Below are 144179 nucleotides of genomic sequence, written 5' to 3' on the forward strand. Positions count from 1 at the left end.
TAGGAAAGAAACCTGTGATCTTTTGAAACGGTAGTGGCAAATCACAAAAAAGATCGGGGCCTGCCCGTGCAAAGTAAATTATTGGCGGCTGGTGCAAACGGGCCCTGGTTGGTCGTGGGGCCTAAATGCAGCTGCATGAATGGCAGTTCTGCAGCTGACCCAAAACAGGGTCTTATCCTAAACCTGCCCGAACTGTGACAGATTCATAACGTTAACCACGTGTGAAAGGCTTTCTGGCAGCATCTCTCACAGCCAATAAAGGTACCTTGTGCATCGGTATGAGACGCAGAGGGGCAGTAACAAAACATGGGTATGTGAAAACAGGTTGGCCCGACCTAATGGAGACTGCTAGGCCTAACTTATCTGGGCTTTGTTTCTCAGTTTCAGTGTACCTTAGCATTCTACGAAAGGTATACCTTAACAAAGGAACTTATTTTCCTACAACTGTTCCCCTGACTGCCCTTTAGCGGTTGCCCTTAAGGAAGAGCTGCTAAGTTACATCGTAAGCCATAAGCTGTCTTTCACCACTTTGCACGGATGAACTGATAAAGGCTAATAAATGACATTTTTAAACATAAGCGTTACCAGAATTATTTTACTTAAATCTAATATTACAACAAAGGACGCTATGCCTACTTAAGATCATCTGCTAATCTATTTAAGTGTTCAGATGAGACGTTGTGATAGTTCCAGTGACTACAAAATATAAAACAGAATCAGGACATTTAAGACAGTGAGACTTCTTGAAAGGCCAGAGTAAATGATACAGCTAAATGGATGAGTGATTATGTACTCATACGAACAAAATGTCTAATACAAATTAGCTGTCATCACACAATAGGCACCTGTAATAACATATCCACATTTCATTGCAGTGTGTGTGTGTGTGTGTGTGTGTGTGTGGCAGTGTTCAGCTCTCAGGGTCAGTCTGGGTTCAGGCTACTACAGAATAACCAGACAGTCAGAAAAGCTGTATCCTTAGTTAGCTCTATTACATTAAAAAATGTCATACAAATTAGATTAGTGTCATGGAGAGGTCCTATATTTTATTAGGCTACCATCATGAAAAGAGTAGACAGATTAAATGACAACGTTCTTATGATGTGTTATGCACAGAAACATTGATTTCATAATTAATTTTCAAGTTGGTTTTAAATTAATGATGTAATTTGCACAAGTAGCCTAGATGTGAACTATGCTGCAGCTGTGCATTTGAAAATTATAATGCTTGTCTAATAAATAATAGAACATAACGTTGGTCTAATAAAGCTAAAACTGTGGACAGCTTACGAGTGGTTCAGACCACCCCTCTAAAGGTAAACCTGTCACCTTAGCTAAGGAGGTTCTGGGAAACAGGACCCTGATCAGTAACTCTTCTCCAAACTACTTGACACCATGTCAAAGAACAGCACAAATCGCTGTATCCGCTCCAAGCCTCAGAGGACAGAAGGCTGAACTTGAAAAAGAAATGGTCAACCCTCAGGGATTAATTTGCTCGGCAACGCTGTGTATTATTTTGTTGTTTTTTCCCTTCAACCAACTGTTTTGTTGAAGAGTATATGTCAGGGGTCAGCAGCCTCTCCAGTTGCTCCCTGTGGCTTTCACAAAAAATTATAGGGAAATGAATAATGGTTCTCTTTTTTATTATTATTATTTCAATTTTCATTTACCATTGTTATAGACCTATAGACCCAATTGTAAAAATGTGTAGATTATACACCGAATAAAAAAATATATATCAGCACCTTTTCATCTAAATTCTACCGGTGACTGGTTTTGACTCTTCTGACGTTCGCTGTGAATGCCAAAATCCATTCTGCCAAACTGTCTCTTTTTATAGTAAAGGTTAATGACCCCTGGTATATGTAGAATATAAGTCAACTCTGGATGAGTGCAGCTTTACTCAAAAAACAATGATATGATGCAAATTTAACAAAGGTTTTCACCTGTAACTCAAAAACTCTCTCCAAACCAACATATGACAGCAATAACTATAAACTATCCATATTTCAGATTCAGTCACATCCATTTGGTCTCCACCGGAGCTGCCATGGGTCATTATGAGTCGTGCATTTCTTTCAACATCTGGTATTTTATTGCTCAAAGCTGAGGGATAATAAAAGGTGATGTACTGTAAAAACCTGCAGTCCTTTTCACCAACCGGTGCCTGAATTGTGGGTGCCAATCCCCCCCTTTTAAAGAGGCCTCGAGTCCATCTGAAAGCAGTATTAGTGCGAGTCACAAAAAGGTGATCATTATACAGTAAACCCTAATGGTTCTGCTTATGCATCGGTTTCTAAAAGAAACAAAACTCCTGCTGATTTTTCACGGAGGAACAGAGGAGGCTGTTATAAAATCAGTCATTGAAGTTTTTATATTACAGATGTCAAAATGGAGGCAAACACTAACATGTGCAAAGTTTTTGTCTTACAAATAAGTCCAAAGATTGGAGCGATGTCGGTCTGGAAAGTGATGAAACTGACAGACAGCTTACCGTTTCTTCTTAACAGTTCTGTCTCTCTGCACTCTGAGCAAAAGCAAATGATATAAAAAATTCTAAAATAACACAGTCCAACTTTAATTCTTTAACTCTTAGAATATCAAAGGGCTTCTTCCAAATATATAAATCATGTGCTGACATTATTTGAAGCATATAACTGTGATGATTGATGTGTGCTTTATAATTTTATGGGCAGTGGTTGCCCTAAAGGTTAGATAGGCAGGCTTGTGCCTGGATTTTGCTCCAGTGGAGCTGCTCTGTGGCCGCTGGCTCAGACTGTGTGACTGTGAACTGTAAAGAGTGAATTAATAAATAAAACTTTTTATTTCTCCAGAGGGAATTTGTTAAGAACAACAAGCATGAAAGGTCATCAACAAGCATGCGTGACAGCACGTAATGATATAAATATAAGCATCATAAAAATCATCACAGGCCTCCACAAGGTTTCATGAGCTGCAGCATGTCAGACATTTGGCTCACCTGATTATGTTTAAGTGCTCAGATTTTGTTGAATTGGACATCTTCCAGTTTTTCTTTTTTGGTCTGTCGGTCTGCACAGGGGTCTTTTATTTTGAAAACTGTCTGGATTCTCTGTGCTGTTTTCTGTTGTCTGACTTCCTGCCCTCTTGATCTGCGCTGTGAAGCTTGACACGGTAGAGCAGAAAGACGCTTCTGAAATTTGCTGCGATGCATCTGGTGTAATCACAAGCAACATGTAAAACTGCTGTGTCACGGCCGTAACATGACGCAGCAGTGACCAGTGGAATCAAGCCGGGAATCAGCTGGACGCTGCGTGGGACGTACGATGTGAAGCATTTCTTCCCTATTCTTTATGGTCATAGAAGTGATTAAGTCCAGAAAGAGGTGATGATATAATTTTTTTTCAGGAAAAAGAGAAAAGCATTTGAGATTTTGTATCTCAAAAGTTTATTTCTTGGAGGCATGAAGGAGAGTTTTTCTAGAGACTCCTAAACATCCCTCATTCGTGACATTTTGTAGTGATTTCTTTAGTGTGGATATTCTTTTGTGATGTATCTTGTAGGGTTGGGCAATTGGACAAATTTATCACCTCCCTTTCTTTTGGGCAATATCTGCTATTTTATTCTGCTAATGTAATGGTCTGCAGAGTGAAACCTGCTGCTCCACAACGCGCTCACATCCAGCAGCACAGCATGTACTGATCACAAGCAGTGATGTCCATTATAAGACAAGAATGCAAAAATTAAGGAGAAAAAGTCTAACTTTTGTTTGTTTTATTGACTTCAAAAGGGCTTTTGACTGGATGAAAGCTTCAATAAAAGCTGTTAATTCTGGTGTTAATGGAAAGATTGTCTGTGGCATTAAGTCTCTTTTACAAGCACCTGCAGCCTGTGTTCAGATTAATGAATACACAACTGGAAGCTTTCCTCAGTAATTTGGTGTGAGGCAGGGACGTTGTTTTTTTTTTTTGTTTTTTTTACCTGACATTGTTTTCAATTTATTTGAATGATTTGGTTCTATTACTATTTATCAGAGTTTAATTCATGCATGATGCTAATTATCTGCTGCCTCTAAGATTTTATGCGGCCGCCCGTCACTAGTCGGGGCTGCGGCACTGTCGCCCAGCGTGTATAACCCGATCGCCTAGGCAACACCAGATGTTTATATCAACAAAGACGGACAGAAGACAGCTTGTGCACGGTTTGGCAGTGTTTTAATCTAGAAAATGGAAATAATCTTGAATGTAGACCGTGACAGAATAAGCTGATATATATTCACTCGACTGGAGAAACGTACCCACATTAAGCACAGACACGGATGTAAACCTGCAAGCGGAGCAGCAGCATCAACAGGGAAATTAGTCGCCAGGAACATCCGTAGTTGTAACACCGTGCAAAATGCTTCGACTTTGGAATAGATTTGTGAGCATGTCAGATTAGACACTCACTAAAACGGGTTACTTTGCAATAATCAGGAGATTAGAAGTAATATGTTTCTCCAGTAAAGAGGACAAAATGGTCTGTTGATCTAATATAAACCAAAATTCCAAACTTACCGTCTCATAAAGAATTGCTATGATGTAGAACCTTATGTGAAGCATGACTTAAACAAAAGACAAAGATCAGTATGTGCACAGTTACATTCAGGAACATGAGACTCCAGAGAAGGACATACCCTGTTTGTTTTGGGTTAGTTTTTGCTGTCCTGCCTATGACGACTTAAGGGATGTACTTTCTACTAAAATGTCCTCCTTTTGTGATTGATTTCTTTTGGTCGGATGAGTATGAGAAACTTCAGTTGTGCTTTAGAAGGGGAACCTTTTTATTTGTGACATTTGGGAGAGCAGGACATAATGTTTTTATGTCGAGTCTAAGCTATGAAATGGGCCATAATTATGTAATCAAAGGAAAATGTTTGAACGCTGCAGCTGCATTCAGTGTTTTATGAACCCATGAGGGTCGGACACATGGTGTGTGACATGAAAATTAAAGGAAAATTGTGAAAAAAACAACTTTTACCATAATACTTTCACAGGAGGGGATCATGCAACACCATTTAAACAGTTTGAAAACACTCTGTACCCCTCGTTCACCTGGCTACATATGCATAATTAGGGGAGCGCTTGCTTTAAGAGACAGATGTGTGCCATCACAGGTGGCTAGCTGCTTCATTGGTCTGGCTCAGCTGCACTAATGTGCCACCTTTGTGCCCATTTTTGGAGTAGCCGAAAGTCAGACAGAGTTAGTTAGTTAGTTAACTACCTGAGCTGACACACTGGCTCTTCGGAAATGTACGGGGATGTCATGGAGATTACGTCCATGTTTTACACACCGTATGAATCCAAATAATCCCTCTACTTCTTTACATGTGGTCGGGGCTTTTTCTGTTCAGAGCTAGAGCTACAGGCTGCTACACGGGCTGATGCTTTTATGAGGCACCCTAAGACCCGCTTTTATCACTGTTGAAATATTAAATTTAAACAAGCCAGAGCGTTTTCCTCCCCTATACCAGAATGATAATGGGATGCAGCCAGACCTTTCTCCCGTGCTGCGGACATCTGGCTACGTGAAACTGAACTGCATCCTGGCGTAAAGACCTTGTGCACGTGTGATGAAAATAAAGCAAGAAGGTGCATTAAATTGTCATACGTCATTAATATATGTCAGTTTCGATCCATGCAGGGAGATAAACGCTCTCAAGCCGAGTTTTTCACAGACCCGGTGTGTCCTGCCTGCACTGGGTGGAGGTCTAATCAGAATAAGTGAAAACACCTGTGTTTGTGACTGAGTCTTTACGTAAGAGATTTCAGCACTTCTTCCAACTGTGATCCTGTAGCACATACTGTACCTCCATTAACCACCTGTCCTGCAGATGTTTTTAGGTTCACTCTGAATCTTAACATCACTTCCAAGAGTTGAGATGTGTGATGAAGGTCAGAATGAACTTAAAAGTCATATAACTACTGTATGTCTTTAAAAATATCTTTTGTATTAATTTCTTTTTTCATCATGGCTGCGAGCACGTGGTTGGCACCTCCGCGGGGTGTTCGCCTTTCCTATTCATCCTTCAGTTGTTTTTTTGCCTCCAATAATGAACAATCATGACTACAGGGAGCTGCCTCAGCACCAACAGGAAGACAAATATATATTTTCATGGTGAGAGACCATAGTGTCGTCAGCAGAGTCATAAAGACAGTTGTGAGAGTTGTGCAAGAAAAAATTGACATTTTTCCCACTAAAAATATATGGCAAAAAATAGTTTTACATGGGCTAAAAACCAGATAATATGACTGTATGACTGTAATAATAATGATTAGTCATTAAATTAACTGCCAAATAAGAATTTAATTAATTAAACCTGTCTTCATTGATAATTAGTCTAGAAATGACATTAATTGCGTTTCAGTTGACATTGTTTTGTCTGGCAGAGCTATTCATTGAATAAGAAAACTTGAAATAAACTTAAAATCAGAAGAAAAAAAATGAAAATGAGAAGAAAAGTGTGTTTTATGTGTTATTCATTACTAATAATTAATTAAATGTTAGCATTTTCAACTATTAGTTAAGGAAAATGCACATAATGCACAACCCTAATAGGAAGTCAATTCTACTTACAGTGTGACATTTTGAAACATGAATCTTTCTGTCACAAAACATAATTTTTGTTGACAATAGCACAATTACATCCGATTAATGTGCTGAAGAGGTGAAATAATCATTTTGTAAATAAATATGTCATTTATCACGGCTGTAAAGTGCTGGAAAAGCTTGAAAATGCTTGAAAAATAAGAGGGGCCCACGCCACAGGTTGGGAACCAACATCCTAGGCCATCTCAGAATCAGAAGATAATTATGATTAAAAAAACAGCTTAACACAATTTGTCGTATATTTTATCAAAAAGCTGCAAAACCGTGAAACACGCTCACTCTTTAAACACCAGTGTGTGAGTGTAAGTGTGCTCTTCTTTAATTTGTCCATGTGTTTAAAATGTTTTACTGAAGTGCTGAATTTGTACTCAAATGTTTGTTTTGCAGTATTAACCAAATATTGCATAATTATATTTGTTCTATTTTTATCATTTATTAACAGATGAACTCCCACCCTCTGAGATGTTGCACCCAGCTGCACCGACACAATACTGAGCCAGTAACTTGACCCAGTGTTGGTGATGTTTTTATATTACAGTTGGGTGACTGGGTAAAATTAATCCAGTCTTGCTGCACCTGTACATTTTAACTCAGTGGTTAAAATGTGTGTTTTATTTAGGATATGTCAGTAAATTGTTTGTTCACATTCATCTTACGAATGTGTGACCATTGGTGTACTTGTGCATTTTTATTCAGTTCTATATTATCAATATATCAGTGTTATCCTGACAGGTTTAACTGATGAAATGTTTTTTAAAAAGGGGAAGGATTTGATTAGTATTTACATCCTCCTACACATTTTCAGGCATGAATTGTTGATTTATGTTATGTTATGTTTATGTTATGTTTATTGTTAGCTTGCTGTTAAGTTTGTTTTATTATTATTTTGTTTTGTTTATTAATCATCTATATTTTTTAATGTTCAAAATAATCTAATCTGTTGTTCTTAAAAAACTTTTTCTCTGGTCACATGCTTTGTTTCCTCTGTATTTTTCCACCATATCTGTAAATAAATGTGATTAGATATTAATTTGATACATCTGCAAAAAAAAATCTTGGGTGGCTTTTATGAAATAAAGGACTGAATTTGGTGCATTTATTTAAATATATCTATATATATATTTGACATTTGAGTTTCATCTGCAACCATAAAAAGTTTAGAAATAAAAAACGAATTGAAATATCCTGAACAGCTTCTTTTACTTTTTGTGTTTTCTAATACTCTGTGATCGTGTCAAATTTCTTAAGTCTGTCAGCTCGCTGGTATTTCGAACATAACCTTCTCTCTCTAAACTTGAAACTCTCCCAGGAGGAGGAAAAACAGAACTGCTGCTATAAAGTGAACAATCAGATGCGCAGAGTCTGCTGTGAGTGAGCCTGACGCAGGAACTAAATGGTTTTTGTCCACAGCTGCATGCAAAAGCCTCCCACAATTCATTTCACAGTGGGATTTCAAAACACCTCTGACTGTGTTCACACACAAGCCCAAGTCAGATCACCCAGGTCTCTGCGATAAAGTGATACTTTGCTTTAGGGCCAGAGTCTGCATAACAAACAGGCCCACTTCATTTTATTAAAAGCTCTTTCATCTTTTACCTTTTTTAAAATTAAAATAGAGAAAAAAAAACTTAAACACTGCTTGGCCTGTTTTACATTCATGATTGTGGCTTAATAACCAAATTTAAGGTTAAAGCCTATAATCGTGCAAATTAAGCCAAGTTAGAGGCATTAACTTCATTTAATGGGTCCTGACTTTTATTACAAGGGTGTCTGTGCAAGGGTGCATTCTGGGGCTTTTTATAAGACCTGTAAGTTTGTTGTTTGTTCGCCAAATTAAAAGGAGATGTTTCCAAGAAATATTTATATTTAGACACAACACAGAGGCAATAAAACAGCTAACAGAGCCTCAATCCTGTTCGATGTAAATATCTCGATATTAAATTTGTAAAGATCAGAATCCGCACAACAAATAAATTAACACAACACAATTACCTGGAAAGCTACTCAACATGAACTGAATGATAGTTTAAAGATTAGAGAGGCTGCTTTCTGTTTCGTTTCCATGTGTGTAGTCATGTCACTGCAACAAATATCGTTAGTATTAAAGCATCAAAACCAAAAAACATAGTTATAAACTTTATAAGATAGAAGAAACTCTCCAAAGGAAACAGAGGAAATAATTTCTTTTAGACATCTCTGATGGAGCTCAGGATACATACAGGTGCTTTACTTCAAATAGTTTTACTGTATGAATGGTGAGTGTATCTGTGAAACAATAATTATCAGGTCCTGACCGATTCCTGTCAGATATAATCAATCAGTGAAGTTACAGTTGCCGTGTGTAAATGTGCACACAGCTTCAACCTATTTCACAACCTACAACCAGAATGTTATTTTTTTAGGATCAACTGCAGTGAACTTGAAGCTGAATCTGAACTAGAAGAGGTCCCGCAACCCACCATGCGACAGCTGGCGAAGCACCTGCTGCAATGCCACCACAACTTCCAGATGCAGCCAGCAGAGATTTGCAAATTTCCACCAGCATTAGCGTGACCTCCACGGACGTTGTCTCGAACTGAAACAAGATTTCAGGCTGAAGAAAAAATAGAATCACTGCCTCACAGTTGTTTGTCTCCACCAACCGGTCAAGATACAGTTTACATCCATGTCTGTCCAGACTCGTATAATGTCTGTAGAAGATTTTAAAGGAAGTTAATATGAAACTTACCACTATATTGACCTGTAACTTTGAAGGACTTCATCACCTCATCGTTTTATCATATCAGACATTTGTGTGAAACTTTGTGAGTTATAGCCCCATGAATTATAGCCAAAGATGAGGTCACCCTGATTTTTGACCTTTAACTTTTTGCTTGCCAAAATTTAATCCGTTCATCTTTCCGAGTCCATGTGGACGCTTGAACTTAGTTTGACAGAATTCTCCTTCAGACGTTCTTGAGACATCAACTTCACAAGAATGGGATGAGCTGGAATCATAAAGGCTGTGGACTTGGACTGTCAGTGGAATGGAGCCATGAAGAATTTAAAGTTTTTCAAAAAAGTGAGTCCTTCAGCATAAAGTCATGAATGTGAACAAAAACAATAATTCTGATCGGTCCAGTAGTATTCAGTATTCAGCTCTAGACAGGACGCACGTCTGTTGATCACACATGCACACATCCATGCAAATACGGAAGCAATCACATGATCCCCTTTTGGGGATAATAACGCGTCTCATCGCAGGAAAATGAACGACTGACTTTAAACACCAGGTTTAATATTAGTCAATTGCACAGTTGCTTCATTCTGCCTCGAGATAACAATGCACCTGACCACACGTCATGTTAGGATGAAACCACCCATGGGTGCACAGAGGGGCGCAGGTACACTTGTTAAAATAACAATGACAGCAGTGTTGCACCACTAAGCGCCAGATAGAGCTCAAGGACTCTGAGGTCATTCTGCAAATTTTTACAAGTCACTAGGAAACAGACCCTCACTTTTGTTTTAAGGTACAGAACAAAAAGTAAAACTTTAAAGACCAAACTCAAACCTTAACCAGTGCTCATTGAGTATGCTTACATTCATGACCGTTTAATCCTATAATGTGCAAATTAAGCAAGGTTAGAGGCATTAACCTCATTTAATGGATCCTGACTTTTATTAAGGGGCATCTGTGTGCTATCTGAGGCATTCTGAAGCTTTTTTTTTTATAGGATTGTAAAGACAAAGTTTGTTGTTTGTTTACCATCTTAAAAGGAGATGTTTCTGTTAAATCCTTAATCTGCCACTTTGTTTTGGTTTTGTTGATCCTGTTTGGTGTAAATACCTTTATATTGAATTTTAAAAGGTTAGAATCTGTACTTACTTTTTTGATTAAGGTAGAGGGTAAAAAAAAGTTCAAAATCAACAGTCCAAACTCAAACCTTCTTTGAGCCTGATTTACAGTCACGATTGTGGCTTTACATGACCAAATTTAAGGTTTAATCCTATAATGGTGCAAATTAAAGCAAAGTTAGAGGCATTCACTTCATTTACTAGATCGTGGCTTTTATTAAGGGGTGTTTGTGTTGGATCTGAAGCTTTTATGTGATCTTTATTATGTTTATTGTTTGTTCATAATTAAAAAAAAAAAAGTTTCCGTATTTTTCCTGCTGCTGGATCATTTTCTTTTTTCTGCAGATTTTTTTTTTTATCAAGGTAATATGATATGATAACACAGAAGCAAAAAGAAAAAAAAAGTCATTGCTAAGGGAGCTGTGGGGGTTGAGGGGGATCTAACCAGGACCACTGCAGAGGACTGATAGCCTCAGTAGTATTTTACACAGTATAAACAAATATGCAAGTCGTGCAATTCATGCCAATTTTTTACACACGTTCAGGGTTTGGACGGCCACTAACAGTACAAGTATTGCCTCCAAAATTATTCTTGCCAATAAGAAATAAGGATTTTTACTACAATTATAAGCCTAATAAATCTCAGCAGACCTGCACAGTGTGCACAAGACAGAATCACATTGAGATCAGTCACATGACAGCTGGAGCAGCTGTAGTGTTTGTGTCTGAATGTTTACTGGAATCCAGAAATTATGATCTATAACACACAAAATTAACAAGATGTTTAATTTGGTCCGACCCAGGGATAAAAAAGTATGTGTGCTTCTGTCAAAGCTTGATGCTGGTTGGATATATTCAGTTTCCTCCACCCACACGAGAGTTAGCGGGACGAAAGCGCGAGGGATGGAGAGCTGGATTCCTCTCTCACGCTCCTTCTTCAGGACCTTCAGTCAGCAGAGCTGAATGCTAATGATAATGATAATGAATTTTAAAAAGCAATGTAATTTCAAGGTGCTTTGGTGTAAAACATAACCAGCTACATAGAAATTATATATTAATATTTTCTCATTTGTTTCCTTTTCGTAAATCTGCCTTCGTGCTGCCAACGGTTGCGCTCCAGGTGCACCTGCTTCTTAGAGTTGATGAGAGCCGACTTTCTGATTGGTTTATTGGACGATTGGCTGAAAACACACCCATGAATTAATCATGGCACTCGTGCACAGCTGATAGGTGTATCCTGCTGTGCGCTGCTGGTTCAAGGGGCAGGATAGGACAAGATGCCCCTGAGCAAGACAGCAAAGGTGGATTTGGACACACCTTGAATAAATTAAATCCACTGCACCTTGCACTTTCAACTTGCACTTTAGATCAGTGTAAGATAAGGCACTCAGTGTGTTTTGACATTTTGACAAATTGTTCAATTTTAATTCACATATCAGTGTGTCATTCCAGCTCTGGAATCTATTTTCTATTTTTCTTGTTATTACACTTGCATGTTCTGGTTTTAAATCAGTCTCTTGATGGATGGATTGCGCACTTGCTGGCTGTATTTCAGTGTTTTGACTCATCACTGTGGAGAAGATTTCCCACCAGAGATTGTCCAACCACTGGAAACGTATTTTGGACAAACAGGCACAGTCTCAGTTGGGATGGTGCGCTCTGCTGTGCTTGGCTGCATCCACACTGTCTGATGAAGGAAGAAAACTGGCCGGTAGTTTCGTCCCTGAAGGAGGGCCATTTGTGTTGGACTTCGATCGTCAGAGTTCAGGAGACGAGTCTCTAGAGAGTGACACACCATCAAAAACTGTTGACGTGATCTTGACTCCTCTAGAACACACACACACACACACACACACACACACACACACACACACACACACACACATACACATACACACACACACACACACACACACAGATGTCCAAGTCTAAACTAGCTGTTAAATGAGAACAACATGAGGTGGCTGCTTCCACTGATCTCTGCTGAAATCATATCCACTGAATGAGCTGCCAGTGCCTGTTCGAGCTGCTCGCCATGAGAACTATAAAATGCTGTTTTGCTGCGATTTCTCACTGTGATCCAATAGAGTGGTGTGTCTGGGCGGCCTGAAATAAATCTGAGCCAACAAACAAAGTCAAACAAAGCAGGTTGTAGGTTCTGTTCACACTGTAGGTGATAAATAACTCAAATGAAGAGTGTAGAAAGAAACCTGCAGGGAGTCACACCTCTTCACCTCCCACTTTGACAGCATGAGCAACACTTGTGGCACAAAATTTACTGGGATGCATGATAATATCAGTATCAGACACTATATCGTATCAGCCCGATATGAACATTTCTGCTGATATGAGAGACCAATAAAATGACGCTTCAGTTATGCACACAAGATGTTCATAACGAATGTCAAAGTTGTTATTTGAGTGCCTCAGCAGCTCAGTTGTGAGAGCATGCTGAGAGAATGCTTTTGCACCCTGAACTGTGCCTGTGTCACACAAACATACAACAACTATGGATCCATTTATGACGATTATTCAGAATAAAGTTTCCCCGGAGAAACAACAAAATGAGAGGGCACCGGGAGATGGCCATGAAATACAGGAGAAATTCAGGAAAAATGAGAGTGTTTCCAGGTATGCATTTCTGTGAAATAAATAACTAAAATTGTTTAAAGTTTAGATTATTAATTAAGATATAAATCTGAGGAAATCTCAGGGATAAGGGCACGGTGAAGACCTGAGCACCGACTATATGCTCTGCTAAACAGGCCTGTCCTGCATTAGAAAAAAGTACGCTAATAGGACAATTGCCAAGCATAAGGGAGAATATATCATAATAAAAATAATAATAACCTTTATGGAGCACTTTTCAAAATCCACATTTCAGAGTGTTTCACAAAGGCAGCAAAATAAAACAGACAGGCTGGAAAGTCATCAGCTTTTAAAAGAAAACAGACTTGTATTTAAAAAAAAAAACAAAAAAACAATACAATATAAACGGCAAGAATATAAGAACATTTTAAGAAACAAAAACGCTTCAAAACAGTTTAAACCTGGGTAAAACCAGGAAAGGCTCTCCAATAAAAATATGTTTATGAAGGGATTCAGAAGAGATCCCCGACTCAGCCGACCTGATTTCCTCTGGCAGATTGTTCCAGAGCCCCGGGGCGCTGACTGAAAATGCTTTATGTTTTCAGACAAAAGACCTCTGTCCGAGGATCTCGAGGTGCATCCTGGGGTAAGAACAGGTCGGTGATATATAAGGGAGCGAGCCCATGAGGAACCTTAAAACTCATCAGTAAAATCTTAAAATCTACTCTAAAATATACCAGATTTTGACATGTATTTTTGGGCCGCATTTGGACCAGATCAGATGGACCAAACAAGACACAAATTTCCATCTCCCGGTACCATCTCACTTTGTTGTTTCTTTCAGAACCTCCCATAATTTGCACAGGCTTCAAACTTTAGCAAGAGTGATCATCACAAACAGATCAGTAATTTGTCTGTCACAGGCACAGTTCAGGGTACAAATAATAAATACCAGGTGCATGATTTGGTGTTTGTTCACATCAGGTTGATGCTATTTTAGCAATAATTCTGACGTATAGCACCTCGTACATGGCCACGAAGTTTAGTGATTAATGTTACACAGCAGTGATTGTACTGCAAAGTGTTTGAAGGATAAGAAGTTGGAAAAGAGATGAGTGACGGTAACCAAACATCTTCTTTATGAAACAGCAGATTATCGAGTAACAGAGCAGTTTAACAAGGTCTGTATTGGTTTGTATGAGCCTGCCGTCATATGAAACAGTTTACTGGATGCCACGTTAGTAGACGATCTTTCAATGTGGACCAGACCACCTCCAAAACTAGTCTCACCATTTGGATCTCAAACGCGTCCTGAGTGTGTTCAGACCTGGACTAAGAGCTGTCCACTGGTGACCAGACCACTCAGGATGCTCAGACCACAACACAGAGCTTCACTTCACATCACAACCAAACAGTTTGACCAAAACAAAGTTTACTGCGATTCCCTTTTGTCCAGAGTAAATGTCCGTTTGTGGTCGGCTGGTCTAAACTTTTATTTTACATTTATTTTACACTCTTATTTCTTGTACCTCACATGCTGCTATATTGTTTTTGATCAACTGTTGGTTTTAACTGTTATCCTATCTTATTATATCTTGTTTTTCCTTTCTTTTAAATGTTTTTAATTCTAATGTTGTACTATTTTACTGGTCGATTGCTGGTCTTAAAGGTGAGGTTAGTCATTTTGGAGAAAAGTGGCTGATATTTGAACCGAACAGCCAAACAAACACACCCCTCCCTTCAGTGCTACAGCTGAAGGGAATCGACTTTTTAACTTCACACAACTTCATTAACTGAGCACTGGGATCTGTGGCATTCGTGGACAGATACATCTGCCAGTCATCTACGTAAAAACGATCATGTCTTTGAATAATGTTCCCAAAGGGAAGCATATATAAAAAAAAGAAGAAAAAGACAGAAGAAAACTGACTTTGTCAAAACAAGAAGCCTATTAAGTATGTGAGATTATTAAAAATGAAAAAATACACAATACAAACAGAAAATTATCTTAAAAGTTCCTAAAATTGCCAAGAAAACCTCTTTCTGATGTAATATTCACAGGAAATAATCAAAATTCATCTAAACTTCTTGCAATTATTGTGTTCACTATTTGGGTTAATTGCACACACTGTGTGTTCTCTTCTGTACTGTTTTTGCTATCTGTTGAATATAATATGAAATATCCATAAAATATGTCAGTTACTCAGGGGTCATCAGTTCATTCAATCATAGAAAAGCGGTCCCTCAAAGAAAAGATTGGGAACTACTGGTCTGTGTGTTACTATAGGTCAGTTATGAGACTATGGGCACCTGGGACAGATGTGTAAATGTGTCATTTTCTGCCCACGGTTCACGCTTCAGACCAGCCTGCTGTACTTCACACAACCTATTATACTGGAGATATACTGCTTGAATTATAGCTTTAGTCTATAAGTCGGCTAAAGTGAAGTTGTTCTTAGACTTCTTTGGATGTTTGAAGCTCTTCAAAGTGCATCTTGCTACAACTTGGCAGGCTACAAAAGCACAAATAGTGCCCTGATCACGTTCACACAGTTACGCATTCACACCTGGAAGCTGCCAAGTCCAACCAAAGCTCCAGAATCACTAATCTAGCATGAGAGCTAAAAACGGCTCGATGAGTTGCACTTACAGCACATGGATAAGATGTAACAAACTGTACTTTGCATTAAACTAAACAGAAAATGGAAATATGTTCTTTATTAGTAAGTAAATAAACACAGCTGGAAAAAGGTGCTGTGGCCAGTGCACCTGCTCTGAGCTTTTCTTGTTGAAAATCTCTAAAATCTTCAGGAAGAAAAAGACAATTACAGAGTGGGACTAGTCACCCCGGTAACCAGAGAAAATGGAGGAAACTGAGTTTTGGTGTGCATCTGGAGATTTATGAGAAATCAGACAGAAAACTCTCATAACAGAGACAGAAAAACAGGTGAGTGCTGTGCTTTTATCACCCTACACATTGTAGGCCCTTTGTTATCTAGTCAATGGTCTGTTTTAGTTCTGTTATATTAGCTTCCTAACTGGTCAGTCTGCAGGATAGATAACTGACTAAAACAGCCCAAATTCATGTGGACCACATTAGACAGGCCTGTTTCTTTAACACCCTCCCCACTAATGTTTAACTCAAGTCGGCGCCAATTCAGAGGACTCAACAAAAGAAGAAGAACAAAAGAAAAAAAAAAACTCGTTGAACTTAGAAGCAATAAAGTTTAACCTGGCTCAGCTTTTGCCACAACATAATACAACTTTATCAAGTTTTCCTGGAGCCCGAATGCAGCATTTTTATGTCAACAGTCATAATCTTCACATCAGAGTCAGCAGAATCAACATCAGGACAAACGAATGTTAAAACACTGAAGCCCTGCACATGTGCTGGTTCTGCTATTTCATGCCTCAGTGTGAAGCGGAGGCAGACACACTTCTCACTGGGAATCTTCTTCTAGAAATTGAAAACAAACATTTGCTTTTGATGGTCAGAAATTTTAAAAACAGAGAACAGAAGAAGCACGGATACCAAAGCAGATGCCACATCTGTTGTGCTGGTTCTTCTGTCATTTTAACACCATATTATTGTCAGTTATGGGTTTTATGCTCGAAGAGTCATCCTGGAAAAAATTACTTATGACCACTGGGCGAGAGTTGAAAATGAAGGCCTGTGGAGAGAAGAAAGTGTCAATGTCGTCAGATTTCTGAAATCCGTCTGCCAGACCGTGACTCCCACAACCTCACTGTGACTGTTAGATGATAAATGGCTTCACGACCGCTTTGTCCTACGAGCTGAAGAGTCTGATGGTCAAATTAAATGAAGAACTATAAGTGCGGTTTCTGCATTCATGTTCATGTTGTCACCCTGTCTGAGGAAGATTACGCAAATTAGACTGATACGAGACATGCAAACGTCGTCTGAGATTAGGATAATAAATATCTGAGAGTGCAATGACTTGATTTTCATTCATGATTTGAGACAGAAATTATTTGGGATTTAATAAATGCAAAAAAAGCACAATATTCACAGGGATGTATTGTCAGAATATGACACAAAAGGTATATAATATTTATGTTGTAATTAATGTGTAATCACCTGAAAATAAAATGTTTTTGTTATCTTAATTAAACCTTTACATCTTATATATTCTTGAGAACAGGGAAAAATCATGCCTCACCCAAAAAAAAACAAAAAAAAAAAAAGAAAAATTATTACCAGGAGCCTTGTCTCACTTCTTGGTTAAAAAATAAATTCGGGAATACTGCTCAAGCATCATTAAACTTTTAATTTTTTGACAAATTCATTAAATAATATTGTTCCCCGCCTCCCACTCAATGTGAGCTCTACGAATGAATAAATGAATCAGATGTATCCTCAGTCATAACATGTACATGTAGCCTTTTTTAAATTAAGGGTAAATAAGAATTATGGTTTAAAAGTGTGTTTTTTAGCATTAGCATTAAGAGGACTTTTAGCAACTTCAAAAAATAAAATGGCTACTCAGTACAACAGTGCTGTGAAATGAAAAAAACTGACACTGTAAGACGTCAACTCACATTGGAAATCTGACGCAGGTGACGTCGACATTTAATTAAAAAAAAAAAATCACTAGGAGGTTCGTTTATTGCACGTTTTAATAACCAAGAGTTTGACTTTTTAAAACATATTTTCCCAGCATAATTGAAGAGTAAAAATCAAAATCCCCTCACAACAAGGTTTTGTCCCAGTTCTCCAGAATGTGTGGTCTACAGAGGGAGCTGGTCCTCATGGAGAACAGAGAGAAAGAGGTTTTTAAAAGGCTGTATACTTTTGTGGCTTCTTACTGAATCTCTGTGGTGTAAAGTTTAGTTTCTTTCCTGCGTCGCTGTTTGTACTTTCAGTAATCTGCCTTATTCCACTCATTAAGCTATACAGTAAAGTTGTGTTAACATAATGTTGAAGAAAACCCAATATTTCCTGATTTAATATATAAAACAATGGGAGGACTTCATCCACTGTACAGCTGCTCAACTAAAGGCGAGCACGTTTCGGTGAAATACCTTCAAGTGGGTGCAAACTCTGTAGTGCTGATGCACACAGTCAGAAAAGCTGCACATGTGGTAGAAAAAAAAAGAGCAAAAGAGTTGCTGAAGTTACCAACAGATATGACTTTCGTGACGTGCCTCTGCCTAAACGGGCCAATAATTAACTTGTCCACTTGGGTATCTTGTTTCCGACACTGCCAATCAGAGCTGGAGCCAATAGCTTAAATACCCCTCACTACTGCAGAGTGATTTGACCCTGCAGTGAATACCGATTGTGCCCTTTTCCCCCCACGTTAGACAAAAGCCAGATGTTAGTGTTTTGATCCAGTGTAAAAGGGGCTTAAGTCTAGTATTGATGTTCTGGTTTGGTCTCTGCATTTTTAAGTGTCACATTAAGGAAAAGGTTAAAAGTTTTTATGCTCGCTTGAGGTGGTTTTTGCCTTTTTTGAAGTAGAGGTAATGTGCTTAATTAGAGATGGAAAGACCTTTTCCAGCTCTAGAAAATATCCCTATTTACTTTGTATTTCACCATTTAAGTTGTATGTTATTGTTGCAACCTCCCCTTCAACTGAATAATGTTTTTCCTGACTGGAGGATCTTGATGCACAAACTTCTAATAATCACATACTTTTAATGGACGGAAACAAGCATTCATTTGCATTTTCTTTTACTTGAAATTTGGATGGAAACCCGAGACTGAACCAGACAGTAAATGTGCCATTAAACCTAAACTCAGAGAGGCTAAAAAGCTCTGTGGAGCAACACAGTTGGTGATAATTCTTTTCTAATTTCAGTCATTTAATCAAACTTAATCTCAAAAACACTGGTTCATGCCTCACTGATGTTTTGTTTGTTTGTTTGTTCATTTTTCCCCCAACATAAAAGATACTAAAATGTCTTCAAAAGCACTCTGTCTGGATGTTCTGGAGCTTTTTTTTTGTGCTTGTTTTGGAGTTGTGTTTTGTTGTCCCTTGGGGCAGTAAGCTGCTGATTTTATTAAAGCCAGAGTTAAAGCCAAACAGATCACTCAGTTGTTGGTTCTGGCAAAGGGAGCTTGAACTCGAAAAACAAAAGTTATGTCATAATTTTCCTGCATCAGGTTCTGGCTAATTTTGTGGTGCTTTTGGGGGAAATGTTCCGCTGCAGTTTCTCTAAACGTGGAACAGTAAATATTGAGATTTACTCCCTGTGGAGTTTGTGGAGAAAGCGGGGACTGTTTGCCTGTTAGTGGTTCTTTGACTGCTAAACAACGGGAAGGTGTAGAGCTGAATGTAAGCGATTTTAACAAAGTATTTGAAGTTATTTTGCAAAATCACGTATCAGACAATTTATTGCTTCTTTCATTTTTAATATCTTTGAAAACATGACCGGAGGTGGACTTTAAATATCTGAGAACAGTGCAGATGCAGATATAATCCACAGCACTGATGATTCATCTTAAGAACATTGTCAAAGTGTGACTGTTTCTCTCTCTAGCCAACACAGAGATGCTTTTATTACCTGCAGAAGTGACTGTAATGCTCTTCCTCCTGGCCTCAGATAGAGAGCCTGCATTACACCAATTCTAATGTCTCTGCAGTGGCTTCCTGTGTGCTTCAGAATTGATTTTAGGATCCTTTTATTGGTTTACAAGACTTTTATAAAAAGTCCTGTTGACAAATTATATTTGCTTTTATCCCGTGAATCCTCGACAAACCCTCAGGTCTCCTGGTAGTGGCCTTTTAATTATCCCCAAAGTTACAACAAAACCCCACCGTGAGGCATCTGTTTATTACTATGATCTACATCTGTGGAACAACCTGTCTGAAGACTGAGGACCCTTCACTAAAACTTTATTTATTTATTGCCTATTTATTTATACATTTTAGTCTGATTGTTGTTAGTTGATATATTATGTTACTTTTCCTATTTATTATAATTATTTATTATTTTGGTCCCTGGATTGTTTTCCTGTTAAAACTTTACCTTTCGTGTACTTTTTATCCACTTTTTAAAGCTTTCATTTATTTATTGATTTTAATTTATTTACCTCATCTTTTCATTTAGAGTTTTTAATCCTGCCTCACATAAGTTAGCGTTTCCTCAGTTCCTCTTTTTAATGACTACTCTTCTTATTTTTGTTCTTTATTTGATTACAAAGTCATTGCTTTGGGTGTGTGGGTGGATATTGTTTTATTGTATGAAGCACATTGGTGCACATTTTGTTTGCATGAAAATTCTGTACAAATAAAGTCTGATTAATTGAATATGAGGGTAAACACAAATAACTGAACAGTTTGGCAACTCTGGGATATTACACCATTACACTGTAATGCATCCTGGGTTTTTTGGAAAACATTTAGAACATATTGAAATATATTTAGAAAATATACAGGCCTACAGTTTACTTTCTTAAAACAAAACTTGTGGCTCCACTGAAAATCTACTGTAATTAATAGACACAAAAGCAGAGCACACACACGTCAGATCTTGTGGGATTTCGCCCCGACAGTTAATGCAGCAGTTGTCGTTGTTAACTTCCTTTTGGCCACTGAATTCATATTTTGTCACCAGCTTTGATAATATCTAAAAAGAAAGAACAAAGATGATGTATGCTTTGGATCCCAGCTGTGAACTCCTTTTTAATCCCTCCTCAAAACTTACTTTTATACGTTTCTTTTTTTGTTTTTTTTAATCAGAGGTCTATTTTTCTGTCCAGGGTGTGTCTCTCTCTCTCTCTCTCTCTCTCTCTCTCTCTCTCTCTCTCTCTCTCTCTCATCACTTGTATTTTGCAAGTTTACGACATTATGTTTTATTGGGTGCATGTTTTATATAGTTTATGTTTCTTATCGCTTTTATTTGAATCTGGACTATTTGATCTTGTGTTGTAAACCACTTTGTAAGTCTTTTGTGCCATACAAAATGAAAAAGTATTTCTATAAAGGCCCCGCACACCATTCAATCATCATACCAGCTGTTTTTACCTGGCTGGAGACTCTGCGTCCCACAAACAGGGCTGAGGCCATTTGGAAAAAATCAAATATCACATGTTGGACCAAATACCTTGATACTGATATTGCAAGTATATTGTAAAGATGACTATTGGTGCTTTCTTGAAATATTAACACAATGAAATTTCTGATGAATAATCATCAGTAATGTGGATATAATGACTCTCAGACAGAAGATGACAGCACTTTACTGTAATTCAGTCTTTAAAACCAGGAAAATATGACACTTATCACATCATATTGTAGATGTAGGAAGTAACAAAGTATATAAGCAGTTTGCAGGTATCTGTACGTTACTTTAGTATTTATTTTTTGACAACTTTTTACTTTTACACCGTACATCTTAACACAAATATTTGTACTTTCAACTCCATGCTTTTCCAAAACAACCCGAACGGATGCAACAATAACAACAAGAAGAGACGATTCCTTGTTGGGCTTCAGTTGGCTTTGCACAGAAAGAGCCTGTAGAAATGTCCTTTAGAGGGTTAATTTTGACTTGAGCCTGAAGTTGAATAAGTACATTTACTTTTACCATTTTTACTTCTTCTACTTGAGTAGAGAATGTCTGTACTTTTGCCACCTGTACATATCATATATAACAATATTTAAAATCCAAAACAATAGACTTATATCACAATATCAGTATAATATCAATATATTACACAGTCCTACCCATTAGCCAGAAAAACAACACACACACACACACACACACACACACACACACACACACACACACATACACACACAGGCTATTAGCAGCTGCTGCTGAAAATGTATTGTACGTATTTTAGCTGCTCTTTATGGTCTGTTTTACGTCGTGTTGCCAAAATGCAGAGGGAAAATTTCCTTTTCATGTAATTTAATGGACAATAAACTTTTATTTTTTCTCATCTTTAAAATTCAATTTAAGTGCAGCCTGAATGAGCAGAGACATAACAGCCAACTGGACCAGCATGCCTGGACCATGATGTTATTTTTTTTTATTATTTTATCAATATGTTTTCTATCATAGCAGCGCACCACATTCACACAGCATCATCTTGTCTTGTTAAAATGCTTTGTAAGGTTTTATATCTAGTTGTAAGTGAAGAACTGTGGCAGCTTTAGCTGTAAAGTCAGGATGATGAATGATCCTGAAGGCTGCGATCACATTTCCAGCTTTCTACTTATTGTTTTTCACATTTAAGTGAGTCAGAGCTTGTTAAATAAAGTCACAAGTTCACTCACTAGATAGACGATCAATTATAAAGTTGAGGAAGTCGAGGGTTCGTGGTTGTTTACTCCCCGTGACACACACTTCACTTCTCATTAGATGACACAAAGTCAGTCTTCTCATGGTGGTTAGACTTTGCTGGTTTGACCCACAGGTTCGTCTTGTGATGACTAATTATCGACTGATTTTTCAGTGCAGGAAATATAAGGCAGAGCAGACACTGAGTGTTTTATTTCCGCTGCAGATGAAAGGTGAAGGATGACATGGCAGCTCCGAGTAGGCAAGAGAGAAAAAAAAGAGGTCTAAATAGACACATTTTTTCCTCGACCCAGCTCGAAGTGCTGTCACTTCAGTATTTAAAGTGGGACTTTTGAAGAGGCAATGACACATTCTTCTTCATTTTGTGAACATTAGTTTGTGGTATCACCACAAACTAATGTTCACAAAATGTAATATATTACTGATTAATACTGAGTTAGTTTGCGGACAATTTTTTTTCTCTCTTCTTCTTGTGTCACCGTTAAACTTCTTGTACAAACCCAAATCCAAAAACGTTGGGACACAGTTGGGACCTTTTTAGCCTGGCTTTCAATCAAACTTTACTATTTTATTTATTTACAGACTATTTATTTATCAATTTTAGTCTGTTTACGGTTTTACTAGTTAGTATATCATTTTATTATTATTCATTTATTATCTTCTGTATTGTTTTCCCTTTTTTGTTTTACTAATTTAAACATATAGCCTCTCTTTTAGAATTTTTAGCATTTTATTTTGTGCTTTTAACTTTATTTATTTCTAGAGTTTTTATTCTTTTGATTGATTTTATTTTATTTTTATCTCTACTTATTTTAGTATTATTTTATTTTGCTTTGGGTGTGTGTGGGAGTGGTATTGAAGCAGTTTGTGTTACCTTTTGTTTATATGAAAAGTTCTATACAAATAAAGTCAGATAGATTGATTGATTGATTGATTGATTGATTGATTGATTGATTGATTTATAAAACATAAATAAAACCGAGTGATGATTTGCTAATACTTTGTGACATATACTTATTTGAAAACAGGTAATATATTCATTGTTTTAGCTCATATACTTATTGATTTTTGTAAATACATACTTCTGAATTTGATGCCAGCAACACATTTCAAACAAGTTGGGAAACAAAAGAGTGGGAACATTGTGGAATGTTAAAAAACACCATATTGACATTAAACAGTAGTGTAAACACAGGTGGAACCAATAATACTAATTAAATGTTGTTCCCTTCAGGTCAAACAGAGTCGGGGTGCTGCTATTGTGCAGCACTACACTAAATGCACTGGGGCCTTATAATTAGAATAATTGGTAACACCTGTGTTTACTCTCTTATTTCATAGCAATATGCCTGCAGTGTGAAAGGTCTGCCAGTCGCAGGTGATGGTCCCGTGATGATAGAGGGACGTCCTCGAAAGGCTCAGTCCTCCTCGAGCAGGGGACAGGATGAGGTTCAGGATCTTACTACATGGGCTTGGGAACACTTTGTAAAACTGTCGTCTGTAAACACAGTTCAGATGATTGCATTCTGATTTTTTAAAGTTTTATACGGCATCCAGACTTTTTTGGAGTCAATGTTCACTAAGTATCACTTGTGGCTGCAGTGGCTGCTCTTCAGCTTAAGTTACTTATGCTCACTTTAAAACTAACTAAAACTTTTTAAATTAAAAACAAACAAAAAGAAAAAACAATGATTTTTCAGTCATCTGCATGTTGGAAGTGACAACTTTACCATGACTGGACTTCCTGTCTCTGCACTGATAATCAGATCAATCATCAAATAAATATAAAACAATGACAAAATAAGTTTAACATACACAAGCATATAGTTTATAATGTCATACCTCTATGTATGTTTAAATAAGGATTAATGGGTGACTTAATATTTTTTTTAAAAATTGACAAATTTTGCCCGCATGGAATTCTGCGTTATTGCAATTATGGACATGTGCAATGCTACTGCAAGAGAAAATACACAAAAAAAGTGAGAAACGTAATGGGGTAAAAACACAAAAGCAGGTTTCAAAAGCAAATACTGAAAGAAGCAGCCATAAAAAGAAAAAGCATGTAGTTTTCTTTCATAAAGTTTCAGGGAAAAGTAATGGCAAGCACATTCATGTTCCCATGAATGTATTAAAGTGACGGTTCACCACAAAATCAATCTGACCTTCAGTGTTATTTATCCGTCTAGAGTGTTTTGGTGAGAGTTGCAGAGTTTTAGGAGATACCGGCGACAGAGATGTCTGCCTTCTCTCCAACATAATGGAACTAAATGCTCAAAACCACTGTTTAAAAAATTCAAAATCAGTTTCTCTTTTAAAAATCACGACCCAGTTACTCAAGATAATCCAGAGATCTTGTTGTGAGCAGTTTCCTGCAGGTAGTTCCAGTAGATTCCGCTGCAGACAGAAAGTCCCTACATGAATCTGCATGATTTCTGTAAAGTTCTTGAGTTTTTAAAATGTATTCTTTGGCACTTTGAGCACCTCATGACTAGTGTCATCTAGATCTGTTATATTGGAGAGAAGGCAGACATCTCTACAGCTGATACATCCAAAACTCACTCCAGTAAAAGGAAAAATATGTCATTCTAATTTGGGGGTGAACTGTCCCTTTAAGGAGCGTGCTCCCATGATGTCAATAAAACTTATTTCTGTGTGTTTTTTGTTTGATTGGTAATTCCAGTGTGAGACTGTGCCATCACTGATCACGCTGTATTTTCATCTGTGTACAGGTCCGCTGTCACCTGTTATATATTTTCAGTTTTTATAAGCATGAAGGTGGTGCTCTGCCACCAATTATGTTTTCATCTGTTTTGGTGCCCCAGCTCCAGATTTTGTTAAGTAGGCTTGTCCATCATTTTCTTGGCCTTGCCTATTATGACTCCTCTTCTATATCAAAGCAGTCTGTTTTCCAATAATCACATCATTTCGGCAGCACCACGCAGGGCATTTCACTGTTGCGGCTCATTTTAAACCTGCAAGCTTTTACTTCTTTCATTCACTGCCGCTATTAAGTTATATAGCGTCTGATTGTGATGGGGAGGGCCCACTTTGATTGTCTTGCACTGGGGCCTGGAGCTGACAGTGGCAAATCAAGAAAACATCTTCATCAATTTGACAACACACGCACAGCCTTAAGAAAACACGCTGCAGATACAGACAGCTCTGGAACAGAAGATGTTGTTTCTTCTGGACAAAATTGCCGTTTCACATTTGTGCTACATGAATGTGAAATGGTGGAAACTTCTGATCAGCTGTTGTCCAATGCTTTAACAGCATAAAGGAAATCAAGTTGAGAGTAAAGCATTATGTGTGTTGGGCATCTTGCCTCTGGAGGCTAACCTGCCCCCGCGATTGTCTTCCTGGGAGAGATTAACCCTCGTAACAGGAAACAGGACGGTACCGAGGCACAGAGCAGAGAAAATTGGCTTCAAAGAGCAGAGACATCAGCTGGATAGGATAGTTTCCCTTGAGCAGCTTATTCACAGATTTAGTAAAAGTTTAAATGCTGTCAGAAAGATCTGGGGCCCATATTTCAAAATGATAGGTGGAGAGCATCAGCATGGCAAGTAATGCTCATACTGATGTCCCATCCCTGTTCTCTGTGAATGAGCAAGATGTGTTGTGTTGTATGTATGTTTTTTATATGTATATGTAATTTTGTAAATTTGTAATGTGTGCTGAAATATTTAAAAAGCAATAAAAAGTTTAAGCAGAAAAAGAAAGTAAGTGCTGTTAAGATAAATGATACCAGCCTCATAATAAAGTCCCTAATTGTCTGTGTATAAATAACATGTTTGTATAATTTTAGTGTTAATCAGAGTTGTAATCTGAAACGTGTAAAATTGAGGTCACTTTCTAGATCTACACCGTTCCAAATTTAAAAAAAAATGCAGGGAGTTTGTTAAATTATTAGCATCAGTATTACTTCTTTTAGCTAAATTACATATTCTTATTCCGTCTTTATTAACAAATTTTCCAAGGGATTTGCCTGATAACCGTTCAAATACTGTATTTCCACGTCCGAAATAAACTTTTTAGCTCACCAGCCAAATGTCTGGTAGATTAAATATTCTACTTAACTTTTTTTTTTTTACCAACCAAAATATAAAATGTATTTATACAGCCTTTTGTGTCACATATGACACATACATAATGACGAGGGTCGGGTATGAGTCACATTTGAACGGATACCAGTACCTGGAATTTGGCTCTGGTACCCGGTGGTACCTTTTTTTCAGGACTTTACTCTCTCTGCCATAACAAAACTTGAATTTCGTTTTTTTTTTTTTTATAAGTTTAAACTTATCAATTTCAACATTGTTTTTATTTTGATTATTTTGTTATTTATTTAGAGCATTTGATACATCACACAAAATAAAATCCCCCCTCTCTTGTCTCAAACCATCAGTCAGTTGCCAGGGCAACGCCGTTGTTTATGTCACTTCCTCCGTCTGAGCAGTTCTTCAGTTCTCAGTCACTGGAGGCAGCTGTGGGCAACAGTAATCTCTTACACAAACCTGCTGTCTGACACATGTTGTCTCTGCTGTTTGTGGTTTCCTAACCTGCATTTTGTTCCAGGTTTTCTCCCTATCAGGTGGTCTAAAAACATCTACACACTCTAAATATGCATCTGTGGGTGAACTGTTTCACGTGCGCTGATACAGGAAGATAGAAACGCCACGTTAATGAAGGGACAAAGCAAAAAAAAAGCATGTCTTCATGACATAGAGGATGCTGATAGCTTCATGACCTTCATGTGACCTTTGCTCTTGGCTGCTGACCGGTCAGTAATGGTCCATTAAAGGGGATGTATCTGAACCATCTCCTCCGGTCTGATTTACTGCTGTGTCACTTCTCTTTTATGGAGCATGTTGCGCTCCAGCGAGCAGCGTTTTATAAAGCTGGACGGGGCAACAAAGACTTTCCTGCATTTTGGACTCTCCAGTTCTCCTTTCCCTCAAATGTCAGCATTGTCAAGACGGTTTGTAATTTTAAAGCAGCGTGAGATTGTTTTATTCCATCTTCACAATTCAAAGGGACAGTTCACCCCAGTTCACCCTGGCCTGTAGTGCTATTTGTCCATCTAGATCAGGGGTCTGGAACCTTTACTGTCATAAAGAGACATTTTTGGCCAAAAACAGAAGAAAAAGAATTTTATGATCTCAGAATTTTATGATTTTGGATTTGGCATCTATAACTAGGCTAGCCACCAGCAAAATGTGGAGGAAAAGGTGCCAAACCCAGAATGAAGTCTACCAGGCTGTTTTAGTTGATAAAATATTTAAACATTATTTTTATTTGGTGCATAGGCTGCACATTTTTACAACTCGAGAATCTAATGATCACAACAGTGCTAAATTAAAATTAAAATGTTAGAGGGAGCCACTGGAGAGGGGCAAAGGAGCCACATGTGGCTCCACATCCTCAGGTTGCAAACATCTGATCTAGACTGTTTTGGTGTGAGTTGCAGAGTTTTGGAGATATCGGAATAAAACTTAAAAAGACATCTGTATGATGTGTGGCCATTATTTCCTTGGACCGGTGCAGTTACATAAATATATTTGAGATTTTGGGGTGAACTACCCCTTTAAATCTGTTGATTGTAGTGATTCCATTAAAATCCTTGTATTTCAACAGTACGCTAAATTCTTCCAAACCCAATTTTCAGTTGTAAACAACATACATCACAGATCAGTATCTTTAATAACTAATGATCTCAGACCAGTAAATTTGTTGTGCCATTGTTTAGAGGAGATAATTCTGTTTGGCAACAAAGAGAAAAGAATGAGTACTGCTAATCACCTTAATTGTCAGACCCCATAAACTAAAGACCAGGTCTGTAATCTTGGTGCGTTAATAGACTCTGATCTCACTCTCACCAGTCACATTAAAACAACTACAAAAACAGCCTTTTATCACCTAAAAAATAAAGCCAGGATCAAGAGTTTTATTTCACAGAGTGATCAAGAGAAGCTGATGCGCTTATTTCCAGCAGAGTGGACCACTGTAATGGTCTCTTAACTGGTCTATCCAAAATAACCGTCACACGACTGCAGCTCATCCAGAATGCTTCCGCTTGAGTCTCAACCAAGACCAAGAGAACAGATCATATTAATCTCTGCACTGGCTCCCAGTCGGTTATACAATAGATTTTAAAGTGCTGCTACTTGTATATAAATCACTGAATGGTTCAGGCCCGGAGCGCGTTTCTGACACGCTCAACAAATATAAACCTAGAGGGGCTCCGAGGTCCACGGACTCAGGTTTATTAGCTCAGCCCAGAGTCCAAACCAAACACGGTGAAGCTGCCTTTAGCTGTTCTGCTGTTTGTGTCTGGTCTTTTTTCATGTGCCTGTGACTGAGTACTAAAATTTGCACTTAATGCCCTTTAATCCTGAAGCAGAACACTCATCACTCTCACTGGGAGGGAGCGATGTCTTGGGCTTACAGCTGAGCTCTGCAGGTTTCTGGTCCAGAGTTTTTTGAAGTCAAAGGATTTGCATTTTTATTTTATTGAGTGTATTTTATCTTTCATGTGTCTTTTATATTTTTTATCTTTAGTGATCCCCTTTTAATTACTATTTTATGTCCGTTCTCCTTCTTGTTAGTCATATTTATTATATGGATGTTCTTTTTTTTTCAGTTTTTTTCAGACTTGACAATACTTTGGAGTTGATGGGAATGTTTGGATCGGACGAAACAGAAACAATCCTACACAGCCACCACTGCAAGGTAATTCTACAAATATCTTCAACCACTTATCCAAAGTTGGGTCCTGGAGGTAACAGTTCCAGCAGGGGACTCCAGACATCCCTTCCCCCAGCCACATTAACCAGCCCTGACTGCTCCTTTCTACTCCGACGATGACTGAGCTTCTCGCCCTATTCCTAAGAAAGATGCCGGCCACCGTCCTGAGAAAACCAACGGACCCTTTTACAGCCAATGTCACTCTGGACTTCAATATGTCAGTTCACCACATTAACACGACATCTTGTTAGCAAGCGTTGTAAGGTTTCATTTCTACTATGAATGGTGGCTGTAAGTGAAGAACTGAGGCGCCTTCAACTGTAAAGTCAAGATGATGAATGAGCCTGAAGGGTACAAGCACATTTCCAGCTTTTTACTCATATTTAAACGAAACAGGGCCTGTAAAATAAAGTCACAAGTTCACCCACAGCACGAACAATAAGCGGCTCTTGAGTTGAGGGAAGTGGAGAGAGCGAGGTTGTTTATTCCCTGTGACAAATGACGCCACTTGTCATTGGAAGACACATATTCAGTCTTCTCGGTGGGGTTAGATTTTGCTGTTTTCAGCCACAGGTTTGTCTTGTGATGACTAATTGTCAGACGGGAATATGCAGGGAATGTGAGGCAGAGCAACCACTGAGTGTTTTATTTCAGCCACAGATGAAAGATGAATTTGGACTTAAATACCAGCATGATATGGCGGTTTCAGGAGGAGCAGGGAGCAGAGTGAAGTCCAAACTAATTGGACAATTTTGCCCTGAGCCAACTTGAAATTATGTCAGTATTCAGTCTTTATTTTGAGACTTTTAAAAAAGCAATAACACATTCTTCCTCTCACAAATTAAATGTTATATTTAGAAATGATAAAAGACTTACTTGAATAGACAGAAAGTGGCTATAACAATTTCACTGGATATGACTGTTATGTAAATGAAGGCACAATCTCAGTATGTGGAAATTAGAGAACAGACACCGCCATCTGCTGGTGAACAGAGTGTAGTGAAACAAAGTTGACGATAGTGTGTAAGACACACTGCCTGGATTTAACTAAACAAAGAGATAAGATCCCTCCATTGGATCATTACTGCAGTGATTAATGTTTCAGCTGGTAACAAGTTATTTAACTCTAACTGATGCAGTGAAGAGTTTCTCATTTCTTAAACAACTGTCAGAAAAAAACATATCCTGTGGTCGTGGAAAAGATGTTACTGTTTCAGAAGAGTCAAATTATTGTCCTGCATCAAGCAAAGAAAACAACTAAGGAGATGAAACTACTAAAACTGGGTTAAGAACTGTCCAACACATTATTACAACCTGGAAGGATAGTAGAGAACCATCATCTTCAAGGAAGAAATGTGGTGAGGAAAAAAATCATTGAAACGTTTGGTGAAATCAAATTGCAAAAAATTAACAGCAGAACTCACATCTATGTTTAATAGTGAAAGTACGAACATTTCCAGACACACAATGTGAAGAAAACTCGAGGGATTGGGACTAAACAGCTGTGTAGCCTTAAGAAAACCACTTATCAGTGAGGCCAATCAGACAAAAAGGCTTCAGTTTGTTAGGGAGCATAAAGATTGGACTCTGGATCAATGGAAAAAGGTCATGTGGTCTGATGAGTCCAGATTTACCCTGTTCCAGAGTGATGGGGGCATCAGGGTAAGGAGAGGTGGATGAAGTGATGCTCCCATCATGCCTAGTGTCTACAGTACAAGCCTGTGGGGGCAGTGTTATGATCTGGAGTTGCTTCAGTTGTTCAGGTCGAGGTTCAGCAACATTATGAGCCCAAAAACTGAGTTCAGCTCACTACCTGAATATACTGAATGAACAGGTTTTTATATCAATGGATGACAATGTCAGGATTCATGGGGCTCAAACTGTGAAAGAGTGGTTCAGTGAGCATGAGACAAATCATTTTCACACATGAACTGTCCACCACAAAGTCCAGATCTGAATGTTTGAGATGTGCTGGAGAAGTCTTTACACAGCGATCCGATCATCTCTCCCATCATTAATACAAGATCTTTGTGAAAAACTAATGCAACTCTGGACAGAAAATAAATGTTGTAACACTGAGTAAGCTTATTGAAACGATGCCATGGTGAATGTGTGCCGTAATCAAAGCTAAAGGCTGTAGTGTGACTTTTTTTTTGGCCAGGCTGTGTACATTCACTCACTGATGGGTGAGTATGAAGAAATGTTTCCTGAGCATTTTTTTAAAAAGATTTATTATCTAAAAGGGACCGTTCACCACAAAATCAAAAATACATATTTTTCCTCTTAACTGTAGTGCTGTCTATCCATCTGGACAGTTTGAGATGCAGAGTTTTGGAGATATCAGCTGCAGAGATATCTGGCTTCTTTCAAATATAATGAAACTAGATGGCGCTCATCACGTGGTTCTGAAAGTGCCAGAAAGTAGTTGCTACATGAAACTGGATTAGCTTGAATAACTGGGACATTGCTGTTGAGTTCTTTTTTTTTTCATGCTTTGAGCACGACAAGCCAAGTGTCATCTAGTTCCATTATATTTGAGAAAAAGCAAACATCTCTATGGCTGTTATCACCAAAACTCTGCAACCTCCATCCTTATCCCAACTTGTCACCTACTGACGTTTTATTGGCACCCTTTTGTGTCTCGTACCGAAACACAGGGTATGGCTGTACAAGACGCTGGTGCAGAACCTTTTTAACACATCCGGACCGCTTCCTGCGTGTACTACGTCAAAAGCCTCGTGCATCTCTTCACTCACAAACGGGTACCGTGCGTGTCTGTATGAGTCGCCAAGGGGCAGCGATAAAATGTTGGTATCTGACAAGCTGGGAATGAGACCAGGTTGGCAACTCAAAGTGAAATAATCTATCTGGATAAATAGCACTGCAGATCAAAGGTAAATATTTATTTACATATTGTCTCTTTAAAAGATCAACAGAGGATTTTTGGTTATGAAACTTGAGCTTTATGTGATTTCCAGGTAGAATGACATCTATTAGTCCTCTAGGCTCCTCTAGTCCTCTGGCTTTTAAATGTAAAGGATTAAGGCTGCTGTTACTCTGTATTTTTCCTATAATTAAATATCAAGAGAAGACCTCAACCAAAACTATGGAACTCCCTGTCCCATGAAAAGCAATATGAAAAAGGCACGCACATCCCTGAACCCAGTGGGTTGGGTCCTGGATCACAAAATACCAAACAAAAAGAAAGGAAAAGATCTGCACACCAAAGGAGTTCCCGTTTGAACACTTTATTGGCGTGACGTTTCGAGCTACCGGCTCTTCCTCAGACTGCTGCTCATCTATACAGAGTCGCCATCTTAAGTACCCATAATGCATCAGATTACACCACGTGGTACACATCTAACAGTTGCTAGATGTGTACCATGTGTTGTAGATGAGCAGCAGCCTGAGGAAGAGCTGATAGCGTGAACTCCCTGTCCCCACTGCAAGCGAGTCAGAAACGCTTTTAAAAAAAAAAAATCAGTGCAGCTGTCTGCACCTTCTACATGTCTCTCACGTCCCGGCTGCATCTGACGTGCGAGATAACTCGCTTTTAACTGTGCGTTGGCATAAGCATCTCTATGCATCATGGCTGCCTCACGTATCCTGCATCCTATTGGAGTGACAGTTTGTGCATCCTCTGAAATTAATGCTACGCATAGGCAAACAAACATGGTTAAACAGCAACACTTTAAGTCTATTTTTTTGACAATAAATTATTTCAAGAAGTTCAAATATTTTTTATCATCTCCCTCTTTTGTTGTTTGCCCAAAAGTGTCACCTTTTCTGAATGGCAGTTTAAAGCTCTTTCCAAGCCCCCCCCCCCCTTGAGTTTTAAACCAATCAGCAGACTTTCAGGTTGGTCCTGAAAGAGCTTACACCTGTATCAGATCTGGTGATCTGACATCTGCTTCGTGTTTTGTCAGCTAACTGGATTTTTTATAATAAAATAGAAGCTCTAATTGATGCCTGCAGGACCCGTACAGTAGACGATCTTATCCAAGTGTTGGGCTGGGGGACCTTCACCAAAATGTAAGTCCACTATTTCAGTGTCATCAATAGAGTTTCCTCACTGCAACCAAACACAACTGGTTTTAGGCATCTTTTTATCTTGTTCTATATTTTATCTGTTTTGCTGCCAAACCAGTCACCCTTTGTGGCCAAATGAAATTGAAAGTTAAAGCTGAAGTTTTCTCTGTCATTTCATATCAACATGGCTGCCATAAAACAGGTCTACATTTATTCAGTGTCTCCCACCAGGTTTTACAGCAGGATATATGCAGAGGTAACTCTCAGGACAAACTGAGTTTTCGGTCCTGCCACAGTGGTTCACTTCTTACTTATGCTGATGGGCTGACTTGCTCAAGAGCAGGTTACGTTCCAGAAATCAACTCTGATTGTTTGATGGATGATTGTTATATTTGACTTTATATTTAATTTTCTTGTCTTAATAACTGAAATGGTCTTTTATTGTTGCTTCTGTGTGGACTTTGAAGTTCGTGGGGATCCAAATATAGAATAAAGATAATCTGGGGATCTGTTTCTATGCCATAAAGAATTAAAGGACTTATGAAGGCAAAAGGGGGTCCTACCTGGTATTAGCAAGGTGTACCTAATGAAGTGGCCAGTGATTATGCTGTTTAGAAATCTATATCAATAATTTAATGTTCTTTCTTTATATTATTACAACCCCTGTTGAGTTAAGGTGGAAACTCCTGTGGAGCTTGAAAGACTCATAGATTCATGTCACCCTGTGCACATTATGTGAACTGCATGTGAACTGCTCGGTTTCATGTCATATTGTATTGTTTTTAAGCGTTTGCCGGTGTAAGAAAGAAACATTAATAGAACGTGCATGTGTTTCAGCATGCAATTCTCATTTCTAACTATGGAGTTACACTTTGTCATAAAATGTGTCCTACCACGTGACAATATGAGAAGAAATGATCAAGAGTCAACACGATTATTTATTTTTCATTGTCAAAATTGACAGTTTCAACATCGAACCATTGTTCACAAGCACTTGAACTCACTTCAGGCTGTAACCGTTGAGAAACCATGGCCACCACTTACTTCACTTCATCCTGATTGGCTACAGTGAAAGATTAAATGGACTGGGGCGGGGCCTCTGCACGTTTTGGCCCTTCAAGTCAATTAAATAATCACAATAAAAAGGAAGAAAATGAGGCAACAGAAAGGAATAAGACTATTTTTTTTTATAAATCAGGCAAAAACATGATGTGCTTTGGTGGTTGCTTTGGCAGCAGTGTCTCTCTATTCTCTACTGATCAACCTGGATAATACGTAAACACACCTAGTAACACCTAGCACGTCACGAGCATCTCCAGTCTTCTTGCACAGTTCAAGTACAGTTTTCAACAAGTGCTAACAAAGAGCAGCATTAATACACTGGAATAAGGCCGCTGTACACCAAACCGGTCGCCTGGATTCATTAGGAAAAACCTGTTCCGTCACCTTCCAACTCAAGCCGTGACGAGACGGAGAGAAGAGCTCAGATAGAAAAGCATCAGGGTTCATTTTATTCCATAAATGGAGAGGGAATGACATAAACAAGAAGAGGAATTCTCTTTAACAGCCACAGTAGCACTTGATGGTGTTTCAGAAGAGTACTGATGAGATAGAAAGGAGAGAAAGCTGCAGACTGAAGACATTGGTGTGTGTCAGAGCAAAATAAGATGGTGATGAGACTAACTAATACGTTTTCAGATAAATACAGGGTTGGATGTTTCTTTGACTCGTTGGATCGCTGCAGTTTTCTGGGGCAAAGTCCTGCTTCAACCAGAAATTACAGATTCACAACCTGTTATTTGGATGATATCGTTTGATCTCACCTTTGGAAAACAGAACAAGGTGTTTGCTCCAAATGTCAGGATGTAATTGTGAAATAAATTTCATCTGCAATTGATATGGAGGGATATTTAAGGAGGAAAAAAAAAACCACAAAACCGTCTCTTTATCCCTGAAAAGTTGACATTTGGAAGTCCAAAACCAAATCGAGTGCAACCTGGCCAAACTCTCCAAGTGCTCTCACCCACCACAACACCAACACCCTTCTAGCCACACCTTCTTCTCCTCCTCCTCCTCCCCAGCTGGACAGGGGCCTCAGTAGCGATAGTGGTCCGGTTTGAAGGGCCCCTCGGAGGGTAGACCCAGGTACTTGGCCTGCTTTTCAGTCAGCTTGGTCAGCTTCACCCCCAGTTTGTCCAGGTGGGCGGCTGCCACCTGCTCATCCAACTGTTGAGACAAAGAAATGGGAGAGAGCAAAGTTTCTGTCAGATCTTATGAATCAACTGTCTTTTACTCATATATCTATAAAACATGGTCAGAGTGTCCATGACGTCACGCAGAGGTTTATGAAGAGTCATTGTGATGGCTCTGGCCATTTCCATGTTGGCAGTACCTGACCTCACTTTGGCATATAGACAAAATCAAATATCACAATATTTTAGCCAAATACCTTGATATTGTAAAAACATTGTAAGGATGACTGTTGATGCTTTCACAAAACATGACTGCAAGGACATGAAGAAATAATTTCAAAGCCTGTAATATGGCTCGTAAAGCTGTGAAAGCGTCATGCCACAAGCTCAAAACCAATGGACTCAAATACATGCAGCTGCAGAGCACATTTTCTGTCAATCAACCAACAGACTCAGCAGTCTGTCAGAGTAGTGTAAATAGATTTGTGAGACGATTCTTTTGTGCAACAGTGTTCTCTGTTCTATTAGACAAGGAGGATCATTTCAAGGACCATGAAGCAAAGAGACGTGTGTGTGTGTGTGTGTGTGTGTGTGTGTGTGTGTGTGTGTGTGTGTGTGTGTACGACATCTTGGATGGAGTGGTGTGTTCTGCGAGCATAACCCTGCTCCTTAAAAACTCTACATCATCTGTTGGCTTTTTACTGTTAGACTGAAGGTTTATTTGGGGCTCAACAGGCTCAGAATGAGGCTGTTGTGTTCAGCAGCAGCTCCGTCTTCCCCTTTTAATTTTTGCAATTCACTCAGGTTTAAAATTCCTGCCCTCCCATATGAACCCTGCTCATTTAACATAATTGCTCTCTGCAATACTCGCTGCAAAAATTTTCCTTGCTGTAATTTTATGGCTTAAGATGCCAGCCTATTTTCATTCCCAGGTCGTAAAACACCAAAGATTAGTTTCGCTCCATGTGCTTATTTTAACCCAAACCATGACCTTTTTCTAAACCTAACCAAACTACAACAGTTTCACAAATAACAATTTAACCAATGTGTTAAAAGGCTTTCTGTCATAACTATCTCATACCAAAGCAGCCTTGGATGAAAACAGGTTGGAAACGCACATCATCCAAGATCATAGATTACTTTAATGAACTGACAGAGACCACACATGACTGGCCTCTAAACAAATGGATTTCAAACCAACTAAACAGTAGAAATTTTAAAAAAAAAACAGGCTGTAGTTGGTGAAGCACTAAACTACCCTTTGCTTCTTGTAATCATGGAGGTCTTTTGCGATCAGGGCTTGAAATTAATTTACCGACCAAATACATTCAGGTGGGAATTAATTCTGGCAAAGATAATGAATTCACTCTCTACTTTCTCCAATTAGGGGAATTGTTGTCTGGTGGCATGAATAAATGTTTTTAGAAATCTGGAGGCGTTTTATTTCATTCTGAAGCCTACAGGTGGATGTGAATATAACTACTTACTAGATTTTGAGACAAAATAAAAACAGAATTCCTGTTGAATCTTCATCTTACTGCTGCAACTGAAACCACTGCTAATGTTGTGTGTTATAGCTCAATGGATACACTGACAGTTTTACCATCAGGTCTCTGCAGCTATGGACAACCCAAGTCAAGTACTTGCCCTCTATCACTCTTTCAAACTTAGTGAAACTAATTTCTATGTGATGGACTGCATAAAATACACCATTATCATATTAAAGTTTCTGACCTTCTTGGGCAAGAAGTAGACTCCCACAGGGTATTTGGCAGTGTTTGTCCACAACTCAATCTGAGCCAGAACCTGCAGGAAAAGACAGCCGATGAGATTAAAGACAAACTTTTTCCAAGAGCAACTGTGTTATGTTGATATGTCAAGGTCTGAGGTGAAATCTTGCTGCCTTTGAAAGTACCTGATTGGTGAAGGAGTTGCTCATGACAAAGGATGGATGTCCCATGGCACAGCCCAGGTTGACCAGTCTGCCCTCGGCCAGGACGATGATGTGACGACCGTTCTTCAAGAGATAGCGATCAACCTGAGGAGAGGGAGGATTACAGATGAAGTGACAGATGTGGGAGAGGCAAGTACAGCTAGAGTGAGAACTAAGAGGACAGACTGAATATAAGCAACAGGCAGCTTCAAATGGAAAAGTTTATTTGCGACATGTAAAATTTAAGGTACAAAAAGTCTGAAAGTCCATTTCAGTTTTCCTACCTGAGGCTTGACGTTGATCTTACTTGCGGCGTTTTTGTTGAGCCAGCTCATGTCAATCTCACAATCGAAGTGTCCGATGTTACAGACGATGGCGTCATCCTTCATGTTCTCGAAGTGACTGAAGGTGACAAACAATTATTAACACGCAACTTGTTATTGGAATTACATAATACTTGGGACAGGACTGAATTTCACTTTGTGATGTGGCAGATAAACTTACTGTCCCAGGATGATGTCCTCACAGCCAGTGGTGGTGACGAAGATGTTTCCCTCCTTACAAGCCTCGTCCATGGTGGTAACCTCATAACCTACAGAGCAACAGAAGAATAAAGTTTTATGTTGTGGGCCAACAGTTTGAGAATTAATGGTACGACTTTGATCTTTTGAGAGCTCAAATACTGGGTGGCATTTTAAAGACAAAATATTGTCTCTTTTCATTTAGAAACAAATTTTATTACTGTTATAGGTAAGTTTTACTGAAATAGTGATGGTACAGAATATAATTTGTTCATTAACCAGCTCAAATTACAAGTTTGGTACAATCTTTCTAGCTCTGAAGCTCAGTCTCGAGGAAATATTTGAATCATAAGGCAAACGCCTACCCATGTTTCAGTTTAGTTCTCTTCATATATACTATTGAAAGTCATCACCTACCCTCCATGGCAGCCTGCAGGGCGTTGATGGGGTCGATCTCTGTGACGATGACGCGAGCGCCGAACCCACGCAGAGCCTGGACGCAGCCTTTGCCCACATCACCATATCCCGCCACCACAGCAACTTTACCAGCGATCATCACATCAGTAGCTCGCTTGATACCGTCGATCAGGCTCTCCCTGCAGCCGTACAAGTTGTCAAACTTACTCTGCAGGAGGAGAAACAGACAACATATTCAAAATATTATTTCACAGGATGTCAGTTATTTTTTGAACCGATTTTCCAAGTCACAGCATTTCTATGACCCAGTTACTCTACTGGAAGTATTTCACTCAATACAAACAGCTTTAATCATTTCAAAAGGTCATTCCCAAATTATTGAATGGTTTCACTAATAAGGATTAGGATATATTTTCGCTCACGTAAAGGTGGAAATGTGTTACCTTTGTGACAGAGTCGTTAACATTGATGGCAGGAATTTTCAGCTCGCCCTTCTTCATCATCTTGTACAGGTTGTGGACACCTGTAGTTGTCTCCTCTGACACTCCAAGAATACCTGAAAATGCAAGTCATGAAATTATGGAGGACTCCCAATACAGATAGTGATCAGTTACAACATAAGGATTTTCATGTCACAAAAACTAAGGGACTGTGCATTATCATAAACTGGCCCCTCTATGGTTAACACTGACAGTTGCAGGTTTACTGAATAATTTATGAACTGACTTCATGCAGCTTCACAAAGCGTGGTTAACTGTTGGTGGTGAGAAATCACTCCGAGTCCTCTGTGTGTTATAGAGTCTCAGTGCAGACTACCACCAGTCTCTCTCTGCCACCTTATGACACAGCTGCAACATTGACGGTTGGGCTGCAACGCCTCAAGGGGCATAACCACCTAGCAGGCAACAATGTGAGTAAAACTTTTTAAATTTTTCCTCTTGATGAACACTGCAACCTGGCTGATTGCACAAACTAACTGACTAGGAAGAAACTTGTGAAATCACTAGGGAACAGGGAAGAAAATAAAGTCTTGGTGTAAACAAACTGACCTGCCAGCAGTTTGGGGTACTTCTGGTGGACCATGTTGGTGAGGTCACCTCCGTCATCCAGGATCATGTTGAGGGGCTGGCCGTCTCTGAAATACAGAGTCTGTTCGATGCACCACACGTATTCCTCATCGGTCTCACCTTTCCAGGCGTACACTACACAAAAAAAAGAAAAGAAATGAGTGAATGCGTCAGAGAGTGAGGTCAGAATATCACCACCTATTGGTAGTAAATCTAACGTGTTGGTGGTGAGAAATCACTCCAAGTCCTCAATGTGTTACAGAGTCTCAGTGCAGACTACCACCAGTCTCTCTCTGCCACCTTATGACACAGCTGCAACACTGACAGTTGGGCTGCAACGCCTCAAGGGGCATTAAATCATTTGACATAAAATACTTGGGGATTAGTAGCCTTGATATGGCTTATGAATTAAACTTTAATGTTTGCATCTCTTTACTTCCATAAGGCTGATGAAAATTTTATTAACAGCTAGCTTCCACTGCCATAATGGGACACACATGCAGAACAACAGTGTGCTTCGCTGCAAAAATGATCTGGATACATTTAGACCAGGTGAATGAAAAGTATTTTTTAGCTGAAACAGTTACAAAGTCATAACTAGAACTGCAAGCAGTTATGAACGGGGGCCAAGCCTCCCCGCGCGACCCGGTCCCAGCGGCCCTCGGAACCCGCCGACGCGGGCCCCGAGGGACGCGGGGCTCGGGGCGATCGCGGGGACGCGCGCCGTCGTCCGAGCTGCGGTATTCATGACCAATCATTAGGTAACTTTGCGGTCGGCCTCAGGAGGGAAGCCGCATCATGCACAGCGAATTTAACACTCTGAGCAACTTTTGGGAAACCTGATGTTTTTGGGTTTGTAGCGCCCCCTATTGGCCGATCTGCACCAAATTTGGCACAACGTCTGTGGATGACCTCTGGAACGAGCGTGTTAAGTTTGAAGTCAAAAGACTTAAGTTTGACCTAAATATGACACAACATGCGTTTTTTGAGCTAGCCAAAAAATCGTTCGGTTATAATTAGCGCATTTTTTGGCGTGCAACAATTCTTTTGATAACTTTTCGTCAGACACGTCTAGACATCGTATGTGCAAAGTTTGGCGCAGATGGCGCTTAAACTGTAGGAGGAGTTCGAAAAAGTAGGTTTCGGACATCTGGCGACTTAGCGATGGGAATTTTCGGCAAAAGTGGGCGGGGCCTACGTCAGAAAATCCAGCGCTTTTCAGGGAACATGGCAATATGAGATTTTTCAACGTCTCATTTAAAATGTGGAAGTTATAGGCAAAAATGCGTTATAGCGCCACCTAGTTGGGTTTGTAGCGCCCCCTATTGGCCGATCCGCACCAAATTTGGCAGAGCGTCTGTGGATGACCTCTGGAATGAGCGTGTTAAGTTTGAAGTCAAAAGAGTTTAGTTTGACTGAAATATGACACAACATGTGTTTTTTAAGCTAGCCAAGAAATCGTTCGGTTATAATTAGCGAATTTTTTGTCGTTCAACAATTCCTTTGATAACTTTAGATCAGACACATCTAGACATCGTATGTGCAAAGTTTTGCGCAGATGGCACTTAAACTGTAGGAGGAGTTCGAAAAAGTAGGTTTCGGACATGTGGCGACTTAGCGACGGGAATTTTCGGCGAAAGTGGGCGTGGCCTACGTCAGAAAATCCAGCGCTATTCAGGGAATACGGCAATATAAGAATTTTCAACATGTCATTTAAAATGTGGAAGTTATAGGCAAAAATGCGTTATAGCGCCCCCTAGTGGAGCACAAACGCGATTTTCGGTAGGCGGGATCTGAGTCCTATTCTACATGTACCCATAAAATTTCAAAACCCTAAGTATTATACTTTGGCAGAAATTAATTTTTTTTGTTTATCTTGTAATAAGCCCCGCCCACATTGACCTGTCATGACCCCCTTGAAGATATGGCCTCAGGACCGGCCCTACATCGTACGGACCAAATTTCGTAGAAATCGGTGCAGCCGTTCTAGAGATATAAACTTCCCATATCTCTAGCGCCCCCTAGGCGCCAACATTCGCCAAATTCAGCTCATAGGCTCCCAGTCTCATGCCAACCAAGGATCTCTGATTTGGTGTCGATAGCATTTACTTTGACCGAGATATGCAACATTTTCCATTTTTACGGCTAGCTACGGAAATTTGTTCGTTAATAATTCGTGGAATTTTCAACCCAAAAATAATCTTTTGATAACTTTAGCTCATGAGGAGCAGACGAGTGTCCGTGCCAATTTTCGTGCAGATCGGACAAAATCCCTAGGAGGAGTTCGAAAAAGTAGGTTTTGCAGTTTTCGCGATTTTGCGGGAAAAAAAATCGGGGCGGAAGTGGGCGTGGCCAATTGCAAAGTGACTCAGCTCTATTCAAGGAATGTGGGGATATAAGGTTTTTGAATGTGCGACATACGGTGTGGGAGTTATAGGCCAAAACGCGTTGTCCTTGGTTATAGCGCCCCCTGCAGGCGGACATGTGCAGTTTTTTGCGTCTGAGGTACGTGCGGGGGTCTGGGCCAGCCCACCAAATTGCACCGTCCAAACTTGCACGGTTTAGCCTGCAGCATCAGTTTTATCAACGGAAGAATAAAAATAGAAAACTAGAACTGCAAGCAGTTATGAACGGGGGCCAAGCCTCCCCGCGCGATCCCGGTCCCCGCGGCCCTCGGAACCCGCCGCCGCGGGCCCCGAGGGACGCAGGGCTCGGGGCGATCGCGGGGACGCGCGCCGTCGTCCGAGCCGCGGCCTTCCAGTTCAGGGCAATTGTCAGGACACAGTCTGATGCTGAGCTGCAGTATTCACTGTAGTGGGTGTGCACTGTTAGTGCCAAAGGCAGAATGCGTGGTGATTTTGATTTGTTGTAATAAATCCCGCCCACTTTGACCAATCATTACGTAAGTTGGCGGTTGGCATCAGGAGGGAGTCCACATCATGCGCAGCGAATTTCGTAGGAATCTGAGCAACTTTTCGGAAACTCGATTTTTTGGGGTTTGTAGCGCCCCCTATTGGCCGATCCGCACCAAATTTGGCACAGAGTCTGCGGATGACCTCTGGAACCACCGTGTTAAGTTTGGAGTCGAAAAACTTAAGTTTGACCGAAATATGACACAACATGTGTTTTTTAAGCTAGCCGAAAAATAGTTCGGTTATAATTAGCGAATTTTTTGTCGTGCAACAATTCTTTTGATAACTTTAGATCAGACACGTCTAGACATTGTATGTGCAAAGTTTGGCGCAGATAGCGCTTAAACTGTAGGAGGAGTTCGAAAAAGTAGGTTTCGGACACGCGGCGACTTAGCGACGGGAATTTTCGGCGAAAGTGGGCGGGGCCTACGTCAAAAAATCCAGCGCTATTTGGGGAATACGGCAATATAAGATTTTTCAACGGGTCATTTAAAATGTGGAAGTTATAGGTAAAAATGCGTTATAGCGCCCCCTAGTGGAGCACAAACGCGATTTTCGGTAGGCGGGGTCTGAGTCCTATTCTACATGCACCCATAAAATTTCAAAGCCCTAAGTGTTATACTTTGGCAGAAATTAATTTTTTTTGTTTATCTTGTCATAAGCCCCGCCCACATTGACCTGTCATGACCCCCTTGAAGTTATGGCCTCAGGACCGGCCCTACTTCGTACGGACCAAATTTCGTAGAAATCGGTGCAGCCGTTCTAGAGATATAAACTTCCCATATCTCTAGCGCCCCCTAGGAGCCAACATTCGCCAAATTCAGCTCATAGGCTCCCAGTCTCATGCCAACCAAGGATCTCTGATTTGGTGTCGATGGCATTTACTTTGACCGAGATATGCAAGATTTTCCATTTTTACGGCTAGCTACGCAAATTTGTTCGTTAATAATTCGCGGAATTTTCAACCCAAAAAACATCTCTTGATAACTTAAGCTCAGGAGCAGCAGAAGAGTGTCCGGGCCAATTTTCGTGCAGATCAAACAAAATCCCTAGGAGGAGTTGGAAAAAGCAGGTTTGCCAGTTTTCGCGATTTTGCGAAAAAATTATTTAGGCGGAAGTGGGCGTGGCCAATTACAAAGTGACTCAGCTCCATTCAAGGAATATGGGGATATAAGGTTTTTGAATGTGCGACATACGGTGTGGGAGTTATAGGCCAAAACGCGTTGTCCTTGGTTATAGCGCCCCCTGTAGACGGACGTGTGCAGTTTTTTGTGTCTGAGGTACGTGCGGGGGTGTGGGCCAACCCTCCAAATTGCACCGCCCTACCTTGCACGGTTTAGCCTGCAGCATGAGTTTTATCGGGAGAAGAATAAAAATAATAATAACTAGAACTGCAAGCAGTTATGAACGGGGGCCAAGCCTCCCCGCGTGACCCGGCCCCAGCGGCCCTCGGAACCCGCCGCCGCGGGCCCCGAGGGACGCGGGGCTCGGGGCGATCGCGGGGACGCGCGCCGTCGTCCGAGCTGCGGTATTCATGACCAATCATTAGGTAACTTTGCGGTCGGCCTCAAGAGGGAACTCACATCATGCACAGCGAATTTAGGACGACTCTGAGCAAATTTTGGGAAACCTGATGTTTTTGGGTTTGTAGCGCCCCCTATTGGCCGATCCGCACCAAATTTGGCACAGCGTCTGTGGATGACCTCTGGAACGAGCGTGTTACGTTTGAAGTCAAAAGACTTTAGTTTGACCTAAATATGACACAACATGCGTTTTTTGAGCTAGCCAAAAAATCGTTCGGTTATAATTAGCGCATTTTTTGGCGTGCAACAATTCTTTTGATAACTTTTCGTCAGACACGTCTAGACATCGTCTGTGCAAAGTTTGGCGCAGATGGCGCTTAAACTGTAGGAGGAGTTCGAAAAAGTAGGTTTCGGACATGCGGCGACTTAGCGACGGCAATTTACGGCAACAGTGGGCGTGGCCTACGTCAGAAAATCCAGCGCTTTTCAGGGAACACGGCAATATGAGATTTTTCAACGTCTCATTTAAAATGTGGAAGTTATAGGCAAAAATGCGTTATAGCGCCACCTAGTTGGGTTTGTAGCGCCCCCTATTGGCCGATCCACACCAAATTTGGCACCGAGTCTGCGGATGACCTCTGGAATGAGTGTGTAAAGTTTGAAGTCAAAAGACTTTAGTTTGACCGAAATATGACACAACATGCGTTTTTTGAGCTAGCCAAAAAATCGTTCGGTTATAATTAGCGAATTTTTTGTCGTTCAACAATTCCTTTGATAACTTTAGATCAGACACGTCTAGACATCGTATGTGCAAAGTTTGGCGCAGATGGCGCTTAAACTGTAGGAGGAGTTCGAAAAAGTAGGATTCGGACATGTGGCGACTTAGCGACGGGAATTTTCGGCGAAAGTGGGCGGGGCCTACGTCAGAAAATCCAGCGCTATTCGGGGAATACGGCAATATAAGAATTTTCAACGTGTCATTTAAAATGTGGAAGTTATAGGCAAAAATGCGTTATAGCGCCCCCTAGTGGAGCACGAACGCGATTTTCGGTAGGCGGGATCTGAGTCCTATTCTACATGTAGCCATAAAATTTCAAAGCCCTAAGTATTATACTTTGGCAGAAATTAAATTTTTTTGTTTATCTTGTAATAAGCCCCGCCCACATTGACCTGTCATGACCCCCTTGAAGACATGGCCTCAGGACCGGCCCTACGTCGTACGGACCAAATTTCGTCGAAATCGGTGCAGCCGTTCTAGAGATATAAACTTCCCATATCTCTAGCGCCCCCTATGGGCCAACATTCGCCAAATTCAGCTCATAGGCTCCCAGTCTCATGCCAACCAAGGATCTCTGATTTGGGGTCGATAGCATTTACTTTGACCGAGATATGCAACATTTTCCATTTTTACGGCTAGCTACGGAAATTTGTTCGTTAATAATTCGCGGAATTTTCAACCCAAAAAAAATCTTTTGATAACTTTAGGTCAGGAGGAGCAGAAGAGTGTCCGGGCCAATTTTCGTGCAGATCGAACAAAATCCCTAGGAGGAGTTCGAAAAAGAAGGTTTTCCAGTTTTTGCGATTTTTCGGGAAAAGACGTCCAGGCGGAAGTGGGCGTGGCCAATTGCAAAGTGACTCAGCTCTATTCAAGGAATGTGGGGATATAAGGTTTTTGAATGTGCGACATACGGTGTGGGAGTTATAGGCCAAAACGCGTTGTCCTTGGTTATAGCGCCCCCTGCAGGCGGACATGTGCAATTTTTGGCGTCTGAGGTACGTGCAGGGGTGTGGGCCAGCCCTCAAATTTTCATCGTCCAAACTTGTACGGTTTAGGCTGCAGCATGAGTTTTATCGGGAGAAGAATAAAAATAGAAAAGATGAATAATAATAAAAATCTGAACAAAAACAATAGGGTTCCCAGCACCGCTGGTACTGGGAAACGCGTATGCTTGCATCCGCGTTCCCCAGTCCCCGCGGGCTTGGCCCCCTAATAATAAAAATCTGAACAAAAACAATAGGGTTCCCAGCACCGCTGGTCCTGGGAACCGCGTATGCCTTGCATTCGCGGTCCCCAGGCCCCGCGGGCTTGGCCCCCTAATAAAAATCTGAACAAAAACAATAGGGTTCCCAGCACCGCTGGTACTGGGAAACGCGTATGCTTGCATCCGCGTTTCCCAGCCCCCGCGGGCTTGGCCCCCTAATAAAGAGATTGTTGAAATGTGCAAACTTGACCAGATCATTTTATAATTCATATACAGTAATCACAGAGGTGGTGTGTCTTACCTGGAATGCCAGCCTTGGCGATGGCGGCAGCAGCGTGATCCTGAGTGGAGAAGATGTTACAGCTCGACCACTGAACCTGAGGAGGGAGACCGACAGCGTCAGCGACAGTCATGAATTCATTTCCAAAAATTACACAATTTATGAGTTTAGGCTTCAATTCATTGCCTCTAAAAATGCTTTTTCTATGATCATAGCTCATTTGGCATCAAACAGCTATCATGCAGCTACATGAAGTTGAGCATCATCATAGTTTGAGCTCTACGTAGTTATTCCAACAGTTGTTTTACTGGGTAATTTAACACAGAGTGTACTCTAGCTGTGAGATTGTCAAAGTGTTGGTGGTGAGAAATCACTCCGAGTACTCAATGTGTTACAGAGTCTCAGTGCAGACTACCACCTGTCTCTCTCTGCCACCTTATGACACAGCTGCAACACTGACGGTTGGGCTGCAACGCCTCAAGGGGCATTAAATCATTTGACACATGAGCAATAATAATACCTGGTAATTAATATTGCAAACAGGGTTTGTACAACTTTTAAGACTAAATTTCGATCACTTCTAAGGTAACTAAACCAAAAACTTCCTTTATCGTCACACAAATTGTGATGCCAAACGGAAATAACAGAACACTCTTTGCACTTTAGCGCCACATCAGTCAATCTTATGAGGCACCAGAAGACAAATAAATGACAAAAAGTTTCATTTCAAATATGAATGGATTTTAGTCTTACATGAGTGACTGTGCAGATTTAACATGTGGACAACTAAGCATTTTTAAATTCAAGCATTTTAACTTTGAAAACAGTTAAAACACTCAGGATCTCTGGTCCCACCCTGCATTAGTTAAGTTAAATATTGAATTAATTTGTCATGAATTATCAACCCTCTTAAAAACTGTGTCTCCAATTATTTCTGAATGCTGAAATGATAGACCTGCCACTGCATTATGGTAGAGACATACTGCTGCTGAGGGAAATCTGGTGACTGTACAGCTGCATGTAAAAGTGAGTTTCACAGCCAGCAGTTTCTTCTCCGGTACTATGAAGTCAATTTCAATCCATTCAGGCACTGAGCATCTACAATTCACCTATCAGAATACACAGACAAAACAAGAACCTTCCACTTTTTTAATTTTGTGTTGCTTGCTAATCTACCTTACAAACAGAGCATCACTACCAAATGAAAGAAGTACGATCAGATAGAGGGAAAAAAATCCCCAGGCTGACAGAGCAGGTCATTTATTCTGTGCTGCTTCTCAGGGTGCAGGTTCCCTCCAGACAAAACCAGTCCTGGTCAGAAAGATAAAAACTAACATGATAACAGAACACATTGGCCTTGAGGCAAACAGGGGGAGAGACAGAAGTCCCAGACTGGGAGAGAGTTCGTCAAGATAAATGAATCAATAAAGTTGCACTCTCTCAGGAAATACTGCTGTAGTGCGCTTTCACAAGTTGGAAGACGAAAGTTATACAGTAAATAAAAACCAAACTGTTCTCTTTTCTGAAGTACTAGTCTGTACACATTTGTGCCAAAATAGCTAACATGTTCAAGGGTTTTTTCTAGTGGTAATCTTGGTAATGTTTTGGTAACCTGTTAGTCTTTACTTTGCACAAACTATTTATGATGCTTCATATGAATGAAGAAACCAAGGGAGGATAAAGTTTAACTGAACCATACTTGGCTCTTTCAGTGAGATGTTCTGTTTCTAGAAAAGTTTAACTGGACTTAAAAATGTACAACCAGAAGATGTTAATGGAAGTGAGTGGAAACAAAGTCCACTGTACCAGAGACATTATGTTGGGCCTCATAATTAAAAAGGATTGTGTTTCTTTTTTGTGTTTCGGGCCTTTATGCTTCTTTTCTAAAATGGACAACGCCTCTCTGCTTGCCATAGGAAAATGACTAGTGCACTAGATCACAGCATCTTAGAAACGTTTCTTAATGACCCAAATTTGCACCATGCAAATATCTTATACATCACATACATAGCAGTTTAATGAATCCAATTTTTGCTATTGAAAACCCATCACTGTGATTTGTGACTTATTCTTTTTCCTGCACTATTTTACCATTATTGCTGCAGTCTTATCTACTAAGAATGAGAGACTGAATTAATAACAAAAACGTCAGGTAGTTGTGTTGATCAAAGTAGGGATGCACGGGTACAGGAGTACGACATGGGACCAATAACCAATACTGGTATGGTATTGGTGCATCACTAATTCAAAGAGGAGTTATAAACAAGTAAACTAAATGTGCCTGCAGCCACTATGAGATGAAAAACAACTTTTATTCAATGCAAAATTAGTAACCTTGCAGTTGCAGCTGGCACATTACATGTCATCTCTGTGTTGCTGTAATGGAAAATGTTTTTCTAGAAGACATGAACATCAATGCTCTCTCTATGACTAAATATTCATCAATAGCTAGTAAATGTCACCTCAGCTCCGAGGGCGGTGAGGGTCTCGATGAGTACGGCGGTCTGCAGGGTCATGTGGAGACAGCCGGCGATACGTGCGCCCTTCAGAGGCTTGGACTGGCCGTACAGCTCCCTCATCTTCATCAGACCGGGCATCTCATTCTCTGCGATGTCGATGGCCTTACGCCCCCATTCGGCCAGGCTGATGTCAGCTAGGAGAGAAAATAGGATCTTGAAGGCATTTACAACTATGAAGATTACAATAAACATTTTCACAAGTCCTCTTGATCCTGCAACTGTTAAATCTGTCAAATCAAATCAAGTCAATAACATCCTCCTAATAAGTCAAATTGCACTATCAAATTTTAAAAATAGACTTAAATACAACTTATTGTTCAGTAATAACTAAAACAAAATTTATTAAGCTATCATTTCAACTGACTATATCACTAGGCCTGAACGCTGGCACAACTCTACATAGGATTTAAACTGACACATTAAATTATTTTATGTCCTGCCACACTTGTTAAATCTCTTGAGAAAAATCAGGATGTGGTGTTTGGAAATCAGCAAAACTGCTGTAGTTTAAATGGAGAAGTCTTAAGACAGATAAATGAGGCTGTCCGCTAATATTCTGCCTGATGCATGCAATATACTGTCATTTTCTAACGCGAGAAGAACAAATCCTTCTCCCTGGTAACCATGTTGTCGCTGCACTGGGTAAAACTGACAACCACAGCTGTCTACTGCACGTACAGTCACTCCTTTCATTTCCAGACAGCTGCTGCACATCTGCTTTTTTATTTTTTCAAGTTTATTGGAGAGTGGCTGGCATGATCCTACTAAATGGAAATATTGGGAAGTGTAACTACGGATTTTAAACAATACTGGAAAAAGGGCAACATAAGCTAAATTTCATCTTGTCCATAATCAATACCTTTTGATAATTTGTAATTTTAGGCAACAAGAGTTTTGCTGTGACTGACACAGCACAGCAACAAGTTATTCAAAGTTGATCTCTTTATAACATGTCAGAACAAGTGTGCAACAATGAACAAGAGTTGATACGCTGTCAGTAACTTCTACAAGGACAGCACATCAAATCACCTTGTTCTTGTTTTCACTTCTTGTTTCTCTAGTAGCACTTTATCCCCAAATCATTTTATGTCCCTCTATGAAACTAAAACTGTCACTACAGATAGTCCAAAGAACAGAGGCTGATCGTTCAAATTACATCATAAGGTCACATTTGGAGCTGCATGACTCAATTTGTTTTTATAAGCTGGAAAACATGAAGGCAAACAGCCTGTCACTCACTGTCAGGTGGAGGATGAGTGAGGAGAAACTCAACACACAAGCAAATTAAATATCAGGCTAAATGGCATTTGTGTTGTGTAAAGGTGGGTCTAGCTGGAGGAAAGGGTGATCAACATTTTTCAAATATTCTGTTAGCACTCAGTCCTATGTTACAGGCTCAACAATGCTGCAGGTACATATCGGTGCAGGATGTGAGTCCCAAAGTACAACTGACCTTCCACCTCTACAACAGAGGCAGGCTCCAGCCTGTGCATGTGCAAACACACCTCAGCCGGGCTGCACTGAACCAGCACTGGGCTGACTGACCAGCCAGAGAGAAGATTAGGGACACAGGTTCACACTGCGGTCAAAGTAGTGACTAAACTAAAAGTCAGTGAGTGAGTTCTCTTTTTTTGGGGGGGTGGGTGGGGGGGGGGGGGTTCATTGTGTGGCCCTGTATGTACATGAGCAAGGCACTGATACTAGCAGGTACTGGGTTTCAATCCTACCTGAAGTCACCAATAAACAGTACAGCATTGGAATGCAGTTATCCACCAAAGCCATGTCAGAAGCCCCTTTTATAAGGTGCATTAAAGGCACGAATGCTGTGCTGTTATCCTGTCTTGCCATTCTTAAATGCATGAATATGGAGGTAATGCTGTTCCACCATTAATCCGGCAGGGGAGGGACAGTCGAAACAATGTCTGTAAAATAGGGGGAGCCGGCGGGATGAGACAGACACTGTTGTCATACATCACCCCTCTTTTGCTTCTGAAATGCCAGCATGAAAATTTTCCCAGTGTCGGATCAATAAAGTTATAGCTTTATCTTATCTTCTGTTTAAGCCTGCGTTGTTCGGTTCAGTGTGAAAAAGCAAAGCCGATGTAATGACAGGTCTTCTTTAAAGCAGTATTGCAGGATCTGTTTACATAGGGGTATAGTTTATGGCCACAGGTACAAGTGCCCTCATGACCGAGGTAAACTTTGTGCCAACAGTTCATATCAGGCCAGTTGTTTGAAAAGAGAATGGAGAAAGACCTGCATGTAGAACTCAAGAGACCTTCAGTAATTAATGTCTTAGAATTAAATAATAATCACTAAACAATAAGATATGCCACAAACTATTATTTTAATTATAAATTAAACTGCAGATTATTTCCTCAACTAGTCATTTAGTCCAGAAAATGCTGGAGAAAAATCATAATAAAAAGCAACTTATCACTGCATTTTCAATGGAGAAACACAGCAGCACTTGTGACTGTTCTAGTAATAAAATATATTCCTATATAAAGCTGTATTTATCATAGTCTTTCTACCTTCTGCCAAACCAATTAACTTCATGCATCAAAATTATAAAATTTACGACAGGCAAAACGCAATAAATTTCACTTCTTGTCTACTTGTAGTAATATATATATATATATATATATATATATATATATATATATATATATATATATATATATATATATATATATATACACACATACACATATATATATATATACACACACACACATATATACACACACACACACACACATATATATATATATGGCCTCGATAGACTCAGTCACTGAGATGAACTATTGACACTTAATCATATTAAGTTGGTGGAAAATGTGTAGACTTTGCCCCACAGCTATCTGTTCGCAGGTAATTGTGTAACTTGCTCTGCCTCTAACCAACTGCTTCACACGCACAACAGCCACAGCATGTCAAATTAACTTTTCTGTCCACTGGCCAAATGGCTAATGAATGTACAACTTCTACCAGCTAAATAGCTTATTGTTTATGACGTGCTGGTGAGAGAAGTAAATCTACCAGGTGCTGGCATGTTTTACCTGCATTTGGCTGGTGTTAATTTTGTACTACTTGCAGACATTTAGTACATGATGATGAATGATAAAATTAAATTTAAGTTATTTTAATGCATAATATCCATCATCATCTTATTTTACATGCATTGCCTGATATGTTAAATTGAATGCAACTTGTTATTGTCCGTTTGTTCATTTTTACATGCATTTCTTTATTTTCTCTGCATAAAAGTTACATCGGCAGCATTTTTTAAAATTTATTTCCCCCTCCTAAGTTGGGTTCACTTAAGAAACAAAGACATATTAAGCAATAGAAAGAGATTTTCTAATCTAATCTCTTATCAATAAACTTCCCGAAAACGTTGAAATCGAGGGCATTTAGCTCTCAAATCTGTAGCACAAGAACACCACGTGCAGCCCCAGTATTACTACGGCATGCAAGTTACATACAGTGCAGCTCGGTCTCTGCCTGCTCTTGTCACTCAAGCAAACGCTGACGGCGAAACGTCAGGCTTCATGGGAATTGTAGTTTCCAAACACGGTCAATGCCGTGGAACGCGATGCCTCCGGCTCTTCTATTGAACTACAACTCCCGAGAGGTGTGGGATGTCGTTTTTCCTTCACAGTGCAACTCATGCTCGGCGCTAGTACGACTGTTACATGTCGATTCATTCTTAGATTTGAATTAACTCGAAGTGTAAATGTACAAGAAACAAGCTAAAATGACTGTTACGAACAGCAAACAAGCTAGTTTAACACCTTGCTAAGCTAAATAACAACAACAACAACGCCATACAATTTACCACAAGCTAGCAAGTTAACAATAGCAGTAACAAAGTCATGAGAAAGCTTTTAACCCTAGAATTATTAACAAATCAGTAGAAAACATCCAATTAAACTGTTTTGTTGCATAATTAGCTTTAAGGCTAAGAACGGCTGCGAGAAGAGCCGTTAAGTTAGCATGCACGTTACCATAAACTTCACAGCATGCTAGCTAGCACACCGCCGCCCTACTTTACGAAAGCTTATCTCATAACCACGGTTAAAAGAATATATATTGATACTGACCAACTTTGTAGGGAAGTTTCTCAGACATGGTTCTTCTCTGGTGTTTTGTTCCGGTGAGGTTGGGTGTAGCGGCAGCCTAGCCGACAGACAGAGGCAGAGAGGGAGGGACAGATTCATGACGGCTCGCTTTTTATCTTCGAAGCGACATTCAGAGCGGTTTACGCGACAGGGCGGTTCAAACGCGGTCCTACTCTGGACTCCTATTGGCTGCAGCAGCTCCCGCCCCGCGCACGAGTGATCTGATTGGGTAACGGCCGGTGTGAGACGGCCAATGATATCTTGAGGTGCAGTGTGGGGGCGTGAGTGTTTTGGAACGAGTAGTTGGAACAAGTTTGGTCTGGACAAGGATGGCAAATATCCTGCTGTAATATAACGCAAACGGTAAATATCCTGCTGTAATATAATGCAAACGGTAAATATCCTGCTGTAATATAACGCAAACGGTAAATCACAAGATAGTTTTGGATCAAGCACAAGCACTTACAATACATTTTGTTCCATACACAGGCTAAATTCTTGCGCTAACATGAATGTTGTACTGCAGGCTTTTCTAGACGCTCAGGAGACTGTGTGCTGGAACTGGGGAATACCCCAGTTCACCAAAACATAATGTAGGTTAACAGGCGGGTTCCCAAACTTTTTTTTATGTTAAGGACCCTCAATTACAATAGACACACATTAGACCACATACCCCAAATTAGTGACAGTCTGTCTCAAATGTTTAGTGTGTAAGATTGACAGGGGGTTACAAGCAAAATAAGACAGAAATATAACATAATATTTCTAAGCACATTTTAATTTGTGTTGAATCACCTGAAAATAAGTATCGTGTTTTCATTACCCTAGAATTAGCTGTGTGTATCTATCGCAGATGTGGGTCCTCCTTCACAGAATCCACTATGTCGGTGTTTCTCAGTCCTGGTCCTGCATGTTTTAGGTGTTTCCCTGCTCCAACACACCTGATTGAAATAATCAGCTCATCATCAAGCCTCTGCAGAAGCCTGACAACAACTTGTTTATTTGAATCAGGTGTGTTGGAGCAGGGAAACATCTAAAACATGCAGGGCAGTGGTAGCTGAGGACCAGGACTGAGAAACATTGCACTATGTTTCGTGTTTCTACAGAAGCCCAGAATGGACAAACAAGACACTAGATACCGACCTTTGTTCCAGCTTCCAAAAAGAGGTGGAAACTAGGGTTGGGAAGACTGGATTTTCAGCTGAGTAACACAATGAAGATATAAGGTAGCTGAGCATCTGCTCTTTGCTTTGGTGAGGATTAGACTCAAAGGCAGTTTAATTATGTTACGTCAGAGTCTGGTGTGGATTTATAAATGTGTTGGCTGAAGCTATATATAGTCTGCTTTGTTGGCTTTGTTACTTTGTTGAGGAATGGTGGGGTTAATATGAGCACAGTAGCAAAAGATGTTGCCCCTGGGACACCATAAAACATACAGAATGAATGAATGAATGAATGAATGAAATTAACCACACTCAGCTGCCTGTGGGAGATACTAGCATGGCTGATTGTCTAAACTAAACTATTCTTGACTCTATGAACTGTTTAAAACTGTGAAAATGACAAAGACCCAACTGGATAAAAGGCATCGAAACACGGCACGGCTGAGAAAGCACAAGCTGGTGTGTCAAAATAGAAGATAAAGCACTTCAAACAGTTTCAGTGTAAAGATCATATACTGTATCTATAAACTGATGTTTATAATAATAAAGTATATGTGAACATGTCAAAATATTAAGAAGAAACTGTTTGTATAGCACCTTTCATACACAAGATGCAGCAATAAATATTAAGTTAGTAAGAATACAATATTAAAAAGTAGTGGCACTTAAAACGTGTGTGTGTGTACTAATTATAGCTGTTGCCTAATGTTTACCCCAACCCCAGCCTTGGCCTTTGCTCCGGTATTTCCTCCACTGGACCTTGTATCAGTGTCACTAAGGAGAGAGGTCCTCACACACTTTCTTTTACAACTACGTGTGGTTTTGATACCGGATTGGTGATCGACTGATGTGGGCTTTGGGAGTCAGTGGGTACGATTACCGAAGCTGCTTTCAACAGCGTTTTGTAACTTTACACTAAAAACCCTGAACAAAAAGTCAAAGTAACGCAGAGGAGGGAAGTGAGTCTGTATTTTGTGTGATCAACTTTTCAAAAGGCAAAACTGAACTTTTGACTCTGTTTTCTTGTATCACAGGTGATTGCTGGCTAAAACTGCACAAAAACTGCTGCAGTTTGATGGAATACGAACAGTTCGACCCAACCAGCAGTATTTTTTTTAATAATCTGAAAAGGATCCAGTCATTTTGATGTTCCAATGTATGTACTTGCACATCTATGCACAGTACAAAGAGAATCAGACATACATTTTTTTTAACTTTTATTTATTCAGGGCAGGTACACTGAGAGCGGTGCTCTCTTTAGCAGGAACACATTCAGACCTGGAAGCTGCCTACTACAACCACAGTCTTATCTATCGGCCACTGAGCAGCTCCAACCAAAAAGAAGAATTTAACAGGTGTAACGTACCAGATAATTAGTATAACCTAAAAGATAGCTAATAATATAATAAAACTACACATTTTCTTGTCAGGTTTCCTAGTTATTTGGGTTTTAATGTTTTGTTGGAGTTTTAGTGAGGAAGGATGTCACTTATGAGTGATTCACAAACATGCTGAGACAGATCAAATATCCTGTTTTTAAAAAGAAAATGCTCCAGAATACGCACAGTGCCGTACATTTGTGCCGAAAATGACAATAAATGGCTGAGAAATGTAGTGATTATAACGTCGGTCTAGAAACATGGAGTGAAAGACTCTAAGTCTCAAGTTGAAGTGGCTAAACTCAGCTCACAGAAACACTACACTACAGCTAATTTAAGAGCATGTTTCAAGTGGTCTTGCATCCAATTGGTCTCAATGCTCCAAGTCAAACAAACAGTTCTTTGTTCAGATTTTAAAATATTTAACACACAAAGAATAATACTTTAACTTCTAAGTAGGATTATTGATACAGTAGGATTATTTTATTCTTTTTCTGTTTATTATTTAAGTAGATTATAAATACAGCCAATAATAACAATAACTGCTGGTGCAGATCACGGGTGGCACTCTATTGTTGTGCCATTAAAACTGCATGAGATATATAAACTAAAGTGTCAAAGAAATTAAATTAAAAGTAGCTAGTAAAAAGTATTTAAACATTTTTATGAGAAGAGAACTTTAAATTGTTTTCAATGTTAAAAAACAGTAAGACTGCATATCATTATGTAGATTTTCACACCTAAATTGCACGCATAAACAAATAGTTTCACCATTGAACTTTGCATGAAATGTATTCAGGTCTTCAGTTTACCGTCTGCACCACAAACAGTGTCATGGGATCAGAGCTCAGAACAACGGCGTTTTTGTGCCACATATGAAAGTGAGAGCGAGGACTGATTTGTGTAAATGTGCAGATCCAGTCAAAGGATTTTTGGTATAAAAGAGATGCATAATCCCACCTCTTATTAAAGCTTTGTTTGTGTGGAATTTGGAACATTTCGACGTGTTAAGTAGCAGCTCTGAGCAACAGACTATGAAAAATTGAATATTTTAAAGCTTTATACAAAAGCAGCCTCTTTGTAGTGCATTATTTTTGTGTTAACATTCAGAATTTTACATTTAGTTTTAAATATTGTTACACTATAACAGTGTGTTAGCAAGCTAACAAAGTAACAAGTTCTTATCCTGCATCCCTGGATTTTGGTTGCTTTTTGCAAAAGATGCCAAATGTATAAAATCTTTCCACTGCTTTCTTTTTAATTGAAATTGTAAAATACAACAACAGATTTACATTCTTTCTCATAGAAAGAAAATAGTTCCTACATAAAACTGCTCACAACAAGGTCTGTGGATTATCTTTAGAAACCGGGTCATGATTTTTGGACAGGGACACTGCTGTTGAGTTTTTCCAGTGTATTTATTTGGTGTTTCAAGCACCACAAGCCGAGTGCCATTTAGTCCCATTAGAGTGGAGTCTTTACAGCTGATCCAAAATTCTGCAACTCACACCAAAACAATCTACATGGATAAATAACACCACAGGTTGAAGGGGAAACATGTATTTTTGATTTTGGGGTGAACTGTCCTTTTAATCTTTATGTTTTCTTTTCCTGTACAACATTTAAGTATCATTGATGACTCATCCTGCACTGGGTGGCCTACACAAAAATACATCCAATATCAAATGTGATTTGGAGGCGGCTAGCTAATTTTATTTCTAAAACACAATTATGGATTAGTCAGGGATTAACGGCATGTGATATATTCCATATTTCTTCTGTGCTGGTAGGTACAACTGATGCAGTGCTCACAATTCTTAAGTATTCTACATATAGATTTAAGAAGCAGCTGACAACAGCTGAGTGGCTGGTAGAAATGTTCAGTGATCTGCCACACTGGCAGGTGAGAGAACAAAAAAAAAAACTTAATTACAGGCTTGAAAACACTTCCTGAGGTCGTGGTTTGTAGCAGCTGGTGGAGCAGAATCGTGGGTCAGGGCTGTGTTTGCATGTTTACATTTGCATAAGAACATGGTTGAAATTTAATGATGGCAGTGCTTCATGGTTGCCGAGTGACATCTACTTTTGAGCAATCAATGTCAACTTTTAAGGATTTGATTGAACTTACATATTCTCCTGCTGTGCCTTAAAATCTACTTGAAACAAGTGCATGATCCTGGAAAAGGGGGTCGTTTTTTTTTATTTTTGTGTGCAGTGGACTTAAGTAGACATTTCAGTCCCCAGAAGCTGCCGTATGAGCTCCCTTCACGTGTTTTGGAGTAAAATAAATCCTCTAGGTCAAGTCATCCTGTCGACTCTGTGACGATGTCTGCAACGGGGAGGCCTCCAGGCAGCTGCAGGCCCTCACCCGTGTGAGTCTGAAGGCCTGAACTGACAGTGTACGTGGACAGCTGCGGACACTGTGGAGGCAGTTGCCCAGAGGAAGAGAGGCTTTGCCCAACAAGGCTCCGAAGGCAGCATTATCTTCTGCCTTTTGGTTGAAGGTGGTGAACCCACAGCTCACATAATATGATACAGTCACCCATTTCAGTAGTATAATCTAGGCTATAACTTGGCTTGTTTGCTGCATTACGTGACTGTCACTACAAGATGATCGCTGATTGAGGAAGGCATGAAAGAGAAATTCTTTTTCCTATATGGACAGATGCAACTGTGCTAACATTTGCATTTAATCCCAACTTTATTAAGATAAACTGTATACAACCCCAGTAACAGAGCAACATGGCTGCCAATATCCAACCTCTTAGTACCGGCTACAGGTCACACTGTGTTTCTGTGCAGCCAGATAGAATATGAGTGATATTTGAGGTAAACAGAAAAAAAAAACAGGAAAAAAGAAAAACAAACTCTATTGGCATATGCAAGTTTCTTTTCAATAATTTGTCTTTAAATATCAGGACTGGGGTCGACCCATTTTTTGCATCACAAAAAAAATGAGCAAAGGTTTAAAGATGTAGGTTATGTTTAAATAACAGACTCTACCATCTGTCTCTGGATTGACCTCAGTCCGTCCACGCATAAAAACATGTCTGCTGATAGAAGGAGGGTAGTGGAGCTACAGCTGTTTCATCACGAAGACCGACATGAAACCGACACGTCTCATGTTTGTCCTTTAGTATTCAAATCAAATTTGCATGACAGGTGAGTCAAGAGTAAATGGAAAAAAAAACAACTTCCAGCTCACCATTTCAGTTTGACTAAATATTCACAAGAGGTCACTGTGTCAAAAGGCTGAAAAACATCACGCACACTCACACACACACATCGTCTTTTAATTCAGCTAATGTAGGAGGTTCTCAGAGTACAGCACTGTTAAACCACAGACAGGCAAGGCGCTGGAGGTGTCAGGCATGTGCAACTTTAAAGAGATTAACAGAGAAGGCGTTACATGTTCTCTCTGACAGCCATATTGGAGGACCGCTACTCCTGAAAATGTATGAGTACCTTTGAACGATATCACTGCAGTTTTTGACAGAGAAATGATCATTCTACCGATCCATCTGATCTTTGTTTTTGATGTCAGCTAGCTAACAATCGCTGTCCTGTTAAAGAGTCGGTTCACCCAAATTACAACCCAGTTCAAACAATGCAGATAGTTTTCTTTTATTATGGACATGTATTTATGATTATTTATTTGTCTGAGGTGGCACGTTTTGCTGAGTCCGATGCCCAAAATTATGTCAGTGATGTCAGTTATCAACTTTTCAATTAGAACGTTGCTGTATTATTGTTGCACGTATAGGTATTAAAACCTTTATTGGAATAACTGAACTTATATCTTTTAATTAATAAATATCTTGGTGGTTTCTTTACAGCATACACACCCTCTTCTGAAAACTGTGATTATAACTTTGCTCTAAGGGAAGGAAGAGCAGCCCGTCATATCTGAAAGTGAGTTGACAGCTTAACAAGTGAGTTAACTTCCTTACTTTGAATGCGCCTGCAGCTTTGCAGGTTTGAGCTTGTTCTTGCGTTCCTCTGGCCGATCTAGCTTAAAAAGAAATCCAGGCTCATGATGAATCATCCACTATCAAATCAAACTCCGTAAAGACCAGGAAGCTGATGACCCTACTGAATCAAACAGTGGTTCCCACCTCCCAAAGCAGTCCAAAAGACATATTTTAGGGGTCACAAGACAATTTAAGGGTTTTATTTTTTGCTTTCTGTGAAATATTACTTTTATCTTCTAAAACCTCTTAAAATCCTTCATGTGTACACGCAATGCTTTTGGTCAAAAACCAGAAGGGCTGGGAAACACTGAGCTACGGTAAGCTAGCATTGACTTAAACACTTTTTGCCACAGTATTTTATACATAGATGCCACATTTGAATTTGGACCGTACGTCCAGGTTGATGCTATATTGGACAGCGCAAGACTGGCCTGTAAACTCAGACAAATAAACAGGGGAACAACAGTTTTTCTGGATTAAAAAAACACTATTAACCAATTTCAATTGGCTACTTTTCTATTAAAGGGTCAATGATCTACCTGAAATAAGTTTCCTACTTCATATAGATCATAAAACATGGCTCACAGAAATCAGTTGAGTAATGTAAATGTTAAAGTGCTTTTTATCTAGAAAAATGGCAGCTCTCTTGCTTACATGTATTTGTTCACAGGGCCAGTTTTGACCAGTCCAATATGGCGGTGACATATTGCAGCAACAGGCCAAAGTGGTCAATGCAGCATCCATGTATATATGTCTATACTTCTTGATTTGGTAAAGAAGCCTGCTAGCTAGCAGATAACCTTCACTGACTGACTCAGTAAGAATGATCAATAGTGTTGTTGTTTTCCTTCTCATGAAATTGCTGGATTTCAGAGTGCCTAATAAGTCACCAAGAAGTTGTTTGTGGACACATTTTAGGACATATGGCTGACAGAGGGATCAAACCCTGGGTCCTCCCACTGCAAGATGTTGCCACTGCGGTAACATGTCATTGTTTTGTAGTTTGACAGTGATGTTTTCAATAAGAAAGTCCTACATTTTCATCATATATCTTTTTTTGCTGCTGTTGCACTTAAGCAGAGACGGTGTAGACGATGGGCTGTCGTCATCACTGTAGAAGAGCAGAGAGATGACAACGCAGGAAGCAGAAAAATGGCTGAGTCATGTCGTCTTTCTGTTTTTGCTTTTTTTTTTCCCCCACACACATTTGTTGATTCTTCACATTCCTCCCAGAAACAAGCCTCGCCCTGTTCCTCCACACACTCTTCCCTAGAAGTATGCACTTGCACTCTCCTGACCTGAGTGCCTCTTCATGCACTCTTTTTCCTCACAAAGAGAACTTCCATTTACATAACCACAGGCTGTTTGGGGATGACATTTGCTCTATGCCCTTTAGAAAAAGAAGAGTGTGCAGCTGGAGCAAAGAGATTCGTACTGTAATATTAATTAAAAGAGAAAAGCCTGGGTTCGTTTCATTTTAAATCAGTGAATGTGTGCACAAGTGCATACTTTAGGGTTGGGGTATGGTTAGACATTGGGACGTAGGCTTTAAGACAGGGCAGCATGCCAGCAGCCAGCTCAGCAGCCCAGAGTCCCTGTATCTCTTCCAGATGTCTGGGACCAGCCTGGTAGCACAGAGACAGACAGGAGAGGGGCACTGGCCAGCTATCAGGGCAAGCTAGCTTAGTTAGCTGCCCAGGCCTCGAGGTCTGCCATGTCGTCATCATCTTCCTCCTTCTTCTTGGCTAAAAAGGGAACAAAAATAACAAAAATCTGAGCGTGTAGAATAGATTATAGTGCTGCAGATGGTGTGCTACATAGCCATTTGCCTTCTAACTATGTAATATAGGGTGTTATGTAGATAACAATAAGTGTCTAAATTAATCTTAAATTAAATCTTAATTTTTGATCCAAACCTGAAAAATTGTCATTTAAATGAAAAATCTATAATACATTTACGGTAATAAATCATAAAATGACCAATATAAATAGCCGCTTTAAAAATTATGGATGTTTATTTTCATCCAGTTCTCAACTTTATTTGACAAATCAATGTTTACTTCTTCAAATTTCCATAGGCTTTAAGTGGCATATAATACCTGGTCTAGCTGGTAGTGATGTAGATGGTACGCTGGGTAGGTCCTGTGTTCCTTCGATTTCCAGAAGATCTTTGTCCAACTGTTCTTGTTCCAGGTCCTCCAGCTCAGCCATAAGCTCATCCTGAACACACACATACACACACACAAGTAAATAATCAAGCAATCAGTGTGAGTCGGCACACAGCAAACACAGACGAATTCATTTTAGAATTAAATCTGAATTTAGAGTTTTCTCCATTTTATTCCAGTGTCAGAATCTTCAACTGTAAACGTGTATTTGGTTATGGACACATTAAGTGCATCCTGGCTATGTTATCAATTATTCACGACAATTTTAAGCAGCGCTCCAACGGGCACGACTACATACAATATTGCCTTTTTAAATATTTATGGGTGACCAGGCCAAAACAGCTTTTTGCCTTAGAGTCTCAAGTCAAGCCAAATCTCAAAGCAGTCAAGTCTCATTTTTGTACAGATGGGAATCGAGAATAAATTTCAAATTGTCTGATCTAGTGTTGCATTTTATACAAAAATTTAGGATGTTTTTTTGATTGACTTTTGTGTCTAAAGCAGTTCAGTGTTAGAATTTTCCAACGTTTAGAACTCGATGTAGATCAACATTGGTGTGTTTACACAGAAAGTGGAGTGAATTTCTGCTTCACGCAGCACTGAAGACGTGAGTTTATCTTCAGTTCAACCTCTGGCTGATCAGAGCATCAGATCAGAGCAGAGTCCAATGTGACTGATGGTGATTCCTCCAGAGCTCTCTGGAGCTCAGCGGTTGTGTGTCGGTGAGTGGCAGTTCTGTCCCTCTGCTCGGCAATGCATGAAAATTTTTCGATCATGTTGAATATTTTCAACTCACACTTTCAACTTGGGCTTGATACACTGCTGCCTGTGACATTGTAATAAGCTCAGGTTATTTGGAAATGTTGTTTGTTTTGGTGCATTTTAAAATGAACAATGAATTTTTGACAGATGCCAGAGCAGATCGAACAGGCAGGAAGTCAGACACAAGAAAAGGCAGGGAGTCGCAATAATAAAGACAGACGGATAAGAATCTGTCTAACCACGTAATCTGCTTATCCATGGTAGAAGCACAAAGAGCAAGGAAAGAGGACCTAATCAACAAACTCTGAGTAAGTAAACATAATCAGGAGGGCAAAACACTGCGCTGCTGAAATGCTTCTGAAACGCTGCTTGTGGGCGCTGCAGCCGTGTGGAGGACGGATCAGAATCGTGGCGCACCAGTCATGGTTTGCAGTTTGGGCACTATTCATAGAACAATTCACGGGCATTGTGCAGGGCAGGTCTAGCGTACAAAAAAAAACAAACATCTGACCCAATAAATATAACCATAGATTTTGTAAATTCTGTGGGGGTCTTAATTTTATTACAGCAGTTTTGTCCAAACTCATAGATGTTCTGTTTCTGATCTGTTATGTATCAATTATCAAACCAGTATTGTTTCAATCTCAAGTATTATTTTGATATTGAGTATGGTGATACCAACCTTGGTATTGGCCTCAAAGTCAAAATTTTGGTACCGTGGCAACACAAGTCCAACCCATCTAAAACTGTACGCCTCCAAACTCATCAATTCCTTTTATCAATGCCGGCATGTTTTCTTGAACTCATGCTGCTGGAAACTCACCATAAGTCATGAAGTCACGGCACAGCTTCATTTCACAAGAAAGATGACAACAGTACTAGTTGTAATGTCTATAAAATGGTCATTTGAAGTAAGCAGGCAAGAATCAGTGATATGCTATAACATCTGTCTATGCAACATGCACTTAAATTCCAGGAATGCCATGTGTCTGACAGTCTCGCATGAGTGCCACTACTTCCCAACCAAGCAGAAATCTGCTCCAAATTTAACAATGGTGCTTTTGCACAGTCACATGAACGGCTTTTTTCTACTCTACTTTTCTACACTGTGCTCAGACCCGGTTAATAAAACAGTTGCACTGAAGCTAAAACCTGCGTGGGTCTGTTTTTTTCCACCTCAAAGAAAACTGATCAGGAATCAATACGGGAGTTGATAAAGCATTGGTCCGATAAGCAGAATCACTCCTCATTGATATCATTAAAATCCCATCCGACTCAAGTCCATCTTGATACCAAATCTAAAGTCTGCAGCCTGAGTTACCAAACCATCACGAAAAAAAGGATACAAAGGGAACATGCAGAGGATTAATATTAATACTAAAGTCTATCAGAGCTTGTTTGGTGAGTGGATGAAACTGTAGCAGCTGTGAGGTTTGTGTTGGGGGGCGTTTATCGCTACGATTCCTCCTGATACTTCTAAGGCCGTGGATAAACTTGGTTTATATCCTGGTTTCACCATCTGAAACACACTTAAGGTTCCCGAGTTCCAGAAATGCTTCTAGTCTACGTTCTCACCTCGTCGAACTCGTCGCCAAAACCGATCGGTCTGGAAATTACATCTGAGATTTCTTGAGCCACTTCCTGTTGTTCTGTGATCTCCGCCATCAGATCGTCTACTTTGTCTATGTCCCTGTGAAACAAAAGGCACACAAAAACAGCATAAAAACGTATGCATAATTTAAGCTTATGTATTGCTTATTTACTGGTACTATTTTTGACACTACTCCCATAATTTGGTGCAAAAATAAAGGCACGATATTTAAAGATGCTAAGAAATTTATTTAGTCAGTCATTAAATCAATCAATCATTAATCAGTTATTTTACCATTACATTTCTCACAGAAACGTTTAAGTGTTTTCTGAGTTATTACATTTAGCTGCATTCCCTCAAATTTTCTAAAGTGAGCCCAAATTTTTTAAAAAATACAGATAGCTGTACCATTTCTTTATTTTATCACTGACTAGTCAGGAACCAGTTTAGTACCAGTTCTCGATACCCATCCCTACAAGCTAACAGGAAAACTAAAGGCCAGCTGAGGAATTAAGTCATTGTTTTTTATAGTTTTTGTTGCATCTTCTAGTCCTTCATAAAAAAAACTCATAATACTCAATAATACTTAAGACAACTACTTACAAAAACCTCAGCACAGACAAAAAATCCAACCTTTAACTAGTTTGTAAAAGTCTCTCTTACATGTCATGTGCAGCCTTCATGGCCTTGGCAGCGAAGCCCATAGTCTTAAGCACTTCTGTGTTGGTGTTTGCGTTCTCTAGCGCCTCCCTCTGGAACTCAATGGTAGACAATGTCCCGTCGATCTGAACCAGCTGCTTCTCGTAACGCTTTTTCCTCTTCAAGGCCTGTAGAGCCGCTGGACAGAAACAGAAAGGGTGAGACAAAGTTAGCTCATCAGACAGCAACAAATCCTTATTGGAATGGCTGTAGACTTTCAGTCTGTTTTTTTAATTCCTGCTAATTTTCTCACAATAAAGGTGATCAAGCTTTTTTTCTTTCACGGGTAAGTCAGTGTTTAAAATATGAAGCGTCAAGTTAAATCCAGCGATCACACAGCTTTTTAAGAGTAATAATCAAGCACTTTTCGAGCACTTTCAAGTTACAGAAATCAAAAATTACTAGAATCTTAAAGCTTTTATCATCACAAGTACATTGTTTCTAAATTATTCATATTAAGTTTGATTGTATGTATGATTGTGATTATTTAATGCTTGCTAAATCCCATAGTAAGAGATCAATAGAGGACTTATTTTGCTATGAATGACAAAAATGACAGTGGAATCATTAAATTTCAAATGCTAAAAGATTTTTAGTTTACATGAGCTAATTGTGTAACTGTAACACCAGATTGCAGGGTTCAATGTTAATGTTTTTTTTTTTATCTTTTCTGGTCAGGTAAGTGGGTCAGAAATCTACTTTTAGTCTTTTTTTTTTACTTGTATGAACTGTTTTATTTATTACTGGTGATCGAATAACAACAAAGGCCAAAGTTAACTTTTATGTTTAGGGTTAGAATGTCTTTAAAATGCGTGAAAATAGTGAAAAACATCCATCCCTGTTTCTTAAACTCCAATGTGATGTCTTTAAATGTCTCATTTGTCAGTCTAAACCCCAAAGATGCTCAGTGTAATACAATAATAAACAAAGAAACGTGGGAAACCTCCATATTCTGTCTGAAAACAGAATTATCTGCCATTTTTGCATGAAAAATTGCCCAGTCAGGCAAGTGAGTTGCCAGATTTACTTGCCTGACATGACATTTCACTTGCCCCTGACAAATGGCAAACCTTCTTGTTGAGCTCTACTGAAAATTATAGTATATTCAAATTCAAGTACATAACATAAAGGTTAAAATGAAGCTTTTTCCAAAATTTAAAGACTTTTGATGTACAGTTTGAGAGAAAGTGAGACAAATAGATAATTCAATAATATGCATAATAGAAAAAATAACCCTTCCTGCTTTGAGACACTGTGCTTCTGAAAGACTTCCTGTAAACACTGGAACTGCGACAGAGACACAACAAGCCACCGCACAACCAGAACATGAAGTCACGACCAGTGGACCTCTGGTATTATGTGATCCTGCAGCAGAAGCAGCTTGCTTTGTGTGAGTGTTGGAGGGACAGATTAGGAGCAGGAGGAGCTGCGCTGCTGTGAGATGAGCTGCAGTGAACTCTTTGTTGAATTACAGGGTTTGCACTAATGGAGCAGGACTCTGAACTTAATCTGATAGAATCCCGTCTGAGCCAAATCTCTGCCCGCAGACGCAGCACGCTTCTTTTAGGTTCACCCCCTCACTATTTCTCTCTTCAACAAGACCTTGTCATCAAGCTCACAGGAGTCTGGTCTCGTCCAAAAAACTGTGATGATAATATTCGGAATATTCGGATTTGCTGGAATTACCTGAAACCTCTGATTGAAAAGTGACACTTGTAGCATCTGTAGCATTACTGCTGAAACAATTAGTTGATAAATTGATTATTTAAATGTCAGAACAATTAATAACTTTTTGACAATATAGTAATTGCTTAAGCCAGTGATTTTTAAAAGCGAGGGAAACCGGAGGGGAATCAGCAAAACGCTAAATTTATAATATCTTTTTTTAAAGGTAATTATAATTATGTGTATTATAACACCTAATTTATAATAATTTGGAACATATCAACATCTTATCATATTTGCCGTGCCCATCTTTGTGATCGCCTGCCAGTCATTCATCACATCATAATCTGTCAGTGTTGACCTGGATCAGTTTGCACCTGCCACAAAACTGCTGTGCTCCTGAAGACAAGCAGGCCAACAAGCCCAACTGACAAAACCTCAGCTGCAAAAAACCCAAACAACTCCTGGCCAAGTAAAGCTTGCAAGTACAACGTGGCACACGTTAAGACTTACTGCAACATGTAAGAATGGCTGTGACTGTTGCAAATACATTCTCTGCCTCAAGAACCTCTCAAGGAGTCTAAATAAAGTGTCAGGTGAAAAAAGCACCCAGCAGAGGCTAAATAAAACATGGCACTTTGGGTTTTTGAAGAGAAGGGCCCCCGGCCATGACCTAAAACTATATGCCTTGAAAATTACTAGGAAAATCAGCAACCAAAAGTTCACTGGTTCCAGCGCCTGAAATGTGTGGCTTTTTTTGATAAGATGATTCTTAAGTGAATATCTTTGGATAACAGCAACTTAGCTCTATTCACAATATTGTAATAATGAAATAATCAATAGCTGCAGCCCTATGTAGCTTAATTTTATAGAGCATGTAGGGATTCAACATTTTTTAAATTACTAATTTAACTGTATTTTATCAATTAAATGATAATTCTTCCCATGAAAAGAAGAGTGAAAAAAACTACAAGTCTTCACATGTCTTGTTTTGTCTGACCAACTCTCTGAAATCTCTATGAAATTTTCAACTGACAATGATATAAAACAGAGAGAAGCCCCAAATCATTACTTTTTAAAGTGCAAGTGAATGTTACTTAAACTATGTTATCCAAAGCAGTGCACAGGGAATTTCCCCTTTGGTGCTGACATGGGAAATCACCTCATCAACGAAGCCGCATTGACCTAAAGCTGCTGAGTCATACATGAGGAGGGGAGAGGGTGATAAGTGTGTATGCTGGTACGCATGTCTGGATTACAGCTTCATTTCTGAGTCAAGATTGATAACAGATAACAGTGACATAAGGTTTAGCTTTTTAAAAATATCAGAGTAAATGTTGGTTAAGATTAGGATTTGGCAGTAAAATATTTTTTACTTGCTGTCGCCCTCTTGAGCAGCAACAGGTAACTGAAGGCATTTGTTCAGTAGAGTAAACATGACGTAGTGGTGGAAAGTTCAGCAGAGAGTAGTCTGCTATTATCTGATTCACTTCAAAATAAAGTACTGATAGTAGTGCATTTTTTGCTTTTAAATTTATGTCTTTAAATAAAGATGCAGAGATATAAGCAATAACTTTTTCCTTTTGCCCTGCTTTGTTGCTGCCAGAGGAAACGCAGGAAAAAGTATTCAGTATCAGGTAATATTTTTTTTCTAGTAAAAGTCTTCATGTATTAACTTACTCTTAGCTTGATTTATTCTTAACTGACAAAGGCCACCAGGTTTCCTGTTGACGAGGATGTCTCTGAAATGTGGTCTCTGCATGTATGTTTTATAGCAGCGGTTCTCAACCTCAACTCAAAAGGGTTGTGGAGAATAAAATAAAATGACATATTGCGGCAAGCAGCACAGAATCAGAGCCGGGAAGCAGCTGTTTACATTACCAGTGATATAAAGTGAGTTTGTGTTATACATAATTCCTGAACCATCTCAGACAGGGGGAGGCAGTGGTAACAGTGGGGCCGCGACTCAAAAAGTCTGAGAACCACTGTTTCCATGAAAAGAAATGGATATCATTAGTAAATGTTGTGTTCTAGTACCAATGGGGTGAAAGCCTGGGATTCGAACAAGGAATGTGGCTCCACAGATGGCAATGTTTGTCGGTTGGTTCACCACATTGGTCCAGGCTTAAGTATCTTGGCAAGTAAGAGATGAACAGCCAAATTTGGCTGAAATACTCATGGTACTCAGATTATGAATGCTCATAACTCTGCTGTGGTTGATATTTGTTGTTTTCACAGCGAAATGTCTCAACAAAATGGATTGCCATGAAAGCTGGTACACACATTCGTGTCTCCAACAGGGTGACCTCCTGACTTTTCAGCTAGTGCCATAATCAGGTCGTTTTTTTTTTAAAATTTGTTCCAACATTTTGGTTTACATCTAAATACATGCAAAACGTATACCATTCCCATCACCCCCGGGCACCCAGATGATAAGGATGATGAGGCATTACAATGTGAGCAGGTAAGCTAATACTGATCAGCAGATAGTGTGTTTGAAAACAAATTGATCAATGAAAGAGGGAAAAGCTACAAGCAAGCAAGCAAGCAAGCAGAGAACAGACTGTGCAACGTCATCAACATGCCCACTCATGCACACTGAACTTCAGGGGATAGTTCACCTCATAATCAAAAACACAATTTTTCCCCTGACCTGTAGTGCCATTTATCCATCAAAATTGTTGTTGTGTGAGTTGCAGTGTTTTAGAGATACCAGCTGCAGAGATGTCTGGATTCTCTCCAATATAACAAGAATAAATGGCACTTGGCTTGCATTGCTCAAAAACATCTGAATAACTCAACAGCAATGCCTCTTTCCAAAAAATTATGACCCCGTTACTCAAAATAGAATCAACCAGAACTTCTTTCTGTCTACTACAAAGAAAGTACTTGACACATTAAACTGCTCACAACAAGGTCTGTGTATTATCTTGAGCAACTGGGTCATGATTTCTGGACAGACACAGCAGTGTTGATTTATTCAATTGTATTTTTTGGTGCTCTGAGCCCCAGAAGCAGAGTTCCTTTTAGTCCAATTCTATTTGAGAGAAGGCAGACATCTCCACAGCTGAGAACCTCAAACCTCTGCAACTCACACCAAAACCAACTAGGTGGATAGACAGCGCCCCCAGGCCAGAGGGAAAATCTGTATTTTTGATTTTGGGGTGAACGGTCCCTTTAAGACTAGACCCCTGGGAGGGTTAAGTCCAAGGCAACTGATGTTGATATTTGCATCCACACATACAACTCCTCTGGGTGGTGTCTGGGTAATTGCAGAGTTGCGGTGCATGTGTGAAAAGGATTTTAGTCTTAAAATATAAATACATTTACAGAATTTCTCAAAAGTTCTCAAATGTTACATGCAGCTGAATAAAACCTTCAACAAAATCTAAAAAATATGATCAGCTCTCAGCTCTCTCTCTCTCTCTCACACTCACACACACACACACACACACACACACACACACACACACACACACACACACACACACACCTTTATCAGTCTACTGTATGTGGTTGGTCTGGTCCACCAGGAGCCAGGCAGCAGCTTACAGTTCCAGTTTCATCAGATTATATCAGGGCTCAGTCCTATTCTTGGACTGATAACATCGTTACCCAACATCACACAAATCATTATCAGATTATCTGAGCTGCACAGCTGCATTCAGACTGCCCCCTTGGATTTCACAGGGGCACTTCTGTGACCTTTGTTTATCCTGTTGTCCTGCTCTTTTCTACCGACTACTTGACAACTTCACCGGCATTTTACCGGAGTCACAGTCTCTATACATGAAGTCTGATTCACAGCTACAGTCTGTTTTGTCTGCTGTGTTGCTTCTTTCATGAACTTTACTCGACTAAAATTAAGTATTCAGTGAGTCAGTGTCAGAGCTGGAGGCATCCTCACCATTATTACTGACACTTTAATAGGGGTGGAGGAAATACTTGATTCTTAGATGCATTGCAATACGGACGTGAAAGAATCTGAATCGATTCATATCAATTTTCTATATTCTAATGAACATGTTGATGGAGTGAAAAAGGCAGCGGCTGCAATCATGTTTTGATTTAGTGTCTACATAAGTGCGTTTGCCAGATGAACGCTAAGTGTACTGTGAATACTTTTTACCATCACCCATAGACGGTGAGTCAATAACAGAGCAAAGCAGCGATCAGCTGTAACAAACGAGAGCGGCCGAGTAACTATCACTGCAGCATTTAACAACTTAACTCTGTAATGAAGAAAATAAACCTAAGAGAGGCACCATGTGGATAGTGTTATCGTGGTAGGTTTTGGTATGAGGAATGGAATGAGACATGAATTGTTGTGTGTGTCCTTATTCATCCCCCGGCCAGGAGGCGAAGTGACAGGATGAACTATGTTGAAAATCAGGTTAGAAGCTGTCGTACCATGTAAAGCACAAAGGCTTTTAAAACCAGCTGTAAATGAGCTCCCAGTGCTGGTAGTTTCAGCGTTAGTGTTGTGCCTTTTTTTTCCTCAAGAGGATTTGCGGTTGCATCACAGATCTCTCAGTAAACACAGCTGGCTATCTGGCTGTATGTAATTAGGGGTGTGTCGTGTAATATTTCCTCGCCATAATTACTGTGGCCAAAAATATCATGGTAAATCGTTTTATCAAAAATTTTTAAAGCCATCCTGAAACAAAACTAATAGAAGTGAATAAGTCAACCTAATTGTATGATGTAACTTTGCCAGGAACTGCAAAATCACCAACATAAACTATACTTAAAATGCCATAAACTTCCTATTCTTTCAGGTGATAAATGGTTAAAAAAAATTTTTTTGAAAGGCACATAAAATGTATCAGTGATGGGTCTGTGTTATTAAGCCACTAACACCACTGCTTCCCTTGAACTAAGCATATGCAGCAAATGTGTCATTGGTTATTGTCTCCTCTACTGGTTGGGTGATGCAAGCAGCGTGTTGCCCAAAAGCTGAGCTACAAGTTACAGGTGAATCCGCTTTAAAAGTGATGTATTTTCTTTTAAGTAACTGTTGTGCATTGGATCAACTTTATGCAGATGGAAAAACTTATTCATGTGGATTCTGAAAATTAACTGGTAAAAACAGGCTACTCATCAAGTCTACACTGGCACGTAAGCAAATAAATTTTAAAGCGTTAAATTTGAGAACAGAATTAGGTGTGGTAAAATAAGAATGCTTTATAGGGCAAGATGCAATGTAATTCACCAACTTAACTTATGTTAGAAGTAAATTCAACATTTGGACTGGAACTGGAACTGGAAAAGCACAGTCTGTTCTAAGCCAAAGAGGAGACGGACCGTGTTGAAATGACAAATGTACATGACTTTGCAAAAAAAAAAAAATGTTCGTTGCAGGTCACTAGAAAATAAAATAAAGAGGAAGACTTGTAAGACTTTAAAAGAAGGCTTGTAAAATATGACTCCTTTAACCATTTGTTTATTCAGGTCCAAATGTTAAGTAATGTTGTAGCAACCCCCACCACCCTGAACCCAACTCCATGGTCTATACCCAATTATCCTATTCACGGTTATGGAGCTGGAGACTGTCCCAGCATGCATTGGCCGCGAGCCAGTGTACACTGTGTACTGCTCCCAAGATCATCACAGGGTTAACAAGTGTTTGTGGTGAGATTCATTTCTGAATTGGAACCAGCTCCAAAATAACAGGAACCAAATGCATCTTAAATGGACTTAAATTAATTAATAATAAAAAGAAATTCTTGAGAGCAAAGTTTGGGCATACTGCACCCCTGCTTACATTGCTGGCAGCCTAAATCTGCTGAAAATAAGGGTGGTTTTGGCTTCAGCATATTCCATTGTTTCACATCATATGATTATAATCATAGCACATTTGTGCTGCAGCAGCAGTTGGCCACTGCGTTGCTCAATGTAGCATGTTCGAGCACGAGTTCCGGGTAGAATAGCTAATAGCATGTACCATATTGCTCCATGCTAAATCGCTTTCCCTCTTAGTGTTGCGATGGAGGACCAAATTATTGCTGCCATGACAACTTTCCAGAGTTGGTAAATCTGTCTCAGAATAGTTTCTGTGTCTGAGTGTCTCTGACAAACTGAGCTATTCGTGTTCTGAATAGTGCTGTGAATGAGAAAACCACTAGAAGCTCTGACACAGCCTCACAGCCTTTACAGACAAAAATAGAACTTGTTTGGGCATATCATAATCATAATCTCTCATAGACAGTGATCAGTCACAAACTTGTAGGAAGTCCTGGCCTCTCCCTGTGGTAGGTATTTGCTAGATAGAGGACAAACTGCCTGTCTTGACATGGCATCATTTTGACATTTCATAGAGTATAAACTTGATTAAGAACCTGTGGAAGTTGTAGTCCCACTGCATACCTCAGTGCCTGAATGCTGACAACATGCTTCACATGATCACATTCACAGGCAGGGTACAAAATTAGCACCAGCCACAAGCCAAATGCTGGTGAAATATGCAAGTGGCAGGTAGATTGGCTTCACTCAGGAGGCCAAAAAACAATGGTGATCTATTGAGCGGCTGATAAAATTTAAGCATTCAGAAATCATTTGGCAGGTGGGCAAAAAGGTAATTTAGCACCCTGCTCACAGGGCGGCAAATATCAAAATATGAAATGAAAAATCTCATAAAAAACCGACAAAGGACACTATTTTATAAGGTTATTCAGAGAATCCCAAAGACTCAAAACTCTGTGGGTCAAAAACATTTCTGTCTGATGCAAGATAAAAAAAAATTAAAAAGATTTCTAATCCACTTTCCAACTTATGACTACCCTGTAACAGTACTCAGAATTTACATGTGACCATGCTCTTTTTGTACCAGCAAAGACACATGTAATTGTGTATAAGATTATTAAATAACACAGAGTAAAAATTATACAGACAAAAAAGAGTGATAAAAGTTGGACATTTATTTCTCATCGTAAAAAAAATGTCATGCAGCAAATGCTTTTATTTTTGCAGCCCTAGGGATCTGTCAACAGCACTGTCATTACATTAGCAGCTGTGTGGAGTTATTTTATGCTCAAGGAAGAAAAAAACAAACAGCAGAAGGCAAATTATTTAAATTTCATTTTGAATGTTTGAATAAAAAAAATGTTGTGTTGCATAACTGAGTCATGCTGAGGGCTATGTGTTTCTTCCTTCATGGGAACAGAATATTTGTTTCACAGTTTTAAGATGGTGTTTTTTTTTTTTTTAGATGGCTAGGTTAAGCAAAATGCATCAAAACAAATGTACTATTGACAGCTTAATTGTTTACGAGAAGAAAGAAGACTGGTTTTTGGCAGATACTCAAGGTGCAGTAGCGGCATCCAACATGAAAAACTGGCCTTGAGCCATTTTTGGTAAAGATACAAGATGGAGAAACAGAAATTACAAAATGGGCACAAACCTTTAACACTGTGCAAACACTAAGTGTAGAGCTGCAATGACTCGTCAGTTAAACAATCAAGTGTAGTTTTGAGGGGGAAAAAAAGTAAAAATTCCCGGATTCAGCTTCTTATATGTTAAGATTTTCCGGTTTCTTTACTCCTTTATGACAGCAAACTGAATATCTTTTAGCTGTGGGCAAAACAAGGCATTTGAGGATATCATCCTGGGCTTTGGAAAGTACTGATTGCCATTTCTCACCAAACAACTAATCAATTAATCGAGAAAATAAGAGACACATTAATTAATAATGAAGATAATAGTTAGTTGCAGCCCTTATTAAGTGTAACACCCCGTTTTTTTAATTATAACGTTGGTTTTATTGCTAAAAGAAAGTTGCAAGTCATAGCTCTTTCAAACATATGTTTAATTTTGGCTGGTGTGTCATAAAGTCAATAAACTTGCTACAATCTTGGCTATCTTACTTTTTTTTTTAAACACCTATGACTTTACGGTTTCATCCGCCTTCAGTGTTTGATAAGTTCCTGTGTGGTTGTTTTAATATTAACGCTGTGCTTCCCTTACAGGGACATTTAAACATGGAGTCGGTTGGACAGACCTGTGTTCAGGTAGGCAGCCTGACAACTTTCCTGTTCCTTCTCTTCTGTTAGCCTGCGGGCTAACTAACAAACTAACTAGCGGTTTGACGAAAAACCCGTCAAACCACCACGTTCAGAAGCTTCTCCTCACCTCGTTTATTTTTCGTGCCGTTCTTCTTCGCCGTCATGAGCTCCTGGTCGATTTTCTTCTCTAGAAAATCCTGTTTTTTGGTCAACATCTCCTCGGTTTCTCTGAGTCGCTGGATAGCCTCCTGGGGTGTCGGCTGTTTCCCACCCTTACCCCCGCTGCCGAATAACTTACCAAATACCGACATTTTGTCACTAAATGTAAACAATAACGGGTGAATTAACCGTACAGGAACCACCGGAACTTTGTGATACCGAACAAGTGGTGGTTAAACTGCTCTGTTGCTTTTCTCGTCAACTATCGTCCGCGAGCTGCCGCTGCTGTTGTTGTTGTTGTCTCTTCTTCCGCTTTTCCACACAGGCCTCGTGATGTCATTACGTCAGCCCTATTACGTGACTCATGCGTGCGACATACATTCCTGGGGGAATTTCCCCCTAAAAAGAAATGAATTTCCGCTTAAGACATTTTTAATTCATAAATGTTTTAAAATACTATCTCATATTTATTTATGTTTATTTACCGGTATTATTTTAATACTATTAGAGCTGCAACAACTATCAAATTAATCTGCATTTATTTTGATGCTGAATTGTTTGGAGTCTTTTTTTTTTTTAATGTCCAAATTATGTGATTCCAGTTCCTTTAATGCAAATATTTCCTGATGTCTTTGCTCTGAACTGAATATATCTGGGCTGTGGACAAAATAAGACATTTGAGGACATCATCTTTAACTTTGGGAGACACTGATCGAAAATGGTCATCTTGAAAAATAGGTCCAAACATGCTCCACGTGTTTGGACCTAGTTTTCAGCTGATAAGATTGTGACAGGATTAATTATTTGATTAATAATTTTAAGTCTTTTTTTAGAGGTAAAATGTAATAATCAAAATTTCATCTTATTAAATGTGAATATTTTCTGGTTTCTTTCCTCCTCTCTGACAGTAAACTGAATATCTTTGGGATGTGGACAAAACAAGACATTTTAGGACGTCACCTTGGACTCTGATCATCATTTTTCACCATCTCTGATATTTCATGGACCAAACAATTAATCGATTGATTGAAAAAATAACTGACGGATTGATCAATGATGAAAACAATTATTTTAAGCACAAAAAACACTATATTAGACTAAAAAACTTCACCATATTGTATACTGACGTAATCCAAAAATAACGGAAAGTAACCAAGTTACGTTAATATTGTACTGACTACATGTTTTAATAGGGAACTGCTCTCAGTACAGATTTCTGTTGGCATTGCAGGCAAGATAAGACATTTCTCCACATGATTTGGTATTGCCCAAAACTAAAGATTTACAAGGGAAAATAATAATAAAATCAGTGGTCAGCACTACTTCAACTGGTTATTAAACAATTAAATACCGTTGCCTCTGTATCAGTCATTCTCAAACACTGGGTCGGAACCCACAGGAAATTTTATTTGAGTCACCAAACAAATAAAAGGCTGTGGAGGAAATTCAGCAAATTTAAGATTTAAAATGTGTACATTGTTTTACCGATGAGAGGAAAAAATGAGTCTGATAATCCTGCCAAATGCACTGATTTTGTCTTATTTATGAAGCAGGCTAAAATGTCTTATATTTTGATTCCTGATGAGAGGAAATAAATATAGCAAGATGGTCTGTTAACTCATCCTAAATGAATGTGTTTCTCATTTCAGAAGCATTTTAAAGTGTATGATTTTGATAAAATGCATCAAGATAATACAAGGTGGTGCAGAAATGTTAATGTTAATGTTTATTCATGCACAAATTAACTTTTCCCAAGATTTATTGTTAGGGCTTAAATTGGGTCATGATGGTTTGTCATTTGTAAAAAGTGGGTCCCCAGAAAAAAAAGTTTGAGAAACACAGCTCTATACGACCTATATAAGCAAACATTCAGACCATCTGCAAGTGGACTATATAGTTACTCTTCATGCAGTAGGAGCAGGAGCCTCCATAATCAACAAAATATAAAAGTTGCTTGTCGTAGCTTTAAAATGTATGATAATATCCCTTGTAATCTAATGATGTGCCTGTTAAACTACAATCAAAGCAGTGGGTCTAAGCTCAGGAAGCGATTAACAGCTACTGGATGTTACTGGAACGATGAGGGACCGATCAAAGAACAAACATGGCTCTGTGTATTTGTAAAGACTATAGAGGGAGCTGCCTTCAACCTTTCAGTTACAGAAGAACATGCTGAAAAAGATTTTCAGTATATTCCTTCCACATGTAGAATCTTAAGACACACACTGAACTTCTTTACATAATCTTGTGGTTGACTTCAGTTATGTCTTTATTTAAGAACACATCTTCATGGCTCACTTCGCAGTCATGGACCCTCCTCTTCAACCCTCTCGGCTTCCAGTTAGCTGCAAGAGTTGAGGGGCCAGCCCAGGTCCTTCAGAAAACTACACCTCCCATGATGCACGGTGCCATACTTTTCCAGCTGAAGATGTGAGTGACCTGAACGCCAACCGATCAGGGCCTGACTGGTCCGAGGAACTGGAGGAGAGGGATTAACCTAGAGATAAGATGCATTAGAGAGTTTTTAATAGATAGATAGATAGATAGATAGATAGATAGATAGATAGATAGATAGATAACATACGTGGATGTATTTTTCTGGAGGGGTTGGAGGTTGTGCTGGCTGTTGATGTGGAAGCTTTTCTTTCCTGTTCACACTCTCCCTCTCGTACTGAAATACATTTAACAGAGACAGTTGTGTACTTGCTTTGCTGTTATGTATGATTAGTGTTTTGTCCATCAAAAGCACTTGCTGTGGTACATTTTCAACACTAGAGGGCAGTGTGGTTGCAGGTATACCTCCTTGTACACCTCAGTCAGGAATCCCCACTTGTTGGGCCAGACCACAGCTGAAGTCCTCTCAGCTTTTACATGTGCTTTCCTACACACACACACACACACACACACACACACACACACACACACACACACACACACACAAAATGTAAGTTTAGTTTTTCGCCACCTGCGTTCTGTTTTTCTATATTCTCTTTTTTGAGCTTGTATCGGTGTGGCATTCCTCCACGGTGCTTTTTTTCTTACCAGAGACAACTTTGACCTTCATGGGAGCAGAGGTGTCCATAATATTCATAGCTTTAGAGCTGAAACTATGAACCAGATCATTGACAGAGACTAAGGGCAGAGCTTGTGTGATTGTTAAATCTTGGGTGTTTTTGTTGATATAGCGTTTTCCAGTCACCTCCGTTGTGATTTTAATGGTGTCAGCAGAGATGGCTATTTTAAAGAAAACACAGCAATGATCAAAAAAAGACAACATCAGTCACTACAACCTCAGAAATGTTGAGACCTTTGAAAATAATTAGATCTAAAATATGTCCCTTATTGTGTGTTGGATGGTTGTGGTGGAGGTCAGGAGGAGGGTTGTTGGATCCCCGACAGGGACAGGAACATCCTCTGAATGCCTTGGGTGATGTGGAGCAAAGGGTCAGGTGCAGGCTGTCTGCCTTCCTTGTCCTTGGCTCTTATCTGTCCATTCTTGTTTTGGTTTGGCATTCCAAGAGCATGACGTAGGTTGGCCCAGAGTAGTCTGGATCCAGTGATGTTTGGATGAATCCCATCACACTGAAAGCGGTCCTTACAATTCCAAAAGATGTTAAAAGTGTCAATAAACATTATCCCATGAGTGAGGCACGCCAATGTCAGCCATGTATTCAGGGCAATGAGTCAGGTAAAAGACTCTGTTCCTTTCCCCAGGGTTGGAATGGGGCCAGAAATGAACACATTTTGTGACTGACAATCGCTCAGTTTCTCCAGAAGCAGGGAAAAGTCTTTTTGCAGGATCTCAGAGCCAGTTTTCCTTCATAGAATTTCAAAAAGCCCAGCATGGATAATGATTCTAATGTCACTTGGGTGTGTAGAGAGGATCACTGGCAACAGCTCTGTTAGCTCCCTGACAGACATGCCAGACACTGTTAGATTTTCAGTCTTTGTCATTTTTATGTGCTTGGTTATCAAGTCCCCAATCAGAGCATAGTTAGTATCATCATACATTTCATTTGGAGCCAGTGCATCATACCTGTTTTTGCAGAGAGAGTTCAAGTGGAGAGGTGAGCGTTGGGGCTCTCTTGACTGATTTCCTGCTGGATTTGCCTTTGCGTCTATAAACATCAGCCTAAGTCCTGGCTGGAGTTGATGCTTTTGGTCGAGCAACAGTCCTGCGCCAATAGGAAGGGTCATTAGACCAGTTTGACCAGTCTGTTGTCAGGACATTTCCATGGGATTGTGCCAGCCAAGTCAGCAATGGTATGCTCCATATTTGCAGTATTTCCATATGTAATAGTCCTTCATCAGAACCTTGTATAGTAGCTGCCACAGAGTCAATGAATTGCTCAATCTCACAAATTGGCTGTAGTGTTTCATTCTTCTTTTGAAGCTGCCTTATCGTCCCGGTTAGTCGCTCACACTGTGCAGCTCACAAATTTTGCCATCGTGTCCTTGTCCTAATCACAGGTGTCCAGTCACATACACAGCAAAAGGCTTGCACTTGTCTCAGCCCCGCTCACACAGTACTAAGGATGTCAAAAATTGGTGAAAAATATGACAGTAGCCCTCTGTATCTTTCATAAATTAAAGTCCCAGTGATTTGTAAGTATCCAGGATCTACTTTCTGTAGCTTTTAGCAGAAAAAAACAAGTATATCCACAAAAGAATGTAAGCAAAGCAACTCAACTAAATAAATATCATAGTTCTAGTCGTGTTTAATCATTTTAATGTGTCATAGCTTTATAAAAATCTATCTATTATCTTGTACTTATACATGTGTCATATTAGTACTACACCTAACAATTCAGTTTTTACAAGAAACTTTCTTATTGTAGCATATCACTTTATCTCTAAACTTCACTGTTACTCAAAATCAACTTATTTCGTTAAAACAATAAACTTTTCTTACATATTTACATTTTTCCTTGGAGCCCCCTCCCCTACTTGTATCTAAGGAAAGCTGAGCCCCCAAGCCTGAACAGAGACTTCTGTTCAGGCTTGGGGGCTTGAAAACACTTACATTTTTAATGTTTTCAAGGTTTGAAAAGTGCTTGGATTAAGTGCTTGAAACTGTAATCACATTACTTTCATAATAAATTGCTGCCTGACTAAATTAGATAGTTAACCTTTTGGAGGAAGTTAATGATTAATCATTATTAATTGTCAGTAAGAATTTAAATGAATAAACATTTATGAATTGATAATTAGTCTATAAATGACATTAACTGTGCCTCATTTGACATTATTTTTGTCTGGTGGAGCCTTTCATAGGATGAAGAAACTTAAAATTAAACTTTTAAGCAAGAAAAAGAGAAAAAACAAACAAAAAAGAAAATCAGAAAAAAGAGGAAAAAAATGTTTTATACCTTATTATTTATCAATGATTCATCAATTAATCAATTCTTAGCAATTTTCAACTAAGGAAAATGCACAAAATGCCGAACCATAATAGGAAGCCAAGTCAGACAGGTGACACATTTTGACTACTTTCTGTCACAAAACATAATTTTGGTTGATAACAGCAAAATAACATCTGTTGATCATGTGATTAAGAGTTGAAATGATCATTTGTATATAAATTTGTGATTTGCCACAGCTGTAAGGTGCTGGAAAAGCTGGAAAATGCACCTTGAAAATGCTTAAAAAGTGTTTGACTCTGGAAAAGGTGCACGAAACCTGAAACTGTGACTTTAATGACATGTGCAAATCTGATTTTGAGGACCACAGAACAGACAAAGTCTTGGGGGAACCCTGTGATTTCTGGTGACCCCCTAAGGGGGTCCCAAACCCCGGGTTGGGAACCAATGATATAACACATTTCATACCCAGGAGACAAGCTTCACATGATGATTAAGAAGAAGAGGATCAACTCGAGAGAGGATGAAGAAGACGGGGTGAGAATAATTATGATGATAACAACAATTACAGAAGAGTATTAAAGCCAAGCATGAGCAAAAAACTATGAGAACAGTGAGAAACATTGAGAATAAAGTAGAAAAACATCAAGAATAATGTTGAAATGTTAAGTTTCAAGAATGTATTCAGAACTTTGGCATAAAGAAATAATGCATTTTGAGAATAAATAAAGTTGAGAATAAAACTGAAATGTCAATAACAGTCAGACTTTTGGCACAAGAAAGAACAATCAGAGGAGAAAAGTTCTTTTTTGCATTTTGAGAAAAAACAAAGTCAAAATGTTGATAAAACAGTTGAAGCTACCACTCTGAGAATAAAGTCGAAATGTTATTCAGCGTCATTCTCAACATTTTGACTTAAATCTCAATACTCTGTTGCACAACAGTACTATCAGTAATAGTTTTAACAACAAGCATGCCGGAGAGCTTTCACTCACTAAGGATGTCTTGCACATCTTTTAGTTATATCTTAAAACCAGAATCTTGCTTTAAGTAATTTTAAACATCCTCATGATAATAATCGTCACACTAATACTAAGTGAGAACATCTTTCCAAATGCTGAGCCCTGATCATTAAGAGTCTTTGAAATAAAACACAAATGACAGAGAGCACTGAAAAAAGTCGCAGATTTACCAGATTTCATCTTGATGCACAAAGTTGATGGGTTCAGATGTTCGCTGTGAATTCGCCATCTGTCCTGTCCTGTGTGCGTGAGGCTGCTTTCTCTCCGTCCGGCTAATGTTTCACCTGTGTGTAAGTCACACTGACAAATCTGTTTACTGTCGTCATGGAGACGGAGTTCCCTGACACATATATCTTCCCTCAGTGCTGTGTGTGTGTAACCATGGTGACGATGGGATTGAACCACAGGAGGGTCAGTGGAGTGGAGACATGCTGGTGTTTTCAGTCCAGACTGAATTATCTAAAAAAAAACTTTAACATGACTGACCATGAAATTTGATACAATAATCACTAACAGTCCCGCCAGTATTTCAAAACCTTTAATCTAGATCAGAATAATCCTGATTGGACTAAATCTCAAAATTGGATTTTTCAAAAACGTGATCCTGATCCTAAAAACTGGGATATGGATTTAGTGATCTAACCCCACCCAGAATCCAGATCAAATGTTGGCTTTGGGCATTTCAAAACACCCAAAGGTGCAGATTAGGATCATTTTGATGCTAAAGTTCAGGATAATTCGGATCCCAGTGGAAACAAGCATTCAGCATGGATTTGAGGTGAATGTAGAGACACGTAAAACATGTTAAATATCTTTTATTTATAGGCCACCCATGCCAAACCAGTCTGGCCTAATGTGCCAATGCAGGTAAGTGTAATAAAGTTTTGTTGAATCTCTTAATAATAATATGCCACCTGATTTGCATTTCTCAGCATTCTGTGTTAATGAAATGTCACTTTGATCAACAGAGGGAGGCCTATCCAAAGACTGCACATCTAGATTCAGTAATCCTGATCTTGTGGTGTCTGGATCAGAATGATACCATCTGAAATTTTGTTTTGAAAAACCAGGACAAAACCCACGAGATCAGTTTTATCTGTGATGGAAAAAAGGGACTTCAAAATCTTCTGATCCAAACAAAATCTTCTGATCTAAACAGTTTCTATAAGTTTGATAATGTTAAGTTGCCACAGCAAACACAGTTCAAACAATGTCAGTTTTTCATGAAAGACGACAGAATATACAAAACTAGTCCAGGTCAAGCATCGTTTTGCTGTAATATATAACTGCGTACTTCCAAGGAAAACCCCGGCACTTAAAACTTTTATTCTCCAAAAATACATGATCTGTAACTGCAAAAACAAGAAATCCACATAAATAATTTCCCATAATTATTTGGCAGCTCACGTGAATAAACTTGGTGTTTCTAACATTTCTCTCGTGTTTGTACACGGTAAATTCTAACACGTTAAGTTTACTTTAAAAAAAAAATGAGGAAAGCGATCACCCCGGGAAAAATACTTAACTATGTGAGGTTTAGTCATCTCTTGCATACTTTATCCGCCAACAATCGACATGTCAGTCATGTATGGTTCAAGGACAAGAGCAGCAGGTGAACTTTTCCAGTCTACCCAAGTGTTACAGGGACTGGCTCAGTTACTACAGTCAGCATTTAGCAGCTTGATAGCAGATGTAGTAGATGACTTAAACAATTTTTATGAGACTATTCTTGTCCTTCACAACCAAACCACTGAGCCAGGATATACAAGAAACCATTAAAAGGCTTTCAATAAAAGATTAGAACTAACGATTATATTCATCATCAATTAAGTGGTTGATTAGTTTCTCCATTAATTGATTAGTTGTTTAGCTCATATGTCAGAAAATGGTGAAAAATGTTGATCGGAGCACAAGACGACATCCTCAAATAACTTGTTTTGCCCACAACTCAAAAGTGTTGTGGTTGCCAGGTTAGGTTGCTGGCCTTTTTTTAAAAAATTAATAAATTACTCAAAACAATTAATCGATGTATCAATTGTCATGAATGAGCTCAAAGTTCAGACAAAGCAAAGGAGACCACACAGGTAATTCTGGTTAAAGTAAAAATGAATTTAACCAATATTTAACCAGATACAAAATTAAGGTTACAGCTGTAAATCAGTATTATCAGTGGTGTAATGAATGCTTGGGTGAGGTGAATGTGTAATGTAGCTGAGTGGGAGGTGGAAAAACAAATCAAACAAATATAACAAGGCAACCAAAGTGATGTTAGTCAGCAGGAGAAAGAGATGAGAACGGACACATCCAGTCCTCTAAACAGACTAACAGGTACGATCTGGAGAGTTGAATCAGGTGTGCCAAAAACTACACTTAATGGTATGAAGAAAATAGCCTCTTTTCTCATACACTTTTAACTAGTTTAATGTGTTACAAAGTCCAGACTTACTTACTTGCTTATTTCCTTGTTTTGTTTTTTTTTTACTTTTCAAAAGAGATGTCCTCCCAAGTCAGACTGAGGCTGCTGCCGAGGACCAGATGCTTGTATGATGACCCTGTTCAGGTGAAGGTGTCCGGGCTGAGGCCGAGACAGGTGGTCACCATAAGAGCCAGATCGACTGACGATAAAGGAGTGGAGTTCAGCTCCACAGCAACCTACAAAGCTGACCGGAGCGGGGAGATCGACCTGGAGAGAGACCCCTCCCTCAGCGGGAGCTACGTCGGGCTTGAACCTATGGGTCTGCTGTGGTCGATGAAGGCAGACATCTTGCACAAGAAGTTGACGAAAATCTCTCTAGACCCCCATGTGGTGAAGTTCTCAGTGCACGAGGAGGAGAGGGAGAGCAGGATGCTGGCAGAGGCCACCAATGAGAGGCTTCTGATTGGAGACGGGGTCAGCCGGCTGCCCATCAACAAGGGGAATATTCAGGGAGTCCTGTTTACTCCCCCAGGTTAGTGGCTTTCTGCTTTCTATCTTCATCATATTTTATTTACAGCCTAATAATATCTTGTAATCTTGATTTTTTTTGTAATGTGTTATCACTTCATGGCCTCTATATCACTTGAAAGGTCCAGTAAGCTTTAAGATGCTGTATTGTGTTGTCTTTTGGTCAGGCAACATTATTACTTTTTTTTCCATGTGCTGGCTTGGCTTGACTCGGTTTCACACAACATGTCAGCCCAGCACAGCAGGACGAGCTTAGCTCAAGTTCAGCGGCTGTAAAACAGTGTATAAACACTTCATTTCCAATAAATTCTTGTTTATTTTAATTACTTTGTCATTTAAATATTTTTATTACGAAACAGCACTACTGGGAAATGTTGCGTTTTCATCAGCAGTAACTTCACATGAGTCTCATCCACGAAACAGCAAAATAGAGCAGATACCTGAAAGTACAAACAGCAATGCAGGAGAGAAATTAAACTTAAAGCCACAGTGAGTCAGTTAGAAGCTACAAAAGTACTGAACACACAGAGAATCCTATAAACACCTTTCTCTCTGCTCTCCTGCACACGGGATTTGTGGCTCACAACACTAGATATTTTTATAAGGAGAAATAGGGATCCTCAATGGTTGGCTGCAGTCAGCGAGACATCACCGCAACCCGCAACATCTCGGGTGCGACTCAGGAGAAGGTGCTGCATTAAAAGTTTGGATGGAAATGCAAGTCGGGCCTGGTTTAAGCCAGCGGCTGTTCTGTGCATGTTCTGTCACCTCTCCAAATTGCCCACACATCATAATTATTCATCTGTTGTCCTGTCTTGTGGTCCAGGAGAAGGTCCGTTCCCTGCTGTGCTGGATATATCCTCCTTCCGATATGAGTTAAGAGCCAGTGTGCTGGCCAACAGAGGGTTTGTGGTTCTGGCAGTTAGTGTGTTCAGTGAGAGGTTCAGCAACATGAAGAAGCTGCATCTTGACTTTTTTGAAGAAGCAGCTGATTTCTTAAAACAACATCCTAAGGTGAGTTGTCTGACAGACTCTTTTAAAAGTATTTATTTCTTTAGCTCAGAATTTATATCATTAGATCTTTCAAGTAAAGAATAACCTATGTAGTGATGAAGGAAAGAGGAGTACCAGCGTGGAAGCTACACAATGTCCTGCTGTGAACAGGGTCACCAGTAGCGCACACTGGGATACATGTAGCAGCCTTGATTAATTCATGGGTGTGTTTAGACCGAACATGCAATAAACCAATCAGAAAGTCAATGGACACCACAGCCAGTGTAACAGGTGTTAAGCTGCATAAATTAACTATTGTAGTGGTAAAATATATGCTGAACTATATTCTATTCCTTATAGTCAGTTCTCAGTTCTCATGATTTGTCAGACACCAATTGGTTAGTTGTCCTTGAACACGCAGCTGCTTCTTCGGAAGAACAACACCTGATATCACGAGCACATCCTGACCCTTTTGATAAGCACTTCATAATCATCCTGACTCAACCCTTCTTTGTTTTCCTTATTCCATAAGACAGAGGTACACTTGTGATTCTTTGTCAGTTCCTTTTACACTCTGTGTGACTGTGTACTGATCCTTTGCAAAGCTCCATTAAAACACCACAAAGACAATCTTGGTCTTCGTGCCTGTTTTCATTTTCAGATTTTCCACCACACTATCCTGACACTTCTCATAAAATGTACAAAATAAACCAACCAGAGCAGACAACACAAACAATATGAAGTCCACATGCCAAAACGTTTGTTGGGGCATCATGAGGTTTATCAAAGTTCTTAAAGTCTCTGTGTATACAGGTTTAATACTGCTAATTCACATGTTTTTCTTCACAGGTGGGCAGCAAAGGAATCGGTGTAGTGTCCCGATCAAAGGCAGCAGACATTGGGCTGTCGCTTGCTGCTTTTGTGCCAGGTGTCGAGGCTGTAGTGTGGATCAATGGCTGCAACGCCAATGTGGCCGTTCCTCTATACTACAAAAATCACCAAATCCTCCCACCATTAACGTTAGACATGAGCAAGGTGATTCCCACTGAGTCAGGGGCCGTCATCACCAAGTATGTTGCTAATAATCCCCTGGCGGAGGAGAACAAGGACAGTCTGGTCCCCATTGAAAAGGCCAAGGGACGTTTTCTCTTTGTGGCTTCAGAGGACGACCTCAACTGGGACAGCAAAGCTTTCATGGAGCAGATGGTGGAGAGACTGAAGCGTCACGGGAAAGACAACTTTGAGACTGTATTGTACCCTGGAGCAGGACATTTCCTGGACCCACCTTATGGACCCTTCTGCCCTTCTAGCTTTCATAGGTATGCATGCATGCGAGCCATGTGGGGGGGTGAGCCCAGGTCCCACGCAGCAGCTGAAGTCCACCTGTGGCAGAAGATCCAGGTGTTCTTAAGAACTCAGCTGAGTTGTGATGCTACAAAGATTAAAGCCAAGTTATAGATACATGATGATGACGCCCCCCCAATAAATAAATAAATAAATAAAAACTGAAAATTCTTAACTCTTAATTTCACAAAATGTTTTGGTTTGCTTTAATTTTTTATTTCTAAACTTGGTCATTCCAGATAGCACAGAATTCACAACTTCAAACGATTAAAAATGTGTTTAAAGTCTTAAAGATCTAAAACTAACAAAAAATACTGATCATATATGTGAAAAATATACTATTAAAATCATCTTTGTTTTAAAATCTTGAAAATGTGGGCCATTTAAAGTTGAGTCCCAGATTTCCATCAACACCATCAATTTTTTACAAAAACATTATTTAATAAGGCATAAAAGGGTTAGCTATACCCCAAGGACCCCAAGCTTTCTTATTTTCGACCAACTTGTATAATATTGTCATCAGATGCGTCTGAGCCATGACATGTCAACTCCATAGCCCTTCTGAGTTAAACTTAAATAAGAATTATGGATTTAACATGTATTTTAATCAGCATTAAGAGAAATCTGAGCAACTTTAAAAAAAAATAAAATGGTCCAATATTTGTATAAATATGTTTTTTTTTTCCTGACCACATCTTGCAGCCCATAAAACTGTAAGGAACTGAACCGTCAGGCTACACATCATTCACTTGTGAGTCATGATTAATTGTACAGTCCAGATTTAGAACTGGAGATCACTGAGCTGTTGGGGTGTAATGATGAGTTATTATTATAATATATAAATTACTTGAAGATCTCACAATAAATTAATATTCACCTTTGAATCAATATTCAACACCACAGCACTGCACAATGCAAATTCTTGTAGCTATTAGTATGATGATAATGATGTGAAATTTTAAAAGGATATAAAAAGACTTATTATTGGTATATTAAAAAGCATGTGATAGTTGTCCTGAAGCACCGATCACATCCTGGATGTGCCACTTCCTGTTCTTTATTTGGCTTTGTTTGTTTGTTTTTAAAAAAGAGGAAGATAAATGAATTGATTCAACAGGTATACAGCCTTTTTCTAACGTGATGAACTCATAATCAGTATAGCCTGCATAATATAAATAGTGTATATTTTCCTTTTGTTTAATAAAAATGTTTTGCTAATTTCTCACATCTATGTTCTCCTTGTAGAAGCGTTTGTGTGTCTGTGTGTGTGATGGGCCACTGATGTGACAGGGGTCCAGATTGAATTATTACGTTTATGTTATGGTTGGAGTTACAGCTGCAACAATTAATCGATTACTCAATTATTAAGTGATTATTAAATTAATCACCAACTGAATTGGTAATTGATTAATTGGTTTGAACCTTTTTTAAAGAAGACAAGTCAAATTTCTCTGATTTCAGCATCTTAAATGCGAATATTTTTTGGATTTATTTACTCCTCTCTGCCAGTACACTGAATATCTTTGGGTTGTGGGTGAAACAAGACATTTGAGGATGTCATCAAAATACAAAAAAAGACAAAAAAAACACTATATTACAAAAACAAGAAAAAAAAAAGATCAAATTTGAACATCATGAATTAAATGCATTGCCAATTTCCTTTTAAAAATCTCTAAAGTAGATGAGCTCGTAATATCATGTAGGTTTGTATTCCATATCTGCACACCACGATATCTGAGAGAAAACTGCCCGTGTTTTGTTTTGTAAAAAGGAAGATGAAAATGATCAACCTGTCTAGTGTTATATGAGTGAACTTGAGAATTAAATGTAAAGAAGTTATGAAAGGATAACGGTAATGTATATATAGTGGTTTTGTTGGTCTGCTCCATGACATGTATTGTATGTATTTCTGTGCTGAGACAGGGATCTTCTGTGGCTCTTCCTGGGGTTTCTCCTATTTTTCCCTGTTAAAAAAAACTTATTTTGGGGGCGAGTTGTTCTTACCTGAATAGACAGTATGTTGTACACTGTGCAGATTGTAAAACCCCCCCTGTGGCGAATGGGGATTTTTGGGCTATAAAAATAAAGTAATAAAGTTTGACTTGATTTGACTCATATCTCCTTGCAAACAACTGGTGATTTGGAAACAAAGGAAACACTTCACACATCTATTAAACAAGACAGGTGCGTTGGAGAGAGAAGACCAAAAAGTTGCAAAAGGACTCCCACACACTGTCTAACTTGCAATATATCATTTATTTGCGACGTTTCAGTACTAGACCTTCATCTGATGAAGTTAGACAGTGTGCAGGAGTCCTTTTGAAACAACTGGTAATTAAGATGAACCCAACATGACTTGAACATGGACATGGTTTCACTCATCATTGATAAACCACAATGAAGCCACATTTTCTTGTTTTCTTTCGTTTCCAGTCGACAACAAGTGACACTGATTATCAATTATCGTGGCTCTCACTGATTTCTACCATGGAAACATACACTATCTCTTAGTTCAGACACAGACTGGGTATTGGGTGACTAAATATCTCTGGACTGGACACAAGGTGGCGCTCTAATCAAAGACATCAGTTCTTGTTGGTAAGCGTGTCAGGGGTCAGGCTTTAGTACTCCTCTCATGGAAGGAAAATACACAGTTTTACTGGGAAACCAACATCATATGCATTCACTACAACAAAAACTCAACATATAACTAACATATAGAATGAAATCAAACAAAACAAACTGCAGTGTGAGGGGCAGAGCCAGTGATGGAGAGAGAGATGGACAGACCTGGCGCTTCCAACTGCACTCATACAGTCTCCACTAGAGGTGGACAAAGTACACACATTCTTTACTTATGCAGAGCTTCAGTTACTTGTGTAACAAAGAGTCAGCAGCCAGAGGAATAGAAATAAATACCATACAAAATGCCTGTGCGATGGAAGATCAGAGAAGGGAACTAGCAAAGAACAGTATTGTGAATGTTTAAATTTGTTGATTTGATTTAGTTGTGCCAGAGGAAAATACTCAAGCATTTCAGATCAGTGTATCGATGAAATATATATACATATAAAAGGGGGTAGAACTTGATCCACAAGTATCCACTTCTTCCCACTCCCTTTTCAAACACGAATGATTTATTTCTGCTGTTAACTTTATTTGTTATTTATTTTAACATGTTCAAAATCTAATCTAATCTGTTCTGATCTAATCTTACTTGTATAAAACTGGAAAAGTATGTACGTAAAAATTGTACGTTGTTTTGGCCTGATCAGTGTGACCCAAACATTTGTTCCAATTGCTAAAAAGACTATATTATAAAATTTAATTGATTTCTTAAAAAATTAGAGATCATCTAAAGTGTTCTTAAACACTTTCAGGCGTGGTTGATGAATATTCAGTTTACACAGTGTTTTTTTGTTGACTGACTGTGAGAGCTGTGATTTTTTTGATGTTTGTACAAGTATCTAGATCGCCACAATTGACCCCAGATTGCATGTGCATTACGTTACCACTCTTACGTCAATGAGGGTCTCCCCGCGAAGACCCTGTCTTATTATCAGCACACGTCTTTACGTCAGTGCGTCGGTACTTTAACCTCTTCTGCTGCAGCTGCTGTTTGTTCCAGAGTTTGAATCAGGCGTTGCGCAGTTCGGACTACAGCCCAATGACTCACCTGTTTTGTACCTGCTCCACTCCAGTAACACGAAGGGTGTCAGAGTTTATTGAAGGGATAGTTCACCCAAAAATGAAAATTCAGTCATTATCTACTCACCCTCACTTGTGCCAATTGAAGGCTGAATTTGGATTTTTCAGTTCACAAAACACTGCTGGAGTTTCACAGGAAAACAGCGTTGCAGAATTTCCCAAACAATTTAAAACTGAACATAAAATGCTTACATACTGCTCATCTGGTGTAATCCAAGTCTCCTAAAGCCCCAAGATGCTGAGTTGACTTGAAAAACGTCATTTACTCCATGTTTTTAGTCTGAATCTTCACTAAAGGTCCTTAGCTTGGAGCCACGTTCACGTGTGTGTGCACACCGTCTGAACTGGGTGTGTGTGGCGTGATCATGACAGTGTGTGTTTGAAAACTGGTCACCATTCACTTCAGCTGAGATTCTGCAATGCTGTTTTCCCGACCTTCAGTCGTCTTGAGGTTGAGTAGATCAGTGTTTTCCAACCCTGGTCCTCAAGGCACACTGCCCTGCATGTTTTAAATGTTTCCCTGCTCCAACACACCTGATTCAAATGATCAGTTCATCATCAAGCCTCTGCAGAAGCCTGATCACAACCTGATGATTTGAATCAGGTGTGTTGGAGCAGGGAAACATTTAAAACATGCAGGGCAGTGTGCCTTGAGGACCAGGGTTGGGAAACACTGGAGTAGGTGATGACATGAATTTTCATGTTTTGATGAACTGTCCCTTTAAACCCTGATATATGCAAATCTTTCAAAGTAGCCTCAACAACACTGCATACTGAACACTGACATATTTCTCTTAGCTGTGGCAGACTGCACTGAAAGTACAGTTAATGAAATCAACACAACACTTTAAGAGTGAATCGATTGACGGGAATAAGATTTTTTTTTGATAATTAATCATTGAGGTCATTTTAAAGCAAGAATGTCTAAAAAAAAATGCTGATTTCACCTTTTCAAATTATGGATCTTTGTTGGTTTTCTTAGTGTGTTTTGGGTTTTGGAGTGTTGGTTGGACAAAACAGGCAATGTGAAGATGTCAGTCGAGCCCGACTGCCTACTAAGAATCAAACAGACCTGCTGGTCAGATTCTGATCGTATTGATCAAACTCATTGTGTCTCATTGGGTTCACTCAGTCTCAGGAGTTGTTGAACGGTGACTTTCTCATCTCATCTCAAGTCCCAAAACAGCATGGTGTAAATGTCTACATTGAGATGCTGCAACAACCAAAAAACTTTATTTTTAGGACTCTGTAGCCAGGGTGCAGCGGCGACACACAAATGAGCAAAACTCTGAAGCCCCTGTTTTTTTTTTTTCTGTAGTTCAGATCCCGTGGTAGCTGTGTGTTGTACTACTTCAAGAGTTTTTTTTATGAACTTGTGTTTTCAGTTAATTACCTGTCTTTACGTCATATATCCATCTTTGTTATCTGGGCTTTGGTCTTTACAGCTAGAACTGGTCTCCAACTCTTTCTTCTTCTGGCCATAAACGCCGTTATACAGTAAGATTAGCTGTAGATATGATATAGATTGCCCACTGGATATACTGAGTTTATGAGCATATACAGCGTGTATATACTCATAAACAGTGTGTGTATTTCATACACTTATAAAAACACTGTATTTTTATAAGTGTGTACATTTTGTACATCTGTCTGCAGCTGTATGAGAAGCACCAGGCTTTCAACATAGTATAAAGAGGGAGGGAGTTTGCGTCTGGAGAACGGCTCAAACAAAAACAGGTCTTTCACTCAGAAGACTGGGGTTTGTGTCCCACGTGAAGACAAAAACTTTCTAAAAAGATTTGCGTCACATGATTTTCATTACTGCAAGTCGCCTCAGTGACGTCACGCAACATGGTTTCATCCTAAAACTACCCAAGTAGTTTTTGTGCCTAAACCTAAACAAACAGTGAGCCTTTTACAACATTAACCACCTAAGAAGCTTTCTGGCAGCGTCTGATTCAGCTTTTAAAGAGAACCTCGTGCAGCTGTAATGGACGCCGAGAAGCGTTGAAAATGTATCTCATGAGTTGGAATGAGAATGAATGAATGAGAATTCCAGTGTAACTCTACTGTCATGTCCCTGTACAAATGGCAATAAATCTCTTGAAATTTAAATAACACTAAAGGCCTAAATGCTTTGAGGTGATGAGGTGATACATAGGTGATGTATGCTATAGGAGAAGGCATTTCAAAACGTGCACTTCAGACGTTTTCATTGTGTCCAGGCTTGAGCGTCTACAGCCACACTAGTGACCTGTGGAGGCTTACTGATGAACAGTAGTGCATTTGGCTAAATGCTAATGTCAGCATGCTAACATGCGAACAATGAAAATGATCCTGGTGTTTAGCAGGTAAAAGGTTATCGTGTCCGCTATCTTTAGTCTTGCATTTTAACATGCAAACATTGGCTAATTAGGCTTAAATTGTCTGGGTAATTAATTGGTATGCTACTAAATACAGAGTGGGCGTGAGAGTTTTCTGTCTCATTAACTATAAAAAAAATCTACTTGATCTGACTTTTACTGAACACAGTTTGAGAAACATATCTATCGTATGTGAACTGGTGTTGATGAGTGCTGTTCAGTCACCAGAGCCCCACCGGCTGCAGACCTACAAAACAACAACCAGCAGGAAAGACTGGAGATAGCGTATCTTCCTGTGCCAGTTTAACACAAAACCCTGGCTTATGTTTGACATGCTGTGGAAGTTTCCAATATGTAAGCTCATGTTATGCACATACAGCACAGATATACTGTAACCCAAATAAGACGATGTCGCAATCGCTCAGAAACATTTCGTCCTTCGACGCCTGATCTCATTCAGAACCAGGTCACCAACTCATTCATGTGTTCATGGTTATGGACAGAGGAAAATGTCATTTACTACAACATTTTGCACCACATTGTTTCGTTTTGTCTCAACGATCTTTACATAAATTTCTCATTGATCTTCAATTTTCACAAATGTAGGAACTAGAGAGTGTTCATTGAAAAGACAGTTGAAGAAACGCAAGTGGAAAATTAAGTGTGTCAGCTCTTTATTTAAAACCGTATTGGTTGTATTGGTTAGGCGGTAACACACACACACACAAACACACACACACACACACACACACACACACACACACGGCTCACAAAATAAGATAATCAGTTGTTGTTGAGCAAGTTGCTTTTGAAGAGAGTTGTTCAGTCAGCGTTGCTCTATCAGTGTTTTTGTCCCAGAAAGCTTGTAAACGCACTGAACCGCCTTCACACACACACACACACACACACACACACACACACACACACACACACAATATCAAGCTTTACATTAACACAATTTTATTCTTCATATTATCATTCATTTCCTGTTTATTCTATAAGAAATTCTATGTAGAATTACGTGTACTGTGTTGTTTTCAGCTGTTAAAAATACCATATCTGACACTGGGACATGCACAGTGCATCATGTACGTCAATGATCACTGGTAAACAAATGATATCCTGGCAGTAAAAGCAGCAGGCAGCCGCTGTGCAGAGTCCAGGGACCAGTTCCAGATCTACGTCAGTACCTTGATCGGGGGTATACTGAGTGGAGAACTGACCTGACTTACATGCTTTAGATGTTGGAGTGAACCGGAGCACCCGGAGCAAACCAGCGCAGGCACAGGGTGAACACTCAAACTGCACACAGGAAGGTGATTTGAACCCACAATGATGATGATAACTGTATAATCACCTAATCAGTAGATATGTTTGCACATGAAAATGTTTCAAAAAATCTTGAAATATTGCAAGGAGGGCAGGGAGGGGTTGCAGTTCGGTGGGCTGAGGATTGCAAAGCTGCTTTTTTGCAGACGATGTGGTCCTGATGGCATCATCGGTCTGTGACCTCCAGCACTCACTGGGTTGGTTCGTGTCCAAGTGTGAAGCAGCTGGGAAATCACCTCAACACTTTATCCTATTAGATATGTGTGTGAATTTGGTCATAAATTCTATAATTTTCTTTGAATTCTTGAGTTAAAAACTCATTTTGTGAGATCACGGTGACCCTGATCTCCAAATGTAGCCAGATGATTAAAGCAAAATACAAAAAAAAAGTGCAATGGAAACACACTTAGTGAATAATTGATGATATACATGAAACATGTGACACTGCAGCCTCAGCTCCTCTGAAGAGATTTAAAAATAGCAGCGGACAAACATGTAACATTCATCAAATTAATACGGGAAACAAACATCACATTTCCATCATGTTTTCTTCATCGTTTTTCACCGTTTGAGGTTTGACTGTCTCTCATTTAATCACATCATCTCGTTTTGACCTCTTCTTCTGCAAAAGTATGATCGCACCAGTCTAGAGAGCTGGCGCCACTAAGGCTTATCTTGATGAACCAGCTCTAATAATTGCATAAGTTTCGTGGATGGAAACCAGCATTCGTTTGCATTTTCTTGTGGCGTCTTTGTAGAAATTCTGATAAAATGTGCGACACATTTGGATGGAAGCCAAGCTCGAAGTCTAATCGCTCACATTTACTTCTTCAAAGATGAGGGGGCTGCAGGTTGCTTTCAAAAATACATGACCCATTATTATGAAGGATACTAAGATGTTTTTTTACTTATTGCGAGGCAATTGACAGCATTAATTTTAGCCAGTTGTACCAAATAAATTAACAACCGGTGAGTGCAGAATGTGTGTCTCCTAAAGACAGAAAAGGTTTAGAGACGTTTGTCCTTCTTTCTAAATGAACAAAGACAAAACAAGAATTAAAATCAAAGTAATAAATTCTCAGTATAACAGCACGCTCAGATAATCTGTGACTTGTTCTGTGTTACGGCACATCTGCTGTACATGTTGCTTCATAAACAGACCAAACTCTGTCTCGGTTTTCAAAGAATTTCTTTGGAACACCATGAAAGCTCAATCTGTGTTGCCACTGTTGTCAGATAGCTGAGAGTTTCCTACAGTATTTTTTCTAATCTTCTGTTTTTTTCTAATATAAACTAGTTTTTCTAATCTGGCTGCATGATAATGTTATCAACAGACTGTTAAGAGTACAGAGAGGCTGAGATGTATTCAGCTCTGTTTAGTGAACAGTGTTTTAATCCTGTGCGATTATAGTCTTTGATAGAGTTGTTCTGAAGGCCTGCTGTTCTAATGTAACATCTACTTTCCTTTACTTGAACCACTTATTCAAATGTTGCCTGAAATCCTTTTGTTAAGAGCATGTTAAAGGATTTTTTCTGTTATTTTTTTTGTAATTTGTAATGTAATCAATTGGATTACAAACATATCTGTAAAAAATGTATAAAAATGTAATGAAATTACTTTTATATTACTTCAGAACTAAACTTTGAAAATATTTCAACTTTATTCCAAAAAAATGGATGCAGCCACAAAACTTTAAATTCCACAAATATTTTTTTTTTTTCTTTTTAAATACTTCAAAACATTTTTAGTGCAAATAAAATGTGTCTTTTTCATAGGGTTCATTTTTGTTTAGCACGTTTTTTGAAGAAACCCTGCATCTCAGATACACTTTTTATGAGTTATCAGTGGTGATTTTAAGATGTAATCAAAAATGTAATCAAGTAACCCTTGACAGTGTAACTATAATCTAATTACATATTTGTCAAATGAAATCAGGATTGATTATTTTTTGCAAATGTGAAACAAGCTCAAGGAAATTACCCAATAATTTAAAAAATGCCCCTTCAGATCAGATCGAGGGGAAAAATGTCTTCAATACAGTTTCTATAGTGATTTTTAATTTTCACTCGACATCCTATTAGTTTTTGTAGTTTTTGTGAATCATAGTTTATCAAACATGTATGTCTCAGTTGATAAGTATAAAGAAAATTCTGTACAGAAATGCCGAAGATATTAAAGATGGTGTCACCATTACGTAGCTGACATTTTCACAATTGTAACTGTGCTGTTCTTGCTCAGTACATATCAGTGTCACAGTTCTTTAATAATCAGATTTAAGGAAATATATCAATGTTTCTTTATGTTTTGAGCAGCAGAATGTGCTGAAAACCCAACACTGACATATTATCTCCTTGTTAAATTGTTCAGTTGTTTCATTTCTGCATCCAGCCGACTCATCATCAACATTATCATCCCATTGGAGGTTTGTTCACCTGATGAAAGTAAGTTTAAACTTCACTTCGCTTTATCTCTCGTTCGCTCTTCACCGATGCCTGAGGGAAATATCTGCATGTTTAGCTGCTAAATTCTCCACATAACAGACGCTCCTCACACAGCCATTTGCTGTTCAAGACCCTGAGGTGTGGCCAAAGACTCTGAAATAGCTGGTAAGTTGACCTTTACTTAAGATTATTTTGTCACATATCATATGCAGCGTTAGTAGAGACTGAGGCGTATCACATACATACACGTACATACCACATACAACACTGATGTTTATTGGAGCAATGCAGTCAAAATTGTAGTTTGGTTTGTTACAAATGCCTGGTTAGATTAAAAATGTGGATTTTCAGAGTTATGGTTAGGTGAGTATATTCTCTATTATTATTGCATGTTAAATGGCTGCCATGATATAATCTTGCTCATAATTTTGGAAGATTTATTTAATAACAAGGACAGAATTATGACAAACACATAAGTTAAATGATCAAGTGAATTTCTAACAGGCTTCACAATTATATTTTTAATTAGATTTGGCATTTATTTCATTAGAACACCCAAAAGCTGGACGTTGCATTTGCTGTACTTACGTCCTAGACAGTTTGCTAGGCTATAATCAGGCTAACACATTAACCACATTTTCACCAAAGTACCCAGAATTTTCACTCCCTTTTTAGAATCCGTTTTCAAGGATTTAAAGGTTCCTTCAGGCCCTTGTTTTGTGCTTTTCCACTGTAGACCCACAAAGATTAGGCAGATTAATACAATGGCCAGAATACAATGAACAAAAACAAAAAAAACTGGTTTGTTTCAGTAGATTTTTAAAATGGTGGCTGAAATAAAATGCTGCAAGTACTCGACCAGTCAGACATGTTCAGCGCTGTAGGCCCCGCCCAAAAAGCTCCTGTACTTTTGGAAAATTCAACCACTGAACAGCTACTCTTTCGGGGATAAAATAGTGGCCCTGAAATTTCATTCTCATTCAAAAACCTCATCTGTCTTCAGCACTTGTTGTTCTTTCTGATGGTACAAATGCAAATGTCGCCGGGTTAAAGATCCTCTTTACGTCTGTGTTTTATGACTGCTGACTGGGTATGGCGCAGTTTACAATATTCCCCATAAAACACTTAAGCAGAGGCTGTTAGGTAAGAACAAGTGCCATTGTCATGCAGCTTCCTTCCCTGTCTGTTCCTCTTCTTGTGCCGTATTAAATAAGACCCCTGTGAAGTTTCTATTGGCTGCTGCATCAGCGTTGAGGTCAAGTCCAGGCGTGACCAGGAGCGGTCACATCTGCCTTTTCAGCAGTTCAAAGCCCCCATAAGCCACCATTTTAGTTCAAGTATTATTGTCAGAAACAGGAACTATAAACAGCTGCGATCAAGCACAGCTACTCCTGGTACTACAGGGGTACTATAGCATTAAACGTGCTACTATTAGTCAAGTCATGTTAGGTAACTTTTGTTATCTCAGGACACTTTTCACCAGCGCTACCAGTATGAGTAAAGTAGTTCCTTCACCTGTTGTTGAATCTGCAACCACAACTACTTGTACAACCTCTACAATGGGCTGTTTGCATAGCAGACATGTTTACCTGTCAGAGCAGGAAAAACACAGGCGGACTTCATAACACTAATTACGGCTGAGTTCCATTAAGTGTCCCAGTAACACTGACAGTGAACCAGCATGCACAATAGAAGGACCTCCCCCTAAGTTTAATGCAACAGTTATTAATACACCTGAGTTGACATGTCAAAGCGTCTTCTGTGCAACTAGTCCGTTAGAAAGGTTTTCATGGCGTCTTGGATACAATTACTTTACATTTCACTCGCATGCTGTTAAAAAATAGCATAAGAAGTTAATATAAGCCATATGCACGAATACACACATATGCAAACAGTCAAAGAAATAAGAAATCAGCAGGACTGCATGTCTTCAACAAAATTCATAATATTAGGTAAATCAGAATAAATACTACCACCTTCTTCTTCCACCTTCTTTTCCAAACTCCTGAGACAATATTAGGCAACATAAAGGGATATCCCTTTATTTTCTCTGCTTTACCTTGTTGTCAGACGGGCTTTTCTGATGCAAAACCACTGTAATATGAGCCAAATATCACCAAATACCACGAGAGTCGCTGGTTTACAGTTGCCTTTATCAGTTACGTCTGTCAGTGTGATTGTGTGACTTCAGCGTTTTAAATGGTTAGTTTGGATTCAACACGTCTGCAACTACAACTACTTGCACTGCTGCTAAAGATTTTTCTAGTGTCATACGATACAGTCTGCTCAGCACACACCTGCTGAAAACACACCACATACTCCAGATTGTTACTTCTGCAAATACAGCTTTGAAAAAAATAATGACAAAAGCTACGAAAACAACAGACTGTCAGACATGTCCACAAAATTCATAATTCACTAACAAAAACATGTACGGCATAATTATGACACTAATATTACAATAATTAGCAAACTTTAACTTATCAAATTTGAACAACCCTGCAGGATTGCAGGACACTGCAGAAAGGTTAGTTCTTAGTGGGATTTTCATTAGAAAACAAATTATTCCTGCATATCTTTAAAGAACTGTGACATTTTAATCTGTCAGTTCCTCAATCTGATCATTAGAAGTTGTACTACAATTTCCATTTTTACTGCTGTAACTAATACAACTAAAACTATTATTAGGTACCTTTAACTTGACTCCAACTCGACTACAGCTCTCAGCACTGTTACATTTAGAGGCTAATTTTGTCGCTGTCTTTGTTCAGAGATTCCCTTTAACTGCTGCACACACACATGCACGCGCGCGCACACACACACACACATTCCCCTGGCTGACCTTTGACCACACGAGGACGAGCCCCCGTCCGTCAGCCAATAAAAATGGAGGCCAGCCAAGGCGCTGCCCACGTCACACGCACCGGCCTGAGGATGTCGAACCCTGAACTTACATCACTGAGTAATGTTGGTCAAAGTTCAACAGCAGCTGCTGCAAGAGGACGAGAGGTTTCCACACCAGACTATTACAAAATAGTTTAAATCAGCTTAAGTCAGGGCTCTTGTTATCTGAGCTGATGATTAATAATTTTAAAAATAAAGAAATCTATGAGAGACAATGAATTTGGTGTCACTCACATGCGTGAGCACCTGAACACATCACATCTGTATTTTTATTGCAGTTCTCACTTTATCCAGATTCCATGGAATTTAGCAACACGAACTGTCCATACACCCGGGCATTATCACCCTGGCTTTCCTATTCAGGCCATGAGTGTGTTACAGATAAAGATAGTGCCAGCAGTGGCCAGGACACAGAGCTGTCTGTCGCTCTTTGGGATCAAAGCCAACTGCTGTCTATCAGCGTTCAGCCCGGGGCAGGGGGGAACCGGTTACGTGAAGACGACATTACGTCCCGTTTGTGATTAATGATTCACCGCCGGCCTGAAACACCATGTTTTTCAAATCTGAGAAGAACAACAGGTTCATGCAAATCACTGAGAGGACGAGCCTCCCCTCACACCTCCTCACAACCCTCCTCCTCCTCCTCCTCCTCCTCCCTCCTCTTGCGGGACTCCCCAGAGTATAAAAAGAGCAAAGCTTCTCCACAGAGGTACAACTGACCAAGAAGGTGAAAGAGTCCTCGACTCCCCCCGAGAACAGCCAACAGAGACTCATCAGCTGATGAGGCCGAGCTAAAGGCTCTCTGCTGCACATAAAAGCTACTGAAGGTAACCTGATGCTCTTTCTTTTCAGCGTGTAATGTGAGCAGGCGTATTCATGTTATCTGCACAGGGATGCTGTTACATCACTCAGAGTCTGTCTGACCTGGAGCTTGCAGCAGTTTTTTGAAAACTGAGTTTCTTATACAAAATAATTTAAATGGGACAAAAATCTAACTGCCTGCAATCCAGAAAGACAAAAAAATAAGTTAAATGGAGGAAATATTCAAAATTTGATGTCTTGCCTTTTTTCTTCTATCCTTGCTCCTCTTTAATACCCTTCCCCCACTTTTCCTTTCCTTCCCCACTTCTAGACCTCCTCTCGTCTTTTCTTTCTCCCTCTATCGGCTCCATCCCTCTCTCCAGACTCCTGCACCATGCCTCCTCAGCTTCAGTCCCAGAACCAGAGCGGTCCCAGGATCCTGCAGGGCGATCTGAGCGCCCTCAGCCCGGCCGTCAAGGAGTTTGTGGAAGCCAATGTGACACTATGCCAGCCTGACTCCCTCCACATCTGCGACGGCTCCGATGAGGAGAACCGTGCCATCCTGACCCAGCTGGAGGAGCAGGGGATGATCAAGAAGCTCAAGAAATATGAGAACTGGTAAGTTGGCTGGGGGTTAAATTGTTTTTAGGTGTTTTCTGGGCATTTTCTGAAATTTTTGGAGAGAAAAAGGGAAATAGTATGCTATCTGGTCAACAATAACAATTCTTGAAAGTATTTTTGACCATCAGCAGTCATAGCTGTGGCTGTTTTTGTTACTAAGACGGCGGTACCTCAATGCAATTGGCAGACTGCCCAGTCATGTTGTTGCTGAAGACAGTTTGCATCATTTGGCCGTCAGCAGCTGTTTAAATGAACAACATACCTGGAAAAGGTCTACATTCTGACAAACCAGTCAGTCCAGCTCATTCAGCCAGACAACACCTGCTTACCAGCAGCTGTCAGACAAATATGCTTGAACAGCATTTCTCCAGGTGTAAGGATAACATTGAAATCTTGTTTGCTCATCCTGCAGCAAAATGTGCAAAATCCTATTAGGCATCAATTTGTCTAACAAACATCCTTTTACTTTGCAAAAAACAAAGAAAGAAATTATAAAAGGTAATCAAATTTGAAGCAAAATGAAGTCTTTCTATCCTTCTTACCTCCATTCCCTCCTTTCTCTTCCTCTTTGTCCTCATGCAGCTGGTTGGCCAGGACCGACCCGAGGGACGTGGCTCGTGTGGAGAGTAAGACTGTGGTTGTGACCCGGGAGCAGAGGGACACGGTGCCCACACCTCTGGGTGGCGGAGTCAGCCAGCTGGGACGCTGGATGTCCCCGGAAGAGTTTGACAAAGCCATGGCTCAGCGGTTCCCCGGCTGCATGAAAGGTACCAGAGAGAAAGATGTTAAGACACAAATTAGCCATCAATTTTATGAGCTTAGAGTGATTGATATTATGATATAGATCCCTCATTGTGTGCTGGACAAAAGTTGCATTTTTAAGAGAAGTTCAACATTGTTGAACATAATTTTATCTGCAACAAAAAACTTACTGACTCCACAGTTTTATGAGGCTTAGATACCTGAGAATATCTACACTCAATAATTGACACTTCATCAGGTGTAGTTAAAGTAAAACACTAAAATGTTAACATCTCTGATTCTCTGTCTTCAGGTCGTACCATGTATGTGATCCCCTTCAGCATGGGTCCAGTGGGCTCCCCCCTCTCTAAGATCGGAGTGGAGCTGACCGACTCGCCCTACGTGGTGGCCAGTATGAGGGTGATGACCCGTATGGGGAAGTCTGTGCTGTCCGCTCTGGGGACGGGCGAGTTCGTTCGCTGTCTGCACTCTGTCGGCTGTCCTCTGCCGCTCAAAAGTACGTTAACAACATTGCCTTGTTTTCCATTCAGCTGCACTTAAGAAACGCTGAATGAGTGTTCTCCAAACACATGCTGTCCGCTGATTAAAATTTTCTGATTTCTCTTTCAGAGCCCTTGGTGAACAACTGGCCCTGTAACCCTGAGCAGACGTTGATTGCCCACATCCCAGACCGCAGGCAGATCGTCTCATTCGGCAGTGGTTATGGAGGAAACTCTCTGCTGGGGAAGAAGTGCTTTGCACTGCGTATTGCCTCACGAATCGCCAAGGAGGAGGGCTGGCTTGCAGAGCACATGCTGGTAAGGACTGAAAAGACTGAGCTAAAGTATCCATTCATAACATATCATAGAGACTTCCCACACAAACCTGTCTATCCTAACCTGCTCCTGTTCAGATCCTGGGTGTCACCAACCCTGCTGGAGAGAAAAAGTACATGGCAGCAGCCTTCCCCAGCGCCTGCGGGAAGACAAATCTTGCCATGCTGTGCCCCACGCTGCCAGGCTGGAAGGTCGAGTGTGTGGGAGATGACATCGCCTGGATGAAGTTTGACGACCAGGGTGAGGGACTAAAGACTTTGTGAAGTTCAAACTACCATCAGGGACATTACGATTACAGCAATAAAAAATAAATCATACAAACTAATATTTCTACTTTCGTTTTTGTTTCCTGTTTCCAGGCAATCTGCGTGCCATCAACCCAGAAAATGGCTTTTTCGGAGTTGCACCTGGCACCTCAGCCAAAACCAACCCCAACGCCATGGAGACCATCATCAAAAACACTGTTTTCACCAACGTTGCGGAGACCAGCGATGGCGGCGTGTACTGGGAGGGAATGGACCAGTCACTTCCTGAGGGAGTCACCATCACTTCCTGGAAGAACAAGCCCTGGAGCCCTGAAGATGGTAAGTGTTTTTTTTCTGTCAAACATTCTTCAGTGATATTCTAGTCTGAATAAGAGTTATATTGCAACCAAAGTTTAAGATTATTATTATAATTTTGTAGGTTTTCAGATGGTATTTTTCAAATACCAGCCACTTAATTTTCCTGAACAAAAACTCAAAATCTAATCATCATAACTGGAGAGGACTGAACAGGTTAAAAAGATATCTTGTGATTGATAGGATGGTAAAAGAGCAACAAAATTCAGACAAAGTCATGGAAACAAGGATATAAAATTTTAGGACAAGACCTTGTGAGATAAAACTTACCTTCCTGTCCTTTTTGCTCCTCAGGCGAACCCTGTGCTCACCCCAACTCGCGTTTCTGCACTCCAGCCGGTCAGTGTCCCATCATCGACCCACTGTGGGAATCCCCCGAGGGAGTGCCAATCGAGGCCGTCATCTTCGGAGGGCGCAGGCCAGAAGGTGAGTTGGACATGAGTGGAGAACCTGAAAAAAACTGAGAGAAAAGGACAGAGACAGTACAAAATGGGATCAAAAGTGAGAGAACAGAATAGAAAGGAATGGAAGAAGATGCACTGAAATATACTAATCTAACTTATGTCTCTGCTTCCTTTCAGGTGTCCCTCTGGTTTACGAGGCCTTCAGCTGGCAGCATGGAGTGTTTGTTGGTGCAGCCATGAGATCGGAGGCCACCGCTGCAGCTGAGCACAAAGGTCAGTATCTAATCTTAGTAATGGCAAGATACTTCAGTCTGATTACCGTGTAAGGGATTTGAAGGAGTTTCCTCAGGCTTGTCAAGATCTTTGACTTTGCTTAACAACCAATATCATAAAAATATGAAGGGCCACTTGCTTGGGCATTGATTAGACCTCACACAACAGAAGTTTTTAGTCGGGTTAATCCACATCACAAGCACTGGATTTGTCAGATTTTTAGATGAAGGATGGATTCATGTACCAGGAGATAATTAAAAAGATACCTCTTCTTTCTTGCAGGCAAGGTGATCATGCACGACCCCTTCGCCATGCGTCCCTTCTTCGGCTACAACTTCGGACAGTACCTGTCTCACTGGCTGAGCATGGCCGACCGCCCTGGCGCCAAGCTCCCCAAGATCTTCCACGTCAACTGGTTCCGCAAGAGCCCCACCGCCGGATTCCTCTGGCCCGGCTTCGGCGACAACATCCGCGTGCTGGACTGGATGTTCAGGAGAGTGAACGGGGAGGCCGGCGCCATGCCCTCCGCCATCGGCTACCTGCCCTGCCAAGGATCCCTGAACCTCCAGGGCCTGAGGGAGGACGTGGACCTCAACGAGCTGTTCTCCCTGGATCAGGAGTTCTGGCAGAAGGAGGTGAACGATGTGAGGCAGTACTTCACCACGCAAGTGAACGACGACCTGCCCAACGAGGTGGCCCGGCAGCTGGAGCTCCTGCAGCACAGAGTGAAGCAGATGTAAAGAGGCAACAAAAGGGAGGGGAAGGAAAGAACAGCATGTTAGCAATTCTGAAGGAGACTGTTGGTAATTTTAGAACAGCTTGTCTGTAATTCCAGAACTGAATTTTTGTAATTCTAGAACCACATATCAGAAATTCTAGAACAGATATTTAGTCATTTGTCAGAATTATCTAGAATTTTCAAGTATTTCAGGATTAACTTGTCATTGTTTTACTGAGGAACTCTGATTTTTATGAGGAATTCCCATGAAAGAGGAACAATTCTCCTCTGATAATTATTTTTACTGCTATATGTTTTGGATTCTACTTGTGTTTTGTGAGAATTGGTGGAAATCCCCCCTTTTTCAGATCATTATTCTGAAAATGCTTCCGTTAAAATTCGGCTGGGGATGTTGAGATGAATTATATGAACTTGGTAGGAATTGTCGAGTCAACAAACATTCCTCAAAGTGCTGATCGTGAACATGACAGCCAAACGGCACCAGTCCAGACTGCTTATTTGAATAGGAAATGTTTCCTTTCCATCCGTTCACATTCTGTCCTACCAGCACAATGTGTTGTTCCAATGTATTGTCCTATTGTATGTCTGAAGTCTACTATTTAATAATAACTTATTATAAACGCACAACATAGCACATCGCTACTGCCGTGTATATGGCACAGAGAGAGTAAATGAGTCCAAGTTAGCTCGTCTCAGTGTTGTTTTATCCCTTGAACACGGGGAAAATGTATGTTTTCTGTCCCTGTCATTATTTTTTAATTTATTTTTGTACACTGTTCTCTCTTGTTATGTCTTGGTTTTGTTTTGTTGTAATCTTGAGCCTCCAAAGCGGGGGAGACGGCAATAAAGGTTTTTTTTAAACTTATCAGTGATTCTGTTGAATTTTTCAAGGATCTGCTCCTGGTTGTTTTATTTTATTAAAAATTAAAAGAAATTTAAATGTTAAAGCTGCAATATTATCAAGTAGATGCAACTCATTATCCAGCAAAATGTCATATTCGGTTATCAAAAACTCATTGCTAACACTTACTAATCAAATGTACTCATGATATCTAATACACCCACAGTGTGAGGACTAGAGAACAAACAGTTCATGTTTGAATAAGAGCAAGAGAAAGTGCCTCAATGTTGGGACAAACTGTTTCTTAAATAACCACAAAGGCCAGAGAAGTGTCAGGTAAAGAAAGACAACCAGCCCCAGACAGGATAAACCTTTTCTTTGTGATTTAACATGATGGGTTTATGAACCAGTATCAAGTCCAACACGCCGTTTCACAGCAGACTTTTTAAAATGTCATTGCAGGAAAAGCCCAGTTCTTACTAATGACATTAAAGATGGCTGCTGCACTCCATTTAAGTTAACCATTTGCAGGTTCTTTGCATTGTGCATGCTCACTAAGGTACTCAATAACTTTACAGTATCAAGTGAAAGAGCCCAGAACCAAGTAATATTAAAACTTCCCCAGTTAAGTGATAACTGCATTTGATCCTTTTTGTACCCAGATTTAGAGAGAAAAAAAATACACTCTTTCAGTAAGTGTCTTTAATGGAACATGAAATTGTCCCACTGCTGCAGCAGCTACAACCCGTACGGTACCAACTGTGGTGCAGTGAAGTCGAACAGTTCATTGTGCCGAGATGCCACTAAAACGTAAATTATGGCTATGCTGCACGCTTGTGTGTCTGATAAAAATAAATGTATGAAATGCGGAAAGAATATTTTTCTCCCATTCACACAGTGGGCATGGAAAAAAACAGACAAAAACGTATCAAATGAATTTCCTTATTGGTGTCTGTCTCAGTTCAAATAGATAAATATATTTTTTTAAAATAATATAGCCAGCGACATGACATAAAGAGACACTTGACAGGTTGTTAAGCTAATTAGCTACACTTGTGCTTTTCCTGCTATGACGAGTCAAAATGTCTGTTTCCTTGTTTGCTTTGATTGTACAGTGCAGTATAACATACTGTACTGTGTGTGAAGTGAATATCTGTCTATACTCAGCTAACTTTAAGCTTTGGTTGGTAAGAAAGATGTGTTTGTCTGATGGTTGTAGGTCCAGAGGCATTTTGGCCTGTGCCCTTTGATAAATGAAGTGAGAGGTCTGATGTCTTAGTGCGAACCATTCACAGTCAAACCTTTCTAACAAAAGCATAATTGAGCATATCTTTTTACCTGCAGGGAAGTCTAATCAGTCAAAATAACAGTGTGCCGGGCCTTAAATACCTCATAATATAAGCTTCATCATAACAAATCCATATTTCTGCTGGAGCAATGAAATTCCAAAATAAATATAAGTTTCTCATCGGGGTTGAAAACAATATTTTGCAAATTTGTTAAAAATGTAAACATTAATAGGAAGTGTTTACTGCTCAATTGGGTTTTCACCATGGAGATACCTGATTGATGAATTGATCTGTGGTTCAGACAGAAGACATGAGACTTTTGCCATTTAAAGAAACTAATAATAGAATTTAAGCCGTTAAATAAAAATGTATAATGTAAGTAAAGACACCACAAAAACACCACTTATGTCTACATTTATTACAAAATCTCAGTGGTTGAGTCCCTGTGCCTGACATTAGCTGGACTGTGACTATATGAGACCACATGTTTTTGCCCCTCGTCTCTCTGCAGCTGTTGTGCAAGACGAGAAGATAATGAGAGCGACAGAAGTTAATCATCACTAACTTGTTTTTGACACTATCTGCAATCTGAATCCTGTGTGTTTGGATACCGTGCGCCACGCTGCTGTTGTAATGATTTTTAAGTGAGGGCTTCTGACAAGAACAGAGCAGCACCGACAAAACACAAACAACACAGTGAAGTGTTCAGGGGCCGATTTTAATCATGACAGATGCAGGAGTTTGTTGTGAATGATGTCCAACTCACGTCAAGGACCGGAAGTCACTCAGCTTACTCATTTTAGCCACCAATACAGTTGTTTCCCCAAAGTAGGTATTTCAGATTGTGGAAAGAAAATTTAAACATTTTAATTCAGCATGCAACAGAATACTTTTAGTCGAGCTGCAGCTTAATTAAATTGCACATGACAGAACAAAGACAAAAAGTACAGATTGAAAAGGGCCACATCACTGCAAAAAAATCGCCATCCTATCAAGTTATTTTTGCCTAAAATTAAATCCTTGGAATCTTATTTTCTTAAAGGTGCCATATATAAAAGTTTTATTTTAAAACATTAAAAAAATAAATCAGCAGAATGTGAGCAAATGATAGTTTTGATGTTATGTCAAAGGCGTCTGTGTATTGTGTTGCAGATACATCTACTGAAATTAGCATGCTAACCAGCTGGCCCTGGCCTGTCCAGTCTCATAATACCACTTTCTCAATAGGAAACAGTCTGAATGTAGAGATCAGCCCCCCTCCTAAACCTGCCATGTGTTCATCGTCCCCAGAGTCAGAGTCCTGGCCAGTAAATCACCTCAGTACTCCATCTACCGTCAAACTGGCCTCTGTAAGTCTCTGAGGCTATGATCAGTCCTGGTTTGGTCCGGTTCTGTTGCCCGCTTGCTGGCTTAGGCATTAGGATGACTACATTACTGCAAAAGACAAGCTAACAGCTGTTAGTTACATTCGTACCATTAGTGCCCCAGGTGCTAATTTGCCATTTTCAGCCTGTAGATTGCAACTAGGAGGTTGTTCTTGTTTCCTGGGGACTTTGAAAACATAGATAGCGGACACTGCGATGCCACTCGAAGCAAGCGACCAATGACAGGACCTGATAACCGTAGTGTGCATCTGGTGAGGCAGACTACATGTTGGGAGCTGAACTTTAGCATTAAAATGACTACATCACTGCAAACGAAAAGGTACCAGCCCTTTGCGTTCGCACCAGTAGCATCCCAGGCGTTTATTTGCCATTTTCATCTAGGAGGTCGTTCTTGTTTGTCGACTTTGAAAATGTAGATAGCTGACGCCACAATGCTGCGTGGGGCAAGCGACCTATGACAGGACTTATACCCGCAGTGTGCATCCAGTGAATCAGACTAGTCCACATTTCATGCTGGTACATGCTGGACTTGAACCGGCCTCTCTGCAGTTCTGAAAACCAGTCTCTGCTGACTGAGCTACTGCTACTCGCTGCTACCGTTTCTGCCAGAGGGTCACTTAAATTTAAAACAACAACCACCTTGTTTTAAGGGAAATCAATTCAATTACATATATAAGTGACTAAAAAATAAGCAGATTTTTGTGTATGTAATATTAATGACCATATTCTATGTATACTCATATTTTTTTTAGCCTAATAAATGTGTTTACTAATGCAACACATACTGTAATACTCTGTGCTCTGATAGTGTTTCCTCTTCAATTAATGATGCAAGAATCATGGAAATTCTTTGAATTGAAACTCCTGTGTACATATGAAGAAAGTGGTATGTAGAGTGTGCTGCTGACAGTACATCCTGTCTCCTGCCTGTTGGCTTGTGTTGACCTTGTTCAGTTTGTGCCTGTACATGTGCGCTGCAGCTCTGTTAATGTCTCAATATGTGACTTCTTCCGTACAAAGAAAACCTACTTGCCCGTAACAATAACAGATTTGTTTGTCTGATTGTGCTGTTTGAATCCTTCTGTGAGAGAATGATTTACTTTGTTCTAACCAACACCACAAAGCATCCGAGTGCTCGTGTCTTTTAGCAGCCTTATCTGAGGAAATAATTACCCCTCCAGTGTGCAGGCCACACTTTTAATGCGTGTTTCAAGCTGTTTGTTTTTGTTCACATTTCTTATCTGACCTCTTAAACTGTGCGGGTTATTTGTTCATCCATAAAGACATGTCGGTACTGTACCTTATCTGTTATGTACCTTTTTATTTTTCTAGGTTTTTATGATTTTGTTTTATTGCCTGTAAGGCAAATTTATGAACACCAAAAGAGGTATAATAAAAATGTTGCACACAGGTCAGGTCATTGCTGCAGGAAAATATTACTATAGGTTATTTATATTTCTGTAAACCATAATAGGACAGTCTCCACGTGTCCCATAACAACTTTCTAAGTTGATTATTTTTGGGTTTACAGCACGTTTGCTGCAGAGTTCAGTCTGTTTTCTGCAATGATGATCTAACAATCCAAAGTACGGTTTCTCCCTACAGTAACAAAAAGCAGACAAAGTGAAAAACTAGCTGGTGAGAAAGAATTGAATATGTAGCAGCTAAATTAACAGGTGTATTTCTCAGTAGATGATGTATCAATGATAATATTGCTCCATGTCTGCAGGGTGCATGAGTAGACAACAGTTTGTTCACTTTTACATGAATTTACATTCAATTAATTTTGATAAAAACAGCTAAATTACTCTCAATTTAAAGAATTCAAAGAGCTGTATCAGTGTTGAGCTGCTGTAGGGCACCTGAACGAAGCTCCGCCACTTTTTTCCTCCAAGTGACGAAATAGAATAGATATATGTATTTTTTAAGCACTTGATCCAATCATCACCAAAGCATATATCAGACCAATTAAATTACTTTTTTTAGAGGGGCCAGATTTTAAACAATAAAGTGGCAGAAGTTCACATTTCCCATGACTGATCTGTAAAGTTAAGAATTTAGATATGCAAAAGCCTTTTTTTAAAAAAAAACATTTTCGCTGCTTTATTACTTTTCACAATTGGAAAATATTTGTGTACAAAAGCAAGAAAAAATCATTGCACATTTGTAATCCTAGATTAAAAGGAGCTTGTTGTTTTAATAAACACAGCGTTGCATTTAGTCTTTTTTGTCACACTGAACATGAATGAACGGCAGCTTTATCTAAAGAGGGAAAACAAGGGCTCGATATCAGTAAGAGTGCTGACTCTGCAGTATTTATCAACTGATAAAATTGGACAGCTCTTATCAGTGTGAAGTGTTCTGTACTGTTCCAGTGGCTGTCAATTAAACATTAAAGACATAAAATTAATGACAAATAAGCGAGGAAAGGTCAAAGTTTTACCTTTTTTTCTTCATTTACTCATTAACCTTCCCTCCTCGCTTCCTCCCCTCCTGCCTTGCCTCCTTAATTTCCAATCAAACTAACTTTTAACCACCTTTGTAATCAGCTCACTGGTCCTGAGGGTGAACGACCTACATTCTTTAATTTCCTCATCAGATGTTAACTTTATTAGACATTGTGTTAAATCTCTTTATCTCCTCTGTCAGCTGGATCATAAAACATCCAGTAGGCAGTTTGTCCAGCGGGCAGACGGCCAGACAGACTGACGGACATCAGACAGATGAGAGTTTTTGTTTCATTCATGTCCTGATTTTCATGCTAATATCTGATTCAAGGCATGAAAGTAATTTATCCATCATGATCCAACACATATAACACAGCAACGCACATCAAAATTAAAGTTGTAGTCCCTTTATGCTACACACGTAATAAACATGTAAGAATAGGATAAAAATATAAATAAAACAACAGTTATTCAGCTTGTTCACACCTCTAATAAATGTAACACAACCACAGCGCATGTTTCCTCTCATGATTCCTATTCCTGATCTCTTTCCTTCTCCTAAACATCCAATAATTCCAACTATCCTCCTTCCCTCTTCTACGGCTGTTCTGTGTCATGAAGTTAAAGTTACAGCAGTTAAAAACCACAAAAAAGATTAATTTGTCCTTGAAAAAAAATCCATCTACTCGTACTCAACTTGGCAGAATTAAAATTTGCCATCTAAACACTCAGAATCTTTCCCCAAAAATGGATGAAATCAAGATTGTGTTTATGAAATCAAGGCTGCATTTAATAATAATTTCTGCATTATAACTCCTGCTATTCCTGACTCCTTTCTTTCAATAGAAGATTACAATCCGTATCGGCGAGACCACCCTGGTAAAACTGGTGGTGGGGTTGCCTTTAGAGACAACGCTTAGACAACGCTGTGGAGGAAGGCCAGTCAGAATTGAAAAAATATTAAAATCAAATAATGCACACAAAACAGATTCTAACCCTCATTCACACCGAATACCTCACCCTGACCTAACCTGCCATATTGTCCTGCTATCTTTATAAGTCATTTTATATTTTCAGGTATTTTGTCCTCTCCCTTCCTGTATTTTGAAAGGCACAATTGCACAAAAGGTCATATAAAAAAGCTCCGTCAAATAAAATGTGACCCAACCGACTCCTCCCATCATATAAGCTAATTGTCAGAGCTGTTTGTTTGGGTGTAACATCATTACAGTTTTCTCCACTGTCAAAAGTTCAAACATCAAGACTGACACTCAAAAGAAGGTTCCTCCTCTTTATCCTCCTGCTAAAAAGACCAACAGTGAATTGATGCTTTAAACACGTATCATCTGTGCATCCAAAGCCTGATAGATCTTATTCCTCTGTGCCACAAAACTGTTAAAAATACATCAATCCTTTATTACCATGAAAACACACACTGTAGTTTATTTTGACTCAACCCCACATACACCAACATGGTGATGGAAATACTCACAAGAGCAGCATATGTGTATTAATCCTCCAATGAAAGTAGTCCCAGAGAATTGCTTTATTTGCTCCTGTTTGAGTAACATTTCCTAAAAGCTACAGTTCACAGGTGTTGTAGAAAATTACTGAGCCTTTAATAGTACAAATACTTGGGGGCGTAGAGAGTACACATATTTGTGTTAACAATGTAGGGAGTAAAAGTAAAAAAGTTGTTGTGAAAATTAATACTTAAGTAGAGTATGGGTGCCTGAAAAATCTACTTAAGTACAGAAGCTAAGTATTTGTACTTAGTTACACACCTGTGTCAGAAAGGCACTACTACTACTACTACTACACTAGTTTGCACTGATAAGAAAACATCAAAACTGTGTCAAAACTGTGAAAAGAAAACAAAATCGATCTGGAAAAAAAGTTCAGCTGCAGCCTGAACTGGCACAGAGAGATCAAGAGAAAAGCATGAATGAAAGTTGTGCAACGAAAAAAGCTGAACGTCAGGAGCATCAAAGTTAAGGGCTTATCAGCTCTGTGTGTGTGTGTGTGTGTGTGTGTGTGTGTGTGTGTGTGTGTGTGTGTGTGTGTGTGTGTGTGTGTGTTCTTGCATAGTGGGCTACACACAGCCGCAAGAGGTGACACAGTGACATCACAGAGGGTCCAGTCGGACACTCACCCAGTATTAAACGTCAGCAGTGATGCTGACTGGGTCTGGGTATTGATCGGTCGCTGCTGAGAGGGAACTCCAGATGATGAAGTGGAATAACCTGCTGCTGCCTGGAGACTCCACACGTCACTGAAACACCGTCTGCGTCTGAAATCACTCACTAAATTTATTCTCTCTTATTTTATTTGTGTGCAGGTGAAATTTATTTATAGTACAAATTAGTTGTCTAATTTGGGTGAGCAGCATGTCTTTAATATGTTCCCTGTCTTAAACTACGTCCTTCCTGTTTTCCTTCCACCCTTCTGTCTCTGACAGTGTAACATCTTTTTCTTTTATCCCTTATCTTCTATTACCTCATCTCTTCTTCCTTTATGTTGTCCTTCCATTCATTTGTCTTTCATTTTCCTCAGTCCTCCTGTCTCCCTACCTAAACCCGTCTTCCATTACTGTTAACCTCCTAAAACCTTAGCCGTTTCTTAATACCAAGTACGCCAAGTTCAGACTTACGTACGTAGCAGTTTGGACTTAGCAAGTTCGACTTGGGAGTACAGTCTCTTGAGGACAGGAGGACGCAGGACTGTCATTCTGCAGTTGGGACGGTAGCGTGCTTGATGACGTGCAGCCAGGTACTCTTGCTTGGCTTACTCACTTCCCGTTATTTTCACCATTAATGTATATTTGAAATTAAACAAAATGTGATATAAAACACAACCCTGTATCTTTTTTAGTGCCGCCTGTTCATCTTGCCAGCTGGCGAGGTATGCTGGCCGTCCCGTTAGCAGGACGACACATCTCTGAAAACTTCAGAGCAAATTTTAAACTACACGCTATCGTGATGAATCGACCACCATTTGAACATCTACATTCTCACATAAAATAATCTTAAAATTACATTCCGTGATACTAAAACAGTAGTATTTCAACACTTGTAACTTAAAGTTGTGGGTCTTCTCCTCTGCTATTGTTGCTACGAAATGCATTCTGGGATACGTGGCTGCCCGAAATCCACACAAGTCACCACCCGATACATCCTCGATAAAATGGGCGAGGCAAGAACACATCCGGGTATTTGCGTGTACTTGGCGAGATGCAGACTTTTGAATTGGAACAGTACTTGGACTGAGACTGATGACATTTCTCAAGAACACAAGAACACGAGTACAGAGAAGAACGCATACTGAGAAAAGGCTCTTCTGTCAAAGCAAACCCCAGTTTTTGCCGTGAGTTGAAATGTTGAATTATTTCAGTGCGACACATCAAAGGCACTGATTGACTCTGACGGATCTCTGCCTCTGATTGGCTTGTAGGCTATTTGTTGCCTCTGTTGGATAGGCTGTCTAGAGAGGATATTGTGAGGATATCAACACAGGTGTGCCTTGAGATTTTGGCTCGCCCTTTGTTGTGCTTTGGGCACAAAAATCTTGAAAACCAGTGGGTAAGAGAAAAAGTGGGGATCAACAAAGAGAGCATGAACAAAATGGTGGTAAACATTGTCATCCCTTGTACTCGAGCATGTTGGTCTGTTCAAGGACACATTCTGAGTCGGCTGATAACAACAAGAAACAAGCAAATTCACATTGTAATTTTGCGTGACCTCCATGTTTGCCTTCTGGAATTTATTCTCCAACAACACAAGTTGTGCGTGCAATGCATCCTTGAACACAGAACATTGTTGACAAAAATAACCTTAAAAGTCTACAAAAATGATTTACAATGACTTGCTTTGGAAAATGGTGATTAGGAACGGAAAGTATAAATAAATTGTAGTCAAGCTGCCAAAATACTTAAAACCTTTGACAGTAGGTTAAGTAAGAAAATGGATCAAGAAGAGAAGGGATGAAAGAAGTAAGGAAGGGATTGTATAATCACATGAACGGTCCGTGAATGATCTTTGGAATCTGTTTCAGTAATCAACCTACATTTTTTTAATCACCTCATTCATCATCCCATCCACATTTTACAACTTATCAGTAACTATTGTAACCTCCTCATCCCCTCTGCCAAGTGAGTCATAAAACCACCCGAATAATGTTTGTCCAACGGGAAGACTGCCAAGACAGAGAGACAGTTTGATAGTACAGAGAGTGAGACAGACAGATAGTAGAGTGAGCGGTTTATGAACTCTGTGGGATTTTTCCCTGAGGCGACAGCTGACGTAGAAACTTGGCAGGGAGAGAGGAGAGTGTAATGCAGTTTAAAGCTGTGGAGTCTGGTCAATAAGTGATTCACATCCACCTGGCTGGGAATCAATCAGCTGCTGATCAGGCAGCTGCCAGCTGACACGCTCCGATCACACCAGCTGAGCAGAGTTCAAGTCTTTGGGGGGAAGAGCACCAGGCTGCATTTCAAGTCGTTCAGACAAGTCCAAGTCAAATATATTAGATCAAACCTTTTTACAAAAACTGACACCAACTTCCTGGCGGTGCTGCCTTATTTATTATTATGTAAATGTAACAGGTGAAAACTTGAGACCCGAGTCTTTTGTTTTAATTTTTGTGACACCTGACTTGAGCCTGAGTCTCAGGTCAGTACAACTTTTTACTCAGAGCTCTGTCACACTCCCACATGTCTGTTTTTTAATAGTATCACATTTGATATTTTGACCTGGTTTTCTCTGAGAGGAGAGGGAAGCACTGACGAACACTCACAAATCATAATTTCCTCAAACATAACCTGCAAAGGTTGTTTCTATATGTTTGAACAGGTATGGCTGAGACACCTGCAAGATCAAGATACTGGATCAAAGTAAAACATATAGTACACACAGTATCTATGTCTATATATCTACAGATATAATGGATTACAGCTGTTATCAGGCTTTATCTCATCCGTTTCAACAGCCTTTACCTCCTTATATCTCTGTTCTTCTCTGCCTTTATTCTTTTCTTTCAGCCTCATATTCATTTCTCCTTCACTTTACCTTCTTCCTAATAGTTTAATCTTTTTTCCTCTTAAAACTGTAAATTTGTTAATATCAGCTACAGATGAAATTCTGACCTGATGGAGGAAGTATTCAGATCTTCTACTCCAATGTCACCAGTAAGTAAAAGTCCTTAAGTTTTATTAAAGTAAATGTACATAAGTAAATAAGTTACCAGCAAAATATAATTAAAGTAGCAGAAGTAAAAGTGCTCATTATGCAGAACAGGCACTTTTAGCGTGTTTTATTCTATAACATATTGGATTTTTATTACCTGTGTTTGAACAGCATTTTAGTGTTGGCTGATCAAGGTGGAGCTGATTTTTATTATTTTATGCTGAGATATTTTATTTTACATGACTGCAATAACAGTTTTAGAGTTCATTAACACATTTACTTGAGAAGATACAGATTTTTGCAGCTTGTGCAATCTGTCAAATGTTATTGAAACAAATACATTCAGCACCAGATAAATATAGGCAACAATATTTCTCTCTGAAATTTAGTGGAGCTCAAGTACGAAGTTAAAATAAAAAAAGCAGTTGTGGACATCTGCTAAAGATTTACATGTATAAATAAATGACTATACAAATAAGTAATCATATGTGTCTGAATATACATGTGGAAAAAAAATGTGATGTTTGAATCACATCCTGACATCTTTCTCTGTTTCTGTCTCTGTTAAAGAAGGACTGATCTCGAGGTTATTGACCTTTTTCACATTATATCTTGATGTATGAGGATAAATACAGGTGTAATTAATAACATGATAGCAATTGAAATGCAGACATAATTATTGTTTATTAGTTAGGCCTGTTTTTTTCCTGCTGCTGTGACGTATTAAAATGTTCTATACTGCTATTATCAAGAAATGTCTATTGTCTATATAATTACAGCTATGATTTCCTTATAGTCAGTTAGTAAGTTACATAATGTCGTCAAAATCAGTGCAGAAAAACTCTGGAAGCAAATCAGAGGTGTAACAGGTACTGGACATTTGGCCTTTTGATACACTGATGTTTGCAGAGGTGATTAAATAACAAAACTCTGATTTACACTAAGGAGAATCTGTGAAACTCAAATCAAAGGCTTAACCACATATCTTAATTTCTAGTTAGGATTTTCAGCTTTTATCCCCAGTAAATAATTTTTGAATGAACTGATATTTGCTTAAAATCCTCAGAAAAAGTCCGTTTGTATTGTATTTAACACACTTTTCACTGTCGCCCTGGCAGATTCTGACACTGACCACACACGTGTATTTTAACTTGTAAATCTCTGTGAAAACCATCTTCATGTATTTACTGTTTTATTTTCAGTATTGTCAGGGTTACTTCGTTATCTCAAATCCTCCCTTGTGTCGTATTTTTATACTACTTCCCATATACTTTGATCTAAAAGAGAGACACGCTGTTGTGATCGTCACCTCAGCTGTGATGGAAAATTACTGCACAGGCAGGTGAGTAAAATGAGTGTCTCCAGCCTGCTGTGTATCAACGACAGTGGTCAAATATATATTCATACGTATAATTAACCAGTGGTAGAAGAAATGTACATCATGAACTTATGTAAAGTAAAAACATCTCTATTAAAATGTCCTGCATTAAACTGAAAGTACTTACTGTGCAGACAGAACGCTGCATATCTTATTATTTGATTATTAATTTTTTAAATTAATGTTGCAGATGGTTGAGGTTTAGCTATTTTAAACACTTTACTTTATATAATCTTTTCAGCTTAAATTTGTCATATTGCATGTGAACCATCTTTATCACATGTTGAAAATCTCACAGTTCTAAATCTGAATGGGAGAAGTCAAGTTTCTTTATTTAACTCAGCTTTGATAACATATGATAAGGAGTCTGCTTCTGATGGGCTGGAGACTGGATCTTCAAGAAGACATAGAGGAGACTGGGACTGAGACAAAAGCAACCAATCAGTGCAAGAATGAAATTATTACAATACAAATGGTTAATGAAAACTTAGTTTCAGTTTCAAACTGACCGTTGCTCTCTTGACATCTCAGACACCTGTATTAAATGTTTAGAAGGAAAGGGACTCTGTTCCATTGTGTGTCAGAGTGTCCAAACTTACAATTATACTGGTAAACAGTTGTTGAGACAGAATCTGAGATTGTTGAAATGAAGGTACCTCACCAAGCAAAACTGTGGGTACTCGACATATATCCAAAGAACTTTATTGTTTGTTCAAAACCGATAACTTGAATTGACTTTGGACTCTTGCAGGCCAGGAGGATGAAAGCTCTGTGTTGGAGAAAAATGGATATACCTTCGAGAGGCGTGTGGGTGAGGGAGATGGCATTTTGTGTTGCATTGGAAAGACTGACTTTTATATCCAGAAGAAGGGCAGGAGAATTTGAACAAGTGTGGAAACCTTTATGGGAGTTTCTTGGGCATCATGGTACACAACTACTGTGTACTGTGTTTATAGTGTATTTATGTTGTTACTGTCTTTTGTTTTGTCCATTTTTTAATCTTACGTATTTCTTGTTTTGTTTGTTTGTTTGTTATTTATTTTTCTTTCTTGAAATGTATGAGGTAGTGTGACTGTTTGCTTCGTTGTCTCTGTGTGTAAAATATGTTCAATATTTAAAAAAAATAATAAGTTAATTATATTTCCAAAATCTTCACTTTTCAAGTAACCCCTAAAGCTGGCAAATAAGGAGTAAAACAGTACAATATTTCTTTATAAAGCAGCAAAAAGTAAAGGAAATGCTCAAGAAAAGTACTTTAAAGTGCACTTACTGTAACTATAGTGCTTGTGTAATTGCGATAAAATTAATGAATGAAAGTCATGATGATTTGAGAGCTTCAGTTTTTTAACAGCACATGTGAGCCCTGATCATTTAAAAACAAATATAAGTGTAGTGCTCCACCTGCTGGATGCTGGCTGACATTACTCAGATGATAAATAAAGGTTGTACATCAGCTGGACATCGACCTTTCTGACTTGAGCTCTGCAGATTTGCGTTTGCAGAGCCATGTGATATAATAGTATGAAATCATCATGTCTGATTAACAAGGAACTTGAAAGTGAAAGTCAAGTGTAACCTTAAAGATGAGAAGGCAGAAACACAAATATATGAAAATACAGCCACCTACCTAATATTATGTAGTTCGACCACATGACGCTAAAGCAGCTCTGACCTGTCATGACATGGACTCTACAAGACCTCTGAAGCTGTCCTGTGGTATCAAGACGTTCACAGCAGCAGATCCTTACAGTCCTTTAAGTTGCGAGGTTGAGCCTCCACGGATCAGACTTGTTGTTCCAGCACGTCCCACAGATGCTCAATTGGATTTGAGATCTGGGGAATTTGGAGGCCAAATCGACACCGTGAACTCTGGCGTGAACATGGCGGCAGGGCGCATCATCCTACTGAAAGAGGGCTGGACGCTGCCATCGGGGAGTAGTGCTGCAGAAATGCTTTGCCAGAGTTAAACAAGCAGAAAATAGGCCTTTTCACTGCAGCCACATTGATATGAAAACACAGCCATTTTAAATTGGTTCACCAGAGAAACATACAGACAGAGCAGTACATTACATCGTTACACGTTTTTGTTCAGCTTTAATTAGTACTGTACCTTTGTTGTGACTGTTTACACCTGACAGAATTACAGTAAATACTCCCTCTTGTGGAGAAAGTGGTTAACAACACCTATCTTCAGCTGCACTATGTCTGAGCACAGGAGCATGACGACTATTTTGTTAAATATATGTCACAGTTCTGCAGGCCCAGTTTCCCTTGACCTGTTCTCCCTTCTCCCAGTTTCCCTCCTGTCCCTCTGCCTCAGTAATTTTCCACTCTCCCCTGCCTCTGCTCCATTTTACCTGCCAGCCACTCCCACCTCGTCAGCCCAACTCCACTCACCTGCGAGCTCAGCTGCAGCTCATCCCCAGTCAGCCCTGCATACAAGCCTCTCCAGCACTCACTCTTTGCCAGATTGTTCTACTGCATCCATGTGAGACTTTCCAGCACTCATTACCTGCCTGATCTCTCATCGCCTACCCTGCCTCTCTCTGACTCTCCTGCCTTGCCTGATTCCCAGATATTCACCACAGCCTTCAGTCCCTAACTTTGAGATCTGTCTCAGCGTTCCTGGTTTTTGCCTGCCTGTCCCTGTGGCTGCTTGGTATGTCAGTCTGTTATCTAAGTCTCTCCTGGTCCTGACTTCCCTGCTGCATGCTCCTCGTCTGCTCCTCTGCTTCGTTGGCCTACTCTTCTGGTTTTGGATTCCTCGCCTTGTTGACTTTGCCTCCAGTAAGCCTCTCTCTGTCACTGCCTGCTAGAGAACAGAACTGTACGGGTCTGAGGTCCTGCCTCCAGGTTTGGCTCCAGTCAGACACCCAGAGACTGTTTGGGCTTCAAGCCTGAAGATCAAACTGTTACCTGTGTTTCCTTGTCACCTCAAGTTCCTGTTCTGCTTGTGTGAAAATAAAGATCATTACCAACTGTCCCAGATTTCCAGAGTGCTGCTATTGGGTCCAAAGAACACCAGTTACAATATACATAATACATGCTATAGTAGGCAGGACAGTATAACCTCTGAACATTAATTTGTATTTTATGCTGCTGTAATATAGTGAAATGAAATATGAGGGGCATCACATTGCCTCTGCCAGCTTGTCTTCTTCCCATAATGCATCCTGGTGCCACACAACTACACACATGCACCCAGCCATCCTCATGGTGTAAATAAGATGAGATTTATCAAACCAGGATACCTTCTTCCATTGCTCTGTGGTCCCGTCCTGACGACGCCCATTTTAAGTGCTGTCAGCAGGGACACCCATATGCAGAAGGCTGCAATGCACTCTGTGTTCTGGCATGAACTGTTTCAGCAGTTTGTGCTATGGAAGCTTATTTGAGACTGCACAGTACACTGTTGTCTTATTCCTTTCCTTGCAAACTAGTTAGAAAAGTGAACAACCGAGTTCATAAATTAAAACTGCGACAGGAAAAGTTGTATAAAAAAAAAGAAAAGAAAATCACACTTTCTGTTCAATGTACCAAAACGAAACACTGAGAACAAAGAAATAAATAACCAGAGGAGACATGGACATATTTATAAAACTTTTTTATTTAAATCGAAGGCTAACTGAAATGTGTCCGATTCATACCATGTTCTGTGACAACAACGATAAACCATTGTCTTCTGTTTGTAACAAACAGAGAGGAAAAGTAACAACATAACAAACCTTGCAACACGTAGACCATCCAATATAAATTAAAATAAACTGTCTTAATACACAAATAAGCAGTTATTATCATTGAGAATAAGTAGGCCTCTATATAAGTATGTGAGCCATGCTGTGACAGATAACAGGCTGGATTAAACCCTCAACACTTCAGCACCGGCTTCATCTTCCCTCCACGACGGAAGAATTATGAGCCTGGTGCTAAATTCGAATTCAGGGAAACCCAACGTTTTTCTACAGAAACAGATCAGGATTCCTACACATTTTATCTGATGTCTGGTCTGGACTGATTTTACAGATGATTATTTGTATGAAGTTATATTTTTCAGCCTTTATCAAACTTTTTTTTTTTTGTTCACGTTCTGGACCAGCTGCGTGTAGGAATCCTGACCAGAACAAACTGATCTATTGTACAAGTCCCACATTTTTTACATGCTTGCAGGATAAAACTCAACAACAGGTGGAAGACTTCTACAATAGTCACTGCAGAGGACCGGCATCGGAGCGCTGCCGTGTCCCGTAAGATATCGAGGCTTGTTTGAATACGCACACATACATACTGCAACCAAAAGAGAGTGTTTTTTCGTAACTTTTCTTCAACATTGTCAGAGGAAAGGCGCCGTGCAGCGCTGATTCAAAGAGCAGAGCGAACAGAAAAGAACACAACGGTGCAGAATGAGCAAAAACACAACAGGGGGGAAACAGTTTGTTTTACACTTTACCTTCCACCAGTCTGCTAAAAGTGTGAACAAAATGAAGTTCTCCTTTCAAACTAGTTCGTGTACTTGTAATAGTTGTCTGCAGAACAACCACAGAGTTACAGGAAGTGGAAAAAAGGCATTTGTAAAAGCAAACTGTTTTCCCAAAGAAAATTAAAAAACAGAAAAGTTCAAGTCAGGTGTAACTCTTGTCCTTTTTTTTTTCAGCGACAAGAGTCTCGTTTAGGATGATTCCTTCTTTGGAAATGTCTTTAACGATGCCGAGGACAGAAAACTGGAGCGTAGAGTGAGTATTGGAGGGTTTGAGTAGAACAAACTGAAAAACATTTTCTTTTTATTTTCATGGCTTGTGCAGTGATGCTGTTTCTCATGTTGCATTCCATTAGATGTCAGAAAGTAAAACAAAAATAGGTCGTAATTTATTGATGCCTTAACCTTAACATGAAAGAAAAATTCACAACTATGTTTTCTTTAATTATTATTGGCTGAAAAATTGAATTGCTGTGTTTTTGTTACCTTAGAATGAACTGCTTCTATCTATAGAGGACCAAACAGTGGCTCTGCATGTGTTTTTTTTGAGTTTTTGCGAGTTTTGCAGCCACCATAGGTTCTCCTACATACTTGGTAGGGGAGGGTGAGGTGAGTCGGTTGCCACTAAACCGTCCACACTGGTGCTTGAAGGTCATGCTATGCTGAAATTATAACTTAATTCACTGGAATCAATGCTAGATTTCTGATTTTCTGACATCTCCAGAACGCAGCATAAGAAACTACATTTGGAAACATTCAGCATCTTTCTTCATCATTATGGAAGCCTATATTTGGAAAAGAAAAAGAAAGTTGAAAATGAAGGGAAAATACTCATTTAAACTGATGCAACAGAAAGTCAAATATATGACTTTGTAAGTCAATATTATGGCATAGTCCTTAATAGACAATGTATCTTTTTATTTTGACTTACAAAGTCATAATTTTGAGCATTTTGGACAATCGCTGTCAGTTGTTATGGATCTGTAGTTTTTCTGAGTGCATCAAGGACTTCTCATCCATGTCAGCTCAAAGTTAGAAATGAAAACTTTATTCAATCAAAAATAAACTTTCAATCTCTGTGAGTATTTCTGCGCGTCATTCAATTTTCTTTCTTCTCCTGCGGTGAACGGGCTTCTATACGTCACAGCCATGTACGGAGTGTACGTGTCTTATGAATGTTTTGGTGTTTTCTGATGTCTGAAGTGTCACAAGGCAACAGTACTGGAGTATCTGAGGGATTCATTGCACTATCACACATTTAACAGACGGATGAAGTCCCCGTTTGAGCCTGGACGCCAGAAGGCACACATGTAGACGCTGGGGCCGGGCGGGGGGAGACGTGGCGATGATTAGGGGACGTAGTGGACAAACTGGGCTACCAGGACTTGATGTTTACATGCACAAAGAAGCATACTTGAACTTGTAAGTGCGTGAGCGAAAAATGCACTCGCCAAGAAGATGTCAGGACAGAATGAAGTGCACGGGTTAGCGTACGGTGGTGGTTTGCACAAATATAGCTCAAACAGAAGCTGTTCTCAGAGAAATCGCACCGTTTGCTCTTCAAACTGGAAAGGGCACTTAAAAGCAGAAGTACATTTTCTTGTATTTACACGTCCTCCCAGTGATCTGCAGCGTTTGTGTGTTAGGTAGTTTTTACACTCTCAAAGTTGGTTGAACAAATGGAAAATAAAAAGTTTTGTGTGATTGATGGATTGAAGTAAAATGACCTTTTTTTTGTTCTCAAGTGAATAAACAACAATAATATCAACAATAACAATTAAAAAAACTTACATTTAGCACACTACGTTAAAATATGACTAATATTATCAAAAAGGCAAATAGTAGGTGTATTGCAACGCTCTCTGCGGCATCACTATCAAAAACATCTATCTTCATCATCCTCAATCTCATCATCATCATCCAATCATCATCATCATCATCATCATCTGAGACAGTAAGGAGGCGTGGCCATGGGATGATTGACAGCCCAAACTGGCCACTCACATTTTGCCCGTCTCAGCACAGGCAGGCACACTTGAACGACATAGCAACGACAATAAAACGATGAACGTTTCCTAGGAGACCGAACGGCGGCCGGCCAATGGCAGCGAGGGCCGGCCTGGGAGGAGCTCTGTCATTGGACAACAGGCATTTCTAGGGAACAGGAGGAGCTCGTTCAGACGGGAGGAAGAAGGAGGAGGAGGAGGGGGGAGGAGGCAACTCTTGAGGTGATCCAGGTGTGTGTATGTGTGTGAGATAAATGTTTTAGCTATCTTGTGTGGTCCACAATAAGAATAAAAATGTGTGTGGATAAATGAATGCGCACCTGTGTGTGTGGAAGGTCTGGTTCTTCGGGTTAGTTTGTTTAGTCTGCTCCGTGTGTGTGTGTGTGTGTGTGTGTGTGTGTGTGTGTGTGTGAGTGTGTGTTTAGTTTTTGTCTAGACAGCTGGAGGTCTTTTCCAGGGCAAGTCAGTGTACATTAAGAGAACACACACACAAACACACACACATGCACACACACACTCACTCACACACTCTGCCCTGGGAAAAGACACTGTGTGCTGACTTTACAAAAACACTGTGCTGTAACACTTCCTTCACGCTGGCTTAAAGCAAAGAGAAATGTGTGACCAGTTCAAACAGATTATTACTGGCTTGGACACATTTTAGGAGACGGAGAGCTGATTGGTCTCATATGTGAACACATGAAACAAGTTTATGTGGATTTTTGTTTAACTGACTCAACTTAAGCTGAACTTGAAAGAGTTTTTCCAAGTTTGTTTCATGCAGAAAAATATTATGGCCGGGCATACGGGGAAAAGAATGACAGGAAGATATCTTTTCCATTGTGCATTTCCAGAATGAGGTCGAAATGTCAAGAATAATGGCGAAGTTTCAGGATTACTGTCACGAATAAGACAGAAAAATCAGTGGAGGAATACTACATTTGTGCATTTTTTAAGAATAAAGTCAAAATTTCGGGAATAAAGTTGAAAAAACATTTTTTAAAATGAAGTCAAAATGATATTTCAACTTTATTCTCTAGAAATGATGACAATAAAGTTGCAATGACATTTTGACAATGCAAAAAAAGAAAAGCTTGGCTGTATTTTACTTTTTGCCTTTCGCCTTAATTTTCAACATTTCGACATTTCGACCCTCATAACGCAAAAAAAGTTGAAGTCTTTAAGTCAAAATATTAAAAATAAAGCTGAAATGTCAAAAATGAAGTTGCCAGGAAAAAAAGATAAATCAGAGGAGGAATTTTTTTTTCATTAAAAAAAAAGTTGGTTTATCAAGATTTCTTTAGTTTTTTATAATAACATTAAAAAGTTGAAAAGAAAAATGAAATGATCATCATAATAATCATCATCATCATAATCATTTCATATAATTTCCCCAACATTTTGACTTTATTCTCAAAATGTAAAAAGCATAAAAAAATTGTAAAAATGTCCTCTGATTAAGTTTTTTATGACTGGCACTATGAAGCGTTGTTTTATGATTTAAAAAAAAAAAAACATCCTTTACTCATTTTTTCCTTCATGCGTGGCCCTGATGCTCTTCTGTGGTTTAAAAAAAGTTTTGATATGAAGATTTATTAAACACTGTCGTCATCCTTTCTGTCCATACTGACTGTAAAAAATGCCATTAAAGCACAAGTCTAATGTAAAAGATGTAAAGTGTGTGTGTGGGTCGCGTGGTCTGTCAACAGCACATGTAAAATAAATGTGAGCCTCCGAGGGAGTTTGTCCCTCCTCTCCTCCCGTCGTTTTTTTTTTTTTTTTTTTTTTGTATCGTCAGCCAGCGCAGGTTTTCCCTGAAGCGAGAGATTGATCCTACACTATTTAACTTCTCATGAACTATACTGTAGGTACATTAAAGTTAAATTATTATTATAACTGTCATTTGTTTCTACTGTGACGCCCTGATCAGAGCCTGTCCAGCCTTCTCATACCCGCTGCAAACCCTCCACAGCAGGAACCAAACCATTTTAGAAAGGTAGCAGCCCAGTCCAAACACAAGAATAATACTGGTGGTAGGGGGGCAGGCGGGGTTAGGGTAGGATAAAGGAAAGGAGGAAAGGAAATGAAAAGGTTGGGTCAATAAATATTTGTTTGGACCGGGCTCATAATCTCATCTCAGCTCAAAGTTGATTCATACTTTGATTGATCCACTCATCTCTCCTTCAGCGGCTTTGGGTCAAGAGATTAATTTCTTTTTCTTTTATCAAGTGCTCGTCATTAAATAAAAAATGGCAGTGCAGCAGCACAGGAACAGAGGAGAGAGACTGTAAACAAGACAGAGCGAAGGTGAATTGCAAAGAAACAACTTTTGATTATTTGTCAACTTTGTCATTTTTTGTATCAAACTTGATTAAAATTTTCGATAGGAGAAATATTCCTATGTCTCCTTTAACACAGACAAATAAATCCAATTTCATGAGGGTTCACTGCAGTCAGTGAAGTCACACAGAGAAAGCATCTGTTTTTCTGAAAAGCTAACTGATACTGTATTTCCAGATTATTCCATCTGCTGCACGATAAAAAAGATTTTTAACTGTTATCTCTGGTTGCCATCTTTGTTTGGATTAGGAAACAGGTCAAAAATCATTTTTTCTGTGCAGTAGTTGGTTGGGAGACTCTTTAAGGATTCTGGAAATAACTTCGAAACAGCGCCATGTGGTGTTAGAGGACTTTTCTGGTGTTTTCAAGGATTCAGAAAAACGTTGCTAGCTCTGTGACTCTGATGAAATGATGATACACGAGAGGCACAAACCGATGCGCCGAACATCCAACCTTCGTCCCATGATTCGTATGAGAAGGAAAGAAAAGATTTAAGGATTCACCAAATCAGATTATAACATGTCTTTTTTGGCTTTTTGACTCTCTCCTCTCCTCTACAAACTTAAGCTGACTCAGCTTCAGGAGTTTTGGCAGTGGTTCGGTTCGGTCCCTGTGGAGGGCGCTGTTGCATAAAGGCTGGACACTAAAGGGCTTCATGTGGGCCTGTGGTGGTACCTTCACTTCAAAATAAGTTCACGACAACTGGTGAAGCTCAGACCACCAGGTTCAAAGAGAAAACACTTCATACAAGCAGCAACTTAAACGACAAAACCTACAAACATCTGAATATTCTAATTTTCTATTAAACAAAAGTTTGACCTTTATTTCCACACTCCTGAAGAGATGACATAAGACGAGTTGCTGTTAACACTCGTGTCACTTTTCAACACTTCGGCGTGTCTAGTTTGCAACAACCCATCTCGCGCTGCGTTCAAAGCACAAAGAGTTCTGCTCCAAAACTCCAAATATCCACCATGGGAGGTAGAAAAATGATCAAAAATATTTACTTTTAAATGGACACAAGGTCACATGACCTTTCAGTGAGTCAGTCATTACTCTGGCTGGGTATCAAAACTCCAAAATGTGTCTGCAGCACTGAGCATTGAAACTGGTCCCATTTACAATCTAATTTACTTATCCTTTCCTGGGATTGTTCCAGATTTAAATTAGACCATCAACAATTACTTGATTTACTTAAAATCAACAAATATTTTGATAACTGATTAATCTTTCTGAGTAATTTTTCGAAATGATTTCAGCTTCCCAAATCAGAATTTTCTGGCGGGGTTTTGTTTGTTTGTTTGTTTGTTTGCTTCTCTATGACAGAAAACTGAAAATTGTTGGGTTGATCAACATTTTATGACCCAAACAACTTTATTCAGTTGAGAAAATTATTGAGAGATTAATCGACAATGAAAATAAGTTTTCCAAATTTTCTATTATGTATTTTTTATAGTTATGCTGCTCGTATAAAGAACATTTTCATTGGAGAGCTGAAAAGAAGGTTAGCAGAAAAACACACCTGTATTTCTCAAAGTAAGGTATCCAAAATGTTGGTATTGGTTCTGAAAGTTTGGTGTTTCACTGGAAAAACTTCAAATGATACCCAGCCGTAGTTCTGACTGTTACAGATCACACAGAGTTCAGTTATGATTTGTTTTCCACTTGAAGGATGTTTAAAGTTTCAGAGCACGACTCTTTGCATCCTTTAAAAGTGTGGCTGTAAAGGTCGAGGGATTTAACCCCTAAAATCAAAGGATCCTACTGTAGTTTTTAATCACGCGGCGGTGAGCCGAGGCCGACGCTGGCTGACAGAAGATTGTTGTCTCTTTCCTGCTGCAGTAAAGTGCTCAGAGATGCCTGCAAGAGACAGAGACTCACCAGAGGAGACTGTGTGTGTGTGTGTGTGTTTTTTGAGAAGGCAGGAAAAAAACCTGGAGGTGTGTGACCAACAACATCACTCTAATGTGTGTGTGTGTATTTGTCTGTGTGTGTGGCAACAGTAGTGCACAGTGTATCACTTATTTAGGGCCTTAAGGGCGACCTCCTCCGCAGCGGTGCACTACAGAGGGGTCGTTGCTGTCACTGGATCTGCGTTGTTTCTCTCTCTTTTCACCCGAACGAACAAAAATTCTGACATTCAAATAAAATAACACACAGGAGGATTAAAGACTAACTCTACTACGTCCTACTCTATTGTTACATCACACATCGTCTTGATTAGTTCAGACGTTTGTTGATGTGACAAAGTCTGATGAGCAAACTCGTATGTGCTTGACTTGTTTGGTCGAGGTAGTGACAGCCAGCTTTGGGATTGGCTAACGATTCGGCCAACAGGATGAAAGAAAGAGAGAGCTACGAGCAGCTGATTGGGCCCACAGGTCGAATGCTGACTTGCGATCGGCTCACAGGACTCGGACATTTGCATAAACGAGGGATTTATTCTTTTTTTTTTTTTTTTTTTTAATCAATGGTACAGTAACGGTTGATCCGAGTCTGTTGAGCCAAAGTCAGAATCTCCCCATGATATGTTACTGTGATACTGGACACTGTGCACTGATCTGGTCCCTCTGGCGAGTCTCTTCAGGTCTCTCTCGAACTGTTCATGCCTCAATAGACAGAGCTCCTTCACAATAAAAGTCTCTCACACACGTTCCATCTCCGCATCCTTAAAAAATAGTGCAATTCTTTTCAGCAATTATATAAATAACTCTAAATTCGTGCTTTTTAAGTTCGCTCTCAGTTTGCATACATGTGTGTATATATACTCAGTCTGTAATGTATATACATGCCAACATGTATGTAGCAAAATGTTCAACGTGAAAGTTGGCACCCCAACAGATTACTGATGTTTGTTTCTTTTTTTCTAAAACTAGACAACATATAAAACAGAAAAAAATTACTCATAAGAATCTATCAAGTTTAGAAAAATACCCCTACTTTCTCTTGTTTTCTCTCTCATCAATCATATTGCGGATTTCTTTCTTTTTCTGCGGTGAACAGTTTTGAACTTTGTGCAAACCTTCTTTAGAAAACATAAAATTAAAAAAAAAAAAAACTATAAAAGGATTTTAGCGACAACTCCTGCATCGGTTGGTCGATATAAGGCAGAACGTTTAGCTCGAGGACTTTAAGCACTGTGCTACAACTGGTGAGCTAGTTTGAAGACAACGCTAACTAAAGCTAAACTCTCTCTCTGGAAATATTCTAAATGTGCTCACGTGTCCCGGTGATGCAGCTAAAGCCTGGTGCAGGAGTCACCGCCAACGTTGGACTGAACAGGACTGAGTGGCGTCAAAGCAGCGAGGGCGATTATCACTAAAAAACAAACAAAAACAAAAACCTGGAAGAACCAAGAAGATTGCAACATTTCGCCAGGAATTCTATTGTAAGCGCGAAAAAGACGAACAAACAAATAAAAAGGTCTATAGAAACAAACAGAACAAGTAAATATTTATAATGAATGAAGACTAGTTAGATCAGTCTGATAGAGGAGGGATGAGGAGGGAAGAAAGGAGGCGTTTGTCTCCGCCTTCCCTTTGCACCTTCGGCCCTCCTCTCTGACATCATCATCGGTTCATCTGAAGTGCTCCTCAGACAGGAAGTAAGACGCTGTGGAACAGGAAGTACCAGATTTTCTCCTGCGACTGTGCTCTGCAGGAGTGACGTGGTTTTGCTGCTTCCCAGTCCTAGCCCGATCCATGAAGTGTCAGCTACAACTACAACTAACGTGAACCATCGACCAGGTTGTTCCTCATTTGCTACTGACCATTTTCCCCACGCGGTGAGCAGACAAAATCCTGGTTTTTCCCACAGGCTAGGAAGAAGGAAGCAGTACTGTCACACCTGCTGGGGCTTCTGGGATTTCTCCTTCGTGTTCCTCGCGTTCCTGTTGTCCACGCTCCCTTGCTGCTGAGGTGGAGGTCGGAGCAGACCGTGTATGAACGAGGATGGGGGCGCCTGTGAGGACGATACAGTCCGATGGCTGTGGCTGGGGGGCAGGGACGTCGGGTGGTAGTAGTGCCCGATCACCTCGCTGTAGGTTGGGGGAGCTCCTTCTACTCGAGAGCCCTGCTTCTGCTGCCGGGACAAGGCCTCCTGGGCTTCTAACACGCTGATGCCAGGGTGGACGCTCGGAGGAGGGGCCTGCAGACTGGAGGCAAAACAACAAGGGTGATAAATAAAACTGATGTCAACAGCAACTTTTTCAGGAGACCAGGAACTTTTAGAAACTTGGCAACCTTACTTGCATTTCGACAAAAGGAACCAAGGTTTAAATTTAGTTCTACACCCGTAGTTCCTAGCATAACCAACTTTAGGGGTAGTGCTAATGGCCCTGGAACTACTAAAGTGGAGTTTGTAGTTGCCAGAGGTGTGGACTTGAGTTGGACTTGGGCTCGACAAAAGTTGATGACTTAAGACCTGACTTAACAAAACTTCACTTGGACTTGAGCCTTTTGACTTCATAATACTTGACACCTTCCCCCCAACCCAAAAGATTAAAACATATGTTCGATTAATTTCCTGAATCAATAAATGTTAACGCTTTTTATTCTCAGCAGGTCAACACTCAATTCTCCAGATCCAGTTTGTTTTAACCAGTCCAACGGGATCCAATTAAGTTTTAGGAGAGATCCAAGAAAAACGCTACATGACTGAGCACTAGTTGGAAAAGATTATATATAAGATGATTTCGTTTTCGTTTTCAGGTTGTTTTATTTTGAAAACTGACAGGATGCTCCATGCCATTAAATGTTGTCTAAGCATTCACTGTACAGAGAGTAAGTCACCATGGCAACAATCCCAACAAACGACTGATGATTCGTTTCTTGTTACCTGGCCTGCAGGCAGGAGCTGGATGGGTTGAGGGGGTGGGAGTCGAACACTGTCCGGTTGGGCGGTGCTCTGACCGACTCGCGGTTCAGCTCCATCTGTTGCTCGGGGTCTCGAAGCTGCAGCGTGCAGGGGCCCTGGTACGGCGGGGGCTCCTCCCCGTCTGAGAGGCAGATCGTGGGGGGAAGATCAATGAGGCTCTGGGGCAGGTAGGGATACGTCGGCTGGAAGCGACTCGGGGCGTATGTGTGCTGGAAGCGCTGGGACTGGAGCGGAGGCTGGGACTGGGACTGGGCGTGTTGAGGCTCCCGCTGCAGGTAGGAGGAGTGGACCCCTCTGTCTGGAGGGCGTGGGTTATACACCTGGTGCTGTGGTGAGGAAGGGCATCAAATTACTGCTGTGTCATACTGTATTATATTACACTGAGCTGTTATAAACCTAGTTCTTGGTTAACTTTGTTGATTTATGGTTTTTACTTCTTGACTAAAGAAAAACTCACCTCATTTAGACCACTGTTTGTCCCTGTGCCCTCAGAAGACCACAGACTTCCCTCCTAACAGAGACAGAGAGACAGAGTTGATCTATTGAGTAAATTCACTTTATTTTAAACCCATTTACCAATTATTTTACGTGTATCTTTAGTACAAAGGGGGTGTAGCAATCGATCAATCTAGACCTATCTATCAATTCAAAGATCAACGATCTAGTAGCATTGTCGCAAAGTGAAAATATCTATCGATTTTGTCATCTTTAAGATATGCCCTTATTTTGAAATCCCCATGGCCAGGCGTTGTCCCTGTTTCTGTCCAAGTGCACTTCCTTCCTAAACGTTCAAACAGTGCTAGCATCGGGCACATAAAGGCAAGCAAACATGACAAGCAACACATGATGAGGATATTTACTCCCCTCTCCGAAAAAAAATTCTGGAAAAAAAAAAATTTCCACTGTGGTTTTCTGTAAAGATATGCAGGGATCTAACCAGCAGTTTGCAAGAAGAGATGACTGTGTTAATAAGTTTATCCTACCATTTTGTATCGATTACAGACCCCTGAACCAAATCGAAACAAAACTGTATCATGGCAGACTTTGTGATATCAGCAAAAATTGAATCCTTGTCCAAAGAATCAAATATGTGATGAAACTTGTTATTTTCACCCTTCATACTTTTCACATCTGAAACCTATTCTTGTGCTTTGGCAACAAATACAGTGTTTTATTTCATGTCAATAAAGCTGCAAGTCAGATCAAACAATTTCAACAGCACATTACAATACAGTACAATAACATCTGCTATCAAGTCTAAACTCTCACTCCTATGATATTATGTTTTATTATGACAGAGGAGCTGTGACTTTCTAATTATGTGCTTTTTGTTGTTTGATTACATGTTTGTCCACTAGAGGGCTCCACTGTTGTGCAACAAACACTCTCTGCTGCAGAGCCTTTTTAAATGCCCACATATTATCATGAAGTTTGGTCTCAGTGACTCATGTCATTGCCCATATGAGGCCCGCTCAAACTGTATTATCTTTAAATCTGGAACATTTCTCAAGTTTCACACAGATATTTTTGTTTGTAATGCATCTTTTTTAATTTTTTGCAATTCTTAAACAACTTGTCCACAGATTTCTTCACATAGGTGAATACATTTTAAACAGTTGACAAATAAATTAACATTAATGTGAGGTGACACTGGTACGTGAATCTGTGACTGACTGACTTGGACTGATTTCTTCCTCAGACTGAACACACAATGCAGCTCTTTTCCTCTATAAAAAATGTCTGGAAGGAACTTTTGTAAGTTTTGTGCAGGTTTGTTGTCTGGCGAGAGTTTTCCTGCCTGTCTGTCTGCCTGTGTGTCTGACTGACTGTATGTGTGTCAGTGTGTCTGTCTGCTAATCCAAATTAACTAGGACAATGACTCCCCTGAGCTTATCAGGAGCTCGGTGTGTGTGCATGTGTGTGTGTGTCCATGTGTGTGTGATTATGCTTCATCCTTTACTCATATCTTGTAGACTGGAGACACACACACACACACACACACAGACACACACACACACACACAGACACACACACGTCAGTGATTCAGTAGCAGGTGATTCAGGGAGCACAAGTGAAGTCATATGTTTGTAGAAGCCTCAGGTGTAAGTCAGCTTATATATGTGTGTGTGTGTGTGTGTGTGTGTGTGTGTGTCTGTGCGTGTGCGCGCATCTTGAAATAGTCTTTGACCCCTAATGAAGAAGTGAGTCAGTGTGTTAGCGTTAGCCTGCAGCGGTGTTTAATCACTATGATCGCATGCTGTCACTCAGCAGCTCCTCAAACTCTGTTTGTCTTCTGATTCTGTGTTTCATTAAGAACTGTCCTCCTCACTGTGACTGAACCGCTAAAAACACAGCTCCTCTCCTCGTTCTGCACGCTGGGAAGTCTATCATGAATAATGATGAATAATTATAACAACAATGTCAGCATGGTTACTGTTTTTATTATGTTCCTTTGTTCTCATAATACTGTTATTCCCTATTTTTACTTCATAATGTTTTTATTAGTTTCTTTGTCTCTGTATTAATTTTATCAGCACTGTAACGGATATGGGTTTACTCTCAATGATGTTCATGTCTATAATACATTATACTGCATTATACACATACTTACAAAGTGTTATGTCGTGCTTATAGTGATGTATAATAGTTACAAGAACTCATAAATATTGGTTTATAACAACACATTATACACCATTTTATAATGACTTATAAGGTCAAGTAACATTACATTTCATAATTGCTAGTCACTCAGTGATATTTCTTTTGGCAAAGATCATTGTTAAAGCTGTTATAATGTTATTAGATGTTGCTATAAGTGGTCACTGAGTGCTTAAAGTAAAGTATTGAAATTCTGAGGAATATAACACATTACAAGCTGGTTATAAGCCCCTTATAAATGGTCATTGTTTGCTTAAAGAAAGGTGAGAAAACATGCAAGAACAAGACACAAAATGTTGTCAAATTAATTCTAACTAACTAACTATGTTTGAAACTCATGCAGGCTGTAATTCAAACACTCTCATTTCTTGCATTCATGTTTTTTGACGTAATACGTGCTGATGATTATTTTCACTGCTCTGTTTTCTCCCAAGGTTTATTTTCTGTGACACACTGATATCCGCTTTAAGAACTTGTTGCAGACAGTAAAAATGTGACCCAGTTGCCACTGCTATTTTACCTTTTCACTTTGAGAAACCAAATCTTCTGGCCTTGAGTGCGGCCTAGTTTACACTTTGCAAAAATATGCATCTTAAATAATCAGACAGCCATCTGGTCGCACTTAAACACTTAAACATCAAATTACAAATGCATGTTTATATTAAGTTTTTCTTTGCAACATGCTCTCTTGTATTTTCACATTTCCGACCAGAGAATCCTGTGGATGAATTACATCGTCATGACAGGCTAAGCGGAAAAATTTGACTTACGTTGGCCAACGGCAGGTGTCTCCTGCGTGCAGGGGCGTGTCTGGAGAGGAGGGAGCGTGCTGATAGGCGGTAGTGGTTCAGCAGGCAGGTGATGACCACAACCATCACCATCATCACCACCACGATCACCAGGATCTGGACGAACTCCAGCTGGGCTACAAAAACAACACAGAAAGAAACGATCGCGGTCAGTTTCACGGTTTGTCTCTTGGTGAGTTTGGTTAAGTCTGAGAAAATGACCCCGATGATGTCAGAGTGATGTCATCAGGCTGGGATTTTTGGGATTGGGAGCCTGCTTTACAATCTGGGGTGTGGTGTTAGGGCATTTCCCTGTCAGGGAAAAGGAAACTAAAAAAGAAGGGAGGGACATTACATCACTGTTGGTCTCCAGATAGCATAATTATGATCTCCCATAAGCATCAATAGACCTGACACTAAAGTCTGAAGTATAGGATGTTCTATGAGACGCTTTTTCAGTTTCTTTGGGCAGGGAGAGTCTAATGAAAATATTCTCTACAGCTGCATGATGGGAAGTGTAGGATGTTTTGGGGATTTTATTCACACTAGGGGCTAAAGTCAGAATATCTTGGTCTCTGGTGCATTAATTTTGACCACTGTCGTTTGCACTTCCCCAAACTACTGTATATGGATGTGCAACTCTAAATCCCTTCATAAATTCAAATTTATGTCAATAGCACGTTTAAAACAACATGAGCTAACCAAAGTGTTTCACAAACATGTGCAGAAGAAAACAGGTCAGCAGAGGAGACAACAGATCAAGATAAAAATCAATGCTTAATGCAAAAACTAATAAAACAGCCGCTATAAACAAGCCAATAAATGGTGGCAGTTTGTTCCAGACTTTTATACAACTCTGTTATGATCAAGGACTCATCATCAAATCAAAATCATCATCAAACATCATCATCATCAGTAACAAGGAGAAATTGTTCATATGTGTTGATTTTTGGGGGGAATTTCTTTAGTGAACTTGCTTAAGTTGAACTTTTCTGTTTTTTCATTTTATTATTCTTAACATAATTTTGATGTTTTTATTGTTTACGTTCTCCTTAACATGTTTGAAATAAAAATCTATCAATTTGAATCCATTTTTTTCTGCAGAGGTTAGTTATGTTATGGATTTTCAAATCTTTGTCATAATAAAAGTGCCTCAACCACAGAGAAATAAGCTACTGATAATCAATGTGACGCCTTCAAATTATATAAAGATGTTGCATTATTTAAATCATGTATCAGACAAAGTATATTAAACAGCAGTAAATTTTTCTATTGGAAACTCAGACATTTGTCATTTTTGCTTAATACACTAATATGACAATAGGGATTATTTGTTGACAACTATCGATAAATCAACTTATCGTTTCAGTATAATGCATTTCTTGTTGGTTTGAGCTTTTTCATTGGATATGGTCATAAAAAAGTAACTTGATGAGTAAATAATAAAACATGAACAGTAGCTCTCCTGTGTAAATCAGCAGTTTACCAATAAAGAAGCATCTGACTATAAATGACTCCTCTGTAAAGTTTCAATGCAACAGCAAGTTGTATGTTTCTGTGCGTCTGTGAGACAGAAAAAGGTTGTCAGACTCAGTCCAGACAGACATGTAGTCCTTCTGTGGGGGTCAGACACACAGAGCCAGACCAGACCAGACAGACAGGGCTAGCTTTGTTTAGAGACAGTCTGCTCTGACCCCCCCACCTACCCTCCCTCCTCTGCATCCACCCCCACCCCAACCAACACCACCACCACCACCACCACACACACACACACACACACACACACACACACACACACACACAAGCAGCGCATTTTTCTCACACTTTTTTTCACAGGGAGCAGGCAGAGGTCAGGGCCAAGTCAGTCAGGAGAACATAAAGTAGCCTGCAGACAACACACACACACAGAGTCCAGTTCTCACAGTCTCGTTACGTCCGTCTGACTAACTAACCATTACACAACATGAAGAGACACACAGACAGTCAGGTGACCCTCATAACTCATTCATAACCCTTTTTAAATCATCTACAGTACGATTCCCTGTCATCTGAAACATAAAACAACTCGATTAGGCCGACTTCACATCACTACCCACACATTACATCAATAAAGGAGCAAAATATTATTATATAACTCACATCAGTCCAGCAGGAGAAACCTTGAAATACGAGTCCACAGACAGAAATGACACAACTGGATTAATTTAATCCCATTACCTGTAACCCGCTGTGAACTGTCCTGCACAGTAACCACAATAAACTCCATGGAACCTGGTTAAAAAACCCACATCCAGGTGATCTGACTCAGTTCCAGCTAAGTTTTTTAATTAGTCTGGTGTTTGAGGACCATCTGTTTGGAACTTCTATCACTAAAAACAACATATACATAATTTTTATTCAAAAAGCATCTTAAATATTCTAGCAAAGATTTGTGCATCTCTTGGTAACGCATCTCAACTTTTGATCATAAACTTGTATGTAAATTGCACTTGGAACTACTTAGTCTTGAAACTTTGATGAGATACACAATCTTTATTTTTATCTTCTCCTGCATGGTGTTCAAACTTTTTCTATATATATATGTATATGTATGGAAACAACTAAATTAAAGAAATAAGTGTTCATCTGGAGTTTTTGGAAACACAGCTGTAAAAGTCAGAGAGCCTTACATTCACATTCCTGTTAAACCAAACTGTATTTGTTGAGTTTTGCCATTCGCTGCTGCTGCTGCTGCTGTTGTCTCAGCAGAACAGAGGAACCTCGAGATGATGGCCGGTTAGAAGCCACCGTCCTTCAGTTTTAAAATAGAACCCAACTGCTCATAACAGCTGATGTGAATTTTACAGTGAACTTGACTTTATAAACAGACTTAGATTTCAAAACAAAGGTTATCGATCTGAACTGAACAGACAAACCATTTATGGGTTATTTTCCATCAAGGGTGGACAGCATCCTCTATCACAGTCTGTAGCTCATAAGTTATATATAGATAATAATTCATTAGTGGTTATAGATCAGTTATAAGCCATTAGTAATGACATTTAGGTTGCCAGGTTGTGAAAAAACTGTCTTTGACTTTTGTTTATTTAGCCAGTTTTTAGTTAACCTCTGGAAAATGTGTGAAGAGAAACTGGTCTGAAATCAATTTATTGACAACTTACTAAACTTTTACAACTGCAGACTTAATGGCTTATTAGCAAACAAGAGACTGAGGAAGAATTTATTAATGGGTACAAACATTTACGACCCCCCATTACAATTTCCCAAAGCCTAAAGCAGAGTGAAAATTAAGCTTTAAGCAGCCTTAATCATCACTTGCAAATTCTTTTCTTTCAAATTTCTTTATTCTATCAGCTGTTTATATGAATTAATATTAATTGTATGTTTTAATTCCCATCAAACTTTTGCTAATTTCCAGACTGAGGGAACAACAAGGGACTTATCTCGCTATGAAAACAGGATTGTTTCATGTCAAATACTAGAAGATCATTTGGTTTGAGCAACTGTGTGATGCAACACCAGCTAATGTTGAAAACCAAGGAGTATATTCAAATTGAAGAATACCCATGAACTTGAAAACATTAAAATTGAGCTTTTTCCAAACTTCCAAATATGAACCCTGCTAACTGTCTAAACCCCTCAGATATTCAATTTACAGAGATACAAACTACAAAGTTGCCATTTTTAAGAAGCTAAAACCAGTGAATATATGATATTTTGTCTTGATAAATGACTTACACGTATTTTTTGTCAATCAATTAATCAATTAACAGTCCTGGATAAACTCTACTGTCCTAAATAACAGACATTTAGAAGAAAAAAAAAAGTAACTTGTGGAGCATCGTCCTCTTAACTTCTCCTGGCTGCAACAAGTCACAGCAACAGTGTCACACCTTGGTGTGTAAAACACATCAACACACAGAAGAAAACGATGAAACGCCGCCAATCAATCACAGACAGACTTTCCTTTTCTGCGAGCACAGATGAGAAACTCACCGCACAGTTGCGTCTGAACACAGTTGTCATGGTTGTGACTCCCTGACGAAGGCTGCATATTCTTCAAGATGTTTCCTCAGACCAAGACTTTCTCTCGTAAAAGTTTATATTCCAGGGACTGAAACCCAAAGCTCGGTCCCCAAGTTAACAAACTGAAACCAAACCAAACCAAAACAACTAAAATAAAAGAAACTAAAACAAATCTCCCCGCTGCTGTGAAACTCCAAACTACATGTCCTGTGGATGCTCCGACACCGTGTGTGTGTCCTCACCGGTTGACACACACACTCTGAGGCTCTGCTGAGCTTTGTCTGCAACTTTTTCTCACACACATTCCCACACTGTCCAGACACACACACACACAGAGGAAACAGCTGACCAGACCCCTCCACCACCACCACCACCACCCAATGGCTGTGAACAAAAGGGGTCAATGTGAGGGAGGGGGGGGGGGGGCAGAGAAAGAGACAGAGAGAGTGGGGAGAGGAAAAAAAGAGGGGGAGTGGTGGGAGCGTCTGGGAGACACAGATGGGTCAGGGGGACGGACAGAATAATGATGAGAGAGAGAGGGAGACGGGAGGGAGGAGGGGGAGCAGAGTGTGAAGCTTGAACATCTCCACTCATTAGTTCATGTGAGAAATCAAGAATTTAAAGCATTAAACTGATGTGCTGTAAAATTATCTCTGAAGAAATGTGAGTCTTGAATCTGTGGAATCAGTGTATTTTGTTATGTTGTGGAGAAACTCAGACCATACTGAACTACAGCTGGAGCTAACTATTATTTTCAGTCGATTAATTAATTTCTAAATTAATCGATTAATATTTGTTTGCCTATAAAACGTCAGAAAATGGTGAAAAATGTTGATCAGGGTTTCCCAGAGTCTAAGATGACGTCCTCAAATATATTCAGTTTACTGTCAGAGAGGAGGAAAATATTCACATTTAAGAAGCTGAAAATTGGACATATTTTCTTAAAAAATTACTCAAACTGATTCATCAATTATGAAAATAGTCAGAAGGTATAAGGTTGTCAAAAGTATCAATACGTGTTAAAAATGATACAGTATCTGTCAATGATAAGTATCACGGAAATACCTTTCCTAACTGCATTTAGGATGAATCTTATCTTAGACTGTATCCTGAGTTCAAACTAACTGTAAGAAATGACAGCACCACTGTTGATTGGTCTGTACAGTGATGAAGGTGAGGAACATGATTGAACGGCCACTCAGACCACATGATGGTGCTTTAAATTTCCCAGACCATATGATTTTGATGGAACTGAAATTGATATTGTCTTCATCCTCGGATGATAATGGGGAAGAAAATGTCAGGCAGTCCTGTGTTAATTTTAAACACAGATACAGGCATGTCAGGACGAACGCCAGTTGAAGGATTGAGTTTAAAGTTCTAGTTAGAAAAGGATAGGAGGTCTGAGAATCAGGGTCTGAACGATTTGTGCAACGCAAATCCTGCACAATCTGATTTCTCCTGGTTATCTCCCCCAACTCCTGTTACAGTATAGGGAAACTGAGGAAGGGATAAAGTGAAGGAAGTAAGGAAGGAGGGAAGGAAGGAAAGGGCACAAACACACACACGGATAAACGCAAACACGCAGACTAAAATAAGGAAATGTAAACAGACACATTCCTCTGCTTGTTAAAGACTGTTATCATTGCAAAAGGCAAAAAGGAACAGACACTCAAACACACTGTGATGCCAGCCTCGCCATCTGTGTGAAGCCACCCAGACCGCGACTGTGTACGTGTGTGTGTGCGTGTGTGTGTGTGAGACAGAGTGTGTGTGTGGGCACACTGCCTGCTGACAGCTTGTCTGTCTCTATGTTCTGTCAGCTGGTGCTGAACTCCGTCTTTCAGCCAAAACACTCCCACAACTCCTTTCTCCTTTTCCTCTCTCTCTCTCTCTTTCGCTCTCTCTCTCTGTCCGTCTCTCTTTTCAAACTCAAACACAGAAAAACTTTTCTTGTTATTTTCCTGACATAAGATACAACATTATTACTGTTCTATGCCTGTTCTTTGAACTTATTTTAAACTGTGCATTCTTAATAAGGGTCCACTTCTTGAGTCACAAATCACTGCAGCTGCTGATTCTCTTGCCTTCATTTGACTGATTTGTTCTCACTTTAAACAAAATTAACAAAATATTTCTTAGTCTAACACAAGGTCAAAGACTGCACTGATGCTGAAAATGAGTCCCACCTCCTTCCTTCAATCACCATCTGATTAATCACTATAAATCCAAAAATAACTGCTCAGGACATTAATTTGACATAAATTCACATATCAAAACACAATATTCAAATCACCTCAATAACTGAGCAAATGTGAGAGATAAATGTTGCTATCAAGACAAAAACTGGCTCTAACAACATGATAAAAAGGCACTTAGCCTCCTTAAATGATTATTGTAGTTGTTCCTGAACTTTTTCTATCATGCCAACATGCTTTTGTCAACGCTGCCACAAAACACAAGATTCTGCCTCTTCTTCATATGTTCATATAATTTTGATTGAGGCGTTGGTTTGATGAGAGGGGGCGGTTTTTCTTGAAAACAACAATTTATTATTTTAAGCGTTATTTTAGTGAACTGAACCGAACCCACGGCCGCCGCTGAGGACTGATCACGCTCTACCAACAGAGCTGCGGCTTGAAAACTTGTTTCTTTATGGTTTCCAGATTAAACAGATTCTCAAACATTTTACACACTAGATATTATAACATGTTATAGCACGACACAGTATATATATTTGGTGAGAAGTACCATCTCAAGCATTAAGTCAAAACGGTGTTTAAAATTTATTGACATTTCAACTTTATTCTCAACATTTAGACTTTATTCTCAAAATGCAACATAAGAGATTGTCTCATTTTCCCCCTTGTACCTTAATAAATACTCTTCCATATTATAACAGGAAGGAACTGATAACAGCGTCTGTATTTGATGTGAGAAATGTCTATTTCGTTTTAGCTTAATTCCCCCTGAAATATTATATCTGCATTAATTCTTTAATTCACCATAGATTATAAGGTGAAACCCTTTTTATTACATTTTCCATCAAGTTTAAGTTTCATATATATTTTTCACACTTTAATTATTTCATCAGTTATTGGATCATAAATCACAGAAAGTGACAAGTTTGTTGCAGCATTGAGGAAAAGTGATGAAAAGTTTGTTTCCATTCACCTTCTCTGATTTGATGAGTCATAATTCATAGAAAAATGCTTTCTGACTGTGTGTGTGTGTGTGTGTGTGTGTGTGTGTGTGTGTGTGTGTGCCAGCCTGCAGTAAAACTTGTCAGCTCCCAAATGGAGAGGTCAGCAGGTCAGTCAGCAGATCTCCTCCCTCCTCCTTCTTGTCCTTTCTTATTTTTCACGCTCTCCCTTTTCTCTCCATTGCTTCTTCTTCCTTCTCGCTCATCTCTCTAATCCCTCCTCTGCCTCACTCCTTCCACCCTGCATACTAACAGGGAAATCATTTTCTCATGTCATGTTTCCATTCAGATGTTCTGCACATCATGAGTTTCCAACAGAAGGTGTAACAAGATTATATAATAATATCAATACACCAAGTTTTCCACTTTAGCAAAGCAGAAAAACATTTTTTGTGCAAACATGTTGGTGTATTTTCTGCTCAAGTTTTTGTGCATTTCTAAAATACACAGAGGAAGAAATGAAAACTTTCTTTTCTTTCCTTTACTTATTCTTCATCGCTTCTGTCTCTTCCTTCCATTTTCAGAAGCTTCTTTGGCTTGAAAAAAAATCATTTTTAAAGCGAATGTGTTGTGCAGATGCACCAGTGAAAAACATCCTCGAGGCCAAAAACATGCTTCAGTGAAGAGACACGATAACACTGTTTCTTTAACACTGAGCCAAACAGCACCCTGCTTTTGATTTCACTCGCATTTTTACACCAAAATGTGTATAACTAGTGTTTTGTGCCAAATCCGAATAAAATTCTGAGCATACTTAATTTTCTTAAGCTTCTTTCACAAACTAAATTTTGCACCTGCTCCATTTTATAATGATTTTTTTTTTTACCAGAAATGCTAAGATTATAAGTCAAAGCACTCCCTCACCATGAGATCATTTTCCAATTATTTGAACAGTTACTCCATTCAGCTGTTCAACTGTAGACCTATATTTTTTCCTGTGAATGTTTTATTCATTTAAAAACAGCTGTATGTACCAGATGTTCACCACATGATGGTTTAAAGCTGTTTTCAACAAGCCTGCTCTCTGCCTGAATACATGTTGTTGGGGGGGGGGAATGTTTTTATTTATTAATTTATTTCTATTTATTATTATTATCATCTTTGGCTTAAAACTGGCTAATTTAAAGGACCAGTGTGTAGGATGTAGGAACAGTGTTTGGAAGAGGACCTGTACCCTCTGTGGTGACAAAAACAAGTCTTATTTTCAGGTGATCATACACTAAATAAATCATACTTATGGATAGTCTTACCCACTGGAGCTTTAAGCACACTGAGTAAGTGATCATTAGTATTCGTCTTTTAAAACGCCCCCTGTGAGTAACTTTAAATTCTGACACGTAAAAACGTTCCTATGATGTCAGAAAATAAACTCAGAGGACATGACCTCAATAAACCGGCTCATGGCGTGTTGTGATCAGGGCACCGCTCTGTTTCAAATTTCCACAAAACAGTGACTGGTTGTTTTCCTGGTCTTACGTGAATGTCTCCGCACACTGAGAACAAGAAATCGCAGAGCTGCAGAAACAGATTTGATTTGAGTATAATTTCCTGCAAACTGAGACGCTGTGGACGTTCCTCATTACATGATCTGGCTGCCGGTTTGGTCACTGGCAGGAAAAGTCGAGAGACCGATCTGAAGTCAGGGCTGTTGCACCATCCTGAGCGAGCTGACTCACAAGCTTCAGATCTTTTCCTCTCTGGTTATTACTGAGTATCTACTGACTGACCAGCCAAGTTAGTCAGTAAGTCAAAGAGACACTCAGCTCATGACTGAAGACAGGCCAGGGCAGTAAAACAACAGTGATATGTTTCAGCAATAGTCTGCATTTCATCAATAGCAATGAGAAAATTGTTACCTAAAATAATGTAATAAATGCAAAGTGCCATTAAAGCACAAAACAGACTCATAAACAGCCTGTCACATCCCTTATAATGGAGCTTGCTACAAGTGACACACACTCAACCATTTAAGAGGTGTGTTGTTCAGCTGGACCATCAACATGTGACACAACAACAGGAGTTTACACTGTAAAAATTAACTATTTGTTTTAACTTGAAAAAGTTATTGTCCAGGCTGGCTTAAAGTTTAAAGTTGAAGGAATCTGAAAAGATAAGTTGAGATGATTTTGTAATGATTCAAAACAAATAAACTTCTCTAGGCCACCAACTCTTAAGACACATTGACAAACATTTATTAAATAATCTATTAACTTTTGAGAGTTTTGACTCTTCAACAATGCATGCTGGGAGGTCTGCTAACATGCTGATCATGTTTCTTTAGAAACTTATTTTCATCTAACTCTGTACAGTGCATTAATTCAACTCATCATTTCAAGTCAAAAGACTTCAGGTTAGAAGAACTCCTGATTATATGCATATTTTCTGGAAATAAATACTAGAAATATTAAGTTCAATTCAATTAAATAAATAAAATTTGAACATTTATGTTAAGATAATGTGAAAAGATTTGATTCCACTAAATTCCCGTATGATGTTTTACAGTGCAGAGAGTGAGGAAACTGGACAGGTCAAAGTTTATTTTGTCTATAAGCTATGCAAAGTGGTTCAATTCAAATTAAGGTGGTTAAAGTGCTAACATTCAACCTTTTTTTTTTCTTTTTTCAACCTCCTAGTCTTTATTAAAAACTATCAACATTTAATTCTAGGCATATCGACTGAAACATTTTATTGTGACAAATTTTTCAGCTGTGTCTTAGAGACCACGAGACAAGACAGAGAACCTGTGTTACAAACTGGAGGTGTGGAGTCTGACAGAGGAGGATGGAAAGGTCTAAGAATTGCATCATGAGAGATATAAGAAGTTTGGAGCTTGATTGGAACTAAGAGTCAGCATATCTCAGCCTCTGCAGCATCATCCTTTTTTAAGTCTCCTTTGAGTCCCCCAACTTTATGTAAGTTCAATACTAAATAATACACACGCTGCTGTGGGTAGATTCCTGACCTCATCAGACAGGATTTATCTGCACCAAAGTCACAGTTCTTCAAACTCGCCTTGTGCAACTTGGAAGAAAACAACAAAAAAAGCCATTAAAACATTCTCACTTCTTGGTCGTGTTGCATGAGAGAGACTGCTGATCTCTTCCCTCCCTCTGGGGTGTTGTCTAGACAGGAGGAGGCTGTAAGCCTGGCAGGCAGGCAGACACTCCATGGTTAATCTAAAGCAATTAGCTCATTTGTCATCCGCTGCCTGCTCTCCGTCTATCTGCCTCCTCCTCCTCCTCCTCCTCCTCCTGCATTCAGCTAAAGGTCACAGCCGGTCATTGCCGAGTCAGATGGCTCAGAGAGAGCAGACAGACAGAGAGAGAGGAGGGGGGGTCAGGAGGAGGACGGAGGGAGGGAGAGAGGGCTGGAAAAGAGGATGATATGAGGGTAGGAGAGAGGAAGGAAGACGAAAGAAGGAAGAAGGAAAATATGGTGGGAAGGAAGGAGGGGGTGGAAGAAAGAAGTGAGAGAGGACAAGAAAAGAAGGAGAGGAGGAGATGTGGTGCAGCAGTCATAACAGAGGCTAAAACAGAATCTGGTTTTTGCATTAATTTGAATGTCCAGGATCATTTATCTAATACAATATTTAACACCATATTTAGAACATTTTATACTAAAACAAACAGCAGACGTGAACCAACATACTGTATGTCAAAGCAATGACACAGACAAGAAGCATGAAACCTGCAAGCTGATGAAACAGTCAGGCAG

The 144179-nt window shown here is 39.5% G+C and overlaps 6 protein-coding genes and 3 non-coding genes across 10 annotated transcripts in view; 2 read left to right on the forward strand and 7 right to left on the reverse strand.

Annotated features, from left to right (window-relative positions):
- Nucleotides 1-35120: 35120 nt before the first annotated feature.
- On the reverse strand, nucleotides 35121-52709 carry ahcy (adenosylhomocysteinase). The gene is made up of 11 exons (XM_084740626.1): nucleotides 52558-52709; nucleotides 48395-48585; nucleotides 45954-46029; nucleotides 39218-39370; nucleotides 38612-38724; nucleotides 38169-38376; nucleotides 37735-37822; nucleotides 37515-37632; nucleotides 37213-37335; nucleotides 37032-37103; nucleotides 35121-35331 (listed from the first exon to the last, which is right to left on the reverse strand). Exons 1-11 carry the CDS (start codon nucleotides 52583-52585, stop codon nucleotides 35200-35202), a joined length of 1302 nt encoding a protein of 433 aa, XP_084596752.1. The 5' UTR covers nucleotides 52586-52709; the 3' UTR covers nucleotides 35121-35199.
- On the reverse strand, nucleotides 38922-39058 carry LOC146332226 (small nucleolar RNA SNORA17). Its single transcript, XR_014772647.1, has one exon. It is a non-coding gene; the product is annotated as a small nucleolar RNA SNORA17 (small nucleolar RNA).
- Nucleotides 39453-39589, reverse strand: LOC146332227 (small nucleolar RNA SNORA17). The gene has a single exon (XR_014772649.1). It is a non-coding gene; the product is annotated as a small nucleolar RNA SNORA17 (small nucleolar RNA).
- On the reverse strand, nucleotides 46285-46421 carry LOC146332228 (small nucleolar RNA SNORA17). The gene has a single exon (XR_014772646.1). It is a non-coding gene; the product is annotated as a small nucleolar RNA SNORA17 (small nucleolar RNA).
- A 7394-nt stretch (nucleotides 52710-60103) lies between the features above and the next one.
- On the reverse strand, nucleotides 60104-74469 carry chmp4ba (charged multivesicular body protein 4Ba). The gene is made up of 5 exons (XM_084740638.1): nucleotides 74101-74469; nucleotides 64273-64447; nucleotides 63594-63708; nucleotides 61188-61308; nucleotides 60104-60833 (listed from the first exon to the last, which is right to left on the reverse strand). Exons 1-5 carry the CDS (start codon nucleotides 74282-74284, stop codon nucleotides 60772-60774), a joined length of 657 nt encoding a protein of 218 aa, XP_084596764.1. The 5' UTR covers nucleotides 74285-74469; the 3' UTR covers nucleotides 60104-60771.
- Nucleotides 74470-76194: 1725 nt separating this feature from the next.
- Nucleotides 76195-81110, reverse strand: LOC146332230 (ciliary microtubule inner protein 1-like). The gene is made up of 4 exons (XM_084745885.1): nucleotides 80685-81110; nucleotides 76932-77013; nucleotides 76717-76803; nucleotides 76195-76629 (listed from the first exon to the last, which is right to left on the reverse strand). The coding sequence occupies exons 1-4, from the start codon at nucleotides 80741-80743 to the stop codon at nucleotides 76474-76476; spliced, it is 384 nt and encodes a 127-aa protein (XP_084602011.1). The 5' UTR covers nucleotides 80744-81110; the 3' UTR covers nucleotides 76195-76473.
- A 1274-nt stretch (nucleotides 81111-82384) lies between these two features.
- LOC146332231 (acyl-coenzyme A thioesterase 6-like) lies at nucleotides 82385-85909 on the forward strand. The gene is made up of 3 exons (XM_084745897.1): nucleotides 82385-83462; nucleotides 84285-84472; nucleotides 85301-85909. The coding sequence occupies exons 1-3, from the start codon at nucleotides 82937-82939 to the stop codon at nucleotides 85907-85909; spliced, it is 1323 nt and encodes a 440-aa protein (XP_084602023.1). The 5' UTR covers nucleotides 82385-82936.
- A 13765-nt stretch (nucleotides 85910-99674) lies between these two features.
- On the forward strand, nucleotides 99675-103591 carry pck1 (phosphoenolpyruvate carboxykinase 1 (soluble)). Its single transcript, XM_084740650.1, has 9 exons — nucleotides 99675-99960; nucleotides 100546-100730; nucleotides 101018-101221; nucleotides 101335-101522; nucleotides 101618-101780; nucleotides 101900-102124; nucleotides 102455-102586; nucleotides 102742-102837; nucleotides 103120-103591. Exons 1-9 carry the CDS (start codon nucleotides 99737-99739, stop codon nucleotides 103575-103577), a joined length of 1875 nt encoding a protein of 624 aa, XP_084596776.1. The 5' UTR covers nucleotides 99675-99736; the 3' UTR covers nucleotides 103578-103591.
- A 23767-nt stretch (nucleotides 103592-127358) lies between these two features.
- pmepa1 (prostate transmembrane protein, androgen induced 1) overlaps nucleotides 127359-144179 on the reverse strand; it is a 43512-nt gene continuing 26691 nt past the window's right edge. The window contains exons 1-5 of one of the 2 annotated variants that reach the window (XM_084740671.1): nucleotides 137234-137386; nucleotides 133220-133374; nucleotides 130249-130302; nucleotides 129753-130117; nucleotides 127359-129069 (exon numbers count right to left, since the gene is read on the reverse strand). In XM_084740671.1, the coding sequence (XP_084596797.1) occupies nucleotides 128757-129069; nucleotides 129753-130117; nucleotides 130249-130302; nucleotides 133220-133374; nucleotides 137234-137291 (945 nt within the window). In that variant the 5' untranslated portion in view covers nucleotides 137292-137386 and the 3' untranslated portion in view covers nucleotides 127359-128756. Of the gene's footprint in view, nucleotides 129070-129752; nucleotides 130118-130248; nucleotides 130303-133219; nucleotides 133375-137233; nucleotides 137387-144179 lie in introns of those variants that run through there. The other variant, XM_084740662.1, reaches the window with a different exon arrangement.

The sequence above is a fragment of the Lutjanus erythropterus genome, chromosome 2 (genome assembly GCF_056507025.1).
Source record: "Lutjanus erythropterus isolate fLutEry1 chromosome 2, fLutEry1.hap2, whole genome shotgun sequence".
Classification (NCBI taxonomy): Eukaryota; Metazoa; Chordata; class Actinopteri; order Lutjaniformes; family Lutjanidae; genus Lutjanus; species Lutjanus erythropterus.

Excerpts from the sequence above, each read along its gene's own strand:
- ahcy (XM_084740626.1), bottom strand. The coding sequence starts at position 52,585 with ATGTCTGAGAAACTTCCCTACAAAGTTG. Across the intron at positions 48,586-52,557 it reads GAAACTTCCCTACAAAGTTG|CTGACATCAGCCTGGCCGAA; the intron begins GTCAGTATCAAT and ends TTTCTCTCCTAG. Across the intron at positions 37,633-37,734 it reads GAGGACATCATCCTGGGACA|TCACTTCGAGAACATGAAGG; the intron begins GTAAGTTTATCT and ends TGTCACCTTCAG.
- chmp4ba (XM_084740638.1), bottom strand. The coding sequence starts at position 74,284 with ATGTCGGTATTTGGTAAGTTATTCGGCAGCGGGGGTAAGGGTGGGAAA. Across the intron at positions 64,448-74,100 it reads CGGCACGAAAAATAAACGAG|CGGCTCTACAGGCCTTGAAG; the intron begins GTGAGGAGAAGC and ends GTTTCTGTCCAG. Across the intron at positions 63,709-64,272 it reads ATGAAGGCTGCACATGACAT|GGACATAGACAAAGTAGACG; the intron begins GTAAGAGAGACT and ends TTTGTTTCACAG.
- LOC146332230 (XM_084745885.1), bottom strand. The coding sequence starts at position 80,743 with ATGGCGAATTCACAGCGAACATCTGAACCCATCAACTTTGTGCATCAA. Across the intron at positions 76,804-76,931 it reads TGACTGAGGTGTACAAGGAG|TACGAGAGGGAGAGTGTGAA; the intron begins GTATACCTGCAA and ends AATGTATTTCAG. Across the intron at positions 76,630-76,716 it reads CTCCAGAAAAATACATCCAC|GTTAATCCCTCTCCTCCAGT; the intron begins GTATGTTATCTA and ends TCTTATCTCTAG.
- LOC146332231 (XM_084745897.1), top strand. The coding sequence starts at position 82,937 with ATGTGTTACAAAGTCCAGACTTACTTACTTGCTTATTTCCTTGTTTTG. Across the intron at positions 83,463-84,284 it reads AGTCCTGTTTACTCCCCCAG|GAGAAGGTCCGTTCCCTGCT; the intron begins GTTAGTGGCTTT and ends CTTGTGGTCCAG. Across the intron at positions 84,473-85,300 it reads TCTTAAAACAACATCCTAAG|GTGGGCAGCAAAGGAATCGG; the intron begins GTGAGTTGTCTG and ends TTTTCTTCACAG.
- pck1 (XM_084740650.1), top strand. The coding sequence starts at position 99,737 with ATGCCTCCTCAGCTTCAGTCCCAGAACCAGAGCGGTCCCAGGATCCTG. Across the intron at positions 101,781-101,899 it reads GATGAAGTTTGACGACCAGG|GCAATCTGCGTGCCATCAAC; the intron begins GTGAGGGACTAA and ends TCCTGTTTCCAG. Across the intron at positions 102,838-103,119 it reads CGCTGCAGCTGAGCACAAAG|GCAAGGTGATCATGCACGAC; the intron begins GTCAGTATCTAA and ends TCTTTCTTGCAG.